Consider the following 144,179-nt stretch of genomic DNA (forward strand, 5'->3'; position numbering starts at 1 on the left):
GCCTACCCAAAGAGACGGCGGTCTCAGAGGCGGTCCTCATGGTCCTAATAACTGACTTAGATAAGGAGAGATTGTGTGAAAAGGTTGGAGAGGCTGGACAGGGTTGAGGTGGTGTAGTGTGGGGAAAAAAAGTGGAGACTAAGGCTCTAGTTCACTTTCTTAGAGAAACACATGAAGATAATTTAATGTACTGTAGGAAGGCCGTGACCTTCCACACACTCCAGTACAGTAGGTGGCGGTGTAAACACCTTAAACGTTGGCTGCGATCAGACAACCCAATCCCAAAGAAGAAGGAAACAACAGCAGCAGCAGCAGCTAGCTACCTTGTGTACGCAATAATGATATGGCCTATTTCACTGGACTAGCTTGGCAACTGGCTATCTCTCTAGCTTGTAGGAGTAACCATTTGTAATGTATAATCAATTTGGTGGTGGAAGAAAATTATATCGATCGAGTAATCTACGATGACAATAGGACTATCGTGGAAACCATGAAAAGATCTAGAAGTGTTGGTGCGTCTTCACCTTTGAATGGGATAGGAAAACAAGGTATGTATTGCTAGATGGCGTAATGGACATTCGTTTAAAAATATATATATATATATGTTTTTAGTTAACGTTAGCTAGCTAACTAGTTACCTGAATTAGTCGAAGGTGTCTGTCTAACTAGTTAGTTATTTGTCATGTTTGCACGTAATTCGTGTTAGATTAACTAGCTAGCGAATGTCACGAGCTGGAAAATGTAGCTAACTAGCTAATTGCATTAACGTTCGCTAAAAACATATAATTGACTGGTAAGGTTACCCGTTGATTTGGAGACATGGTCTCCTAAGTCTTTCATCAAACATAAGGACAAGAATAAATACTACTAGTACTTACTGGCTTCCTTGAAAGACATTTTAGGTACCTAAATAACTCACATTTCTTCATACTGTAAACACACAATTATTCCCATTGTGTGGCATCACTATCAAGCAAAGTGCAGGGGGACTGTTTTACAAATCCAGGCATAAGGTCATGAAGTGGGCTCACTACTACATTACATGATGGCTGGCAACTCTGAGAATGTTGTTATTTTACTGGAGTGCTCCCTCACTTTAGCGAGCTGGGAGTCGCTAAAGTGATGTACTTGGTTTCCACTTCTGAGTATAGCCATCTCAGGAGGATGTTCTGGCTAATGGCCACTGTGTTACTGTAGCTGCTGTGGTTTGAGGGACCTCAGCTGAACCATTGTCATGTGGACAGATGGCGACTCCCGGAGGAAGAGGAAGGTGGCAGAGATCTCTCAGGCCCTGAATGTGACGCCGGTGGATGTGGCGGCACTAAGGAGGATGGCCATCAGTGAGGGGGGGCTGCTCACAGACGAAATCCGCTGTAAAGTGTGGCCCCGGCTGCTGAACGTGCCTACCGACACCCTCCCTGAGAAACCAGGTAAGCTGCCTGGGCAGTGGGCGCTGCTACTGACAGACCATAGATGCCACTGAGGCTAAAAAGGATACTAGACCACAATTAAGTGCAGGGGCACATATTCACCCTTTTCTCATTGTCTTTTCTCCAGAGGAAATAGAGAGGGAGAATAATAAGGACTATAACCAGGTGCTGTTGGATGTCCAGCGTTCCCTTAAAAGATTCCCTCCTGGTGAGTGACACACATTTGTATTTATTAGGGATCCCCATTAGCCAAGGCAGCAGATACTCTTCCTGGGGTCCAAACACATTAAGGCACTCACACTTGTATTTTTAATTGAACCTTTATTTAACTAGGCAAGTCAGTTAAGAACAAATTCTTATTTACAATAACGGCTTACCGGGCAACAGTGGGTTAACTGCCTTGTTCAGGGGCAGAATTACTTTTTCATTTTTTTTTTTTTTACCTTGTCAGCTCTGGGATTCAATCCAGCAACTTTTCGGGTTACTGGCCCAACGCTCTAACTACTAGGCTTATCTGCCTCCCCACATTACACACAAAACAAAAGATAAAACACTACATCATATAACATTGTTACACCACTACATATCTACAACACAAAATGTATGATACCACCATACAACAATATTACAATGTGTGTGTAGAGTGCATTTGCTAGCGCCTGTATGCGTGTGTCTGTATCTGTGTCTTATCAGTCCCTGCTGTTCCTTAAGGTGTATTTTTATCTTATTTTTGTTATCAGATTCTACTGCTTGCATCAGTTACCTGATGTGGAATAGAGTTCCATGTAGTCATGGCTCTATGTAGTACTGTCGCCTCCCATAGTCTGTTCTGGACTTGGGGATTGTGAAGAGACCTCCTGTGGCATGTCTTGTGGGGTATGCATGCACACCACAGACCGTATTCTTAGAATAGCACTATCATGTCAGGTTGTGTTTTGTCATTGTCTGTTTTGGCTGTCCCTCTTGAATTTGACTTGTGATGCAGATGTACAGGTACGCAACCCTGTCATTTTGTATTTGTTTCTTTTGGAGGGTGTTCTATGTGTCACTACTTTCTTTATTAAAGCAGCAGCAATCCTAGCGGTTGGAGCATTGGCCCAGTAACCTAAAAGTTGGTAGTTTGAATCCCCTACCCGACAAGGTGCAAATCTGCCGGAGTGCCCTTGAATATAGCACTTAACCCTAATTGCTGCAATGTTGCTGTTGCTAATGGCAGAACTTGCCCGAGACACCTCTAAGGGTGTCTCGGGAGTTGGGATATGCAAAAAGCACATGGACAAATATGCACCCACCTAATAATAATAATAATAATAATACTAATTATTGTTAAGAAAGTCCAAAAATTGATAAAGAAGAATCTGATTTACTGAGCGCTTTGATATTCTGCCATGCTTGTTTCTCAGGCATGGCCCGGGAAAGTTTTGCCATTTTTGTAAATTAATGGCATGATGGTTTTATGGCCGGCAGGGATATCCTTGTCTCATCGCGCACTAGCGACTCCTGTGGTGGGCCGGGCGCAGTGCATGCTGACCAGGTTGCCAGGTGTACGGTGTTTCCTCCGACACATTGTTGCAGCTGGCTTCTGGGTTGGATGTGCATTGTGTCAAGCAGTGCGGCTTGATTGGGTTGTGTTTCGGAGGACGCATGGCTTTCGACCTTCGCCTCTCCAGAGTCCGTACGGGAGCTTCAGTGACAAGACAAGACTGTAACTACTACCAATTGGATACCATGAAATTGGGGAGATAAAATATAACACAGTAGAAAAAGTGTGTGCAAATGAAGTAAGGAGGTAAGGCAATAAAGGGCACACAAAAAAACATACCCATTTGAAACTGCCTATTTCTCAGCCCCAGAAACTAGAATATGCATATAATTGACAGAAAACACTCTAAAGTTTCCAAAACTGTAAAAATATTGTCTGAGTATAACAGAACTGATATTGCAGGTGAAAACCTGAGGAAAATCCAATCAGGAAGTGCCTCTTATTTTGAAACCTCTCTGTTCATATGCATGCCTATCCTCCATTTAAAGGGATATCAACCAGATTCCTTTTTCTCTGGCTTCTCTAAGGTGTCAACAGTCTTTAGACATAGTTTCAGGCTTTTATTTTGAAAAATGAGCGTGAAAGATCACATTGCGTAAGTGGATAGGTGAGGGCTCTCAGAGTGAGTTTTGCGCTACAGAGTAAAGCGGCCATTGTTTCTCCCGGTGTTATTGAAAAACCTACACACCCGGTTGATATATTATCAAATATATATTTTAAAAACTACCTGAGGATTGATTATAAAAAACGTTTGACATGTTTCTGTGGACATTATGGATATTATTTGCAATATACAGCTGCGTTGTCGTGACCGCTCTTTCCTGTGGATTTCTGAACATAACGCGACAAACAAACGTCGGTATTTTGGGTATAAAAATAATCTTTATGGAACAAAAGGAACATTTGTTGTGTAACTGGGAGTCTCGTGAGTGAAAACATCCGAAGATCATCAAAGGTAAACGATTAATTTGATTGCTTTTCTGATTTTCGTGACCTAGCTACTTAATGCTTAGTGTACATAATGTTATGCTCTCGATAAACTTACACAAATGCTTGGATTGCTTTCACTGTAAAGCATAATTTCAAAACCTCAGACGACAGGCGGATTAACAAAAGGCTAAGTTGTGTTTTGCAATATTGCACTTGTGATTTCATGAATATGAATATTTTTTAGTAATATTATTTGACTGTGGCATTATGCTATTTAGCAGTTGCTGAAGAAAATGATCCTGCTAACGGGGTGGGTAGCGTCAAGAAGTTAAAGTTAGTGAGGGAGAAGTCTCCAACTTCAGGAAAGGCGGCCATAGAAGGTTTTGGCTTTGGGAATGACCAGTGAAATATACCTGCTGGAGCGCGTGCTACGGGTGGGTGTTGCTATGGTGACCAGTGAGCGGAGCTTTACCTAGCAAAGACTTGTAGATGACCTGGAGCCAGTGGGTTTGGCGACGAATATGTAGCGAGGACCAGCCAACGAGAGCATACAGGTCGCAGTGGTGGGTTGTATATGGGGCTTTGGTGACAGAACGGATGGCACTGTGATCGACTGCATCCAATTTGCTGAGTAGAGTGTTGGAGGCTATTTTGTAAATGACATCGTAGAGGATCGGTAGGATAGTCAGTTTTACGAGGGTATGTTTGGCAGCATGAGTGAAGGAGGCTTTGTTGCAAAATAGGAAGCCGATTCTAGATTTAGTTTTGGATTGGAGATGCTTAATGAGTTTGGAAGGAGAGTTTACAATCTAGCCAGACATCTAGGTATTTATAGTTGTCCACATATTCTAAGTTAGAACCGGGTGCGGGCAGCGATCGGTTGAAGAGCATGCATTTAGTTTTACTAGCATTTTTAAGAGTTGGAGGCCACAGAAGGAGTGTTGTATCGCGTTGAAGCTCATCTGGAGGTTTGTTAAGTGTCCAAAGAAGGACCATGTGTATACAGAATGGTGTCGTCTGTGTAGAGTTGGATCAAAGAATCACCCGCAGAAAGAGCGACATTGTTGATATATAGAGAGAAGTGTCTTTGACCCCCCCCTCTCCCTGTGTAGGCATGCCAGACAAGCAGCGTGAGGGCCTCCAGGAGGAGCTGATTGACATCATCCTGCGGGTGCTGGGAAGGAACACCCAGCTGCACTACTACCAGGGCTACCACGACATCGTGGTCACCTTCCTACTTGTGCTGGACGAACGTCTGGCCACTGCTCTGGTAGAGAAACTCTCTACGCACCACCTCAGGTGGGTCTTTGTCTGTTTTGGTGTTCCATTCACACAGGAGCTTGGCTTTAAAATGGGGGTTAAGTAGAAGGGGAATCCATTTTGAAAAGAGAACGTAGCCAGCCTAATCCTGGTTCAATTTGCCACGTTGTGGTCCTCTGCTGTTCCTTTACTGCAGGGACTTTATGGACCCCACCATGGACAACACTAAACACATCCTTAACTATCTGATGCCAATCATCGAGAGGATCAACCCAGAGGTGCATGACTTCATGCAGCAGTAAGCATCTCTTCTCTTGTTCTGTTAGTACAATCAGTAATTCGTCAAATAATTAATGAGCACCACTAATGAAGATACAATACTTTTACTAATGTTCTACTGAATGTGTCTCCAGGGCAGAGGTAGGCACCATCTTTGCCCTTAGCTGGCTCATCACCTGGTTTGGCCACGTCCTATCAGATTTCCGCCACGTTGTGCGGTTGTATGACTTCTTCCTGGCCTGCCATCCTCTGATGCCAATCTACTTTGCTGCTGTGGTGAGTGTCCTCTAAAGTGGAGCCCAACATAACCCTCTCCTTTTTTCCTTTGGTCAGGGGCTAGATCATTCTTAGAGTTCAAATGTGCTTCAAATCAAGTGTTTGCTTATGAAAAACATATTTATTTTGCAGCAGAGCTTAGCTGACCACTTATGCTGTGCTCTTCCCTTTGGACAATAGCTTCTAAATTGCCCCTGAGGAGTTTGATAAAACTGCATTGAATTCAATAGATTCATAGACCATGGTTTCCCAAACTTTTTGCCCTAGCACTAAACATCTGATTCAAATAATCAAACCTTGATGAGTTGGTTATTTGAATCCGCTGTGTAGTGGTAGGATAAAAACCAAAACGTACACCGAGGGGGCCCCAATACAGAGTTTGGGAAACCTTGGCATAGGCCATAGACCGCATGTGGTTAACGAGTTGTTGTATTGTGTGTGCACTGTTTGGTCGGTGTCTATTCCAGATTGTGCTGTACCGAGAGGACGAGGTGTTGGACTGTGAGTGTGACATGGCGTCGGTGCACCACCTCCTGTCCCAGATCCCCCAGGACCTGCCCTACGAGACACTCATCAGCCGTGCAGGAGACCTCTTTGTCCAGTTCCCCCCCTCCGAGCTGGCCAGGGAGGCTGCCCAACAGTACAGTCAACAGTAAGATTGTCTACCTACTTTCTCGCTTGTCTCTTTTTGCCACAGTCTCCCATGGACCCCCCTACAGATCCTCTACCTCCTATCTCCTGTCTCTTTTGCTCTCTTTCGCACACTCCCTCTGCTACCTGCTGTTGAGTTACAGCCCCTCAACACGCTAGGGTGAGATGGTGTGAACCTTCACTTTAACCTGATACTAAGAGAATTATGTTCCTTCCTTCTCATTAGCCTGTATGACTGTTACTATCATGTACTTATTCCCAGCATATTTGAACAATAACACATTAATTTGAACTTATACATACCCCAAGCTAAGGTACTGTATATTTAGGAATAATACATGTCCGTCCTTCTGAGGTTTGCTCTCCTATACCACTAGTAGTATAGGTGAACTATAGAACGAGTTTGTTGTAGAAGTAACAAGTTTTGCCCCAAACAGCTGTGAATTCCCCTGCGTTGTCCCAACAATAGCTGGCTGGCGTTAATGTTTTCCTTGGTCTCTCAGGACAGCAGCTTCCACCTTTAAAGACTTTGACCTGGTCTCAGAGCAGCAGCGGCCTGACTCAGTCCTGCGAAGGCGGCTGAGGGAGAAGCAGGCGCTGGAAGGAGCAGCTGCAGGGGCCATGGTGGCGATGACACAACCCACTGTGGCCCGACGCTTCGTACGACTGGCCGTCATGGGGCTCACTGTGGCTCTGGGGGCAGCTGCCCTCACCCTGGTCAACACAGCCCTGGAGTGGGTGCCCAAACTGGACTTGCATCTCTTCCCCTGAGAGAGGGGGGGACTTGGAGGGAACAAATGGGGGCTGACGTACAGACTTAAACAGGGCGGCTATTACAGCAGAAGACGTACACGAGAGGGAAAGAGAATATGGAGTTCTGTTCCCTATTATGAAGGACGAGAATGGAACATAGACTTGACGGTTAACTTTGTCTTTAATTTATATTTGTAAATAAAATAACTGGATACTGATAAATGTCGTGCACAGAGGTATTAAGCTATTTATGTGATGGCAAGCGGCAACAACTATTAAGGCTTTGGGTTACTAGTTGAAGAGCAGTCACTGGGGTCGAAACTGCTGCCAATGAAGAGTGTGTGTGATTGTGTCCGAGATGGCACACTTGTCCCTGTATAGGGTGCCATTTCAGATGCTGTGTGTGCATGCTATTCGGTTCAAGGGTGAGTTAAATGACCCTCTGAGCCTCACATGGGCCATGTTGGCACAAGGACAGAGTTCTCGCAAGCCCCCCCCCGGCAGATCAAGTCAAATTGCCTGCCCTAAAAACATGTCCTTCTTTTCATTACTGTACCAAGACCAAATACACAACTCCCATCTTTGTATGTTTAATACTTAATTGTATCATTTTCTAAAGCATTAAGTTATAGGAAATACAATTTTTGCACAAACACACCACCCATATTTTATCATGGATGACAATTTGCATAAGTTATGCCTAAAATAAATGAGTAATAGGTTAGCTTTGTGATCTCGGACAAAGCACTGATGGCACTGCCAGATATCCCATAAGCCCTGACTGGATCCCATGCTTTTATTGCACAATTATTAAATCCTATTTAGTTAGTTCCACATGTCTTCACATTTCAGCAGAACTCATTATACTCACCAAATGGCTTGGTTGAAGAAAGGACAAGGTTTTTGCACATTTCATTTTTAGCAATGTCACTTGAGCTTGTTGACGACAGAGTTTAAAAAAAAGAAGTGATTCATTGGACCTGCTCATTTGTTCAACAGAAATACATGTGTATAATCATGCGTAGTCGACTTGATTGCGACACAGATACTCAGCAGTGCCTATTTTGGATATCAAACAATACAGCTCCATCAGTCTTATTTGCAATAGGTGGATTTTGTTGCACAGAAATTGCCTCATTCTGTATCATTGCACTAAATGTTTTTTTTTCTTCTGCCTTTTATGTTGATTTCTGTTATATTTGTCATGAGAACAATTAAAACATTTACAAGATCAAAGCAAATAAACTACCTAGGTTGAGTGGACAATTGTATCTGTTTAGTTCACTATGTGCTTATACAGTATTTCTTTAGGGTCAATGCAGTCTATTTATGGTTTATACAGTCTCTGCTTACACTAAGGGCTAAAAATGAATCTTCCAAGCAGTAAAAGTAGAAAATCTATTTTTTGGATCATTCATCAAGAAAAGTTTTTAATTCCCAAAGTAAATCATGCTTTATATTCGTCAAACATTTTATTGTAGACATTGTGCTCTGCAATGGTATTATCCTTTTTAAGAAGTACCTCATGAACACACGATTTGCAGTGTTAAAAATAATAAATTGTCTATGCTGAACAGATTGGCTCTAGTCATCAATGACAAAAATGTATGGCTTCTGCTTGGTGTTCAAACAAACACTTCCAAGATCAGGCTGGAGGAATGGTCAAACCATACTAAAGAAGAAATTTGATGGTTCATTACCACCTTTTGATAACTTATAAAATCTAACAAAACAAATTCATGTTAAATACTCCATTAGAGTCGACCCCGCCCTGTGCAACTGGGTACTGGACTTCCTGACGGGCCGCCCCCAGGTGGTGAGGGTAGGCAACAACATCTCCTCCCCGCTGATCCTCAACACTGGGGCCCCACAAGGGTGCGTTCTGAGCCCTCTCCTGTACTCCCTGTTCACCCACGACTGCGTGGCCACGCACACCTCCAACTCAATCATCAAGTTTGCGGACGACACAACAGTGGTAGGCTTGATTACCAACAACGACGAGACGGCCTACAGGGAGGAGGTGAGGGCCCTTGGAGTGTGGTGTCAGGAAAATAACCTCACACTCAACGTCAACAAAACTAAGGAGATGATTGTGGACTTCAGGAAACAGCAGAGGGAACACCCCCATCCACATCGATGGAACAGTAGTGGAGAGGGTAGCAAGTTTTAAGTTCCTCGGCATACACATCACAGACAAACGGAATTGGTCCACTCACACAGACAGCATCGTGAGGAAGGCGCAGCAGCGCCTCTTCAACCTCAGGAGGCTGAAGAAATTCGGCTTGTCACCAAAAGCACTCACAAACTTCTACAGATGCACAATCGAGAGCATCCTGGCGGGCTGTATCACCGCCTGGTATGGCAACTGCACCGCCCTCAACCGTAAGGCTCTCCAGAGGGTAGTGAGGTCTGCACAACGCATCACTGGGGGCAAACTACCTGCCCTCCAGGACACCTACACCACCCGATGCTACAGGAAGGCCATAAAGATCATCAAGGACATCAACCACCCGAGCCACTGCCTGTTCACCCCGCTGTCATCCAGAAGGCGAGGTCAGTACAGGTGCATCAAAGCTGGGACCGAGAGACTGAAAAACAGCTTCTATCTCAAGGCCATCAGACTGTTAAACAGCCACCACTAACATTGAGTGGCTACTGCCAACACACTGTCAATGACACTGACTCTACTCCAGCCACTTTAATAATGGGAATTGATGGGAAATGATGTAAATATATCACTAGCCACTTTAAACAATGCTACCTTATATAATGTTACTTACCCTACATTATTCATCTCATATGCATACGTAGATACTGTACTCTATATCATCGACTGCATCCTTATGTAATACATGTATCACTAGCCACTTTAACTATGCCACTTGGTTTACATACTCATCTCATATGTATATACTGTACTCGATATCATCTGCTGTATCTTGCCTATGCTGCTCTGTACCATCACTCATTCATATATCCTTATGTACATATTCTTTATCCCCTTACACTGTGTATAAGACAGTAGTTTTTTGGAATTGTTAGTTAGATTACTTGTTCGTTATTACTGCATTGTCGGAACTAGAAGCACAAGCATTTCGCTACACTCGCATTAACATCTGCTAACCATGTGTATGTGACAAATAAAATTTGATTTGATTTGATTTGACATGCTCAGTCAAAAGGCAAATTAATCTGCTTGACTTTTTGTGTATAGTTATCCCTGTTATATGTATCTTTTACATTGTCTAGTATTGATGAATTAAGGTCATGACTAGCACTTTATGGAGACCCGTCTCAGTTTACTACTTAAATTAAGCAATTAGCCAACATGACATTTATTTTCTACATCAAAGACAATATTCAATATTCTTCCAGGGTCGGAGACTTGCCATTCAACAAAAACATAAAGAAAACAAGCTTCTTGAATTTATATCACAACCCTGTTTTGTTCAAATGGAGTGTCCCCTGTCAGATAAAGGTGGTGATATGACAATTTACAAATTATTTTGCATGTACAGTGCAAAATCATATCAATCTCCCAAATAATACAATTAGTGATATAGCAATGTCCTTTGAACTCTCAATTAAACACCAGGATAATGTTATTCTGTTATTCTCATATCGGGAATCATCAGACAGTCAATGGTGTTCAAAGTTCCAACATAAAATGAATAGAAAGTTCCTTTGGAAGTAAGACCAGCCAGTGTCTTCACAAAGAACTGAACAGAATCTTAACAAGTTATGTGCACAACTTTACACAAATCATCCCTTGACATCAGTGCATGAGTTTTTCAAAATCCAGGTTAGGATTGAACCCTTACTGAGCAGGGCCAAATGGGCATGCAGGGCACATGCCCTGGGTTGACACGGGAACAGCACTCCCGCAGGATTCCTGTAGGAATGAGAGTGAAACTCCAGAGTTAAGTTCCGGAGAGGATCAACAGTCCACATGAAGTACAGGAATCAATTTTTTGTTGTTGTTATAAGCCGTTTTAGAAGGCCATATTGTTTAGAATTTTTTGGCCCCTGTCCCTCCCAACAGTAACACGCGTTCTTCAGTCTTCAATCACTACCTTTATCAGTAGGCAGGCATAAAACAGTAGCTAGCTAAAAGTTCTCTCATCTCGTGAGCACTGAGCATGCAATTAAAATGAGCAAGGGACAGGAGTGATTTGTATCGGGACAAGACAAGAAAGTAATAGAACTGTTACGCATTATATAATTGATAGCATATGAACACTCTGAGCCCTCTGGAGGTCGGCGCCCCCAGATAGCGTATGAACACGTCGGTTATGGGCCCCCAGGTGTTCAAGGCCCACCCAGATAGTATATGAACTCGTTGGTTATGGGCCACCTGGAGGTCACTGAAACCCCAGATAGCATATGAACACGTCATAAGCCATGGCAAAATGTGTAGAATTGCAGGAAATTAACTTTAAAGAGCGACAGCCCCTAAAAAGCTACTTCTCGTTTTGAAAACTGCCTATGTGGCATCGATATGAGTCATAAACATTTATTCTAGTGTCAAAATTGACTACAGTGTAAAATATAATAATTTTGGTAATAAAGTCAGTCTTGTCCAAAACTGAAATATGTAAGATGTTGGTAAAAATTGGTGTCACGGAATGAAGGGTACGCTAACAGTTTTCCTTAGGTTGGGTTTATTTCAATGCTGCCAACAGCTGGCAGCACCCAGGTAATCATCAATTTGGGGAGCAGTTGCACGGACCCGATCGTAACACCCATAGTCAATTTGTTAGGGACCATCAGTAAATTACAAAATATACATGGGACAATATTTTTTAAATGTCAATAGTTCCACATTTCAACGACTTAACCTCAAACCAACTATAAAGGTCCTTCAGAAAGTGTTCACACCCCCACAGCCTGGGGGGAATTTAAATGGATTACATTTAGATGGATTACTGGATTACCTGAATTTAAATGGATTACATTTAGATTTTGTGTCAATGGCCTACACATAATACCCAATAATGTCAAAGTGGAATTATGTTCTTGGAAATGTTTACAAATTCATTAAAAATGACAAGCTGAAATGTATTGAGTCAATAAGTATTCAAAAAAATATATAAAATAATAACTTTGTTATGGCAAGCCTAAATAAATTCAGGAGTCAAAATTTGCTTAACAAGTCACATAATAAGTTGCATGGACATTAATTTCATCTCTATACCCCACACATACAATTATCTGTATGGTCCCTCAGTCGAGCAGTGAATTTCAAACATATATTTAACCACAAAGACCAGGGAGGTTTTTCCAATGCCTCGCAAAGAAGCGCACCTGTAGTTAGATGGGTAAAAAAATTAAAAGCAGACATTGAATATCCCTTTCAGCAAGGTGAAGTTATTAATTACACTTTGGATGGTGTATCAATACACCCAGTCACTGTAAAGATACAGGCGTCCTTCCTAACTCATTTGCCGGAGAGGAAGGAAACCGCTCAGGGATTTCACAATGAGGCCAATGGTGACTTTAAAACGTTAGAGTTTAATGGTTGTGATAGGAGAAAACTGAGGATGGATCAACAACATTGTAGTTACCCCACAATACTAACCTAAATGACAGAGTGAGAAGAAGGAAACCTGTACAGAATACAAATATTCCAAAACATGCCTGTTTGCAATAAAGCACCAAAGTGAAACTGCAAAACGTGGCAAAGAAATTAACTTTTTGTCCTGAATACAAAGCATTATATTTGGGGCAAATCCAACACAACACATCACTGAGGACCACATTTCATATTTTCGAGCATGGTGGTGGCTGCATTATGTTATGGGTATGCTTGTTTTTTAGGATAAAAATAAACTAATAGAGCTAAGCAAAGGCAAAATCCTTTAGGAAAACCTGGTATTCCAACAAACACTGGGAGACAAATTCACCTTTCAGCAGGACAATAACCTAAAACACAAGGCTGGCATAAGGCATACACTGGAGTTGCTTACCAAGACGACATGAGTGGCCTAGTTAGAGTTTTGACTTAAATCGTCTTGAAAATCTTTGGCAAGACTTAAAAATGGCTGTCTAGCAATGATCAACAACCAACTAGACTTGAATAATTGTTTTAATAATAATGTGCAATTATTGTACAATTCAACTGTGCAAAGCTCTTAGAGACTTACCCAGAAAAACTCACAGCTGTAATTGCTGCCAAAGGTGATTCTAACATTTATTGACTCAGGGGTGAATACTTATGTAAATGAGATATTTCTGTATTTAATTTTCAATACATTTGCAAACATTTAAACAAATATATGTTTTCACTGTCATTATGGGGTATTGTCTGTAGATGGATGAGAAAAAAATCATATTTAATCCATTTTGAATTCAAGCTGTAACACAACAAATGTGAAATAAGTCAAGGGGTATGAATACTTTCTCAAGGCACTGTAAATTGTATAAATTCATATAAAATATTTTAAGCATTTAATGAGACAACTAAAAGATGTGCAACATGAAAATATAGTTCCATTTATATTGTGTAATTTATTGACGGTCCCTAACTAGCACCAGAGATAGGCTATCTAATGGCAAACCAACTTTGCCATGGTCACACACCAGCCGGCTGAAGCTACACTACCGTTCAAAAGTTTGGGGTCACATAGAAAGGTCCCTGTTTTTGAAAGAAAAGCACATTTTTTGTCCATTAAAATAACATAAAATTGATCAGAAATATCGTGTAGACATGGTTAATGTTGTAAATGACTAAAACATGGCAAAATGTGTAGAATTGTAGGAAATGTGCTGTTTTCCTGCCCTGGATGTTGGTGACCCGGGGTCCCAGATGTGTCAGTCCGGCCCTGTAATTGAGGATTGTTGAGGATGGAAAATGAGTCATCCTTGCCCGGTTTGTACCATAGAGAATGATAGAGGACTCTTCTTTGTATCTGTCCCATTATGGTGACTGTGCGCACACGAGCAGTGCCAATGAGGCCAACTCCATTTTGAAGTGGTCCATTTTCTTATTCTACTACTTCTATGAGTTGGTAAACAAACTGAAAGGGTCCACACTGCCACCTGGAGTGTGTTGTCTGAACAGGTATAAAGCCAAGGTTGGCGATTTACTGCCACCTGCAGTTATGGAATGTTTGCTCACAAGCATAATTCATTGGCTGGTTCCTCCTGATGACCTGGATGGAATTACGTAATCCTTCCTTAACCCATAAGAAGTCCCACCCAGTTGACTACTTCAAAATGATGAAAGTCCTCAATGGCGCAGCTCATGCTAAAACAGGCTTTTGGGCACTCGGGTCCTCTATGATTCTTTATGCTGTGTCCCCATATGGACTACCCACCCAGCACTACGTTGAGATGGAGTGGGGCCCCTCAGTGGCAGTTCTGGCATTTAGGTTGGCAACGCACCCCATTGACTCAACATCCACAGCTTCCTGAGTTGTCCCTGAGTTGTAGCTCGTAAAGATCGGTTGCAACACTCACTACCGAGTTCCGAACTGCCTCTGGAAGCACGTCAGCACAATAACTGTTTGTCGTGATCTTCATGAAATGGGTTTCCATGTAGCAGCAGCACACAAGCCTAAGATCATCATTCGCAATGCCAAGCCTCAGCTTGAGTGGTGTAAAGCTCGCTGCCATTGAACTATGGAGCAGTGGAGACGTGTTCTCTGGAGTGATGAATCACGCTTCCCCATCTGGCAGTGCAACGGACAAATCTGGGTTTGGTGGATGCCAGGAGAACGCAACCTGCCTGAGTGCATAGTGCCAACTGTAAAGTTCGGTGGAGGAGGAATAATGGTCTGGGGCTGTTTTTCATGGTTCAGGCTAGCCCCCTTAGTTACAGTTATTGGAAATCTTATCTTATCTTAGCCCTACAGCATACATTACATTCTAGACGATTCTAAGCTTCCAACTTTGCAGGAACAGTTTGGGGAAGGACATTTCCTGTTTCAGCATGACAATGCCCCCGTGCACAAAGCATGGTCCATACAGAAATGGTTTGTCGAGTTCGATGTGAAAGAACTTGACTGGCCTGCACAGAGCCCTGACCTCAACTCCATTGAACATCTTTGGGATGAATTGGAAAGCCGACTGCGAGCCAGGCCAAATTGCCCAACACCAGTGCTCGACCTCACTAATGATCTTGTCTCCGCAGCAATCTAGCGGAAAGACTTCCCAGAAGAGTTGAGGCTGTTAGAGCAGCAAAGGGGGGACCAACTCCATATTAATGCCCATGATTTTGGAATGAGATGTTTGACGAGCAGGTGTCCACATACTTCTGGTAATGTAGTGTATTTTAGGTTATCACTGGGAAGTGTTTACCTACTTAGATGTAAAATGAGAAATCAGATGGATTCTATCTGATCTAAGATATCGGAATGCCTTAATAAAGAGTATAGCAGTCAAACTGGGCATTGTAAGTTTATCTTAGTTCAAATTTGGTGACCATAGTGATATGTTTGAAATGGAGCCATAGGGTAGGTCTAAGAAGAATAGTCTAGCATGGTGAGGTATTAGAGTGGGGAGGCAGAGTAGCTGTAACTGTAAGAGTACAGTTTGGAGTAAGTGTATTTATAAGAATAACTGTAACTGAAGAGTAATTGTCTTATGTTCGGAGTAGCTGTACATTTCAGAATAACTGTAACTGAAGAGTTATTGTCTTATGTTTGGAGTAGCTGTAAATGTCAGAATAACTGTAACTGAAGAGTAATTGTCTTATGTTCGGAGTAGCTGTAAATGTCAGAATAACTGTAACTGAAGAGTAATTGTCTTATGTTCGGAGTAGCTGTAAATGTCAGAATAACTGTAACTGAAGAGTAATTGTCTTATGTTCGGAGTAGCTGTACATTTCAGAATAACTGTAACTGAAGAGTTATTGTCTTATGTTTGGAGTAGCTGTAAATGTCAGAATAACTGTAACTGAAGAGTAATTGTTTTATCTTCAGAGTAGCTGTAAACGTCAGAGTAACTGTAACTGTCGGATTAACAGTAACTGTAAGAGAAACTGTCTTACGTTTGGTCCCCAGCGAGCCGGCCTGGTGACCCAGCAGATCTCAGTCTTACACATCAGTCAGAAGATCCAGTCACAGCCATCCCATTCTGCAGTAAGGACTATCGAAGAAGACAACAGAAGCTCACGGTTAGGTTTACCCATAGATATCATATCACAGTTCAATAGTGTAATAAGTCAATTGTAGGTTTAATCAAAGTCAGGTTCACCTTTAGACTTCTCATAATAGTTCAGTAGTGTAATAGGCTGATAGTATGTGTAATCAAAACCCATATACTCCATATCACAGTTCAGTAGTGTGATAGGCGGATAGTATGTTTCATCAAAACTTGCTATAGGCTTCATATTGCAGTTCAGTAGTGTAATAGGCCGATAGTATCTCATGTTCAATCAAAAACAGGTTTGGTGGAAATCCACTGGGATTCTCTGCCTCAAACCTTATTACAGGGGCTGAGTCACTGGCATACTGGTGCTCTTTTATCACTGACATGATCTTCCTGTCCGGGTTAGTGCTCCCCTTTGGGTTTGTGCCGTGGGCGACATCTTCGTGGGCTATACTCGGCCTTGTCTCAGGATAGTAAGTTGGTGGTTGAAGATATCCCTCTAGTGGTGCTTTGGCAAAGTGGGTGGGGTTATATCCTGCCTGTTTGGCCCTGTCCGGGGGTATCGTCGGATGGGGCCACACTGTCTCCCGACCACTCCTGTCTCAGCCTCCAGTATTTATGCTGCAATAGTTTATGTGTCGGGGGGCTAGGGTCAGTCTGTTATATCTAGAGTATTTCTCCTGTCTTATCCGGTGTCCTGTGTGAATTTAAGTATTCTCTCTCTTTCTCCCCCTCTCTCTCTCTCTCTCTCTCTCTCTACCTCTACCTCTACCTCTACCTGATCCCTAGGACCATGCCTCAGGACTCCTGGCCTGATGACTCCTTGCTGTCCCCAGTCCACCTGGTCGTGCTGCTGCTCCAGTTTCAACTATTCTGTCTGTGGCTATGGAACCCTGACCTGTTCACCGGACGTGCTACCTTGTCCCAGACGTGCTGTTTTCAACTCTCTAAGAGAAAGCCGGATAGGTAGAGATTTAAAAAATACTTTGAATGATTGGCTATGTAAAGCCAACTGACATTTACTCCTGAGGTGCTGACCTGTTGCACCCTCTACAACCACTGTGATTATTATTATTTGACTCTGCTGGTCATCTATGAACATTTGAACATCTTGGCCATGTTCTGTTATAATCTCCACCCGGCACAGCCAGAAGAGGACTGGCCACCCCTCATAGCCTGGTTCCTCTCTAGGCTTCTTCCTAGGTTCCGGCCTTTCTAGGGAGTTTTTCCTAGCCACCGTGCTTCTACACCTGCATTGCTTGCTGTTTGGGGTTTTAGGCTGGGTTTCTGTACAGCACTTTGTGACATCAGCTGATTGATTGAAATGGTGAGCAGAAACAGGGCTCTACCACTTAGAGGGAAATAACTATCTGTCTATTACCACATTACCTCCAGCATCTGTGTGGTCTGTTTTGCAGCCATGTCTTTCTCAGCTCTGATCCGGAGTTCGTCTTGAAACTCCTTGCAGTTCCTGTCTTTGTGGATGGCCTTAAAAGGAGGTAGACAAAAAGGTTGTTGTCCAGGCACCCATCTTTATCTTCATAATTTATTTTAGCATTCAAGGGGGGACCAGGGAGGAGGAGTAAGAGAGAAAGTTGACATACCTTGCAGAGGAGACAGTTGTTCTCTGCAGAGCTCACACATAAACTCGTTGACTTCGTCCTCAAAGATGCCCCAGCCAGCGCAGTCAGGAGTTTTGCACTGGTAGCTGTTCTCACTCCACGTCTCAGTGATACTGAGCCTCAGCCCTAGAACCTTCCGATTCTCCTCCCGAGAGAGAAGCTAAAGAGACAAAGAACAGGTCACTGTGTAAAGTACAACAGAATTGACTAAATATGTGTTATGGTGATGTGTATCTTTCACAAAAACATCTTTGGGTCTTTTAAAGCACCCTTCCTAAATTATACAAGGGAATGTCATCACTTGATACAGATAACCATCTTGAGATAGCCTGGTTACAGGTTGTTTTTTTCCTTAGCCAACAAAGCATAAACAGACTGGCTGCCAGGCTAAGAGTGAGAGCACCAGCAGGACTCACAGATTTGATCTCCCGGTCATGCAGCTTGCTATCACAGCTGTAGTTTTCGTCCTCATAAGGGCAGGTCACCTCTGCATACATGTTGTTCGCTATGGTTCCTTTAAGACACTACCAGCTTAGAAAACACACCCAAATAAGAAGGTATTTAACCTGTACACATCTCTAATTACTTTATTATTTAGATGGCAGTTTTGTTATTTTTTTATTTATTACAGATGAAACATTCACAGAAACATATTTAATATTGATACAAGGTGAGTAAGACAACAATCCTATTAGATTTCCATTTATTTTAGATTAAACATAAATTTGTATTTCATGTCTATATTATTAATAGCAGTGGAGCGACAGTGATCTACTCAAGAGAATACCAGCCAGGGCTTTGTCTCAATAGTTGTAGCTTTATTTCTTTGTGCACGAGACAATGGAACCCAGTAGTCAAGATGAGTCATACCTGCAGAAAACATGCAGGCACTACCGCAGTGTGGCTCCCTCCACTGGCAGAAGGGAGCAGTAGCAGATAGGACAGTCCAGCTCCTCCGTGTTAGAGACAAGGACGCGGCGTCCGTTTCCACCACTCAAGACATTCTTCTCCCGCTCTTCCTCCAATGCCTTTATCATCTCACTTACTTAAGTATATTTTAACGATTACATTTACTTTTGAGACTTAAGTACATTGTAAACCAAATACTTTTAGACATTTACTCAAATAGTATTTTACTGGGTGACTCACTTTTACTTGAGTTATTTTCTATTAAAGTATCTTTACTTTTACTCAAGTATGGGTAGTTTTTCCACAACAGCAATTGTGTTTAAATCCCTGTTAATGAGCCTTTCTTCTTTGCCAAGATAATCCATCCACCTGACAGGTATGGCATATCAAGAAGCTGATTAAACAGCATGATCATTATGTAGGTGCACCTTGTGCTGGGGGACAATAAAAGGCCACTTTAAAATGTGCAGTTTTGTCACACAACACAAAGCCACAGATGTCTGAAGATTTGAGGGAGCGTGCAATTGGCATGCTGACTGAAGGAATGTCCACCAGAACTGTTGCCAGATAATTTATTGTTAATTTCTCTACCATAAGCTGCCTCCAACGTAATTTTAGAGAATTTAGCAGTACATCCAACCGGCCTCACAATCGCAGACCGCATGTAACCACACCAGCCCAGGACCTCCACATCCGGCTTCTTCACCTGTGTGATTGTCTGAGGGTGGGTGGGGGTGCTGAGGAGTGTTTATGTCTGTAATAAAGCCCTTTTGTGGGGGTTAAACTCATTCTGATTGGCTGAGCCTGGCTCACCAGTGGGTGGGTGTTTTTGTTTGTTTGTTTGTATTTAACCTTTAGTTAACAAGGCAAGTGAGTTAAGAACAAATTCTTATTTACAATGACGACCTACCAAAAGGCCTCCTGCGGGGACATGGGCTGGGATTAAATATAAAAAATAAAATACAAATATAGGACAAACACACATCACGACAAGAGAGACACCACACCACTACATAGAGATTTCTATAGTAAGACAACAACATAGCATGACAGCAACACATCAAAACACAACATGACATCAACATGGTTGCAACACGACAACAACATGGTTGCAACACGACAACAACATGGTTGCAACACGACAACAACATGGTTGCAACACAACATGGCAGCAGCACAACATGGTTGCAGCACAAAACATGTTACAAACATTACAGACAGCAGCACAAAGGGCAAGAAGGTAAAGACAACAATACATCACGCGAAGCAGCTACAACTGTCAGTAAGCTCAAGACTGAGTCTTTGAATGAATAGATGAAGATAAAATGGTCCAGTTTGAGTGGTTTTTGCAGCTCGTTCCAGTCGCTATGCCCTCCCAAGCCCACCCATGGCTGTACCCCTGCCCAGTCATGTGAAATTCATGGATCCGGCATAATTTATTTATTTCAATTGACTGATGTCCTTACATTAACTATAACTTAGTAAAATCTTTGAAATTGTTGCATGTTGCATATTTTTGCTCAGTATAGTGGTGGAATAAGAAAAACCCACACAAGTCTCTATTTAGCTATATTTAATGATGACATGATCTTATATCTTGCATCCAGCTTTTTACAGTAAAAAGCATTCACCTGCTGGTACTGTAAAGGGGCCATCTTCTCTAGCTGGAGTCTCTGGACCTCCTGCTTATCAGGCTGGTAAACCTTGGGTACTTTATAACCTGCTGGTCTCTCAGACCCACACGCCCAGGCCGCATTGGCTTGTTAGCATAGGTGTACACAGGGCATGACCAGCCCACCTGGTTGTCCACACACACACACACACGCATGCAAGCAACCACACACGCACGCACAAACATTAATGTAGAAACAAATGGTTATTGTATATACAGTGGGGAAATTTTGGGGAAATTATATTATTTTAAACTAATACAATTGCTCAGAGAAATATATTTTGTTTAGGGCAATTCCACAGTAACAGAGTGATGCGATTTTTACCTTTAAAATGTATGCCAAACAAAAACTAATGATTGCAAAGTTAAATAAACCATACAACTCTATGCACAAGGACTACTTATAACAATTTCCACTGAAAGGTTTACATGAACATATTTAAGAACAGTGCAGATATAAAGTTTGATAACAGCATAACAGAATGACGGTTTGTGCTGTTTGTGCAGTCATTCTGTTACCAAACTTTGCAATATACAAGTCGGAAGTTTACATACACTTAGGTTGGAGTCATAAAAACTTGTTCACCAGCTATCAGTAGCTAAGGGAAGAAATCTGTGGGCATGCGCAGAGAGTTAACCATAGGCGTGAACAACAGCGGCAGCAAAAGGTAAAGCCCTGTATGGGATTGTTTTGAGTACATTGCTGGAAAGGACAAAATAAAATGTATTGTAGTGTCAGAAGATGGTAGCGTGTGTGGAACAGAGATAAAAGGGAAACCCAACCTACCTCAAAGTTCATCTATACAGCGCCCACAAAGAATCATTCAAACAGTTTCAGAATAAAGACAAGGTGAGACAGTCAACAGCTATTCGTAGCTGCACATCAGGACAACCAACTTGAATAGTTTGCATGAAAAGAGCAGAAACATGGCAACCTCATTCAAATGATTTTACAAAAATAAAAGCAATAGTTAGTTTATTCATCCAGTCTGGCAAGACTGTGCGGTGAGACAGCATTCAGAAAATTCAACCAAACACTTGATCCCAAATGTAAAAGTCCTGGCACGGGTTGATTGCTTTGCAAATGGATACAGCAACCCTTAAAGTCAAGGAGATTCTGAAAGAGGCATGAAAAACAACCCTGTGTGTTTACGGATGGAGCAAGAAAGGACTGACTGCTTCTATCACCCCTCCTCCAATAAGGCACAGCATAGGCAAGGCACAACAGATCACCGACCATTTCGAATCCCACTGTACCTATACTCCACTATGCAATCTGGTTTCCGAGCTGGTCATGGGTGCACCTCAGCCACGCTCAAGATCCTAAACGATATCATAATCGCCATCGACAAAAGACAATACTGTGCAGCCGCATTGATCGACCTGGCCAAGGCTTTCGACTCTGTCAATCACAGCATTCTTATCAGCAGACTCAACTGCCTTGGTTTCTCAAATGTCTGCCTCGCCTGGTTCACCAACTACTTCTCAGACATAGTTCAGTGTGTCAAATCGGAGGGCCTGTTGTCCGGACCTCTGGCAGTCTCTATGGGGGTTCCACAGGGTTCAATTCTTGGGCCGACTCTTTTCTCTGTATACATCAATGATGTCGCTCTTGCGGCTGGTGATTCTCTGATCCACCTCTTCGCAGATGACATCATTCTGTATACTTCTGGCCCTTCTTTGGACACTGTGTTAACTAACCTCCAGATGAGCTTCAATGCCATACAACTCTCCTTCCGTGGCCTAAAACTGCTCTTAAATGCAAGTAAAACTAAATGCATGCTCTTCAACTGATCGCTGCCCGCACCTTCCCGCCCGCCTAGCATCACTACTCTGGACGGTTCTGACTTAGAATATGTGGACAACTACAAATACCTAGGTGTCTGGTTAGACTGTAAACTCCCATTCCAGACTCATATTAAGCATCTCCAATCCAAAATTACCCACCTTATCCCCACCTTATCTCAGCTCACTGGTCACCAAAGCAGCACCCACCCATAGCACGCGCTCCAGCAGGTATATTTCACTGGTCACCCCCAAAGCCAATTCCTCCTTTGGCCCCCTTTCCTTCCAGTTCTCTGCTGCCAATGACTGGAACGAATTGGCTTTGGGGGTGACTGAAAAAACGATTTCCCCAAAAAACACAACTTGTAACGTATACGCAGGGAGTCAGGAAGCAGGTGCAGAAGGTGAGTTTAATACTAAGAAACATGAAGATAATCAAAACAGGAGTAATGTACAGAACGAAAACAAAACCAATACTGCCTGAAGATTGGGGCTACTGAAGGCTAAATAAAGGGAGCGTAATCAGGGTGATAATGAAGTCCAGGTGTGCGTAACAAAGGGTAGAAGGTGTGCGCAATAATGGCTGCTAGCTGTGCATAATGTGGGTTGCCTGGACAGGTGGTTAGTAGACCTGGTGTGAGAGAGCGGGAGTAGGCTTGACATAACTATAGGCCTACAGCACATAAATGGCTCCTAGCCTCCCATGCATAAGGCTACACTAAAACTGAAACTTGATAATATAATCACAAAATATAAATAATTGTATGAACTCAAAATCAATAAAAACTAGTCAACCAAGTCTGAAATCTAACTGAAACTAAACTGAATTTAAAATATAAATATAAAAACTATAATAAAACTACAATAACCTTGGTGGAAACTATTTGTTTTAGTTTTATTTGAAGTTATACATTTGAAGGTATTTCTGTTGGAGTTTACACGGAGAGAATATGCTGGCTTGCCGGGTCTTCCATATTATGTCACATCCCGCAAAAAAAATTAACTTAATTCTTCGGAATTGTGATCAGTTTTATTTAATAATTCAAAAGATGTTAAAGGAAGGTGTAACCTTTCATTTGGACTTTTGATGCATATACTAATGCAAATCCATATAATACATGTGGTTACATTTAGGCTACCTATCCTTTAAGTGTGCATGTGTGTGTCACAAGCTGATATACTGACAACCTGTGGGCCTTGCTCAGTATAATAGGTTATTTTTGGAAGACCAAATGGTGCTGTAGGGTGGAGTGTCCTTACGGTCTAGCCGATGGTGCTCCTCCTGGTTCAGTTGATCCCAGCTGAGGTTGACAGAATGGGCAGACTTGATGTACAAGTAGGCCTGGTTTTCATTATTCCTCAACCAATGGCTGAGTGTTAGTCCTCAGCCAGACGCTTCCCGATCACCCAGCTCTGCAGAGATGGATTCAATTCATGGTTAGTATTGATCTGTGGAGAGATTCAAGAATACATGGGAGCTCTGTCTCTACTTGCTTTCATACAAATGTGTGTATTAAAGACACTGAATAAATATCAGAGAAAAAATATATGACATATTTAAAAAATAAATATGATATTGTTTAATTGCTGTTGGTGAAAATGGAGTTGCATCAATAATTTGTTTTACCTTCTCTTTCAGATCTGAAATGGTCATGTCGAGTGTTACCAACAAGGCAACAGGAACATAGTTATCTGAATGTGCATCCCCGACTCCCAACTTCAAACTGCAGCAAAGCAACCAGAAAAGATAACTGAATTACTCTGCACTTAAACACATTTACAAAGGTTTTACTATTCATTCAGTTTTTCAAGAGAAAGGTGGGAGCTAAAGTGTAAAGTAAGTAATCCACAATCCCTTGTACCTCGTGGTTACATGTCGATTATTCCACTTGTGTTTGCTCTCATATACAGTATAGGCCAGTCCTATGTAATGTTAAGTATGACCAACAGAACACTACTAAATGATTCCACATACCGAATATAGTCCTGGGAGTAAGCCTTGTGGGAGATCCTGACAGACATTGGTACACACAACTCTGCCAGCTGCTCCAAACACCTCTTGGCTTCCTCTTTGTCACCACAGCTGATGGCCTCACTCAACAACTGGGCTAGCTCCTCCACTGCAGTAGAAAAATAACCTTTTCATCAATGCATAGAACAATGCTAATTTAAACTTGGTCAGAGACCAGATATTGCATGTGCTGATTTTCACATATTACAGTATGTCATATTATGTGTCACTATCATTGCTCTTTGGCCCTTTATTGACCTGCCTATTTAGACACTATCAGGAAATCAGAAATGAGAACCACACAAACATAGGCTATGCCTAACTTTATTATGAATAACCTTTATTCTTACCCTCCTTTTAATCTTAAATTGCTTGTGAACGTCACCTCATGAGAAGACATGGTTTGACCTATTTTATGAAATTACAAGCAAAAGAAAATCATGATACAGAAGAATAACACAAAGTGAAAAACAACATTATGCAAAATGGAAACGTTCACTTTGACAGCACCCTTTCACTTTGACAGCACCCTTTCACTTTGACAGCACCCTTTAACTTTGACAGCACCCTTTCACTTTGACAGCACCCTTTCACTTTGACAGCACCCTTTCACTTTGACAGCACCCTTTCACTTTGACAGCACCCTTTCACTTTGACAGCACACTTTCACTTTGACAGCACACTAAGGACAATATTTATATTGTATTGGAAACGAAATAACGTGATATTTTAGCCATAAGTATACTTTAGCTATAAAAGTGCAAAGGAGTACAAAGGGGATTCTCAGCTGATCAGCTTTCAGTTACGTAATATGGCTATCAGACTTCTTCGTACAGTTTCCACAACTGTTGACAATAGAAAACCTTTCCTTTGCCTCAACATTTGAATGTAATTATAGAACTTGAACCTTCTCTTTATGTGTGTAGCTATTATCAAGATCAGAAGCAGTAGCGGTGAGTGGGTAAAATCACTGGTGAAGCCAACCTCTGTCCAGTGAAGTCCACAAAGCATATTGCATGTACTGTACAGTAACAGACAGTTACATGACCTACATCATGGTCAAGCAAGTTAATGTTTCTGACATTTTCAGACCACTAAACAACTATTGATTTAGAACCACAGAGAGTTACCGCAAGTCGTAAAGAAAACAGGAGGTGCCTCCACTATTCCAGCACCATTTCACGTTTAAACGTTTCAACATCATCAAATCACCTCTGCTTAGTCTAATACTGTTATGAATTTTACTAAATGATGTATACATTTAATGTAGAACTATAACTAACAGAATTCTACCCTGTCTCTGTATAATGATAAATAATGTTTGTCCATAAGAAATAGGGACTGTTAGCAGGCAAGGAACTGTGGCAGACAACTTGTGACCACTGTGAAACTGATAACAGGGAAGGAAGTCTCCCCACCTAGGGAGGGGAGAAACCTTGGACTTGCAGTAGATTGTGTAACATGTTGTAGGATGTGATAAGCAATGTATGACTTGTAAACTATATTGTCATTGTCTGAGAGGAGGAGGGACATTTATGACGAAATGAGAGGTATATAAACCAATGTACATGTAACGATGGGCAGAGTTCTCGGAAATAAACGTTGCTGACTATTGTAGACTGGCCTCTGTCTGTTTCATTTCAACAAGAACCTTACAAATTCTTGGTAACAGACCGAGTAGTTTAATTGAAGTTCAGTTTATGAACATTGAAAACATAATTCTCTTAACAAATACAGTGACAATTAAAAGATACACCCATTTTAGTCCAATCAACGTAAGCTAAATATGATGTGGCTGTCCATGATTCTGATTTCTGTGTGCGTGTGCGCATTTGTGCAAGTAGGAAACGTTGACTCACCCTACTTGTAGAGAAACGCCAATGCCATCCTCCTCTCTTTGATGTTGATGAAACGGTCTATCACTCTGTCATACTGTAAAATACTTATATGTTTTGTTGTCCTAGCCTACCTGGCTAAAATGCTTGCTCTCTAACCTAACTTCCATGAATGGGCAACTTTAGCTAGTTAACATTAGCCTTCTACATCTAGCTACATATTGCACTTCCATCTTCTCAGGCCAGGGGCACAACAATGTATGAATTAATGGTTGGATCAGAATCGCATTATAGTCATTGGCCAGTATGGGGAATTACGTAAAACCAGAAGTCCAAATCACTATCTCCATCCATAGTTAATTTAGGAAAGAGACAATTGTAGCTAGATGGCTAGCCAGCCACCGGAGGACAACAATACAACAAGATGCAACAATTAAATTTTTTCAATAAATGAGGTATGATAGGAGTGAGGCCAAATCCAAGCTGGCTTCCTTTGACATCTTTTTTTTGCAACGCCAGGACCATTCACATTTGTGCTCGCTCAGTTTATCTCAACGCTGATTGGCTCATTTTTGTATACTTTCTTAGTCAAGGGAGACCGGATGCTTCCTGGCTTCCGTGGGCTTCAATGCTTTGGGCGGCAGCAATGTCATACTCGTTTGGACCAGACAGCATCAGATAGATGGCTTACACGTAGAGAGACAGAGGGGCGCTGTTTTGCTCGCCGGATGCTTTCTCGTGTGAGACACATTCAGCCTCTTGCGAAATGAAGGCAAATTATGAAACACAGACAGACGAAATATACATTATTTTATTTTAGTATTGGTCCATTTTTTTGGGGGGGAAGCCTTCCCTTTGCATCAATGAATACACGCCACTGATCAGAAGTCTAAATGAAAAGCGAAACGAAACGTAACTATATTCAGGAAATACGTTTTAAAGGAGCCATTTGCACATTCCAATTTATGACAGATCAGTACTGTACATATATAGTGATGCCATACTGCCGTTTAATGACATCAATATAGACCAATACGTATTTTAATAATTTAAATATATTTGTGTATGTGTTTTAACTAACTAACGCAAGTGAAAGTCTGTAGCTGGACGATGAGCAAGGGGGTGTTATAATTACTAGCTACGTCATTGCATGTTTATCTGGCCCCCATGGCGCCCTCTCGAGGAAAAATTCGGTAAAAGAGGAACTGGCCTTGGAGAGAAGAAGGAAGTGCAGTTACATTGAGGAAGGATCAAAACATCAAAACTGGGTTGCCGTTTTTACAGACAAATTCAGGTGCATAGCGAAGGCGAAAGGCTTCGAGAAGCCTGGGATTTCTCTTCAAATTCTGATACAAAAGCTGGGATGAAGAACTGTCTATCTAATTTCAGTTTATTTAATGGCAGATATTGGAAATTTCACAGTAAAAAGGAAGACATTTTTATCAGACATATAAGTGCCATAAGCCCTCGACAAAGATCTTTACATCATCCGTAAATGAATCATGCAATATTGAATTTAAAGTTTGTGATTGAAATTGATTACTTTGGTATTGCATTGAGTGAGCGCTAGATACAACAGACTGTTTTGTGCGCGGGAGCTGAGGATCTCCACGACCAGTTAAGCTCTGTGGTCGGAGGTATTTAAATTCAAGGCAATCATTGTTATTGCACGAAATGTTTCCAGCTGGATACAGTAAGGCCTGAAAAGTTTGTGTGTTCGCTGTTTTTGAACGACACATTTGACCGAGTTTATTTGATGTGGGCCAGTGCATAGTTAATTGTTAGGTTAGTTAAATTCGTACAACCATTGTTGCATATCTAACTAACGTGTAAGACAGGATTGCGAAAAAGACAAGTGTCATTTTGTTTATCAGAATTGGCTACATGACCTGGTGGTGGCAGATTGTAGCCGTTTACGGTCGTCTCTAAGCCTAGGGGCTAGATAGGGAATGAGTATATGCATTTTAAACACTTAATATTTTGCATGATAAAAATAAATAAACTGTCAAGATGAAACTCCTGGAGAATTCTAGTTTTGAAGCCATAAACACCAGACTCACCATTGAAACGGGGGACTGTCAGATAATAGGAAGGTAAGTTATCAACAGGTAGATGGTGCCAATAGCCCATTTGCTATGTAGACCTACAAATGAACAACATTTGCACAGAATTGGCCAACACTTCAATGCCTCTCTATGAAGATCTAACGTAACTGAACTGCTACACAGGAAATAGATTTTCAGCAACCACATAGTTTAAGTATATGCATGATGTGATGAACCATGCTCTGTCTTTTCTCAGGATCGAGAGCTACTCTTGCAAGATGGCAGGCGAGGACAAGCAGATGTTCAAGCAGTTCTGTCAGGAGGGACTGCCTCATGTCCTGGAAGCCCTGTCCCCTCCACAGTCCTTAGGAATAAGCCCCAACAAGTAAGACTTCAGTCCACACTACACCACCACCATAGGAACTCAGAGGTCTATTCAGTAATGGGGGAAAATGGTCAGTGTTTTGTAGATAAGTGTAGCTAATGAATGTAGAGCACACACTAAAGTAGATATATAACGTAGTTTTAGTGAATTGAATATGTTCTAGTCATTAGACTTCTATCTGTATTATGTAATGCCCATGGCCTGGTCAGATGAAGAATCCTGAAGTTCCTGTCAAGCACAGTTCAAATGACAAGAATGCACTACAAGTATGAACGAGTTTGGACTGAGCATGTTCATAACACTAACAAGTGTGTGTCTGTGGTTGCAGGTTGAGCCAGAGTCAGAGTGGAGATGAGGGGGAAGGGCCTCTCTCTGACAAGTGCAGCAGGAAGACCCTCTTTTACCTGATCGCCACCCTCAACGAATCCTTCCGCCCCGACTATGACTTCAGCCGCACCAAGAGCCACGACTTTAGCAGAGAGCCCAGCGTTAACTGGGTGAGGATCTATTTAACATCTCATACCTACACAACAGTGCCTGTACCTGTACATGTCTCGCATTGCTGTTATGAATTGCTTACACCTGAACCAGAATATTCTGCTGGTTTTGCATCGTGGCTTTCACTACACAGCAGCATGAGTTGATTGGGCTTGATGTGCCGAGGCAGCTTGTACACAACCCAAAGCCTGTCTGGTCTTATATGGAATGAGACTGTAATCCATTACCTGGAGGACAAAAGGCTACAGAAGGGGACTAACATATTAACTAAAAAATGTAAAGTATAGCACACAGTGCTTGAAACTATATGTCTAGTCATGGACAGTCTTGGCTGAATTCTTACCTGGCTGGATATACACGGAAGTTATGCATTTTGTATGCCATTATTTACATAGTGTGTGACCTCAGGTGTTCAACGCGGTGAACAGTAGTCTGTCGGCGGCGGCTGGGGAGGATTATAGTCTGCTTCAGCCCCAGCTGTGGGAGGCCATCGACGCTGAGATCTGCCTGTCCGAGTGTGACATCTACAGGTGAGCAATGCCACTTTTTCTTAATTATAGAGAGGGTATTTTTGGTCCGGAGTTGGCAGAACTATTACTAGAAACTCTGGCACAAGCATCAGAGTGCTAGGTGGAGCCACTACCATATTGCTTACACCCATCCAATCCTTTCAGATATATGACAAGTGTCTTGGGGAGTGGTACTGTTTTCACAGAGCAATAATCAATTTTCTGTGTTATTTTGTTTTCCCTTGAGGGGAGGCATACATGCCATTTGTAAACCAGAATGTAAAGGCCGTATTGTTTTGGACATTGCAGCTACAACCCAGACCTGGACTCTGACCCGTACGGAGAGGAGGGCAACATGTGGTCCTTCAACTACTTCTTCTACAACACAAGGCTGAAGAGGATCGTCTTCTTCACGTGCCGCTCGGTCAGGTAAGACTGAAGACTGAAAAACACATCACCACCGTTTTTTCCTCTGTACTGAAAGTGCTCCACCTTGAAAAGTTGACTGCTGACTACACAATTATTTGGGATTGTATTAACAGTTTACATAGGAACAAAATAAAACATTACATTTTTGAGTGAACTATACCTTTTTAACTTCTAATGTCCATTTGACGTGTCGGTTATCTGGGTATGGTATTCTTTTATCTGAGTGGAAATCATCTGTTTATAATCTGTACATGGTTGGTCATAGACAATATAACTGCATACTGACAATGTATTTTTACATTTAATTGTACCTTTATTTAACTAGGCAAGTCAGTTAAGAACAAATTCCTATTTACAATGATGGCCTACGCCGGTCAAACTCTAACCCGAACGATGATGGGCCAATTGTGCTCCGCTCTGAGACTCCCATTCACGGCCGGTTGTGATACAGCCTGGAATCCAATCAGGGTCAGTAGTGATGCCTCTAGCACTGAGATGCAGTGCCTTAGACCACCGCTTCACTCAGGAGCAATAAATACTTTGCTCAAAGCTAAATTGATACATGTATAAGTGTCCCAGGCAGTCATCCAGGGAAGGGATAGATATTAAGCTAGCCCCGTGCTAGTACTTTTCATTCTGGGCCAGTAGAAAATGAGCCAGACCAGTGACATCTGAATGTTTACTGGCCAATGTCCAAAATACTTATATGCCGTCCCTGAAATAATTGCTTATACATTGAAGTGGTCTATAGTGAGCAACATTTGCTTTTGTCCTCGTGTGTTAGTTTATTCATGGCCCCACGGGACTCTGGCATTGGCAACGAACTGGACCTGGAGCTGGATGAAGAGAGGTGAGGAGGACACAGAGCCTGGATTCTTCATAGAAAACCCTAAAATATGATAAAGCATGAAACTGTTTTACTTTCTTTTAACTGTCAAAGTTATTTTGTATGTTGAATTAGTATTGTTCATGGATGCATCATTTGGGTCTGTCTAATCCTTTAATCTAAACCATGTATTTTTTCGATCAGCAGGTATGGTGCCCTGTGTTCCCAGTGAAGTCCCAGTCTCATACAGGACCAGACAGTATACTGGATGTCTGTCTGTACCCACAATACCATTTCTTTTACAACTCATCTTAAACTCATCATATTTCGTGTTGGGATTATACTTCTGTTTTTTTTTCTGACTTTGTGTGGTGAACCTTGCTCTATTTTACTATGGAAATCAGACTATGAGCTTAGATCTGTTACTCATGTTCAGATGAGGATTATTCCCATTTGTTTGTGTTTATCATTTTAATTTTCCATCGCTACGTTCCCCTTACCTTGATTATCTGAAGCAAAAGCTTTGTTTGGTGTGTTTGACCTGGTATTAGAGCATGTCCTGGCACTCATTAATTTGCAACTTATTTTACATTCTCTTTGCTGGTTTTGATAATGCATTAATTAAGCAAAGTTTTAGATTTTTATTATGTTTTTCAAGCTTTACCATTCCAAAGTGTGAGCTGTTCTCATACCAAATTGGCACTCAAGGTTTAGGTATTGGGACATTCTCTGACTGCATGCTTGAGTGCATGTTTGAACACCAGGGGGCAGACTCAATTTAGGTTTCCTCCACTGTAGCTACATCCATAAAATATTGGCCAACCAATACTGTCACTTCAATCTCAGCTGATGGAAAAGTCATATAACAGCTTGAATCAGTCTGCCTCTTGGTGATGTTCTACCTTCCATACCAATGCTACTCAAGCCTACAGTTGTTTATTTGTTTTTATTTAGTGACAAGTGCAGTCTAGTTTTATGGGTCAAGCCAGCAAATACGATTCTGCTGTATCTGTTCCAAAAGCACTCGAGAATCAAGACTAGATTCTGAATTCCATCGTGTGTTTTAAGGACTTATGTGACTTCTCATATGTAGTACAAACTCTGCTTGTAGAGTATACTGTTTGAATTTACATATATTGTATTTTAATATAACTTAAAGCCTTTTTTAGCTATTGCTTTAGTTGAAGCATTTTTTGTGTGTGTTAGAGCAGTGCCCCCTGTGTGTGGCATTTTTAAATGTAATTTTAGACAGTCTCAAGACAAATCTAAAGTCTGATTTATAATTTCCACTGCAAAAACTCCCTGTAGAGATCAGTGATGCCTATGGTCCAACTTTCCTGATCAAATGAAGCATGTACTGAATATACAATAATGCATTTGTGACTAATGGGTGGACTGAAGAGCAAGGATACCTATTTGGGCTCAGTAGCGAGTGGTTGGTTAGTAGTCTTTCAATGGTCACAGCTCCTGTATCAGTATTTTGGTTGTCCTATTGACTACCAGCTGGACAGTGTTACTGTATGTGGCATACATACATCTTGCTCTTGCACCTTTTTGTATAAGTCAAATGTGAAAGACTCATATCCTTCGTACATTAGGTACAAAATGGTAGAATGATACAGTAGGTATTGTAAAGTTTAATTTAGTCCCTTCTATGTGATGTATATCTATCTGCCTCTAGTGATGTTGAAACCACAAACGTATTCCTGAATTTGATTTCAAATGTCAACAACATCCTAAGTTATCAGCATATTGACTTTTGACAAACACTTTGTGCAGGTATACATGTCTACAGTACACATTTTCTTGTTGATTATCTTTGTCGACAGAGCAGCTGTTTTAGATTTGTGTGAAAATAAGGTGGTTGTCATGGCAAGGACACGCAAGCTTATTGCCTCCGACTTCCGGATGTTAAGGTCCAATTAAATACTAAGAAGCGAGATAATATTGTTGCGGAACTCTTGCATCATTGGCACATTTATTTTAGTCTTGTGCTAATGACTGGCAGCTTACAAGACCTCATACTTGTGGTTTTATTTCACTAAACTTGTGTCCATGTGATTTGTCACCATGTATAATAAAGGTCTTGACTAAAACTGCCTCGCTTCCCTGTTTTTATTACACTGATTAAATCATGTAGATGTGTAATTCTTTTGACAAACTTGGGTGAGATTTGTTTTCCTTTCAAAATTGGTGTAATCCAACCAGTACAGGGTTTGGGACTAGCTAGTAGATCAGTACTATAAATTGTGAATAGTAGCAATAATCATATCTTTAATATGAATTGGTCATAACCTCTGTCCTTGTACGCTACTCTTGATAATATTCAGGTCGCCTGTACATCCTAGTATTAATCAAAGCTGAATCAAGCTCTGTGGGTTTGTAGTTTTAAATAATATTTATTTGACCCTGAAAACAGAAATAGAGATGGGTAATGAACAAGTGAGTTACAATCTCCAACGACAAAGTTTGGTCTTATTACAAAAAAAATATTTATTGGCAAACCGTTTGAAGGATTTATTTTTACTGGAAAATGACAATACTTTTACATAAGTACATCCACCAACCCTCCAACCTAAGAAAAACAAATGTAGTGTACTTTCTTTTGCATCATATATAAATATATATAAAAAAGTATTTAAAGTCTCACAAGCTCTATGGCATAGTGAAGTAGGATCTGAGATCTATTTAGGGTTAGCGAACTGCATGCAGGCATCACGACTAACACCACACATTACTGTGTAATGTATGTGATGCCCTTGTTCAGTTCAACAGATACTAAACAGTCTCACCATTATATGGGTTTTTAAAGTACACTACAGCACTGTATCCTTCAGGATCTAACCCACTGCACTATATACTATAGACATTAACTCACGCTTGAGGTCATGACGACTACACTTGTCTTGGGATCTAGGACACCACGCTGAACTATCACTGAATCACAGCTCACTATACCTGGATCATCACACCATACGTAATAAATGAGGGTAGCTTAATTATTTGGTAAAGAAAAGCTTGGTGAACTTCTGATAGGGATATAAGAGAGGGGAGGGGGTCTACAACAAACTGTGGTTATGAAAACAAGGCACTTTAATGGTTGAAACAATCCAGATTTGTCACTCAAATATGTAAACAACAGTACACACAAACAAAGGCACAAAACGTGCTTCAAGTATTCTAGGATTTTGTCAAGTTCAGAGGCATCAGGTATCAGTCCTGTCAGATATATACTGAACAAAAATAAAAACGCAACATGTAAAGAAGATCACATGTTTCATGTGCACAATTGGCCCAGCATCGTCCTGGTTTGGCCGGGGTTGGCTGTCATTGTAAATAACAATTTGTTCTTAATTGACTTGCCTAGTTAAATAAAGGTTACAGTTCATGAGCTGAAATAAAATATCCCAGACATTTTCCATAAGACAAAATGCTTTTCTCAAATCTTGTGCACATTCCTGTTGGTGAGCATTTCTCCTTTGTGTCATATCAAGAAGCTGATTAAACAGCATGATGATAACACACCTGCTGCTGAGGACAATAAAATGTAGTTTTGTCACACAACGCCACAGATATACAATTTGCATGCTGACTGCGGGTGGGGCGGCAGGGTAGCCTAGTGGTTAGAGCGTTGGACTAGTAACCGGAAGGTTGCAAGTTCAAATCCCCGAGCTGACAAGGTACAAATCTGTCGTTCTGCCCCTGAACAGGCAGTTAACCCACTGTTCCTAGGCCGTCATTGAAAATAAGAATTTGTTCAACAGAGCTGTTGCCAGAGATAAAATGTTCATTTCTCTATCATAAGCCGCCTCCAAAGTAATTTTAGGACATTTGGCAGTACGTCTAACCGGCCTCAGAACCGCAGACCTCATGTAACCACGCCAGCCCAGGACCGCCACATCCGGCTTCTTCACCTGCGGAATCGTCTGAGGGGGGAGGGGGTGCTGAGGACTATTTCTGTCTGTAATTAAGCTCTTTTGTGGAGAAAACCTCATTCTAATTGTCTGGGCCTGGCTCCACAGTGGGCCCCTGCCCAGTCATGTGAAATCCATAGATTAGGGACAAATTAAATTATTTCAGTTGACTGATTTCCTTCTATGAACTGTAACTCAGTAAAATCTTTGAAATTGTTGTGTTTACATTTTTGTTCAGTATACAGCTTCAATTTAGTGTTCCCAACAGAGTTGCTCACAATCAAAAATGGGTCAAATTACTGCTTCCAGCAAAAAGGGAATACTGCTAGACAGTCTGCTTCTATATGGGGCAAGGGATCCCGAGGACTGTTTTCACCTGTTATTCCCATTGAGTCAACAAAACAATGTCCATTGGTTAAAGCACAATAGTTGGGTAGCTTTTGAAAAGCGCTTTTCTTGAGGTTACACTGCAGTGTGGAAATAACTGCATTGGACCCTTGACAAGCAGATATACATCTAACTCGAAGGAGGCGTCTGTTACACATTGCCAGGAGATCCAGTAGTTAGTAGTTACTGCTTTGCGTAACCGCAATGTCACTACCTAAACAAATACATGCTTCATGACACCGAACTATATAATACATTTGGTAACAATTTAGATTAAGGGCCCTGCATAACACGTTCACAACTTCTTCAAAAGCACAACTTCAACATCTATACATGCTAATGTCTAACAACAGATTAACAAAGCTTTGACTGCTTTGATACCAAACTGCAGTTAGACATTAGCATAAGAGGTTTACTTTGGAAATATGTAATGCCATATGACTATGTTATGTTTCTTAAGTGTCAGGTAGGTAGGAAAAAACCCTGCATTACCAGTAGTCCCTCTATGGAGATGATACTGCTCTACTTGCATCACTGGGACAGAGGTCATTATTATTTTTATTCTAGAAACAGCCTGTGTCCTTAGTATCTTCTGTGTAGTTGGGGACCACTTGGTCAGTGCAGTTCCTGGGGTTGAGGTGCATGTTGGGAGGTGTTGTGTTATTGGAACAGTTCAGCCACGGGTGGAGCAGCAATTCTGAGGCCTCCAGTCTCTCCAAGGGTGCTTTACGCAGCATGCAGCACACCAGCGACTTAGCCCGCACTGAGAGCGACTCTGGCACTGTGAAGGTCCCCCGGCGGATCTTACTAAAGAGAGCGGCAGGTTCCACATCCTGGAACGGGTAGCGACCCACCAGCATGGTGTACAGCACCACGCCCAGGCTCCAGACATCAGCAGCCTTCCCTGAGTACGAGTGGTGCGAGTTGAGGATCTCTGGGCCCACGTAGGCCGGGCAGCCGTGCTTGTCCGTAAGAGAGTCGTCGTCCCCGTGGAGCAGACAGGAGTCTTCCAGGTTCTGAAGAACAAGTTTGGTCCTGAAAGGAAGGAAAACCAGAGAGAGATATAGAGTCATCATCATACCCCCATGGTGCGACATGTTTTCTGCTTTGTGTTATTAATCGATGGTGCACTGGGTCATATGCATAATACACCTTACATAACTGTCTGGAATGACACCTGTGTTTACGGGGTGGGAGAAATATAGCCCTAGTCATATGACATAGCTGTTATGATGGTGTGATAAAGGCATCAAGAGGAACTTTAGTGCCATTTTGACAGTTTCTTAACTAAATGGCCTTCTTTAGCAGTGACATAATGCAACTGAACTTAGTCCACATATGCCTGGCTGATGTGTCTCAAGTAAACATTTAGATGACGAATTTGGGCCACGTCTCAGTCACTACTGTAAGTCAATCCAACCTGCAAACAGAACATCCAATGACCATGTTGCTCAGCTAAAATTAGGTTAAGTGAATTAAGTTAAGGGGGCAACCAGATTCATTGGTTCCTGAAGAATATAACATCCCATCAGAACCCCAAATAATAGCCTGTTTTACTCCAATGATAGTAAACAAAGTCAATATAAACAAACACTGTATTTCCTCAAAATATGGTTAAAACTAGAATATTTATACAATATATGGTCAGTCGTTACATTTAATCCCTCAGCTTTTTACTGACACAGGTGGGGAGGAGTTTTGTTATCGTTTCAACTGCTGATTGCCACTTTAAAAGAAGCGCATAAACTACTAACCTCTGCTGGTCTACGAAGACAAACTTGCGCAGCTTGAGGTCGCGCAGGACCACCCCATGCTCGTGACAGTGTGCCACCGCCACCGCCATCTGGCGGAAGAAAAGCACCGCCTCCTCCTCCTGGAGCCGCTTGCATGTGCGCACGTATGAGTGCATGTCGCCGTAGTTGCGTTGAAAGAAGACAAAGACGCTGTGCTCGCCTGTTATCACCTCGGCGATGCGGCAAATGTTGTCGTGGGGCAGCAGGCGGACGTAGGGGGCGGTGAACTCCTGGTACCGCCTCATAGAGAACACCTGGTAGTGGAGATGGGGTAGAGTTAGGTTAGAGGTCATAGTTCATAAGGTCATGGTCAAATTACAAACTATATGAATGTCTTCTCCTGAGGGTAATGTACCCACTGAGGGTAATGTACCCACTCGAGTGAACTCGTTGTCAAACAAAGTCACACCAAAAGGATATGTGCATAGGTCAACCTCACTGTAAGCCAAGGTTTTCCAAACTTTGTCCTGGGGACCCACCTGGGTGCACGTTTTGGTTTTCGGCAAAAGCCAAAAATGTGCACCCAGGGAGACCCCAGGACCAAGTTTGGGAAACCCTGCTATAAGCCAGTAGTGACAATTAAATGACTTGACTAAGCCAACACAGCATGCATTGCGCACGCCACGCCATTACTGGAACCACACACCCCCACAAGGAAGGTCCGCCTTTTTCCCCCCTCATCAATTTACACACAATACTCCATAATGACAAAGCAAAACAGGTTTAGACATTTTGCAAATGTATTTAAAATATAAAACTGAATTTACATTTACATAAGTATTCAAATCAAATCTAATTTTATTTCTCACATACACATGGTTAGCAGATGTTAATGCGAGTGTAGCGAAATGCTTGTGCTTCTAGTTCCGACAATGCATTAATAACCAACGAGTAATCTAACCTAACAATTCCAAAACTACTACCTTATACACACAAGTGTAAAGGGATAAAGAATATGTACATAAAGATACATGAATGAGTGATGGTACAGAACGGCATAGGCAAGATGCAGTAGATGGTATCGAGTACAGTATATACATATGAGATGAGTAATGTAGGTTATGTAAACAAATTGGCATAGTTTAAAGTGGCTAGTGATACATGTATTACATAAAGATGCAGTAGATGATATAGAGTACAGTATATACATATACATATGAGATGAGTAATGTAGGGTATGTAAACATTATATTAAGTAGCATTGTTTAAAGTGGTTAGTGATATATTTTTCCATCAATTTCCATCAATTTCCATGATTAAAGTGGCTGGAGTTGAGTCAGTGTGTTAGCAGCAGCCACTCAATGTTAGTGGTGGCTGTTTAACAGTGTGATGGCCTTGAGATAGAAGCTGTTTTTCAGTCTCTCGGTCCCTGCTTTGATGCACCTGTACTGACCTCGCCTTCTGGATTATAGCGGGATGAACAGGCAGTGGCTCGGGTGGTTGTTGTCCTTGATGATCTTTATGGCCTTCCTGTGACATCGGGTGATGTAGGTGTCCTGGAGGGCAGGTAGTTTGCCCCCGGTGATGCGTTGTGCAGACCTCACTACCCTCTGGAGAGCCTTACGGTTGTGGGCGGAGCAGTTGCCGTACCAGGCGGTGATACAGCCCGACAGGATGCTCTCGATTGTGCATCTGTAGAAGTTTGTGAGTGCTTATGGTGACAAGCCGAATTTCTTCACCCTCCTGAGGTTGAAGAGGAGCTGCTGCGCCTTCTTCACGACGCTGTCTGTGTGGGTGGACCAATTCAGTTTGTCCGTGATGTGTACACCGAGGAACTTAAAACTTACTGCCCTCTCCACTACTGTCCCGTCGATGTGGATAGGGGGGGCTCCCTCTGCTGTTTCCTGAAGTCCACAATCATCTCCTTTGTTTCGTTGACGTTGAGTGTGAGGTTATTTTCCTGACACCACACTCCGAAGGCCCTCACCTCCTCCCTGTAGGCCGCCTCGTCGTTGTTGGTAATCAAGTCTTCCACTGTAGTGTCTTCCGCAATCTTGATGATTGAGTTGGAGGCGTGCATGGCCACACAGTCGTGGGTGAACAGGGAGTACAGGAGAGGGCTCAGAACGCACCCTTGTGGGGCCCCAGTGTTGATGATCAGCGAGGTGGAGATGTTGTTACCTACCCTCACCACCTGGGGGCGGCCCGTCAGTACCCAGTTGCACAGGGTGGGGTCGAGACCCAGGGTCTCGAGCTTGATGACGAGTTTGGAGGGTACTATGGTGTTAAATGCTGAGCTGTAGTCGATGAACAGCATTCAGACCCTTTACTGGGTACTTTGTTGAAGCACCTTTGGCAGTGATTGCAGCCTCGAGTCTTCTTGGGTATGGCGCTATATGCTTGGCACACCTGTATTTGGGGAGTTTCTCCCATTCTTCTCTGCAGATCCTCTCAAGCTGTCAGGTTGGATGGGGATAGTTTCTGCACAGTTATTTTCAAGTCTCTCCAGAGATATTTGATAGGGTTCAAGTCCAGGCTCTGGCTGGGCCACTCAAGGACATTCAGAGTCTTGTCCCGAAGCCACTCCTGCCTTGTCTTGGCTGTTTGCTTAGGGTCATTGTACTGTTTGAAGATGAACTCTCGCCCCAGTCTGAGGACCTGGAGCAGGTTTTCATCAAGGATCTCTCTGTACTTTGCGATGTTCATCTTTGCCTCGATCCTGACTAGTCTCCCAGTCCATGCCGCTGAAAAACATCCCCACAGCATGATGCTGCCACCACCATGTTTCACTGTTGGGATGTTGCCAGGTTTCCTCCAGATGTGACACTTGGCATTCAGGCCAGAGTTCAATCTTGGTTTTATCAGGCCAGAGAATCGTGCCTCTTGGCAAACTCCAAGAGGGCTGTCATGTGCCTTTTACTGAGGAGTGGCTACCGTAACAGGCCTGATTGGTGGAGTGCTGCAGTGATGGTTGTCCTTCTGGAAGGTTCTCCCATCTCCCATTCCAAAATCATGGCCATTAATGTGGAGTTTGTCCCCCTTTTGCTGCTATAACAGCATCCATTCTTTCCACTAGATGTTGGAACATTGCTGCATGGACTTGCTTCCATTCAGCCACAAGAGCATTAGTGAGGTTGGGCAGTGATGCTGGGTGATTAGGCCTGGCTCGCAGTCAGCATTCCAATTCATCCCAGGGATTCAATAGGGTTGAGGTCAGGGCTCTGTGCAGGCCGGTTAAGTTCTTCCACAAACCATTTCTGTATGGACCTTGCTTTGTGCACGGGGGGTTTGTCATGCTGAAACAGGAAAGGGCCTTCCCCAAACTGTTGCCACGAAGTTGGAAGCACAGAGTTTAGAAGGTATGCTGTTACGGTTAAGATTTCCCTTCACTGGAGCTAAGGGGCCTAGCGCAAACTATGAAAAACAGCCCCAGACCATTATTCCGCCTCCTCCAAACTTTACAGGCAGGTAGTGTTCTCCTGGTATCCACCAAACCCAGATTTCTCCGGCGGACTGCCAGATGGTGAAGCATGATTCATCACTCCAGAGAATGCATTTCCACTGCTCCAGAGTCCAATAGCGGTGACCTTTACACCATTGCAGCCGACGCTTGGCATTGCACATGGTGATCTTAGGCTTGTGTGCCGCTGCTTGGCCATGGGAACCTATTTTATGACGCTCCTGACAAACAGTTATTGTGTTGATGTAGCTTCCAGAGGCAGTTTGGAAAATCAGTATTGAGTGATACAACCAATGACAGACATTATTTATTTAAAACAATATATTGTACATGCTACATGCTTCAGCACTCCCGTTCTGTGAGCTTGTGTGGTCTTCCACTTTGCGGCTGAGATGTTATTGCTCCTAGACATGTCCACTTCACAATAACAGCACTTACAGTTGACCGGGCAGCTCTAGCAGAGAAGAAATTTGCCGAACTGACTTGTTGGAAAGGTGGCATGCTATGACGGTACCACGTTGAAAGTCACTGAGCTCTTCAGTAGGGGCCATTCTACTGCCAATGTTTGTCTATGGAGATCGCATGACTGTGTGATTGATTTTATACACTTGTCAGCAACGGGTGTGGCTGAAATAGCCGAATCCTTTAATTTGAAGGCATGTCGACAGTGAACAAAAATATATAAATGAAACAATTTAAATTATTTTACTGAGTTACAGTTCATATAAGGAAATAAATGAATTAGGTCCTCATCTATGGTTTTCACATAACTGGGCAGGGGCGCAACCATGGGTGGGCCTGGGAGGGCATAGGCTAACCCACTTGGGAGCCAGGCCCACCAACTAGGGAGCCAGGCCCAGCCAATCAGAATGAGTTTTTCCCCACAAAAGGGCTCTATTACAGACAGAAATACTCCTCGGTTTCATCAGCTGTCCGGGTGGCTGGTCTCAGACGATCCCGCAGGTGAAGAAGCCGGATGTGGATGTCCTGGGATGGCGTGGTTACACACGGTCTGCGGTTGTGAGGCCGGTTGAACCTACTGCCAAATTCTCCCAAAAGACATGGGTGGCAGCTTATGGTAGAGAAATTAACATTTAATTCTCTGCCAACAGCTCTGGTGGACATTCCTGCAGTCAGCATTCCTCAAAACTTGAGACATCTGTGGAATTGTGTTGTGTGACAAAACTGCACATTTTAGAGTGGCCTTTTATAGTCCCCAGTACAAGGTGAACCTGTAATGATCATGCTGTTTAACCAGCTTCTTGATATACCACACCTGTCAGGTGGATGGATTATCTTGGCAAAGGAGAAATGCTCACTAACAGATGTAAACAAATTTGTGCACAACATTTTAGAGAAAGAAGCTTTTTGTGCATATGGAACATTTCTGGGATCTTTAATTCAGCATATGAAACACTTTATATATTGTGTTTAATTTTTTTGTTCAGAGCACACACACACACACACACACACACACACACACACACACACACACACACACACACACACACACACACACACACACACACACACACACACACACACACACACACACACAGACACACAGCACAAAACATTAGGAACACCTTCCTAATATATAGTTGCACCACCTTTGCCCTCAAAACAGCATCAATTTGTTGGGGCATGGACTCTACAAGGGATCAAAAGCATTCCACAGGGATGCTGGCCTACAGTTGTGTCAATTGGCTGGATGTCATTTGGGTGGTGAGCCATTCTTTATACACATGGGAAACTGTTGAGCGAGAAAAACCCTTTCTCCTCCCCTTCAACTACACTGATTGAAGTGGATTGAAGTGGATTTAACAGGTGACATTAGTAAGATATCATATATTTTACCTGGTCAGGCTGTCATGAAAAGAGTTCCTCATGTTTTTTACACTCAGTGTATATTGGGTGTTGGGGGCCCTAGCACAGACCTTGCAGGGGCCCTAGCACAGACCTTGCAGGGGCCCCGTGAAACTGCAGTACACCACTGCACTCAATTTTTGTTATATTTAACCTTTAACTAGGCAAGCCAGTTAACAAATTCTTATTTACAATGACGGCCTACCACAGCCAAACACGGACGATGCTCGGTCAATTATGCGCTGCCCTATGGGACTCCCAATCATGGCCGGATGTGATACAGCCTGGATTCAAACCAGGGACTATAGTGACACCTATGGCACTGAGATGCAGTGCCTTAGACTGTTGCACCACTCGGGAGCCATACTGTGATGGAGCAGGCTATAATACATACCCTGCAGGTGTACTCCTGCTCCGTAACCCTGTGGAAGGCCCTGTAGGTCTCTGTCCCCTCTGTGGGTTCTAGCAGGACGTAGGGCCCAATGCAGGACACACAGTGCTGGTCGGAGTCTGCGCTGTGGCTCAGGGGCCTTAGGCAGGGGGCCAGGCCAGGGGACGAGGGTGGAAGGCTCAGCCGAGGACGCTTGCATTTCAGGGCTTCCGTGTCATCCTGAGGGTCATCCAGCTCCAGCCGCTTCAGCCGCAGGGGACGAGTAGGCGCCGGTGCGGGCGAGGAGATGTTCACACTCATCTGAAAGTCACATAAGTTGTTTTAGTATGTTTCATTGAGCTATGCCTAGGATGTGACTAAACCACAGATTGGATACACTGAAAATGCATGTTACATAAAGACAACATTTCAAATGCATAGTGACAGAACTAGCTAGAAGAACTTGGTGTCTGCAAATCCCCTTTTAGTGCACACACACACACACACACACACACACACACACACACACACACACACACACACACACACACACACACACACACACACACACACACACACACACACACAATGCATCTGTGACGAGGGGAACTTGAATAGCAGACATGTGAATCATATCCACCATTAAACAGTGCCAAATAATAGGTTAAAAAGAGCTTGGATGACGCCATGGAGTCTCGACTGATGAGCAGTGTTGCCTGTAATAGGTTATGCATTACTCAAATTACTGTCTGTCTCTTTCGAAATGTGGCTGTGACTCAGTGAGTCATTCACAGCCACCCAAATAAGATCATGGGCGAACGTCATGAAAGTGACGTCAGGTTTCCATTAGATTGCTCTAATGTCGCGTTCAAAACAACTGGGAACGCGGAAATATCCGACTTCCGAGCGTTCAAGACAACTGGGAACTCGAAAATAACAGAGAAAATCTTTTGAATATTCACCCAACTCGGAATTCCAAGTCTGAATCTGGAGCATCTTTATAGAGCACCGACTTTCTGAAGATCAGAGGTCTTGAGTTTACCTAGTTTTTTCCGAGTTCAGTAGTTTTGAAAGCACCAAATAACGCCAGAGGTTCAGGTAAAATATTATGATAAATTGGCATTAAAATACGAGAGGTCACATGGGGGTCATGTTATTAGTCAAAATAAATATTTGTTGAACCGGGTGAAAATGGTCAGACAGTGCGCAATTCCGAGAAACAGTGTGCGCGAGGGGGATACAATGTTGCGATAGACATACTCCGGCTGCGAGGAGTGGTAGGTCGTGACTTTGTAGGAAGAGTTGCACCATCACTTTCTAAAGTTTAACCTTGTTGTTTCACAACATAGGCCTGCCTACACGTTAAAAATCAACGAATTATCAATGCGAGTCGGGACTACAAGCAACCCCTTCAATTGTAGCCTAATGATAAAAACATGGATACTTTAAGGTTGGGCGAAAAATATGAACAACTGTTACCTTGGCCGTGGAAGACAAAGGGGTCCGCTCTTCAAAAGAGAACAATGGTATGGTAACTCCAGCTTCGTGTGTAGTGCTTTGCTTGTCAAGAAACACGAAATGTGCAGTAAACTCAGCAAAAACACATGCGGTGTAGAGGAAACTAGAGGTTGGAGAGCTTCAGACAAAAGTTATTCTTCCTTTATAAAATAAATAGCGTAGTGGTTCAAGGGAGTCTTTAACTTAAACAGTTACAAATTAGCTATGTATGCATAATAGTTCAAATTAGTTTTTGTTGGTTCTTGCTCAGGATGTCTGTTCACTTAGCCAAAGCAGAATATGTATGAAAGTCATTGACACATTTAACAGGTTATTTCGCTTTGAAGTGTGGCGGCAACACCGCCTGTGTTGTTGGTACAGATGCTTTTGTCCTTATTCCCGCTGTGTGGCAGCGACTTGTGTATCGAACGTTTTTCCTTGCGATGACAGGTTTTCTAAAACGGAGGTTATTAGAAAACCTTAGAAACTTTCTATAAACAGAGAAAACACAAACCTTTAAAGTTGTTTAAAGGCTCTTGTACAATAATGGGAAAAAAAGAGCATACTCATCCAAAGTATGGAACCTCGTATAATAAATAATTATTGGTCAAAGTGTAGAGTAGGCTACACGTTCCCTTATTTGGTCACTTGCGTAGTAATCCTTTAATGTGTCAATTGAGTCCCTAAAAAGTAGATTTCTAATCAGACGTGCCCCCACCGACTGCCCGTCTGATTGAGAATAGACCAGAGAGCGCAGTGGCTTCAAATATCCTTTCTGTTACAGCAGTGAAGTTGATAATGCGCAACTGAGCATGATTGCGACATCGTAGCTCCACCCCCTGGTTTGACGACATCGGCGGGTGAACCTCGCAATCGTCACTCGGGCAGTTTACATATGGAACAAAATAATCGTACAACAAGGTGTATTGCATGTCATTGGCTATATAGTAATTCTTTCACAAAATCCAAATTTGCTCTGACCACATGTTTTCTAAACAATTGTGTCCACATGCCAGAGTTGGTACATGTCATTTAATTTGTCCAAAAGAACATTGGGAATGTTATTTAATAACAGAAAACATGTCACTATAAACCCAACTATATGTTGGACAGGGTTTGCCACACCCCTCCTATGACTCAATAGCAGTAATGGTATTGCACCATTTCTCACAATGCATGCTCTCTGGATGGCATGCACATGGGATGGGTTATTATGGGTTATAAAATTTATGTTTGATGTTGCAACCATGGAAAAGGAGAGAAATGGATTTGAAAATTAGAAGAGCATTATCGGTAGCTACACATTGCAAGTATCAGGAAAAGATTGCCTATCATTGATGACAAAGCTCCAAAAGGATGGAAATTAAGTGGGCAAGGCCTTTTGTTCAGCTATTGATATAACTTCCCCGGTATGCATCACTTACACACACACAGAGGAGCATTTCACATTATTCATGTCAATGTTCATTAGTTCTGCACAGACAGCTTTTAATGGCCTGAGCTTGTGCTTGAGTTGCACATGTGAAAAATTATTGATAAATGTTCCTTTCAAAGTCATGTCTTTGTGTGACCAAAGAGAGGATGTACTGCTTCAGTACTGGTATGGAGTCAGATGGTGTGTGTGTTTGTGTATGTGCGTATGTGTGTAAGTGTGTGTAAGCATGTGGGTGAGGGCAGCTTCCTGTGCTTGTGCCATGGTGATTTCTAGACAGCCCTATGAGTGGGAGTCAGAAATCATTTTTGCCTTAAAATGGAAACATTTCAGCCGCACACACAGTGCTGCATTACTGCTAGAGACATTGCCTGAGGCTACAGCTGTGAAATTGTCAGTCTTCACAATGTAACTTGACAGCACTAAATATCCCTAAATATTCTCTGGGAGCATTTCTCCCCCTGCCTGCCTGCTGCCTCAATCTCCCTACATTAACACTGCCCTCTGAGAGTCACAGTTTGATGTTGAATGAATCACCCTCTGTATCAACACTGACATGGAAGGATTATGAAACAACATCATTTGTGTTGGGAACATAGCAGTCTGTGAATAGTGCAATGATAAACCAACAACTGTCTTAGTCCAATAAATAGCAGTTTGTGAATAGTGCAGTGGCGTGGCCTGATGTTGGAGTCATGTAGACATGGCTGTCTTGGTAACCTATGATACAAAATGTCATGGCGACTGGAGGCAATGGGGCTGCTTGTCAAGTGGGTATTCGCTCCAGCCATGTCTTTTCAAGAGATTGCTATCATAACTGATAGGGGGCCACCACTACTGGGTTTGGAGGTCACTTGCTGTCCATCCATGTCAGTCACATAGGTGAGGGGGCTAGCTAGGAATTAGCCTAGTTTACAAAGAGGCTATAGCTTATATGTCTGTGGGTAATTGGATTAGCAGTGCTTCTAGGGGTTTCAGTGGCTCCTTTGGAGTTTGGCCCTTCAACTATCAGACCACAGAGAGCAGTACTGTGAAGTTCCTGGCATTCACAACAGACAGACGCTTCCAGAAATCAGGTCTGTTCCCACTACTGTAATCGTGATTCAGTCAGTAGAAAGAAAAGGGCGAGTTTGGGGTATTTCATCATCACGCAGCTTTTGTGGTGGATGGTTCTCTGTTAGGGAAAACATTGGCAGGACTTCTTAACTGCGGCCAGGAAAATAAATAACAGCAGAGCCAACCATAGTTGGCCTGGCCTCGCTCTGACACGGCCAGAGCATTGCAGGAGATTACGAAAGCAGAAATTCCATTGTAGCGACAGGTCCATTTTGCATAAACAAGTTAGACAGTGGTGTTCTTAGGCAGGCAGTACCTGCTGCTCTGACTGTGCTCCTGTTTTCAGGCTACCCAAGGACAGTTGACAAAGCTTCTACTTTAGTTATAGCCCATTTATCTTAAAGACAATTAAATATATGGACAGACAGATAAAAAAACCCAGAAAGAGCCAAAGAAAAAAGAAAAGCCTAATTTAAATGAACAGAACAGTTCAAATAAAGCTTCATACTTTGATTCACTTATTCACTTAACCTGAAGATGCCATCTGGTTTGCTCTTTTATTAATCACGTTAAAGATTTGTCCCTTGAAGTAGGAGCAACAAAGTACCTGTCACCTTCCAATGAAGAGGAGATTCAATTAGCTGGGTTCTGTTAATATATGCCTCTTTCTAGATTGAATTATAATTAAGCAATAGAGCCTGAGGAGGTGTGGTATATGTCTAATATACCACGGCTAAGGGCTGTTCTTATGGACACAGCCCTTAGCCGTGGTATATTGGCCATATATCACAACCCCCCGAGGTGCCTAATTGTTATTATAAACTGGCTACCAACGTAATTATAGCAGAAAAATAAACATTTTGTCATACCCATGGTATATGGTCTAATATACCATGGCCGTCAGCCAATCAGCATTCAGGACTCGAACCACTCAGTTTATAAGAGGCTGCCAATCTGCTGCTGCTGTGCCTTATGGTCTTTCCTGAGGCTGCCCCCCACCTCTCTGAGTGATCTCTTCATTTTTTAATATATTTTTTTAACCTTTATTTAACTAGGCAAGTCAGTTAAGAACAAATTCTTATTTTCAATGACAGCCTAGGAACAGTGGGTTAACTGCCTGTTCAGGGGCAGAACGACAGATTTGTACCTTGTCAGCTCGGGGGTTTTAACTTGCAACCTTCCGGTTACTAGTCCAACACTCTAACCACTACGCTACCCTGCCGCCCCTACCCAGTCCTTTTTTGTATTGGGACCCATTCAGCCCTGTTGACTGTAACTACCCGTGCTTTAACCTTCTCATTCGACACTGAGATCTAATGAGCTGGGAAAGATGGCACCAACAGACATGGCAGCTCAGCTTCTAGCTCCTAAGCAACTTTGCAGTATTTTAGATTTTTTTGTGTGTTATTTCTTACAATATTAGCCCAGAAAGTTTTTTATGTGTTATTACAGCCGGAAATAACTTTTGGATATCAGAGTGGTGGAACTCACCAGCATTATGAACAGGAATACGACTTTCCCAAATTGGACCCTTTGTTCGCACCCCCCAGGGCAATTGAACTTATCACAGAGGCTGCTCCAAGATGCCACCACAAGCATTTCGCTACACCCACAATAACATCTGCTAAAATAATGCCACTTTAATAATGTTTACACATCTTACATTACTCATATCATATATGTGGTATTTTATACCATCTATTGCACCTTGCCGATCGGCCATCCATATATTTAAATGTACATATTTTCATTCACCCGTTTAGATTTGTGTGTATTAGGTAGTTGTTGGGAATTGTTAGATGACCTATTAGATATTACTGCACTGTCAGAACTATAAGCACAAGCATTTCGCAACACTCGCGTTAACATCTGCTAACCATGTGTATGTGGCCAATAACATTTTATTTGCTTTGAGATCTAATCTCTTTACAGATCAGAAGTCGTAGGTGTCGGGTTACATTATGACTGTCCTTTAAGACTTCTTACTGCTGACTGTGGTACAGTGGAGCTGCTCCACAAAACATAGCAGGGCCGTGGGTGTTTGTATATTGTGTAAGGAGGCACAGTTTGTGTATTTCAGTTTGTTTCTAATGGGTCATTAATGTCTAATCAGGAAGGAGGGGCCCTGCCCTTTGAGGAAGCTGTAAATCCCCAAGGCCTTCCCTCATCACCGGTCCCTATTGATTTCTTTATTCTAGCTCAGTGACGAGAGAGTTGTGATTTCAGTCCTTTATGCCTACTGTATTACCTGCACATTACATTTAATGGCAGTTCAAACCATTTCTAAAGAGTGACACATTCTTAAATGCTGTCGTGTAAACACAGTCTCAAGTCATAGCCTATACCGTTTTAAATAGATTTCATGAACCTTACACAACCCATCTTTATATATTGTCCCCTAAACAAATCGTCAGAGACATTTGATCGTTTTAAACCTACGCCCTCATGTAGTTTTGGCTAACAGCTGTTCTGGGTATTGACAGAATTGAATGCTTCTGTCTGGTGGGAGCTTAGTGTCTGCTAACACTTGAAGGAAGGAGGAAGGCTTAAGGGCACTGCCACCTCTGGCTAATCCACAATCCATTATATATTGTAGTGTGCTGCTGCCTGTAGAGCTACTAGGTCAGTCACATCAATGTCAAACACCAGTCAGTGCTAGCAACCAGAGCCTCCGCTAACAGCCATCCATTGTATGGACTGTGTTTCACTAGGAATGGTCATGCTTCTCTTGACCTGTTCTTTTTGAATAGGTTAACATCTATGCAATGCTAGTGCACACAACCAATACAATAGTAAACCCAATCTCAAGGCCACTTAGAGGTTACCATATTACACAGGATCCTGTCTCATCTGTGGCCCTGGAAGCGTCCCAGACTGCTAAGACCGTTGCACAGTTGGTGTGCACTCTACTCTGTGGAGCAATCCTCTGAAAGGATCAGGTTGGTTGGCGGTTTGACATGTGGCGTAGTCGGAAGCTGTGTGTGTGTGTGTGTGTGTGTGTGTGAAGGGAATTGGACCCCTTTATTGACCAGGGCTTCCCAGTGCCTACTGGCCCAGTTGCTTAGATTCTCTCTCCCTCCAGTGTCTTCTGGAATTTACTGCAAATCCTAGAAGCCTGCCTCAACACTCAACATTCTGCCTATGTGTAGCCTGTGAATGTCAATATGGGGGAAACAGAAGATGGTCAAGGGGAGAAGTTTTCACAGTTTTAACGATTTTAGCTACAGGTGGTGTAGCATAGCTTAACTTAAAGGATTGCGAAAGCACTCCATAGAGTGTGTACTACATAATTAAATATTGAAGAAAAACCCAAGCGAGTTCAACTCAATCACTCACATTGGTAGCATAGCATGACACCCAATTACCTATTACAGGGACTTCCCTATTCCTTCCCCTTATTTGTTTATTTCAGAAGAAATGTGAGGGATTACTTAACTCACAAACAAAGTGGAAAATGCTGAGTTGAGTGGTTCTTGTGAAAGATTTCTCAATAAGAAGTCACATCCCTAACAATGCAATAAATATTCTGAAGTGATGACCATGAAGGAAACTGAAAGTCAGAAAGGTTTGCTTCAGTCTCTCCAAGCTATTGGCAAGTTTCTTGGCTTAGCTGGGTATTTTAGCCTGGTATTTTAGCTGGGTATTTCTTGGTTAATAATGACTAACTTGCTGAGAATGGCACTGGAGGGAATAACGCCTGTTGAATAATGCTAAGACCACAACCATGTCTTTCCAGAAGAAGTGCAGTACCAGCAAATCTTCTGCAAGAGGACCAAACAATTGATGGTTAAGAAGCCTTACACCACATTCGACAGAGTCTAATCCCGCTGGCCGTTCACCGCAGACAGGTCAAGCCCATCGCCATAATCACAAAGAGTCTCAGCTTCCCCAGCCCACCACTACCAATGTACCGAAGCCGGATATGGCTGCGTTTACACAAGCAGCCCAATTCTGACATTTTTTCACAAATTGGTCTTTTGACCAATCAGATGAGTTCTGAAAAAGATCTGATGTGATTAAGCAATTAGTGGAAAAAATATCAGAATTCGGCTGCCTTTGTAAATTCAGATTATTATTAGAATCAAGTGTGCTAGATCAGAGTTCGAGTGAACCTACAGGATGGTAGCTCTCCAGGAACAGGTTTGAAATGTCCAAATTCACAGGAGATATTTATATAAGCTGTACAGAGCTCTGTAGCATCAAACAGTGTCTGAGTATGTTTCAGGTGTAGAGACACACAAGTGCAGAAAACTGTAGATTGTTACACCAGATAATGTGATTTACCCAAAGACTTTTGTCTATTTCAATTCTTCTTTCATTGCTGCATGTCATGATGACAGAGACCTGTCTCGATCAATTAGTGAGAAGACTTGAAATAGACACTATGGTGGCGCACATATTGTTGGATTACTTTATAGACCAAAAAATATATACATTTTAATATTTTTCTAAATTCAAGCTGATCCCGTGCAACTGGACAAAGACATTTAATGAGACTCCTGTTTCCCAGAATCGAGGACGAAGACGGCATTGCTATGGTTGGTTGAAAATTCTCTGTGCTACACTAAACAGTACCTATCCTGTAACTCCCAGTAATGGATACCAAAAATCTTTGGTTAAATCACATTATTTGGTATAACAATCTGTAGCTAAGAGAATTGGTGATCAGCAGATGATACTAGAGGTGTTCATGATGAAATTACCATTTCAAAGAAACATACAGTAAGTTCAGGGAATTCTTGTAAAGCTGTGGGAGGAGTGTTGTCATGTCAAACTGCCATTCAGCTCCTCATGAGTCATCTGCTTGAAATCTTGCATAATGTCTAATCCCTCGAGAGGGATATAGTTCATGGGATACAGCTCTGCTACAATGACACACGCAGGTCAAGGGAATTCTGTTTCTGTATCCACTCGAGAAAGAAGCCCAGGCACTACACAATATTGTCTGTAAGACAAAAAACTAAAATAATTATACACTGTTGGACAGTTTGAACAACTGTTGAACCGTGCCAGCATAACATAAACATTAGGGTTGACTAGTTGAACATGCATACATGTGCACAGGAACAGAGATTACATTTACAACAATATCTGGCCTAAAAGAAAGAAATATGGCATAATTCTCAACCTTTGCACAGAGACTAGGTAGTTAGGTAGACAGTATCTACCTACAGCCATGTCTATCAGGCATGCTTAGGCAAATATGTTTTATAGTAAAACCAGCTTCAGTTTTAGAGATTTACAACAGTAAATTGTTGTATTATTGTTTCTCCTCACTGTTTGGTAGTAAACTGGATATGCAATACTTGTTATTTACATCTGTTTGGAATCCTATCTCGTGTCTTGCCTATAATTTGAGATTGAAATACAAGTTAGGGTGACCAGACATCCCCATTTTCCGGGGACAGTCCCCGTTTTTGGTGGCCTGTCTCCGGCTGGAACTGTCCCCGGGAAATGTCCCCTTTTTTAACTGTGAGTTAAAAACAGACCACAAAGTGAAATAATATTTTACGTGGCAAGAAAGACCGGGCTGCAGAGCCTAACAGTTGACGTCTCAATCGCGTTGTGTTTATTCTGGTCAACAGAGGGGGCTGCTCGCTATAGCAGCTTAATTTACTCTTCTTCTTCTACTAACTACTTGCTTGCACTAGTTTTAGAGAAAACTGCTGTGGAAAACTCAGCCAGAAGCTAGCAAGTGTCAAGTGAATCCACAACCTCACCACAAACATCTTTTCAAGTCAGGTAAGTTGCAATTGTTTGAGATCCTAGCTAGTGATGTTATAATGTCACCATTTATTATATAGATGATTTGCTCTATAAGGATTTAAATAGGTTATGCTAGATAACGTTAGCTATGTAGACTAAGTTAGCTAGCTAGCTTAGCTAGCTACTGTCATGGTAGCTAGGTTAAAAACATGCTAATGTTAACATGCAGTGGAACATGCACCTGTGGAACGGTCATTAAGACATTAACAGCTTACAGATGGTAGGCAAATAAGGTCACAGTTATGAAAACTTAGGACACTAAAGAGACCTTTCTACTGACTCTGAAAAACACCAAACGAAAGATGTCCAGGTTCCCTGCTCATCTGCGTGAACTTGCCTTAGGCATGCTGCAAAGAGACATGATGACTGCAGATGTGTTCGTCTTAGCAATCTCACTAGAATAAAGACCTCCTCCATTCTTGCCATTATTGAAAGAGATCGTGATACCTCACATATCAAAATAGGGATACTTAATGTTAGATCCCTCACTTCAAAGGCAGTTATAGTCAATTAACTAATCACTGATCATAATCTTGATGTGATTGGTCTGACTGAAACATGGCTTAAGCCTGATGAATTTACTGTGTTAAATGAGACCTCACTTCTTGGTTACACTAGTGACCATATCCCTCGTGCATCCCGCAAAGGCGGTGGTGTTGCTAACATTTACGATAGCAAATTTCAATTTACAAAAAACCCCAACGTTTTTGTCTTTTGAGCTTCAAGTCATGAAATCTATGCAGCCTACCCAATCACTTTTTATAGCTACTGTTTACAGGCCTCCTGGGCCATATACAGCGTTCCTCACTGAGTTCCCTGAATTCCTATCGGACCTTATAGTCATAGCAGCTAATATTCACATTTTTGGTGACTTTAATATTCACATGGAAAAGTCCACAGACCCACTCCAAAAGGCATTCGGAGCCATCATCGACTCAATGGGTTTTGTCCAACATGTCTCTGGACCTACTCACTGCCACAGTCATACTCTGGACCTAGTTTTGTCCCATGGAATTAATGTTGTGGATCTTAATGTTTTTCCTCATAACCCTGGACTATCGGACCACAATTTAATTATGTTTGCAATCGCAACAAATAATCTGCTCAGACCCCAACCAAGGAGCATCAAAAGTTGTGCTATAAATTCTCAGACAACCCAAAGATTCCTTGATGCCCTTCCAGACTCCCTCTGCCTACCCAAGGAGGACAAAAATCAGTTAACCACCTAACTGAGGAACTCAATTTAACCTTGCGCAATACCCTAGGTGTAGTTGCACCCCTAAAAACTAAAAACATTTGTCATAAGAAACTAGCTCCTTGGTATACAAAAAATACCCAAGCTCTGAAGCAAGCTTCCAGAAAATTGGAACGGAAATGGCACCACACCAAACTGGTGTAGTTTTCCGACTAGCTTGGAAGGAAAGTATCGAAGAGCCCTCACTGCTGCTCGATCATCCTATTTTTCCAACTTAATTGAGGAAAATAAGAACAATCCAAAATTTATTTTTGATACTGTCGCAAAGCTAACTAAAAAGCAGCATTCCCCAAGAGAGGATGGCTTTCACTTCAGCAGTAAAACATTCATGAACTTCTTTGAGGAAAAGATCATGATCATTAGAGAGCAAATTACGGACTCCTCTTTAAATCTGCGTATTCCTCCAAAGCTCAGTTGTCCTGAGTCTGCACAACTCTGCCAGGACCTAGGATCAAGGGAGACACTTAAGTGTTTTAGTACTATATCATGGCCTCTAAACCTTCAAGCTGCATACTGGACCCTACTCCAACTAAACTACTGAAAGAGCTGCTCCCTGTGCTTGGCCCTCCTATGTTGAACATAATAAACGGCTCTCTATCCACTGGATGTGAACCAAACTCACTAAAAGTGGCAGTAATAAAGCCTCTCTTGAAAAAGCCAAACCTTGACCCAGAAAATATAAAAACTATTGGCCTATATCGAATCTACCATTCCTCTCTAAAATGTTTGAAAAAGCTGTTGCACAGAAACTCACTGCCTTCCTGAAGACAAACAATGTATACGAAATGCTTCAGTCTGGTTTTAGACCCCATCATAGCACTGAGACTGCACTTGTGAAGGTGGTAAATTACCTTTTAATGGCGTCAGACCGAGGCTCTGCATCTGTCCTCATCTGTCCATCTGTCCTCATCTGACCTTAGTGCTGCTTTTGATACCATCGATTACCACATTCTTTTTGGAGAGATTTGAAACCCAAATTGGTCTACACAGACAAGTTCTTGCCTGGTTTAGATCTTATCTGTCGGAAAGATATAATTTTGTCTCTGTGAAGGGTTTGTCCTCTGACAAATCAACTGTAAATTTCGGTGTTCCTCAAGGTTCCGTTTTAAGACCACTATTGTGTTCACTATATATTTTTACCTCTTGGGGAAGTGGATGGCTGCAAACGTTCTACTTTTAAACTCGGACAAAACAGAGATGCTTGTTCTAGGTCCCAAGAAACAAAGAGATCTTCTGTTGAATCTGACAATTAATCTTGATGGTTGTACAGTCGTCTCAAATAAAACTGCAAAGGACCTCGGCGTTACTCTGGAACCTGATCTCTATTTTGACGAACATATCAAGGACAGCTGTTTTCCGTCTACGTAACATTGCAAAAATCAGAAACCTTCAGTCCAAAATTGATGCAGAAAAATTAATCCATGCTTTTGTTACTTCTAGGTTAGTCTACTGCACTGTTCTACTTTGCGGCTACCCCGATAAAGCACTAAATAAACGTCAGTTAGTGCTAAATACGGCTGCTAGAATCCTGACTAGAACCCCAAAAATGGATCATATTACTCCAGTGCTAGCCTCCCTAAATTAGCTTCCTGTTAAGGCAAGGGCTGATTTCAAGGTTTTACTGCTAACATACAAAGCATTACATGGGCTTGCTCCTACCTATCTTTCCGATTTGGTCCTGCCGTACATACCTACACGTACGCTACGGTCACAAGACGCAGGCCTCCTAATTGTCCCTAGAATTTCTAAGCAAACAGCTAGAGGCAAGGCTTTCTCCTATAGAGCTCAATTTTTATGGAATGGTCTGCCTACCCATGTGAGAGACGCAGACTCGGTCTCAACCTTTGTCTTTACTGAAGACTCATCTCTTCAGTAGGTCATATGATCGAGTGTAGTCTGGCCCAGGAGTGTGAAGGTGAACGGAAAGGGTCTGGAGCAACGAACCGCCCTTGCTGTCTCTGCCTGGCCGGTTCCCCTCTCTCCACTGGGATTCTCTGCTTCTAACCCTATTACAGGGGCTGAGTCACTGGCTTACTGGTGCTCTTCCATGCCATCCCTAGGAAGGGTGCGTCACTTTAGTGGGTTGAGTCGCTGACGTGGTCTTCCTGTCTGGGTTGGCCGTGGCGGAGATCTTTGTGGGCTATACTCGGCTGGTCTCAGGATAGTAAGTTGGTGGTTGAGGATATCTCTCTAGTGGTGTGGAGGCTGTGATTTGGCAAAGTGGGTGGGGTTATATCCTGCCTGTTTGGCCCTGTCCGGGGGTATCATCGGATGGGGCCACAGTGTCTCCTGGTGGAAGAGTGAGGTAACATCTCACAGCAAGAACTGGCAAATCTGGTGCAGTCCATAAGGAGGAGATGCACTACCGTACTTAATGCAGCTAGTGGCCACACATTATTTCATTTCTGTTAGTCACATGTCTGTGGAACTTGTTCAGTTTATGTCTCAATTGTTGTATCTTTATATGTTCATACAAATATTTACACATGTTAAGTTTGCTGAAAATAAATGCAGTTGACAGTGAGAGGACGTTTCTTTTTTTGCCGAGTTAATTTTTTATTAAAGATTGGAGAAGAAGAAGAGAGAGAAGGAAAAATTAAGGGAATAAAAAGAGTGAACTGAGGAGAGTGTAGAAGAGAATAAGGTGGAAAGGTAAAGAAGGCAAGGAAGAAAGAGATGGAAGACGAGTGAAGAAAAGAGGAGGAGAAAGATTGGAAGAAAAATAAAAAGTTAAGAAAGTAAGAAGAGTGACAAAGAGAGTGAAGAAGAGCAGACAGAGAAGGTACAATGGCTCTTTCCAAGAAACAGAAATGACATTTTAATGACAACATGATGAGAGAATTTCCATTTGAATGCTCGGGTCAAGACGATAGAATGGTTCACTGCACCCTTTGTAATTCCACTTTTTCAAATGGCAGCAGGGGAAGAACGGCAGTGGTAGAACATCAACAGACGAATAGCATAATGCCTCTGATTGCCCGTGTTGGTATGCCCTCTGTCACCACATTCTTCAAGATGATAGAGCCTTCCCAAGAAGAATATGATTTAGCTGTGCAGGGATGTCTTTGCATACCACACTATGCGACACAATCATAGTTACAGATCTATGTGCTGCACAGCACAACTGACACAGAAGCTTTATGAGACAAAGTTTATATGTACAAAATGTGACGCCATAGTGAGTAACGTGTTAGCACCATGGGCAACTACATTGGGAACACAGGACCTAGACCAGGTTGAATTTGTGTTCCTGTCCATTGATGCATCCAATCATGGACATGTAAAGCTGCTGACAATAGTAGTCAGATATTGTGAGATATATGATGGCAGCACATGTGTGGAAACAAAACTGCTTGATTTTTTTAATTGAAAAGGGAAACACAGAGAGGAAATTGTAGCTGAGGTCCTGGGGGTCATCCCAAAATGTTACCTGGATAACAAAGTCGTGGCATTCTCTGCCGACAACACAAATACCAACTTGGGAGGACTGAATAGGCTGGGGAAGGTCAATGTCCATACCAAAGTTAAAAATGCTCTGCAGTGGGAGGTGATTAGCATAGGTTGTCCTGCCCACATCATTCATAACACAGCCAGAACAGCTTTGGATATGATTCCCCTTGATGTTGAGTACCTGCTCACAAAGATATTTGGATATTTTTATATTTTCACCATCAGAGTAGAAAGACTGAAGAGCTTTTGTGAGTTTGTTGGCCAGGAGTACCATAACATTTTATTACACAACAATGTTCGCTGGCTGTCCATGCTCCCTGCTCTAGAAAGAGTGCTGAAAATGTATGTGCCATTGAAATCCTTTTTTCTTTCTGAAGTCAAATGCCCTGTTGTCCTGTGAACAATGTTTGAAGATCCACTGACTAAACTTTGGCTAACCTTCGTCCATGGCAACCTGACCGTATTCAGTGAAATGATCACGATGCTTGAAGGCCAGGACCGCTGTGCTGTGAAGTCAGCTGCAATTCTGAGAAACGTTGAGGCAAAATTGACTGCAAGACATGATGACAACTTCATTCCAGTTTTGGTCAGAGGACTTCTGAGAGAGCTAGAGGGAAATGGAGCAAATTCTAAAGAGAGCTTTCTCAAAGCATCCCAATCATTCTTCACTATGGTTATGAACTACTTGCAAGCATGGGGAAAGCACACCGATAATCTAAAAGATTTACATTGTCTCCTTTTAAAAAGGCAACGTCAGCATGAAGAGATCCAGCAGCCACACTGCAGGAAAAATGCCCCAACCATCAATGAGGATGCATTGTTTGATGAGGTTACTGGCCTGCAAGAGTTCCTAAAGGGGGGATCGCTTGAAGAATGGAATATATTTGGGGCGGCAAGTAGCCTAGTGATTAGAGCGTTGGGCCAGTAACTGAAAGGGTGCTCGATCGAATCCCTGAGCTGACAAGGTAAAGTTGTTCTGCCCCTGAACAAGGCAGGGCCGCCTTTCCTTCCAGTTCTCTGCTGCCAGTGACTGGAACGAATAGCAAAACTTGCTGAAGTTGGAGACTTAACTGAGCAGCTAACCGATCGCAGTAGCTGTACATAGTCCATCTGTAAATAGCCCACCCAATCTACCTACCTCATCCCCATATTGTTTTTATTTAGTTTGCTGCTCTTTCACACACCAGTATCACTACTTACACACCATCATCTGCTCATCATCTGCTCATGTATCACTCCATTGTTAATCTGCTAAATTTTAATTACTTTGCTACTATGGCCTATTTATTGCCTTACCCCCTCATGCCATTTGCACAAACTGTATATAGACTTTCTTTTTTTCTATTGTGTTATTGACTGTACGTTTATTTATTCTATGTGTAACTCTGTTGTTGTTTCTGTCGCACTGCTTTGCTTTATCTTGGCCAGGTCGCAGTTGTAAACGAGAACTTGTTCTCAACTAGCTTACCTGGTTAAATAAAGGTGAAATAAAAAAATGTAATAATTGTAAATAAGAATTTGTTCTTAACTGACTTAACTGACTTGCTTAGTTAAATAAAGGTTAAATAAAATAAAATAAATAAATATCGTCGAAGGAATGAGCGCTACACCGAGGCCTTTACTTTAAACTAAAAAATCTAAGAAGGTTACCCACTTCAAAGAGAAAGACATCCCACACACTAATCTGGCTAGATTAGCATCTGTTGTCATCTGTTTACCTGGAAGTAATGTCAAGAGAGTGTACTTCCAAATGAATTAATTAATTTAACTAGGTGGTTAGTCAATTAAGAACAAATTCTTATTTTCAATGATGGCCTAGGAACAGTGGGTTATCTGCCTTTCACATTTACTATTGTGTCTGTTTTTTCAATTTTGCTCATGTTCTCTTCTGCTCTTATTCTACCCAGACTACCAGGACCACTGAATGGCTGTTCAGATTGGACAGTTCTGTCTTGTCTGTAGTGTTTCTGTAATATAGTTGTTTTCTCTGTCACAGTGTGCCTGTTAGACTAAATACATGAAACCGGAATTGTCCCACTTTTTTATTTCATAGATAATAACATTGGATATTTTAATGATATACTGACCGCTGAACTGGAAATGGCCCCGGGTTTTCATTTCAGAAGTCTGGTAACCTTAATCGAAGGTCGTCATCATAACCAATGTCAACCCTTGTTAATGATGTTACATAGCTAGCTAGTAACATTATTTACAGTTGCTGATGTTAGCAGGCATCAGGCTAACTAGCTAGTCAACTCCAGTCATGTGCTAACGTTTGCTGGCAAACCTAGCATTAGGTGGCTGGTTGTAACATTGTAGCTAGCCATATCTACAACATAAAAGAGAAGAGGTTTTACAATCAAGATACAAAAGATCTCCGATTGTAAACCTCTTCTATTTTTAGTCATAGATATGGCTACCGGTAGTTGTTTAGCTAGCTTACTTAGCTGGTTAGCTAGCTACATAAGCTACATAGCTAGCTACATAGCTAGCTACATAGCTAGCTACATAGCTAGCTACATAGCTAGCTACATAGCTAGCTACATAGCTACATAGCTAGCTACATAGCTAGCTACATAGCTAGCTACATAGCTAGCTACGTTTGCAAACAGAAAAATAATTTGATTACCCCCCACTGTAACACAGTACTATGTTAGCCAGAAATACAAAATATGGGTTTCAGTAGATTAAATTAAGTTAGTTAGCCAGGTGGCTTGCAGGAAAAATAACTTACGTAACTAGGCACCGTATTTGTAATCTGCCCTCTTGGTGCTGGCATCGACTTTAGCTGAGCTTCTAACGTTAGCGAACTCCAACTCTTTGTTTTGAATCCTATTTGCTTTATTCCGGTTGAAACATGTATGGTTGAATGTCTCCATGTAGCTAATAGATGCTCCATTGTCAAATTTGTGTTGATGCCTCAGACATGATGATAACATGCCCAGATTCCCCAAGGGTGAAATTCCCCTTAAAGTTTGCCTACGACATGACTGTGATGGCCTGATCACTGATGACGATGAGACCGCCTTCAGGGAGGAGGACTGAGACATGGCAGTGTGGTGCCAGGACAACAACCTCTCCCTCAATGTCAGTAAGACAAAGGAGCTGATCGTGGACTACAGGAAATGGAGAGCCGAGCACGCCACCATCCAAATCGATGGGGCTGTTCTGGAGAAGGTCGAGAGCTCCTCGTTTTCCACATCACGTATGAATTATCATGGTCCACACACACCATCACAGTTGCAAGAGGGGCAAAACAATGACTCTTCCCCCACTAGAGGCTGAAAAGATTCGACATGGGGCCTCAAATCCTCAAAAGGTTTTTACAGCTGCACCATTGAGAGCATCTTGACTGGCTGCATCACCGCTTGGTATGGCAACTGCTTGGCATCTGACCGGGTAGTGTGTACGGCCCAATATATCACTGGGGCCGAGCTCCCTGACATCAAGGACCTCTATACCAGGTGGTGTCAGAGGAAGGCCCTAAAAATGGTCTCCAGCCACCCAAGACTGTTCTTTCTGGTACTGCATGGCAAACTGGACCGACGTTTGGAACCAACAGGACCCTGAACAGCTTCTACCCCCAAGCCATAAGGCTGCTAAATAGTTAGCCGATAGCTACCCGGAGTATCTACATTGAACCTTTTTGCACTAACTCTTTTGACACATCACGTACGCTGCTGTTACTGTTAATTATCTATCCTGTTGCCTAGTCACTTTATCCCTACCTACATGTGCATATCTAACTCAATTACCTTGTAGCCCTGCACATCGACTCGGTACTGGTACCACGTGTATATAGCCAAGTTGTCGTTACTCATTGTGTATTTATTATTATTAATGTTTTTATTATTTCTCTTTTTTTGTCACTGCATTGTTGGGAAGGGTCCGTAAGTACTGTAAGCATTTCACTGTTAGTCTACACATGTTGTTTACGAAGCGTGTGACAAATACACATTTCTTTTATATATTATTAGACTTTCTTTTTTCTCATGTAACTTTTTTTTGGTACCATCAAAAGAAATAAGAAAAGTCTATGAACTTTGAACAACTGCTTGAACCTTTTAATTCTCCTGCTGCAGGCTATTGCTTAACTTTAGCCAATGGAAAGGTACAGACAATCTGTTTTTGATACCCTAGTACTGTCTTTTGCCCTTTTCTATCAAAACAATAAACCCCTGTCTTCACAAAGAACTCCTGCCTACGTGGTTATGTGAGTCATGTCAAACACATGTCTTCGAGTCTTGTGTAAACATAGCATGAGGCCTCTGAAACTGAAATGACCTTTCGCAAGCGAGCAGAGCCGGTAGTCGAGGGCAACAGATACAATCTCAATGAGAGCCTTATGACTCTAATAAAATCATAACGTGGGCTAAATGAAATCATACTAAACTGGCATAGAAGCCAAGGAGCCTGGGTGTACTAGAAGAGAGCCAGTGGATGCCCAGGTCAATGGAGAATTAACTAAGGCCCAGGGAAATACTGAGAAAGGTATTTTGGTTCTGGCTGATAAGGCCACACATTTCCCTCTAGTCTGCTCTATTTGTGTTTCTACCATTACGGCAAACCACAAACAAGTACACAAGATTTACACATGACACATCAGCGATTCCCTATTTTCAACAGAACACAAAATGAATATGGCATTTTCACTGGTACTGTAGTACAAGGCAGGATTGGGGTCAACCAAATGAAATGTATTTGTTGCCGTGGCTCACTAACCTTCAGTCCAAGCTAGAGTTCACCCACTATGGCTGTGTCCCAAATGGCATCCTATTCCCTATATAGTGCAGTATTTTTGACCAGGGCCCATAGGGGTCTGATCAAAAGTAGTGCATAATATAGAGAATAGGGTGCCATTTGGGACTCAATAGATGTGCATTATAAACGGCCCCCAAGCTACTATTTCATAGCTGCTGGCTGGTGCAACGGCGCTATCTCTATATTGAGAGCGACATTTCAAATGCATTTCCACACCCAGGCACGAAGGTGGCCTTGAGTCGGCTGCGTTTTCTCTCTGAATCACATGCCTTTCATAACAAAATGTGATGAAATCAGGGGCCAAGTTTTCTGACTCAATGGTGGTCTGCCATTGGGCTACACCAAGAGACAGAGCAACAGCTTGGTCTGGATACACTCACCACTCAAATCAAAAATCAAATCAAATCAAATTTTATTTGTCACATACACATGGTTAGCAGATGTTAATGCGAGTGTAGCGAAATGCTTGTGCTTCTAGTTCCGACAATGCAGTAATAACGAACAAGTAATCTAACTAACAATTCCAAAAAAAACTACTGTCTTATACACAGTGTAAGGGGATAAAGAATATGTACATACGGATATATGAATGAGTGATGGTACAGAGCAGCATAGGCAAGATACAGTAGATGATATCGAGTACAGTATATACATATGAGATGAGTATGTAAACCAAGTGGCATAGTTAAAGTGGCTAGTGATACATGTATTACATAAGGATGCAGTCGATGATATAGAGTACAGTATCTACGTATGCATATGAGATGAATAATGTAGGGTAAGTAACATTATATAAGGTAGCATTGTTTAAAGTGGCTAGTGATATATTTTACATAATTTCCCATCAATTCCCATTACTGAAGTGGCTGGAGTTGAGTCAGTGTGTTGGCAGTAGCCACTCAATGTTAGTGGTGGCTGTTTAACAGTCTGATGGCCTTGAGTTAGAAGCTGTTTTTCAGTCTCTCGGTCCCAGCTTTGATGCACCTGTACTGACCTCGCCTTCTGGATGACAGCGGGGTGAACAGGCAGTGGCTCGGGTGGTTGATGTCCTTGATGATCTTTATGGCCTTCCTGTAGCATCGGGTGGTGTAGGTGTCCTGGAGGGCAGGTAGTTTGCCCCCGGTGATGCGTTGTGCAGACCTCACTACCCTCTGGAGAGCCTTACGGTTGAGGGCGGTGCAGTTGCCATACCAGGCGGTGATACAGCCCGCCAGGATGCTCTCGATTGTGCATCTGTAGAAGTTTGTGAGTGCTTTTGGTGACAAGCCGAATTTCTTCAGCCTCCTGAGGTTGAAGAGGCGCTGCTGCGCCTTCCTCACGATGCTGTCTGTGTGAGTGGACCAATTCAGTTTGTCTGTGATGTGTATGCCGAGGAACTTAAAACTTGCTACCCTCTCCACTACTGTTCCATCGATGTGGATGGGGGTGTTCCCTCTGCTGTTTCCTGAAGTCCACAATCATCTCCTTAGTTTTGTTGACGTTGAGTGTGAGGTTATTTTCCTGACACCACACTCCGAGGGCCCTCACCTCCTCCCTGTAGGCCGTCTCGTCGTTGTTGGTAATCAAGCCTACCACTGTTGTGTCGTCCGCAAACTTGATGATTGTGTTGGAGGCGTGCGTGGCCACGCAGTCGTGGGTGAACAGGGAGTACAGGAGAGGGCTCAGAACGCACCCTTGTGGGGCCCCAGTGTTGAGGATCAGCGGGGAGGAGATGTTGTTGCCTACCCTCACCACCTGGGGGCGGCCCGTCAGGAAGTCCAGAACCCAGTTGCACAGGGCGGGGTCGAGACCCAGGGTCTCGAGCTTGATGACGAGCTTGGAGGGTACTATGGTGTTGAATGCCGAGCTGTAGTCGATGAACAGCATTCTCACATAGGTATTCCTCTTGTCCAGATGGGTTAGGGCAGTGTGCAGTGTGGTTGAGATTGCATCGTCTGTGGACCTATTTGGGCGGTAAGCAAATTGGAGTGGGTCTAGGGTGTCAGGTAGGGTGGAGGTGATATGGTCCTTGACTAGTCTCTCAAAGCACTTCATGATGACGGATGTGAGTGCTACGGGCGGTAGTCGTTTAGCTCAGTTACCTTAGCTTTCTTGGGAACAGGAACAATGGTGGCCCTCTTGAAGCATGTGGGAACAGCAGACTGGTATAGGGATTGATTGAATATGTCCGTAAACACACCGGCCAGCTGGTCTGCGCATGCTCTGAGGGCGCGGCTGGGGATGCCGTCTGGGCCTGCAGCCTTGCGAGGGTTAACACGTTTAAATGTCTTACTCACTTCGGCTGCAGTGAAGGAGAGACCGCATGTTTTCGTTGCAGGCCGTGTCAGTGGCACTGTATTGTCCTCAAAGCGGGCAAAAAAGTTATTTAGTCTGCATGGGAGCAAGACATCCTGGTCCGTGACTGGGCTGGGTTTCTTCCTGTAGTCCGTGATTGACTGTAGACCCTGCCACATGCCTCTTGTGTCTGAGCCGTTGAATTGAGATTCTACTTTGTCTCTGTACTGGCGCTTAGCTTGTTTGATAGCCTTGCGGAGGGAATAGCTGCACTGTTTGTATTCAGCCATGTTACCAGACACCTTGCCCTGATTAAAAGCAGTGGTTCGTGCCTTCAGTTTCACACGAATGCTGCCATCAATCCAAGGTTTCTGGTTAGGGAATGTTTTAATCGTTGCTATGGGAACGACATCTTCAACGCACGTTCTAATGAACTCGCACACCGAATCAGCGTATTCGTCAATGTTGTTGTCTGACGCAATACAAAACATATCCCAGTCCACGTGATGGAAGCAGTCTTGGAGTGTGGAGTCAGCTTGGTCGGACCAGCGTTGGACAGTCCTCAGCGTGGGAGCCTCTTGTTTTAGTTTCTGTCTGTAGGCAGGGATCAACAAAATGGAGTCGTGGTCAGCTTTTCCGAAAGGGGGGCGGGGCAGGGCCTTATATGCGTCGCGGAAGTTAGAGTAACAATGATCCAGGGTCTTTCCACCCCTGGTTGCGCAATCGATATGCTGATAAAATTTAGGGAGTCTTGTTTTCAGATTAGCCTTGTTAAAATCCCCAGCTACAATGAATGCAGCCTCCGGATAAATCGTTTCCAGTTTGCAGAGAGTTAAATAAAGTTCGTTCAGAGCCATCGATGTGTCTGCTTGGGGGGATATATACGGCTGTGATTATAATCGAAGAGAATTCTCTTGGTAGATAATGCGGTCTACATTTGATTGTGAGGAATTCTAAATCAGGTGAACAGAAGGATTTGAGTTCCTGTATGTTTCTGTCATCACACCATGTCACGTTAGTCATAAGGCATACGCCCCCGCCCCTCTTCTTACCAGAAAGATGTTCGTTTCTGTCCGCGCGATGCGTGGAGAAACCCGCTGGCTGCACCGCTTCGGATAGCGTCTCTCCGGTTAGCCATGTTTCCGTGAAGCAGAGAACGTTGCAGTCTCTGATGTCCCTCTGGAATGCTACCCTTGCTCGGATTTCATCAACCTTGTTGTCAAGAGACTGGACATTGGCGAGAAGAATGCTAGGGAGTGGTGCACGATGTGCCCGTCTCCGGAGTCTGACCAGAAGACCGCTTCGTTTCCCTCTTTTTCTGAGTCGTTTTTTTCGGGTCGCTGCATGTAATCCACTCCGTTACACTGGTTGTAAGGCAGAACACAGGATCCGCATCGCGAAAAACATATTCTTGGTCGTACTGATGGTGAGTTGACGCTGATCTTATATTCAGTAGTTCTTCTCGGCTGTATGTAATGAAACCTAAGATGACCTGGGGTACTAGTGTAAGAAATAACACGTAAAAAAACAAAAAACTGCAAAGTTTCCTAGGAACGCGAAGCGAGGCGGCCATCTCTGTCGGCGCCGGAAGTCAATTGCACACATACAGCATGGACCAAAACAGCAGGGTGCTTTTGGCTTGTTGTTTAGCTCAGTTTTACCATACAAGATGAAGGTCTGATCATTAAAACAGAGGTATTTGGGGGATTTTACAGGCCTTTCTCACTCATTCTTTCCGACAGATTCCCTAGGCTTGTGATCAAATCAGTAGTTCCCCAAATATCTAGCTATTGGATTCAATAGATTCTCAGATCCAATAGTCTTTAAAACTGGGTTTTCCTTTTCTTTGATTTGAAAGAGTTTACATTTACTGGCTAGTATTGAGCCACTCTGACTTAACAGATGTTGGTCAGTGGCTGTCGAAGACTACAGAAAGGTGTCAGTGTGTGGAATGATGTAACGATATACACTCAGTGGTCAGTTTATTAGGTACATGTTGACACCATGCAGGATGGGGCCTTGGACTCATGCTGCTTATGCCAAATCCTGACTCTGCCAACAGCATGACGCAACAGAAACCAGGATTCATCGGACCAGGCAATGTCTTTCCACTTCTCAATTGTCCAGTGTTGGTGATCGTGTGCCCAATGGAGCCACTTCTTTTTGTTTTTAGCTGATAGTAGTGAAACCCAGTGTGGTGGTCTGCTGCAATAGCCCATCCATGACAAGGATCAATGAGTTGTGCGTTCTGAGATGCCATTTCCGTGAACAGGTTGGTGTACCTAATAAACTGTAAATGACGAAGTCTTTCTGTAACTGAGGTACAGATTAAAAGGTCTCTAGTGTGGGTAGTAGGGTTTGGTGTTAACTCCATATTGACTATATATGTGTTTTAGATGAGCTCGACAGTAGGTGTGGGTCCTCTCGCTGGGTAGGCATGTCACGGTCTGTGGGATTCCCCAATGAGGATGTTGCTTTAAAGTATACAGTTCTGTGGGTTTTACAGATACTTTTACACCTGGCACCTTTCCCTCTATCTGTCATACTCATATTGCAAATAGTTAATAAGAGTTAGTTGCTAATTGGGTGCATTCCAAGCTGTATTTAGGAGAAGATGACTATTTTGGCTTAATTGTTCTCTGTGATTCAGATAAGCTGACATTAGTGGGTATCTAGATGTAGATTTAAAGTGGCTCAACATGAATGATTCTCCCCCACAGGTCGTCTGTGGTCAGGGGATGTCACTAAGGACCCTGGATACAGGGCAGGGACAATAGTCAGGAATCAGGATGCAATTATCTGGGACACTTCCCATCTGAATCTCTGTGAGGATTTCCCTCACAGCCCCCCTCACAGTCTCACAGTCTCACTGGCAACCACAAGGCCCTGCCTGCAGGAAAGGGGGGCTACTGGAGTGGAGTGGTGGGGCTGAGGTCTGTGGTTTAGCCAGCATTTCTACTCCCTGCTCATATGATTGCCTGTGAGTAACCAGGCCACCGAGATCAAGCAGCTGCAGATAGAACAGGCCCCAGAACTGCATGTGGAGTACGAGTACTATGCACTGAGGGCTGTACAATCCATGCCGAAAACAAAAGCAAAAGTAAGAAAGACTATTCAGAGACACTTTACTTGACTAGCACTTTGACTCATTTGACAGATTGATATGAGTCTAGCACTTTGAGATCAGTCAAAAGTCCATTTGATATCTCATGACAAGATCATTCAAATGTTGTATAATAACTAACTTAGATGGTAACTTTACATGAAGTAACGTAGTGGGGCTTGATTTTGGTCTTTAAAATGAGCTTTGTGGTAGTGTAAAACGTTTTTAAAGTTTAATTTGTCTATTTAAAGGAAAACAGTTACATATAGTCAAGTAAAATAACTGTTCTAATTACTTTGATATACTACTATATCAACCTTATTACTTTGGATTGTGGGGCAGTTAGATCCCACATTTAATCAGAAATAGCTACACTTGGACCACTACACCTTTATACACTCTCCTACCAAAATACCACAGTAAATGACAACTGTCATAATAGAGCACAGAAGACAATAAGGCATTAAATAAAATACATATTACAACATATTTGGATGACAGCGGGATGTTCATGAAGTCCTCTCTGGGCTGGAGGGGGATCAGTGGGAAGAGGGACCCACTGGCCGGAAAGGCGTTACCCCTTCCCTCGGAGCACCTCTGTCCCCCGGGCGGGGGGCACATAAATTAACTGAGCATAGCATATATACACACCTGATTCAATTTTCTCTGTTTAGTTTTTCCAGGTTTCCGTTTGTTCAAGTAAAAAAAGAAATTGCTCTCAAAATCACACATTTTAAATAAAAACACATTGGATGTTCTAAGTCTACAAGAATGCTTAAACCACATCAGGAGACCTTTTTTTTAGGTCTGGGAAAAAATAAAACAAATTTAGATTTTTGGGTGTAGAGAGCAATGTTTAATACAAGAGAGCAATGTTTCTGTTGTGCTTATATGATTTTTTTGTAAACAAATGGCATTGCAAACAAATGACCATTGGATTGATCAAATCAAATCAAATCAAATTTATTTATATAGCCCTTCGTACATCAGCTGATATCTCAAAGTGCTGTACAGAAACCCAGCCTAAAACCCCAAACAGCAAGCAATGCAGGTGTAGAAGCACGGTGGCTAGGAAAAACTCCCTAGAAAGGCCAAAACCTAGGAAGAAACCTAGAGAGGAACCAGGCTATGTGGGGTGGCCAGTCCTCTTCTGGCTGTGCCGGGTGGAGATTATAACAGAACATGGCCAAGATGTTCAAATGTTCATAAATGACCAGCATGGTCGAATAATAATAAGGCAGAACAGTTGAAACTGGAGCAGCAGCACAGTCAGGTGGAAGTTGAAACTGGAGCAGCAGCATGGCCAGGTGGACTGGGGACAGCAAGGAGTCATCATGTCAGGTAGTCCTGGGGCATGGTCCTAGGGCTCAGGTCAGTTGAAACTGGAACAGCAGCATGGCCAGGTGGACTGGGGACAGCAAGGAGTCATCATGTCAGGTAGTCCTGGAGCTCAGGTCCTAGGGCTCAGGTCCTCCGAGAGAGAGAAAGAAAGAGAGAAGGAGAGAATTAGAGAACGCACACTTAGATTCACACAGGACACCGAATAGGACAGGAGAAGTACTCCAGATATAACAAACTGACCCCAGCCCCCCGACACATAAACTACTGCAGCATAAATACTGGAGGCTGAGACAGGAGGGGTCAGGAGACACTGATTGATGCAAATAATCATGATATCATTCTTTCAGGTAAGCATAGGCTTGAGAAGGTTTTGGGAAAGCCTTTCCATCTCTACCAGAGGAAGGCTATCATAAGTATCATTGCTAACTGCTACACAAAGTTTAGACACACACACACACACACACACACACACACACACACACACACACACACACGGGCATTCCTGTGTCATTTCAGAAAGTTGCAAGAAAATATGGATCACTGATACTGACTGAACTGAATAGGCTACACAACTCTTATTCAAATTAATATGTCTAAACTGCAGTTGTTGCATGTGAAAACTGAAAGAAGTTATCACATGCAAAAAAAAACAACCCTGAAAGAAGTTTTCCCCCTTTAGCCTACGTATCAGATTAATCTAAAGTGATGTTATTCGGGGTGTGACAACCTGGCTACACTCATAATCGTATCTGTAAATTGACAGTTGATACTCATGTATTATTATGCCTAAGTAGATGTTGGCAAAGAACTCCCTGCAGGTTTATGGACCAAAAAAGCAGCAGATTAGGAGCAGCATGCAGAGGCGTGCACAGTATTGTCTCTTATCCATGGCAGTTAAGATATCGTTCAGGACCTTTAGCGTGGCTGAGGTGCACCCATGACCAGCTCGGAAGCCAGATTGCATAGCGGAGAAGGTACGGAGGGATTCGAAATGGTCAGTGATTTGCTGGTTAACTTGGCTTTCGAAGACCTTAGAAAGGCAGGGTAGGATAGATATAGGTGTGTAGCAGTTTGGGTCTAGAGTGTCTCCCCCTTTGAAGGGAGGGATGACCCCGGCAGCTTTCCAATCTTTGGGGATCTCAGATGACACGAAAGAGAGGTTGAACAGGCTAATAACAGGAGTTGCAAAAATTTTGGCAGATCATTTTAGAAAGAGAGGGTTGTCCAGATTGTCTAGCCCAGCTGATTTGTAGGGATCCACATTTTGCAGCTCTTTCAGAAAATCTGTAAGAGGTGCGTAACTGGCTGCAGGGAAATCAGGCGCAGGAGAGCAGAAATGTGTAACAACCGGACGGAGCTGTTTAATGCAGCAAAACAAACTTCACCCAGATCAACAAAATACTTGTTGAAATAACCCGTCGCAAACCAGTCTGAAGTGCACATACACTTTACAACAAACACTTCCTCACACAGACATGGGGGGGAGCAGAGGGTTATATGCACGTCAAGTAATGTAAACAAAACAAATGGAAAATGAAAGGTGGATCGGCGATGGCTAGAAGACCGGTGACGTCGACCGCCGAACGCCACCCGAACAAAGAGAGGAACCAACTTCAGCGGAAGTCGTGACAACATCAGCTATCTGGATTTAGGTGAAGGAGAAATGAGGAGGCTTGGGCGAGTTGCTGTGGGGGGTGCAGGGCAGTTGACCGGGGTAGGGGTAGCCAGGTGGAAAGCATGGCCAGCCGTAGAAAAATGCTTATTGAAATTCTCAATTATCGTGGATTTATAGGTGGAGACAGTGTTGCCTATTTCCTGTTTCCTTATCAATAAAATGTCACAATACAGTGCAGAGTGCTCAACAAGGAGACCCCAGCTCCGCTAAAACCATTGACAACTACGTGCCATTTTCAAGAAATTGTTAAATAAAAGTTATGACTATACTGAACAAAAACATTAACGCAACATACAACAATTTCAAAGATTTTAGTAAGTTACAGTCAATTTAAATGAAGCCCTAATCTGTAAATTTCACTTGACTGGGAATACAGATGCATCTGTAGGTCACAGATACCTTTTAAATAAAGGATCAGAAAACCAGACAATATCTGGTCTGTCCACCATTTGCCTCATGCAGTGCGACACATCTCCTTCGGATAGAGTTGATCAGGCTGTTGATTGTGGCCTGTGGAATGTTTTCACACACCTCTTCAATGGCTGTGAGAAGTTGCTGGATATTGGCGGGAACCTGAACACGATCCAAAGCATCCCAAACATGTTCAATGTGTGACATGTCTGGTAAGTATGCAGGCCATGGAAGAACCGGGTCATTTTCAGCTTCCAGGAATTGTGTACAGATCCTTGCGACATGGGGCCATGCATTATCATGCTGAAACATGAGATGATCGCTGCGGATGAATGGCACAACAATGGGCCTCAGAATCTTTTCAATATCTCTATGCATTCAAATTGCCATTGATAAAATGCAATTGTGTTCGTTGTCCGTAGCTTATGCCCGCCCATACCATAACCCCACCACCACCATGGGACATTCTGTTCACATTGTCGATTTCAACAAACCGCTCGCCCACACAGCGCCATACATGGGGTCTGCGAGTGCGAGGCCGGTTGGATGTACTGCTAAACATTTCAGGGATATTTTATTTCAGCTCATGAAACATGGGACCAACACTTAACATGTTGCCTTTTATATTTGTGTTCAGTGTAAGGGCAAGGGTTGCTACACATGGGAGGAGATCCTGGCGGGAAAGGATCGCCTTCCATGGGAACATGTGGAGGCTGCTAGGAGAGCAGAGGCAGCCGGAGAGAGGAGCCGGCGATATGAGGGAACACGGCTGGCAAGGAAGCCCGAGAGGCAGCCCCAAACATTTCTTGGGGGGGGGCACACAGGAAGTATGGCGAAGCCAGGTAGGAGACCTGCGCCAACTTCCTGTGCTTACCGGAGGGCGAGAGAGACCGGGCAGGCACCGTGTTATGCGGTGGAGCGCACGGTGTCCCCAGTGCGGGTGCATAGCCCGGTGCGGTACGTACCAGCTCCGCGCATCGGCCGGGCTAGAGTGAGCATCGAGCCAAGTGCCATGAAGCCGGCTCTACGCATCTGGGCTCCAGTGCGTCTCCTTGGGCCGGCTTACATGGCACCAGCCTTGCGCACGGTGTCCCCGGTTCGCCTGCATAGCCCAGTGCGGGCTATTCCACCTCGCCGCACTGGCAGGGCGACCGGGAGCATTCAATCAGGTAAGGTTGGGCAGGCTCGGTGCTCAAGAGCTCCAGTGCGCCTGCATGGTCCGGTCTATCCGGTACCACCTCCCCACACTCGCCCTGAGGTGCGTGTCCTCTGCCCAGTACCACCAGTGCCGGCACCACGCACCAGGCCTACAGTGCGCCTCGCCTGTCCAGCGCTGCCGGAGTCTCCCGCCTGTCCAGCGCTGCCGGAGTCTCCCGCCTGTCCAGCGCTGCCGGAGTCTCCCGCCTGTCCAGCGCTGCCGGAGTCTCCCGCCTGTCCAGCGCTGCCGGAGTCTCCCGTCTGTCCTGAGCCGCCAGTGCCGCCAGTCTGCAAGGAGCCGCCAGTGCCGCCAGTCTGCCAGGAGCCACTAGTGCCGCCAGTCTGCCAGGATCCGCCAGTGCCCCCAGTCTGCCAGGAGCTGCCAGTGCCACCAGTTGGCCAGGAGCCGCCAGTGCCGCCAGTCAGCCAGGATCCGCCAGTGCCGCCAGGATCCGCCAGTGCCGCCAGTCAGCCAGGATCCGCCAGTGCCGCCAGTCAGCCAGGATCCGCCAGTGCCACCAGTCAGCCATGATCCGCCAGTGCCACCAGTCAGCCAGGATCCGCCAGAGCCGCCAGTCAGCCAGGATCTGCCAGAGTCGTCAGTCTGTCCCGAGTTGCCCCTCAGTCCAGTGGGTTCATTTAGAAGGGTCGCTGTGGTTAAGCGGACAATGGGGCGGACTAAGACTATGGTGAAGTGGGGGCCACGTCCAGCACCAGAGCCGCCACCGCGGACAGATGCCCACCCAGACCCTCCCCAATAGGTTCAGGTTTTGCGGCCGGAGTCCGCACCTTCGGGGTGGGGGGAGGGGGGGTACTGTCACACCCTGACCATAGTTTGCTTTGTATGTTCTTTGTTTTGTTTGGTCAGGGTGTGATCTGAGTGGGCATTCTATGTTGGATGTCTTGTTTGTCTGTTTCTGTGTTTGGGCCTGATATGGTTCTCAATCAGAGGCAGGTGTTAGTCATTGTCTCTGATTGGGAGCCATATTTAGGTAGCCTGTTTTGTGTTGGGTTTTGTGGGTGATTGTTCCTTTCTTTGTGTTTGTTACACCAGATAGGGCTGTTTTCGGTTTTTCACGGTTCTTGTTTTTGTATATTGTTCTATTTTCATCTTTATTAAAGATGTATCGAAGTAACCACGCTGCGTTTTGGTCCGCCTCTCCTTCCCAGGAAGAACCCCATGACAATATTCAATGTCTGCTTTTTTTTCTTATTTTCGTCTATGTATAGGTGCCCTTCTTTGTTTAAAATTCACTGCTCGAGGGACTGTACAGATAATAGCTAGAAACCTACAATTCTACACATTTTGTTATGGGGCTGAGAGAAAAAATTGCAGGCTTAAAGCGACTTTTCTGAGATTCTACACATTTTGCCATGGCTTATGCCATGTTCTTATGCTAACTGGGTCAAACATTGTACCAAAATCAATGGGGGCTGAATAACGAGAAGTCGGAAGTATTTGCAAGCCCCACTATTAATGCCGTTCATTAGAAAATAACTATCAGTCATCTCATCTCAGTGCTGGGAGCTTCATCCTGCTAGGAGCAGGAAATCCATATAACTATATGTGCTTTATCTGAGCTTTGATTAATTTCCTCGTCTCTTCCTTCCTCCTAGCTCCTTCCCCTCGGTTGCCACAGCATCAGACTCTCTGTTGCCCATGAAGCTGGGTCGCAAACCAGGAAGGAAAAGGAAGCAAACACTTTGTCCTCATGGCTGGGTGGGTATGGACAGATACATGAGAAATGTCCTGGAACTGAAGGAGTTCATCCAGTGTACAACTTTAATAATGACTAGTCAGCTTGGTTGTACAGCATTAATTCCCAGTTGAGAATTAAAGATTGATTGATGGAAGGAATTTGATATCCACTAGATACTAATAAATGCACTGATATGAATAGGTTATGATATACTTCAGAGATTACAGTTGATAAAATAGAGCTGTACTGTTACTGTAGTTCCCATATACAATAATTAACTTATAGTGTCCACTTTTTGCACACTGCCTCCTCTCCTCCCCCAACCCCATTCTCCATATTACTTCAGGATTATATCACCCTCATTCCTTATACAATAATTAACTCCCCTTGCCCAGATGACTGCTATGGTAGTGGCAGCCATTTCAGTACACGCAGGCTTGGGAATGGAACTCTGATGAAACACTCTGTAATGCAGTATGTCAATTCAATAGAGGGTCATACACCAGGGTCAAAAATATTCTTCCTCTACCATCGGCACTCTGTTTGATTCAAATTGCAGGCCTTGTTCGCTTTTGACAGTTGAATAAAAGTCTCTTTATTGTCTTGTTGGGAACTCCCACTGGGGAGAGTTAGTAAAGCACCGCATGATGTAACACCAACATAATCACATACACTTAATGAAAATGACACTAGTGTTTAGCGAACTGTGGAGAAGTAGGATTCTGAAAGGTGATGGTTCTGTCATTAGTTGAAGCCTGTGATAATTTGAGCCTTTATTTTTCCTGATTAATTAAATAGAAGTTTTAGCAATCAGAGGTAGAAGTCAATTCTGTGGAACATCCCTATTATGAGGAAACATCCTGTTATGAGGAAAAACTCAGCAACCTGCTATTACGTCACAACATAGTTTCACTGAACTTCTGGGTTTAAACAAATAAGCAAGGTGTAATTGTGTTAATGTCACTGACGTGGTATTCACTTTACCTCCTGGATGGTCTTCTTCTTTGTTCAAGCCTCCTTGTGTAGAACACTTCCAGATGAGTAACAACAGAGTAGGATCAGATGGGTTTGGGTGTCCTCAAGGGGCCTACACAGACTACTGTCGTGATGCGTTCTTGTAACTCAGTGTGACTTTCATGAAATGTCTTTCAGGACATGGTTGGATGGTTGTAAGAGGCTAGAGGATGATGGTGATGATGAGTATTTATCACACCAGACACACTCAGATTGTCCATACAGATGCACCACAAGCCAGCACAGACAGTGAAACCTGTATATTATTAACTACAGTAACATGCCTCGGGCTTGTCTGCTAGTGCAGCAACCTCTCAATGATTAGTTTTGGGAAGAGAGGGAGGAGGGCCCCATTTAAATATTGAATTGCTGGTTGCATGTGTTGATAGTTACTATAGTGACTTATTTGCTCTAGCTTTTGTTTTCTCTCCCGGTGTGTCGACACAGTTCCTGTTGGCGTTGAGGGAGAGGTTGAGCAATCCCCCAGGCCATTGCGTAAGCTGCCCCCCTTCACTTTCAGGTGCAAGCGAGTGAGTCTGTCTGTGTGGCTGAAAGTCAACTCTCTTCTAGGAATGTGATACGTGTCAGAGGAGTGGGACTGAGGTAATGCCATGCAAATACTGCTCCAGCCCCACTGGCTACACAGACACACAGACAGGCAGTCAAATTAATGTGGAAAAAAACAAATTAAAGGCAATAAGGATAAAGAAAAACAAAAACGATCTACAGGAAACCACAAAAAATATGAAATACTTAGGATGCTTAATAAGTTAAAACAAACACCAAATATATAAGGATGACTTTATTCCATTACTGAAAAATATGAAAGCAGATCTAATTAAATGGAATAATCTTCACATAAATCTTACAGGTAGAATAAACTTCTTTGGTTTGCCATGGCTGCCAAAGTTTTTGTATTTATTTTCGGTAATACCAATTACCTCACCGAAGACATTCTTTATAAAAGTATACTCTGTCATAACAGACTTTATAAATACTGGCAAATACAATTCATAGAGTAAAAAGGAAAGTTTTACATCTTCTTAAGTCTGAGGGTGATTTTAACCTTTCAGACTTGGAATTGTATCAACTCACTACCCAAGGCTTTTACTTGCGACAAATACAGTTGAAGTCAGAAGTTTACATACACCTTAGCCAAATACATTTTGAACTCAAGTTGTTGTTGTTTTTTTGTGTCTTTTTTTACAAATCCTGACATTTAATCCTAGTAAAAAATTCCCTGTCTTAGGTCAGTTAGGATCACCACTTTACTTGAATGTGAAATGTAATAGGAATAATAGTAGAGAGAATTATTTATTTCAGCTTTTATTTCTTTCATCTCACATTCCCAGTGGGTCAGAAGTTTACATACACTCAATTAGTATTTGGTAGCATTGCCTTTAAATTGTTTAACTTGGGTCAAATGTTTCGGGTAGCCTTGCACAAGCTTCCCATAATCAGTTGGGGGAATTTTGACCCATTCCTCCTGACAGAGCTGGTGTAACTAAGTCAGGTTTTTAGGCCTCCTTGCTCACACATTATTTTTCAGTTCTGCCCACACATTTTTTATAGGACCGAGGTCAGGACTTTGTGATGGCCACTCCAATACCTTGCCGTTGTTGTCCTTAAGCCATTTTGCCACAACTTTGGAAGTATGCTTGGGGTCATTGTCCATTTGGAAGACCCATTTGCGACCAAGCTTTAACTTCCTGACTGGTGTCTTGAGATGTTGCTTCAATATATCCACACAATTTTCCATTCTCATGATGCCATCTATTTTGTGAAGTGCACCAGTCCTTCCTGCAGCAAAGCACCCCCACAACATGATGCTGCCACCCGTGTGCTTCATGGTTGTGATGGTGTTCTTCGGATTGCAAGCTTCCCCCTTTTTCCTCCAAACATAACGATGGTCATTATGGCCAAACAGTTCTATTTTTGTTTCATCAGACCAGAGGCCATTTCTCCAAAAAGTGCAATCTTTGTCCCCATGTGCAGTTGCAAACTGTAGCCTGGCTTTTTTTATGATGGTTTTGGAGCAGTGGCTTCTTCCTTGCTGAGCGGCCTTTCAGATTATGTCGATATAGGACTCGTTTTACTGTGGATAAAAATCAAATCAAATTTATTTGTCACATACACATGGTTAGCAGATGTTAATGCGAGTGTAGCGAAATGCTTGTTCTTCTAGTTCCGACAATGCAGTAATAACCAACGAGTAATCTAACCTAACAATTCCAAAACTACTACCTTATACACACAAGTGTAAAGGGATAAAGAATATGTACATAAAGATATATGAATGAGTGATGGTACAGAACGGCATAGGCAAGATGCAGTAGATGGTATCGAGTACAGTATATACATATGAGATGAGTAATGTAGGGTATGTAAACAAAGTGGCATAGTTTAAAGTCAATAGTGATACATGTTGTCACGGTTTTCTTTAGGTGAAGGAGAGTCAGACCAAAATGCGGCGTGGCTATTGCGATCCATGTTTAATGAAACAAAGTAAAAACAAGAATCAAAATACAAAAACAATAAACGTAACACGAAAACCGAAACAGCCTAATACTGGTGCAAAGTAACAGAGACAGGAACAAGGACAATCACCCACAAAACCCAACACCAAACAGGCTACCTAAATATGGTTCCCAATCAGAGACAATGACGAACACCTGCCTCTGATTCAGAACCATATCAGGCCAAACATAGAACTAGACAAACTAGACATGTAACATAGAATGCCCACTCAGCTCACACCCTGACCAACCAAAACATAGAAACATACAAAGCAAACTATGGTCAGGGTGTGACACATGTATTACATAAAGATGCAGTAGATGATAGAGTACAGTATATACATATACATACGAGATGAATAATGTAAGGTATGTAAACATTATATTAAGTAGCATTGTTTAAAGTGTCTAGTGATATATTTTACATCAATTTCCATCAATTCCCATTATTAAAGTGGCTGGAGTTGAGTCAGTGTGTTGGCAGCAGCCACTCAATGTTAGTGGTGGCTGTTTAATAGTCTGATGGCCTTGAGATAGAAGCTGTTTTTTAGTCTCTCGGTCCCTGCTTTGATGCACCTGTACTGACCTCGCCTTCTGGATGATAGCGGGGTGAACAGGCAGTGGCTCGGGTGGTTGTTGTCCTTGATGATCTTTGTGGCCTTCCTGTGACATCGGGTGGTGTATGTGTCCTTGAGGGCAGGTAGTTTGCCCCTGGTGATGCGTTGTGCAGACCTCACTACCCTCTGGAGAGCCTTATGGTTCTTACGGTTGTGGGCGAGCAGTTGCCATACCAGGCGGTGATACAGCCCAACAAGATGATCTCGATTGTGCATCTGTAGAAGTTTGTGAGTGCTTTTGGTGACAAGCCAAATTTCTTCAGCCTCCTGAGGTTGAAGAGGCGCTGCTGTGCCTTCTTCACGATGCTGTCTGTGTGGGTGGACCAATTCAGTTTGTCTGTGATGTGTACACCGAGGAACTTAAAACTTACTACCCTCTCCACTACTGCCCCACGAATGTGGATAGGGGGTGCTCCCTCTGCTGTTTCCTGAAGTCCACAATCATCTCCTTAGTTTTGTTGACGTTGAGTGTGAGGTTATTTTCCTGACACCACACTCCGAGGGCCCTCACCTCCTCCCTGTAGGCCGTCTCGTCATTGTTGGTAATCAAGCATACCACTGTAGTGTCGTCCACAAACTTGATGATTGAGTTGGAGGCGTGCGTGGCCACGCAGTCGTGGGTGAACAGGGAGTACAGGAGAGGGCTCAGAACGCACCCTTGTGGGGCCACAGTGTTGAGGATCAGCGGGGTGGAGATGTTGTTACCTACCCTCACCACCTGGGGGCGGCCCATCAGGAAGTCCAGTACCCAGTTGCACAGGGCGGGGTCAAAACCCAGGGTCTCGAGCTTGATGACGAGTTTGGAGGGTACTATGGTGTTAAATGCTGAGCTGTAGTCGATGAACAGCATTCTCACATAGGTATTCCTCTTGTCCAGATGGGTTAGGGCAGTGTGCAGTGTGGTTGAGATTGCATTGTCTGTGGACCTATTTGGGCAGTAAGCAAATTGGAGTGGGTCTAGGGTGTCAGGTAGGGTGGAGGTGATATGGTCCTTGACTAGTCTCTCAAAGCACTTCATGATGACGGAAGTGAGTGCTACGGGGCGGTAGTCATTTAGCTCAGTTACCTTAGCTTTCTTGGGAACAGGAACAATGGTGGCCCTCTTGAAGCATGTGGGAACAGCAGACTGGGATAAGGATTGATTGAATATGTCCGTAAACACACCAGCCAGCTGGTCTGCTCATGCTCTGAGGGTGCGGCTGGGGATGCCATCTGGGCCTACAGCCGTGCGAGCGTTAACACGTTTAAATGTTTTATGTCGGCTGCAGTGCAGAAGAGTCCGCATGTTTTGGTTGCGGGCCGCGTCAGTGGCACTGTATTGTCCTCAAAGCGGGCAAAAAAGTTATTTAGTCTGCCTGGGAGCAAGACATCCTGGTCCGTAACGGGGCTGGTTTTCTTTTTGTAATCCGTGATTGACTGTAGACCCTACCACATACCTCTTGTGTCTGAGCCGTTGAATTGCGACTCTACTTTGTCTCTATACTGACGCTTAGCTTGTTTGATTGCCTTGTGGAGGGAATAGCTACACTGTTTGTATTCGGTCATGTTTCCGGTCACCTTGCCCTGGTTATAAGCGGTGGTTCGCGCTTTCGGTTTCACGCGAATGCTGCCATCAATCCACGGTTTCTGGTTTGGGAATGTTTTAGTCGTTGCTATGGGGAACGACATCTTCAATACACTTTCTAATGAACTCGCTCACCGAATCAGCGTATTCGCCAATGTTGTGGTTGGACGCAGTGCGGAACATATCCCAGTCCACGTGATGGAAGCAGTCTTGGAGCGTGGAATCAGATTGGTCGGACCAGCGTTGAACAGACCTGAGCGTGGGAGCTTCTTGTTTTAGCTTCTGTCTGTAGGCAGGGAGCAACAAAATGGAGTCGTGGTCAGCTTTTCCGAAAGGAGGGCGGGGGAGGGCCTTATATGCGTTGCGGAAGTTAGATTAGCAATGATCCAAGGTTTTACCAGCCCTGGTTGCGCAATCGATATGCTGATACAATTTAGGGAGTCTTGTTTTCAGATGACCTTTGTTAAAATCCCCAGCTACAATGAATGCAGCCTCAGGATATGTGGTTTCCAGTTTACATAGAGTCAAATAAAGTTTGTTCAGAGCCATCGATGTGTCTGCTTGGGGGGGAATATATACGGCTGTGATTATAATTGAAGAGAATTCCCTTGGTAGATAATGCGGTCGACATTTGATTGTGAGGAATTCAAAATCATGTAAACAGAAGGACTTGAGTTCCTGTATGTTGTTATGACCACACCACGTCTCGTTAACCATAAGGCATACGCCCCCGCCCCTCTTCTTACCAGAAAGATGTTTGTTTCTGTCGGCGCGATGCGTGAAGAAACCAGCTGGCTGCACCGATTCCGTTAGCGTGTCTCGAGTGAGCCATGTTTCCGTGAAGCAAAGAACGTTACAGTCTCTGATGTCCCTCTGGAATGCTACCCTTGCTCGGATTTCATCAACCTTGTTGTCAAGAGACTGGACATTGGCGAGAAGTATGCTAGGGAGTGGTGCGCGATGTGCCCGTCTCCGGAGCCTGACCAGAAGACCGCTTCGTTTCCCTCTTCTAAGAAGTCTTTGTTTTGGGTCTGGGATCCATTCCATTGTCCTGGGTGAAAGGCAGAACACAGGATCCGCTTCGGGAAAGTCATATTCCTGGTCGTACTGATGGTGAGTTGATGTTGCTCTTATATTCAGTAGTTCTTCCCGACTGTATGTAATGTAACCTAAGATTACCTGGGGTACCAATGTAAGAAATAACACGTAAAAAACAAAAAACTGCATAGTTTCCTAGGAACGCGAAGCGAGGCGGCCATCTCTGTCGGTGCCGGAAGTCGAGATACTTTTGTACCTGTTTCCTCCAGCATCTTCACAAGGTCCTTTGCTGCTGTTCTGGGATTGATTTGTACTTTTCGCACCAAAGTACATCAATCTCTAGGAGACAGAACGTGTCTCCTTCCTGAGCGGTGTGACGGCTGTGTGGTCCCATGGTGTTTATACTTGTGTACTATTGTTTGTACAGATGAACGTGGTACCTTCAGGCGTTTGGAAATTGCTCCCATGGATGAACCAGACGTGTGGAAGTCTACAATGTTTTCTGAGGTCTTGGCTGATTTCTTTTGATTTTCCCATGATGTCAAGCAAAGAGGCACTGAGTTTGAAGGTAGGCCTTGAAATACATCCACAGGTACACCTCCAATTGACTCAAATTATGTCAATTAGCCTATCACAAGCTTCTAAATCCATGACATAATTTTCAGAATTTTCCAAGCTGTTGAAAGGCACAGTCAATTTAGTGTATGTAAACTTCTGACCCACTGGAATTGTGATACAATGAATTATGAGTGAAATAATCTGTCTATAAACAATTGTTGGGAAAATTACTTCTGTCATGCACAAAGTAGATGTCCTAACCGACTTGCCAAAACTATAGTTCGTTAACAAGAAATTGTGGAGTGGTTGAAAAACAAGTTTTAATGACTCCAACCTAAGTGTATGTAAACTTCCGACTTCAACTGTATGTAAATTCTGAAGTTGGACAGGTTTGATCGGGTGCCAACCATACAGTAAAACTCACAGGAAGAAAAATAAACTAAACAACAACCCCCCCAAAAATGTCACCCCAAGCGAAAGGGAAGTGCCTTGTTGGTGACTTTGTGGTTTCCACGAAAAGGAAATGCTGAGAGGCAAATCTGGGTTTCTCTGCTCTTTCTGTAAAGAGAGTGTCTGATAACATCGGTATTCCCCTACACACACACACACAAATGTACACAATGCACAAATACACACTCTGACAGAGCTAATTGTGGAAGGGAAATGGCTTTGCAAGTTCCTCTTGCTGGAAAAAGTGACAGGCTGGGAAAGGGGGCGTACGAACGGCTGAGAGCGGATCAGAAAGCATTAGCCACTCTTTCCCAGAAACACAATGTCATATTGGTTGAACAGATTACCCAGCTTTTGTCCCTCTTCAGGACATTTCCAAGTATTTTGCTGACCTTTAAAACAAAAAACAGTTTAATTTATACATAGACAGAATATATGATATTAGTGTACTCTAAGAGATATTTCAATCTTCTCTTTGCATAAAGTCATCATATACTATAATAGCTATCTGCATCCAGAACTATTTCAATGTCAACAACATCAAGTAACTTTTGTTGCTCTTGTTTTGACTCCAAGCCTTTGTTCGAGTGGTTGTGCTCTTCTGTGGTTGATTCTTAAGATGGTTGTGTGTGTGTGTGTGTGTGTGTGCATGTATGCATGTGTGTGTGTGTGTGTGTGTGTGTGTGTGTGCATGTATGTATGCATGCATGTGTGGGTGTGTGTGTGTGTGCATGTGTGGGTGTGTGTGTGTGTGTGCATGTATGTGTGTGTGTGTGTGCATGTATGCATGCATGTGTGTGTGCATATATGTGTGTGTGTGTGGGTGTGTGTGTGTGTGTGTGCATGTATGCATGCATGTGTGTGTGTGTGTGCATGTATGCATGCATGTGTGTGTGTGTGTGTGCATGTATGCATGCATGTGTGGGTGTGTGTGTGTGTGCATGTATGCATGCATGTGTGTGTGTGTGTGTGTGTGTGTGTGTGTGTGTGTGTGTGTGTGTGTGTGTGTGTGTGCATGTATGCATGGGTGTGTGTGTGTGTGCATGTATGCATGGGTGTGTGTGTGTGTGCATGTATGCATGCATGTGTGTGTGTGTGTGTGTGTGTGTGTGTGTGTGTGCATGTATGTGTGTGTGTGTGTGTGTGTGTGTGTGTGTGTGTGTGTGTGTGTGTGTGTGTGTGTGTGTGTGTGTGTGTGTGTGTGTGTGTGCATGTATGCATGCATGTGTGGGTGCTTGTGCACGTATGTGTGTGTGTGTTTGCTTGCGTGTGTGTGTGTGCATACTTTACAGGATACGCGTGAGTCATACAGAAAGCCTGTGGGGGGACCTGGCTGTAGTCACTACGGTGTAAAGCTGGCAGTAGAGGCCCATGGTTGTGTTGAATTGTACACAGCCACGCCCTCAACGTTAAATTCCAGTCACAACTCCAGTCACAAGTTTACTAGATAATATTCTTCACCCACAATAGGGTTGCTTCTAACAATGTTGCATAGGAATTATCTCTAATGTTGCAGAGAAATCGTGTGTGTGTATATTCTATCTGCTCTCTTTCTTTCTGTTCCTATTGGAGAAGCTGTGGATGCACTTGAGACACATTAAACTGAGGTTTTTGGTTGTTTTTTATTTCTAGAACTCTCCATGCATGTAGCAAATACTCAGATTCATTTTGACCGAAGTGGTGCCATCCTTTTCTTCACAGAGTGAAACCGTTTATATACAATCAAAGGTAAGAGACTATATTTTTATTGAAGAAAAAACCTCTAGTTGATTTATTCATACGTATTACTGTACATGAATATATAGCTACCTATTTATAAAACATGTGTTACTACAGTAGAGATGTGATTCTGAATACAATTAATCTCTCAGCCCATTCATGGGAATGGATTTCTGAGGCCTGCAGTCATGTGATATATCCAGATACCCTTTCAACTCTTCCTGAATGCTCAGTTGAGAGGGGTCTCACTGATTTTCAATCAGAGCGGGAGAGGGAGAGAGACATTGTTGAATGTGATACCCCATAGCCATGCAGCGTGAATTGGCATGACACCCTATAGGCCTACACATGTAGAATGAGAGTGGTGCTCAGTTTGACGGCCTGTGTGTTCTCATAGATCCAGAGACGGTGTTACTAAGACCATTATAAGTGTGATACTCAGTGTAAAGCCTTATAGACTGTGTTCCAAATGGCACCATTCCACTATCTTTGACCCTACGGACCCTGGTCAAATGTAATGCACTGTATAGGAAATAGGGTGCCATTTGGGACTCAGCCTTACATATTGACAGACAGTGTTTGATACCTCTAATTTCATAGCCATCTGTGGGAGTTCTCACTGAACCCTACAGTGTGACATGTGGATTGACGTACATTTTTACTCCCGTTTGTACTGAGGAAGCCAGTGTTTACACATTCTTGGCCCGGGACTTTGTGTTTCCCATGGAGGAGAAAGCTGTAGCTCAGCAGTGTTTGTGTGTTATTGTGTGTGTGCGCATGTTTTTACGCACATTCTAGTGAGAGTGTGTGTGTGTCACTTTAGGGCGTGTTGACCTCTCACCTCCTGACACATCTGACTTCCAAGTGAAGCCATTCCCAGATCAGAGCATGTCAAAGACTTCCAGGATGAGCTGGGGTCAACATGTTATTCTAGCTAGGTCTGTGATCCTGTAACTATCGATCCCTGAGCTCACATAACAACAAACAACAACAGAGATGTTCTGAGAGGCCTGCTATTCTATGTCGGCTTGAGGTAATGTTCTGGTGTTATTGACATTGGTTGTTTAATTTCCCCCTTCCTTCAGGGGGGTTCTATCCTTCTGCTTTGTAACATGAGGACAATCCCATTCCCTGTAGGCCACACCACAGAGCCTCCAACATCCTCCCAATGACACACAATGCGGCTTCTTCAGTGTCACAAAAGCATCTTTGTCACATGCTATTGGTTAGCGCTCGCCTAAGATATATTCCTTCCATTTGCGTCTTAACAGTTAGGGCAATACAAAGAGAGAGCCTGAAAAAGAGAGAAAAAAAAGAACCTGTCTGAAAAACATAGTGTCACATTTGCCTGTTCCAGCCCTGTGGTAGTGTAGTGTGCTCGGACAAGACACTTCCCACTGTACACAGACATCAATTCAACATCTATTCGATGTTGGTTCAATGTAATTTATTGAAATTACATGGAAAAAATGTTGATTCAACCACTATGTGCCCAGTGGGATAACATAGCCTCTAGCAAGTTTGAACAAGTTTGGGTTTCTGTCCTTATTCTGGTACTAGCATAGAACCCAGCCTTCGAGGTTCTGATGTTGAAAGACAACTGGTACATTTTGTTCTCTTCCATACAAATTAGCTAGTGTACACTCAGCTTCTCATTAATGATAAATGCCAAGGCTTGGGACTGTTTCCAGTGTAAACCGAAGCATGCGTATCCAGAGTAATGAACAAACATGCACCTATCCAGTGTTGACTGTACATAGAAATTACACATGATCAACAGCTAAACAATAAGGAACCACAGTAGAGTAGTTTCAGGCATCAGAATGTTAAAGCAATACACTCTCTAAACGCTGGCTATGTTTCCAGACACACTAGACTGTGTTTCATATCCCCCAGGCGAAGTAGACCTGCTGCTTTTTATTTGAAGGACTACATATTAATATCTCCACATCTAAGCACAACAGAAGCCTGGGTTACGTTAGTTAGACTGGGAGTAGAGAGAGATTCTCAAAGGATGATGTCATTCTTTGTAATTGACACCTCAGTGTGGGTCATGGACTAGCATTGTGCTTCTGCGACTGCATGCACACTCACAGCACACACACACACACACACACACACAACACACACACACACACACACACACACACACACACACACACACACACACACACACACACACACACACACACACACACACACACACACACACACACACACACACACACACACAGAAACACAGTACGTCATCATGTTATGGCATCATGCCAGACCTGGTAGGCAGGGAATTCAAACCATATTCCCTGTCAGAGAGAATGGACTGTTTGGAGCCTATTTTTTATTTGTCGTATTATCCAATCCCTCCCACCTTTTTATAGTAAAACAAGTGATTACACTAAACACCACTATGCACTTTATGGCTCGGCTGCATTTCCTGCATCCTCTGAGGCCTCATCCTGCTGCTGTATGATACTACAGTAGTTGGTCAGTGTTGTGCAGAGCAGTGTTTGATTCCTCTCATTAAAGAGGCTTTATGGTTGTTCCAGGTCCTCCTCCTCCTCCTATTGCCCAGAGAGAGAAAGGCTGGATGGGATGACCGGGGCCTGGAGGAGGGCCAGGTCTGCTGTTAATGGACCATTGTCTCTCAGAGGCCAGAATGCCTGGATAACCTGCACAGTCACAGACTGACACACTAGCAGACCTAGAGCTAGATGGAGAAGGATCAGAGTGATGTCATAGGCCTCCAGATTCTTCTGAAGGTAGAACTGCACTAGAAGCCAGATGGAACTCTCAGTGAATGGAAATGGAAGATTGGAATGGTTAGCTTACCAAGTGTACTTCCTGGTCTTATTTTCATTTCTGTCGTACTTGCCTGAATTATATTCTTAGGCTGTACACTTGTACCGTCGTTAAATTAACGCGAGAAAGTGTGGAAGTGCACACTTCAGGAAAAAGATGGAGAATCGAGATGCAGCCTGACTCCTATCTGTCTGACCGGCCGCTTAGGCCTGTGCCCGTTGATCAACATCCTCCCTCCCGGGTCATGTGAAAAGAGTGAGAGGCAGCAACACACAGGATGTGCAGTCTTGGAGCCTGCAGACAGTGCTAATGACTCCCTGCTTCCTTCCCGCTCTTCTTCCCCTCTGGCCCACTCATTCCCTCCTTTCCTGCCTTCCTCAAAGTCCTCTGAGCCAGCTTGAAATAATAGGGATGAGAGTGTATGGGTTAGTGTGTGTGAAAGACCACATATTCTGTGTTGCAGAGTATGCATTCTGGTAAATGTGTGTGTATGGATTTGAGTGATGTAGTGCATCCATACTGTAATGTTTATTCACATGTGGGTGTGTGAGTTTTGTATATCCTTTTATTAATTGAGTTGTTTATTTGAGTAGGGACAGAAGTAATTACAACTTTGACACGTTTGTATTTGTATTTTAGTATGAATCCCCATATGCTGCTACCAAGGCAGCAGCTATTCTTTCTGGGGTTCATATAAGATTAAAGCAATTATATACAAATAGAACTACATCACATAACGCATTATTGCACACTACTGTACCACAACACATACAATAGAGAATCCATTTTTCAACTATATAACAATATTACAATGAACATGTGTGTAGAGTGTGCGTTAGCATGTGTGTGCTTGTGTGTGTGCCTGTGTGTGTGCCTGTGTGTGTGTGTGTCTCTTCATAGTCCATGCTGTTCCATAAGGTGTAGTTTTACCAGGTTTTTAAATCTGATTTTACTGCTTTCATGAGTTAATTGATGTGGAATAGAGTTCCATTTAGTCATGGCTCTATATAGTACTGTGTGATTCCCATAGTCTGTTCTGAACTTGGGGACTGTGAACAATTCTCTGGTGGCATGTCTTGTGGGGTATGTCTGAACTCTGTGATAGTCATTTAAAATAGGTGTTTTCAGCATGTCAATGCTGTAGTGATGCAGTCAATCTCTCCTCTACTTTGAGCCAGGAGAGATTGACATGCATGTTGTTGATGTTATCTCTCCGTTTACATTTAAGGTCCAGCCGTGCTGCTCTGTTCTGGGCCAACCGTAATTTGCCTATGTCCATCTTTGCGGCACTTGACCATATGACTGGGCAGTAGTCCAGGTGCGATAAATCTAGGGCCTGTAGGACTTGTTTTGTTGATAGCGATGTCAAGAAAGCAGAGCAGCGCTTTATTACGGTAGGCCTCTCCCCATCTTACCTACAGTTTTATCAATATGTTTTGACCATGAAAGTCTCCTCAACTTGCTCAATTTCCACATGATTGATTACAATATTTAGTTGAGTTTTAGGGCTTAGTGAATGATTTGTCCCAAAGACAATGATTTTAGTTTTAGAAATATTATGTGACTAGCATATTTTTTGCAATCCTTTCTAAAACAGACTGCAGCTAAATGTTGCAGTGATTTCACTTGCTGTGGTAGCTGACTTGTATAGTGTTTAGTCATCAGCACACATAGACACACAGGTTTTACTCAGTCCCAGTGGCAGGTCATTAGTAAATATTGAAAAAAGTAAGGGGCCTAGAAAGCTGCCCTGGGGAATGCCTGACTCGTCCTGGATTATGTTGGAGAGACTTACATTAAAAAACACCCTCTGTGTTCTGTTAGACAGGTAACGCTCGATCCACAATATAGCAGGGGATGTGAAGTCATAACACATATGTTTTTCCAGCAGCAGATTATGATCGTTAATGTCAAAAGCTGCAATGAAGTCTAATAAAACAGCTCCCATAATCTTCTTATTACCAATTACTCTTAGCCAATCATCAGTAATTTGTGTAAGTGTTGTTGATTGCCCTTCCATATACAGTAAGTGTGCTGAAAGTCTGTTGTTAATTTGTTTGCTGTGAAATAACATTGTATCTGGTCAAATATTTTTTTTCTCCAAAAGTTCACTAAGGGTTGGTAACAGGCTGATTGGTTGGCTGTTTGATCCAGTATAGGGTGCTTTGCTATTCTTGGGTAGTGGAATGACTTCTGCTTCCCTCCAGGCCTGAGGGGATACACTTTCCTGTAGGCTTAGATTGAAGAGATGGCAAATAAGAGTGTCAATATAGTCCGCTACCATCCTCAGTCATTTTCCATCCAAGTTGTAAGACACAGGTGGCTTGTCATTGTTGATAGACATTAGACTACAATCATTTTGTCACCTCTTCCACACTGACTTTACAGAATTCAAAATTACAATGCTTGTCTTTCATAATTTGGTCAGTTATGCATGGATATAAAGGATGTGTAGGTTTAGAATTTGTTGTTGGCATGTCGTGCATAAATTTGCTAATCTTGCAAATGAAAATATAATTTAAAAAGCTGGCAATGTCAGTGAGTTTTTTGATGAATGAGCCATCTGATTCAATGAATGATGGAGCTGAGTTCGCCTTTTTGTCCTAAATTTCATTTAAGTTGCTCCGAAGCCTTTTAATATAATCCTTTATATAATTGATCTTTGTTTCATAGTACAGTTTCTTCTTCTTTTTGCTTAGTTTAGTCACATGATTTCTCAATTTACAGTATGCTTGACAATTGGCTGTGCAGCCAGACTTATTTGCCATTCCCTTTGCTTCATCCCGCTCAATCATACAATTTTTAAATTCCTCATCAATCCACTGGGATTTAACCAGTCATTTTCTTAATGGGTGCCTGCTTATTAGTAACTAGAATAAGCAATTTAAAAAATGCGTGAAGTGCAGCGTCTGGGTGCTCCTCATTACACACCACAGACCAGCAAATATTATTTACATCTTCAACATAGGAATCATTTCAAAACATCTTGTATGATCTCTTATACACTATATTAGACTGAGCCTTTTGAACTATATTATGAATACTACAGTACATCCAATGGATGTGGATACTGCTTTAGAGCAGATTTCTACACACATTGAATTAACATTAAACAGATTCATTGCACCGTCGTCACACTTTATCTTGCGCTAATTTCCAGTGTTTGTCCCCAAGTGTGCTCATTTAAATGCATAGTGCCTACGCCCAAGGCATATCTCACATGACCGGTGTGCTCATGACCACTCCTAGGCAATAAGGTACTCTTTATGTCTGTGAAAATATTTGTACATCATTGCAAATGCATTACCAAGATTGTTTTTGGCTTCCACCCACTCAACCCATGACCATCTGCTATAGTGCAAACATTTGGTGTATCATCGCTAGTCGCTCCGTGACTTTCCATCGATGAGAGTATTGTATTCATACAATTCACACCAGATGACTGACTGGCAGCAATTGAATCAGTCAATGGCATCATGCACCCACTTTTTTTGAGTGGGCACTGATGGCCTAATTCAATATCTTTTAATTAATTCTGTGTATACATTGTGGGCTGTATTATTATCTTAAAAACATGTACTTTTTTTGTTGGGCACTGATGGCCTTATTCAATATCTTTGCATAACATCGGGGTATACATTGAAGGCTATCTATATTTTTTAATATATCAAATTGTGGCGGCATCTGCCACCTCAGTTTCAATAAGCATGACATGAAACCACAGAAATCAAATGCATTGCTCCCTAAAAGGTATCCACTTCCTGTAAATCAAACCTGGCAACTCAACTTAAATTCGACCCCCATTCAAATTCCCCTGATCATGACAGAGGCTCATCTTAGATATCCATCTTTATCCAGTGAATTTCCTCGAATCACTAGCATGATTTATTTTCATGAGAGGGGCTCTTCAGACCAGGAAGTGCGGATGTGAGAGGGTAAGAGGAGGAAAGGGGGAAGGAGGTGGGAGGAGATGAGGGGATATGGGCTTAGCATTCACATGGGAAGTCTGTCCGGGGAATTGGTTTTCACAGTTCAGCTCAATAGTGACCTGACAATTAATCACTTTATTTCCCTTTTCCTGCTAACCATGCTAATGCAACCACCCGCTTGCTCGGCCTCTTCTAGTCTACACTCATCTCATCTGTCACCGACTCATTACAGAATTGCATTTCAACACATTTTGCCATGGTACAGAGAGAGAAAAGTGTACAGTTTTATAATGCTAGAGCCTGGTATCGTCTCTAGGTTTCTTCCTAGGTTCCTGCCTTTCTAGGGAGTTTTTCCGAGCCACTGTGCTTCTACATCTGCATTGCTTGCTGTTTGGGGTTTTAGGCTGGGTTTCTATACAGCACTTTATGACATTGGCTGATCTAAAAAGGGCTTTATAAATACATTTGATTTATTGATTTTTCTACACATTTTGCCATGAGGCTAAGATAAAATGTTGTAGTTTTAAATCTAATTTCCTGCAATTCTACACTTTTTGCCATGGGGCAGAAAAAAATCTGTATTGTTTTATTGTTCTCATGCCTTTGTTCACATTTTGCCATGAGGCTGAGAAAAAAGATTGCAGTTTTAAAGCAAATTTCCTGCAATTCTGTGTTATACAGTAATGTGTTATTTTTAGGATGGAAAAGGATAATAACAAGAATTTGCCTTTTTCATTTACCGGGATTGGGCATGGGGAGAGCTCAGCAGTAGATTAAGGCAGCGTATATTAGGAGAGTGGTTGAGATTCTGCCAGTTGATTTATCTGTGGAAATTAGAAAAGGTCTGGCAGCAGTAGCACTGGTGGTGAGGAAAGGGTTAGGACTGAATCAGGACTGTATCTCCATCACCACTGTCACTACACTAGACTAACTCCATCCTGATCCATAAACTGACCTATGCTGCCATGCCATGGTGAAATAATGCAACTACAGTAAGTTCATTATTATGCTCACTGAGGCCCCCTAGGGGTCACAACCCCATGGTTGAGTATCACTATCCTGTACCTTTTCCACAGACCATTTCTAACAATTATGTATACAAATAGTAGATGCATTTTAGGGAGCTCCGCTTCATCATAATCATTCCTCAATATAACACACCAGAAATAACTTGGCACATATAGTAGACGGTAGCTATTTAAGACCAATCATCATAATTTTAAGTTTGGTTGTATGGCACATTTGCGATGAGAGATTATTTTCCATGATCTTATAGTAAAATGTGTGCCTGTGAAGAATTCTCTTCACATTCAGATATTTCTCACTAAAAACTGTTTTATGTCTGATGAGAACCTGTCTGTCTATGTGCACGCATACTGTACTAGGTGGGGTTTCTCACCTTACTTCTTGTGGTGTTCAAAAGGCTTGTATTGACACATAAACCAAGGCTTTCTCTCTCTCATGGAGTGGGATAATCATTCTTGTCAATAGAAGCTGCTATCTTCCTGCTGCAGTGTCAGATTTCCTTCCAGCATGTCTGTCAGGAAGGCCTTCTCACTATTCCCCATAGTGATGTCATCCCCACTCACACTTACAGGAAATCTCATTGAGCAACTGCAACACTGAGTTGAGTCAACATCTGCCTGCTAAATGGCACCCTATTCCAGAGGATCCTGGTCACAACTAGTGCATTTTAAAGGGAATAGGCTGCCATTTGAGACGCATCTAAGGTCTGAGATCACTCAGTGGTGTTGTTCAACATGTGTTTGCATAATCACTTCATTCAGTGGTGTTATAGATGGTTTACATTTTTCTTCAGATTTATTTGACCTGATAACCTATTTCCTTTGCAATACCAACCTGAATTTCTAAAGCTCTACATGATAAAGTTAAATCAGTACCACACTCCATGTTAAGCTAGTCGTGGTCTAATAAGGTGATTTTAGGATGGGGTCGGATAAGCTCTCTTCAAACACCCTTAGAGATACAATCCAGATTAGACTGATCTCTTCTTATTCACATCATGTATTGTTATTGTGGTGCGTTACACATTTTGACTGTTTATGATGCCTACTTATGTTCTGTATAATAATGTGTGTACGCAAATGTTCTAGTATAATGTCAGTACCACGACAATGTTCTTAGTCTTAGTACAATTAACATCTGTCCTGTGTAGGTGTTGGAAGCACACACACACACACACACACACACACACACACACACACACACACACACACACACACACAGTTTTTAATAGCATATTTTGTTCAGTCCCAGGCTCTCACCAGCACCCCAAGCAGTACTCATTTAGGAGAGTGCTTCAGACGTGAAGTAATACCTTTAAATAATGTATCATGTTTTTCACATGGAGATCCAAAGAAAGCTTTTCAGCTCCCTGGCTCATTAAAGCTTCAACCAAATGGGGATATCCACCAGGGTATCAAAAATGTGTCAGAGGAATCAAACAGACTCTTCCACATCTCATCTCCCGTAGGCTCTCTGGGAGCAAATGCCTTGAAATGAGCCCCCACGCCACAAAAAGGTTCACCATATTCCAGAATCATACAAATTAGAGTTATTTTTATTGATCTTGGTCTAAAGAATGTTTCTTTGTAGGCTACAACCCCATTAGAAATTATTTAATAACAGAGTAACTTACAACTAACAACACTGATGTTTTGACATGATTCTGTGATTTCTGATGAAGGCTAAAGATAACATTGTATTTTGAGGTTGGTGGAGGAGCAACTCACACAGATACAAATGTACCTCTATAATTTATAGCTAGAAGGCCTATTTCCTTCATTACACTAGCTTACAAACCAAACCGAACATGGAATATAGAACTGCAACAATTCTATTTCCATGTCTGTCATCACCTCTGATATTATGACCCACCGTTCCTTAGGCATTGCACGCCAAGTAACTGAAGCTAAATGACGAGCTGCCAACTGACCAGGGGCCACATAACAACACACACACACACACACGCACACACGCACATTTTAGAACACCTAATCATCTGAGTTTTTCTTTATTTTTACTATTTTCTACATTGTAGAATAATAGTGACGACATCAGAACTTTGAACAAACACATATGGAATCATGTAGTAACCAAAAACGTTTTAAACAAATCAAAATGTATTTTATATTTGAGATTCTTCAAATAGCCACCATTTGCCTTTCAAATAGCCACCCTTTGCATTTCAAATAACATGTGTGCCTTCTTAAAAGTTTTTATTTGTTTAACACTTTTTTGGTTACTACATGATTCCATATGTGTTATTTCATAGTTTTGATGTCTTCACTATTGTTATACAATGTAGAAAATAGTAAAAATAAATTCAAACAATTTTGACCGGTAGTGTACACGTGCACGCACCCTCAAGAAGCTCAAGCAGTCCTTCATAACAAGACTGAGCTTAGTGAGTTATAGAGAGAAGGAGTAGAAGTTTTAGGCCAGGAGCTATGCCAGGAGCTATGCCATTATAAGTCGTCCTTTTTTTGCTATTAAAAGTCTAGACAATAATAATAATAATTTTTATAGCGCTTTTCAATACAAGTAACAAATTCACATCATAAAATAATACAATAAAAGTACCAACAAAGACAGGAGGAAGGAGAATGAACAAAGATAGCTAACATGTAACATTGTGGTGACTCGCAGTTGACATGGTTTCTCTGGGATCCTCTTGTTCAGCTTGTTAGTAGAGCTCTGGTCAAATGTAGAGCACTATATAGGGAATAGGGCGCCATTTGGGACACATACTGTGTAGTAACAACAGCGAGAGCAGCGAGTAGTAGTATCTGTTGTTAGATAGTTGTTATGTACAGTGGAGAGGCTTCAATGAGACATGGTGTTGTCCTGATGGCGGGTAAAATATGGAGCACCACAGGCAGATGGGCACCAGAGTGGAAACACTATGGGAAAGGGAAAGGGGGATACCTAGTCAGTTATGGAAGGCAAGTCTAAGTCAGGGACATGATCTTGTACTGTAGGAAGCCAAGGCCTACAGTATCTGGATCAGGGGCGGCTATAGCAGGCAGAAACAGGAGAATGGTCCTTCTCGAATGTAAACTTGGATGTATAATAATTCAAAGATAAATCATTATTATCAATGTCACTGAAATCACAAATACCACAAACCATATAGATTTACCCTTTAAAGTACTCTTATATCGTATCATTCTCTGTTTAAAGAGAAATTACTGTAATAGGCTATTCCGTGTACAAACATTTCCAATTTTCCTCACCAACCATCTCCATAAATTTAACATGTCCCCATTCCTGCCTCCACATCTTCCCAGACTACCTCCTTCTCCTCCTTACCCCCCACTCACCCATCCTCAACCAGTCATGCACACAGATTGCAGCCTAAGCCTGGTGAGGCCATGCTGGCAGGAACATGAAGCCTTGCCTGGAAGCCTCGCTGCTCACTTGTCTGGTTGTTATGGCAACCCCTAGTGACCTTGACCAATTACTTCTGTCAGACTACACATTCGGGGGGGATGAGGTCAATGCCTAATCAAAGAGAATCAGGCTGTGATCGTAGCCCTGAGACACACAGAGAGAGAGAGAGAGGGATGAGAGAGAGTTGGGGGGGCAGTAGAGAGAGAGAGGGATGAGAGAGAGGGGAGTGAAAACGAGAGCGAAACGGTAGAGTGCGTCTGATCACTGGTGACATAAGATAAGACCCAGAGGAGAGCAGACGTCTCGCTGCTGTCAGCTTCAGGTCAGGACCGACCATAGGAAGAAAGCGACACTGCACACAGGATTAGTCCTATCATAACCACGGCTGCAATCATTAGTTAGGAATCCATACAAATATTAATTTAGAGACATTTGTTTTGTAGTGGTTGCTGGTGCAAGCAATTATTTAGAATTAGAGGTAAGCCTAATTGTAACTGTCATTTTTAGCATTTTTAGCCCATAGGCAACTGTGAAGCAACATTGTACTGTATGCTGGCCATCAAATGAACCTTAAACCAACGTCGAACCTTGGTTCAAATGAACCCTAAACCAATGTCGAAGTAATAAATTACAACGTTTCAAAAAAAGTTTGGCAGATACAAAATAGCACCCAGGCTATATGGAGTGTACCATCTGTAAGAAGCCATCACTATGCCAACTGACAGAAGCCATCACTATGCCAACTGACAGAAGCCATCACTATGCCAGCTGACAGAAGCCATCACTATGCCAGCTGACAGAAACCATCACTATGCCAACTGACAGAAGCCATCACTATGCCTGCCAGCTGACAGAAGCCATCACTATGCCAACTGACTAAGGCCCAGTGCAGCGTTTATTTCTTAGTGTATACAGTCAGTGGTGAGTCACCCTGTCCCCATTCTGCAGGGAGTTCACTGGGCTGTTCAGTCTCAAGATTCAGTCTGTGTCCCAAATGGCAACGTATTCCCTTTATAGTGCACTACTTTGGACCAGGGCCCATAGGGCTCTGTTCAAAAGTAGTGCACTGGGTCGTTCCACCAATTCAGTGCATTTTGAGAAGTGTAACCTATTATTTTTTTTTAATGTTTGATTTCATTTGTTTAAAAAAACTCAAGGTTTTGCTCGCCTGAGATAGAATACCACATGATACGCTGCAGACCATAGTATTTACCAAGGGAGTTTTCATCTACTGTGTCTTCGGAAAGTATTCATACCCCTTGACTTATTCCACATTTTGTTGTGTTACAGCCTGAATTCAAAGTGTACTCTTAGAAAAAAAGGGTTCTTCGGCCTGTCCCCATAGGAGAACCCTTTGAAGAACCCTTTTTGGTTCCAGGTAGAACCCTTTTGGGTTCCATGTAGGGTTCTACGTGTAAAACGGTTAAATGTGGAACCAAAAAGGGTTCTCCTATGGGGACAGCCAAAGAACCCTTTTGGAACCCATTTTTCTAAGAGTGTGGATTCAATTGATTTTGTTTCTCACCCATCTACACACAATATCCCATAATGACAAAGTGAAAACATGTTTTTAGAAATGTTCACTTATGTATTGAAATGAAATACATAAATATCTAATTTACATAAGTATTCACACACCTTTGCTATGACACTCCAAATTGAGCTCTGGTGCATATAATTCCTTTGATCATCCGTGAGATGTCACTACAACTTGTGGCCAATTTAATAGTTTGGATATGATTTAGAAAGAAGCACCCCTGTCTATATAGTTGACAGTCCATGTCAGAGCAGAAACTATACCATGAATTTCAAGGAACTGTCCATAGATCTCAGAGATAGAATTGTGATGAGGCATAGATCTTTGGAAGGGTATAAAACCATTTCTAGAGTGTTGAACATTTTCAAGAGCACAGTGGTCTCCATCATTGGGAAATTGAAAAAATATGGAACTACTCAGACTCTACCTAGAGCTGGCCATCCTATCAAACTGAGAAACCGGGCAAGAAGGACCTTGGTCAGGGATGTGACCAAGAACCCAACTCTGATAGAACTACAAAAAAATTTGGCAGAGATGGGAGAACCTTCCAGAAGGACAACAGTCTCTACAGCACTTCACCAACCTGGGCATTATGGGATAGTGGCCAGATGGAAGCCATTCTTGAGAAAAAGGTACTTGACAACATGCCTTGAGTTTGTAAAAAGGCATGTGAAAGACTCTGAAAGCATAAGGAAAAACATTCTGTGGTCTGATGAGACAAAAATATTACTGTTTGGCCTGAATGCAAAGCACTATGTCTGGAAAAAAGCAAGCACAGCTCATCACCTGTCTAACACTTTCCCTACCGTCAAGCATGGTGGTGGCAGCATCATGTTATTGGGATGCAATTCAGAGGAAGGGACTGGGAGACTTATAAGGATAGAGGGAACAATGAATGGAAGCAAATACAGGCAAATTCTTGATCAGAACCTGCAAACAACCTTAGACTGGGGGGCAAAGATTTACGTTCAGACAGGACAATGATACCAAGCATACAACCAAAGCATGCTGGAATGGCTTCAGAACAGTCATGTGAATGTCCTTGAGTGACCCAGCCAAAGCCCAGACTTAAATCCCATTGAAAATCTTTGGAAAGATTTAACTTTACAGAGCTTGAGAAAATCTTCAAGGAAGAATGGGCGAAAATCCACAAATCCAGAAGAGCAAAGCTAACACAGACATACCCAACACGACTCAAAGCTGTAATCAGCACCAAAGGTATTGACTCAGGGGTGTGACTACTTATAGAAATGAAATACATCTGCATTTTATTTTCAATAAATTTGCTAAAATGTATAAAAACATGTTTTCACTTTGTAATGATGGGGTATTGTGTGTGTATATGGGTGAGAAAATACATACATGTATATGTATTCAAACTAACACAAAAAATGTGGAATAAGTCAATACTTTCTGAAGGCACTGTATATTTTTCATAGCTGTCTATTTACCACCACGAGAAGCCCGACTGCAATGTGCAATTCGGGGCCGGGCTCAATGTGGGCGGAGTCAAACGTGTTTAACCCGAACCCTGCCCGTCTCCTTCAAGGTCACCCAAGTTGAGGTAAACGTCGAAGGTATCAACGTCAACGAAAGAGAAATCTTAATCGAACCTAACTGACATGGATAAAAATATAAACAATGGAAGTAAGTGAGACTGTCATTATGCATAATGTACTTTGTAATTTTCACACTATACCAGTGCAGTGGTATATTTTTATATGACCAACTACCACTCCGATGTTAGCATAGCGTTAATTAGCATCCATTTTGCACGTGAGCTAGCTAATTGCTCACAATCAGGGAACCTTATTTGGACAAATTTGCCTACTTGAGCAGTAAGCCTGTACAGTTATGTAATCGATTTGATCGTTGATTTTCGGTGTTTCTTCAATGTATGCCTTGTTGTGTTTGGCTGGCTCTAAATGTGTATCGTTGATGTCATTCCCTTAGTTACAAATAGTCAATAGAGCCTACACATAGTACAATAATGAAATCACAAGGTCCCTACATATAGTTGAAGTCGGGAGATAACATACACCTAAGCTAAATACATTTAAACTCAGTTTTTCACAATTCCTTGACATTTAATCCAAGTAACAATTCCCTGTCTTAGGTCAGTTAGGGTCACCATTTTATTTTAAGAATGTGAAATGTCATAAAAATAGTAGAGTGGATGATTTAAAACAGCTTTTATTTTATTTTATCACTTTCTTTACATACTCTCAATTAGTATTTGGTAGCATTGCCTTTAAATTGTTTAACTTGGGTCAAACATTTCAGATAGCCTTCCACATGCTTCCCACAATAAGTTGGGTGAATTTTGTCCCATTACCTATCTGACCAGAGCTGGTATTCATCACCATTTACCCGTTTTGTCTTAGCTCTCCTGCTTAACACCTGTGATTTCTTTCTGCCTCTAATGTAAAACTTGTCTACTGCTGTCTTGGAGTTTTTACTGTTTTATTTCACTGTAGAGCCTTCAGTCCCACTCAAAATGCCTTAGAGCTTTGTTGTCCCACCCAAGCCATGCGGAGACCCACCTGGCTTAACTTTGCCTCCAGAGAAACCTATCTCATTGTTCATTTGCTTAAGTTTACCCACTGTACTCACATCTACCATACCCTTGTCTGTACATTATGTCTTGAGATTTATTCTACCACACCCAGAAATCAGCTCTTTTATTCTCTGTCCCTTATGATGCTATCTAGTTTTTGTGAAGTGCACCAGTCCCTCCTGCAGCAAAGCACCCACACAACATGATGCTCCGTGATTCTGGTGATGGTGTTGACCCATGTCTTGTAGCCCCCAGTTAAGCTATTCCCAGTCACTATCATTTTTGACCTCTGTAACTTAACCTTGGTTTCATGCATGTTAACATCAAAGCCACCTCCTAAGTTTGTTTTATTCACTGCTTTCTGCCAACCCTAATGTCCCCATGTCTGAATCCTGGCTTAGGAAGGCCACCAAAAACAACATTATCCACCAAGATCGAACTGCCTTTTGACCCTATGATCACTGCAGAGATAACCTGCAGAGTTCTGTCATGCCTCGAGGTCTGTGCCCAAACAGTTTTATTTATTCAAAAAAATCCACCTTTCCAGAAACAAGTCTCTCACTGTTGGCAAATGGAGCAAAGTACATAGAGATCCTTTGAAAACCTGCTCCAGAGTGCTCAGGACCTCAGACTGGGGCAAAAGTTCACCTTCCAACAGGACAACGACCCTAAGCACACAGCCAAAACAATGCAGGAGTGGATTCAAACAAGTCTCTGAATGTCCAGTGGCCCAGCCGGAGCCCGGACTTAAACCCGATCTAACATTGCTGGAGAGACCTGAAAATAGCTGTGGAAGGGACACTCCCCATTCAACCTGACAGAGCTTGAGAGGATCTGCAGAGAGAAATGAGAGAAACTCCCCAAGTAAAACACTGGAATGTAATGTTCTTCCCAATGAAGAAGCTCTAATCGCTGCCAAATGTGCTTCAAAAATAAAGGGTCTGAATACTTATGCAAAATAAGTATTTATTCAAAAATTAAAAACATTGGGAAAAACCTGTTTTTGCTTTGTCATTATGGGGTATTGTGTGTAGATTGGTGAGGGGAAAAATCATTTAATCCATTTTAGAATAAGGCTGTAATGCAAACAGAGGCGGAAAAAGACAAGGGGTCTATATCCCGAATACACTGTATATAAAAAAATATTTATTGAATTCTTTGGTCTTGTCACATTCTGACCTTAGTTCCTCTGTTATAGACTTTCCAATTTTTAGTATGGTCAGGGTGAGTTGGGGTGGATAGGTTCTTTTTCTATTTTGTTTATGTGTTTGGCCAAAGTCGATGGTTCTCAATCAGAGGAGTTGTTGTTCGTTGTCTCTTTGAGAATCAAGGGTATGTTTCCCAGCATGTGTTTTGAAGTGATTATTTTTGTTTAGTGAAATACAGAACTGCCAATTCTAGATTTCTTTGTTATTTTGTTTAGATGTTCTGAGTTTAAATAAATATGGTCTGGAAGGAGAGTTTACAGTCTAACCAGACACCTAAGACAACTAGTTACAGAATCACCCACCAACTAAGACCAAGCAGCGTGGTATCGGGCAGCAGCGAAAGCTGATGGCTGCGACAGGCTGGAGGTGCAGGCAGCGACAGGCATGAAGGCAGCAAAAATTGTTTTGGGGGATCACGGGCATGCAGTTTTGTTGGAGACCTGAACCCAAAGAAGCACAGTACTGGTCAGGCACCGTGTTATGCGGTCAAGCGCACGGTGTCGCCAGTACGCGCTCACAGCCCGGTGGGCTATAGGCCAGCACCCCACAAGTGCCAAGCGAGAGTGGGCATCCAGCCAGGGCGTGTTGTGTCAGCTCAGCGGGTTTGGTCTCCAGTACGCCGTTTCGGCCCAGGGTATCCTGCGCCGGCGCTGCGTGCTGTGTCTCCAGGGTGCTGGGAGGGTACAGTGCATCCTATGCCTGCGCTCCGCCCATGCCGGGCGAATGTGGGTATTGAGCCTAAGGGAGAGGTGCGAGTGGTATGCACCAGATCTCTAGTGCTCACCCACAGCCCGGTTCAACCTGTGCCTGCACTCTGGAGGGTCCGAGCTAAAGGGGTCATCCAGCCTGGAGAAGTGGTGCCAAGGCTGCACACCAGGGCTCCAGTGCTCCCCCACAGCCCAGTCCATCCAGTGCCTCCTCCCAGCACCAGGCCTCCTGCCAGAGCCGCCTGTCAGTCAGGAGCTGCCAGAACCGCCCATCACTCCGGCGCTGCCGGAGTCTCCCGCCTGTCCGGTGCTGCCGGAATCTCCCGTCTGTCTGGTGCTGCCGGAATCTCCCGTCCATTCGGGGCCCGCTGTTAGGGTCCCCAGTCCGGGGTCGGCGGCGAGGGTCGCCGCTCTAAAGGTGCCACGGAGGCGGGTAAAGAAGCGGGCAAAGACTATGGTGGAGTGGGGTCCCGCGCCAGAGCCGCTACCGCAGACTGACGCCCACCCAGACCCTCCCCTATAGGTTCAGGTTTTGCGGCCGGAGTCCGCACCTTTGGGGGGGTACTGTCACGTTCTGACCTTAGTTCCTCTGTTATGTCTTTGTTTTAGTATGGTCAGGGCGTGAGTTGGGGTGGGTAGTCTATGTTATTTTTTCTATGTTGTGTTTATGTGTTTGGCCTGGTATGGTTCTCAATCAGAGGCAGTTGTTGTTCGTTGTCTCTGAATGAGAATCATACTTAGGTAGCCTTTTCCCACCTGTGTTTTGTGTGTGATTATTTTCTGTTTAGTGTTTTTTCATCACCTTACAGAACTGTTTCGTTTTCGTTTCATTCTCTTTGTTATTTTATTTAGTGTTCTGAGTTTAAATAAATATGATCATGAACACTTACCACCCTGCGCTTTGGTCCTCCTCTCGTTCCACCGAAGACAACCGTTGCAGGTCTATATTAAAGGGCACTTCATTTAATATAACATGCTTTTAAAATTCAATACTGGTGCACAATTTAGACTTAAAATGTCAAAAGGACTCAAAAGGCACTATTTTCGTGGAACAACCCACTATATAGGGAATAGGTTTCCATTTGGGACAGAACCACAGTGTTAAAGCTATAGGCTACTTCTTAGTCTACAGTCGTGGCCAAAGGTTTTGAGAATGACACAAATATTATTTTTCACAAAGTATGCTGCCTCAGTTTGTATGATGGCAATTTGCATATACTCCAGAATGTTATGAAGAGTGATCAGATGAATTGCAATTGATTGCAAAGTCCCTCTTTGCCATGCAAATGAACTGAATCCCAAAAAACATTTCCACTGCATTTCAGCCCTGCCACAAAAGGACCAGCTGACATGTCAGTGATTCTCTCGTTAACACAGGTGTGAGTGTTGATGAGGACAAGGCTGGAGATCACTCTGTCATGCTGATTGATTTCGACTAACAGACTGGAAGCTTCAAAAGGAGGGTGGTGCTTGGAATCATTGTTCTTCCTCTGTCAAACATGGTTACCTGCAAGGAAACACGTGCCGTCATCATTGCTTTGCACAAAAAGGGCTTCACAGGCAAGGATATTGCTGCCAGTGAGATTGCACCTAAATCAACAATTATCGGATCATCAAAAACTTCAAGGAGAGCGGTTCAATTGTTATGAAAAAGGCTTCAGGGCAAAAACATCAGGGACAGACTGATATTCTGCAAAAGGTACAGGGATTGGACTGCTGAGGACTGGGGTAAAGTCATTTTCTCTGATGAATCCCCTTTCCGATTGTTTGGGGCATCCGGAAAAAAGCTTGTCCGGAGAAGACAAGGTGAGCTCTACCATCAGTCCTGTGTCATGCCAACAGTAAAGCATCCTGAGACCATTCATGTGTGGGGTTGCTTCTCAGCCAAGGGAGTGGGCTCACTCACAATTTTGCCTAAGAACATAGCCATGAATAAAGAATGGTACCAACACATCCTCCGAGAGCAACTTCTCCCAACCATCCAGGAACCGTTTGGTGACGAACAATGCCTTTTCCAGCATGATGGCGCACCTTGCCATAAGGCAAAAGTGATAACTAAGTGGCTCGGGGAACAAAACATTGATATTTTGGGTCCATGGCCAGGAAACTCCCCAGACCTTAATACCATTGAAAACTAGTGGTCAATCCTCAAGAGGCGGGTGGACGAACAAAACCCACAAATTCTGACAAACTCCAAGCATTGATATGCAAGAATGGGCTGCCATCAGTCAGGATGTGGCCCAGAAGTAAATTGACAGCATGCCAGGGCGGATTGCAGAGGTCTTGAAGAAGAAGGGTCAACACTGCAAATATTGACTCAGCAACTTCATGTAACTTAATGTCAATAAAAGCCTTTGACACTTATGAAATGCTTGTAATTATACTTCAGTATTCCATAGTAACATCTGACAAAAAATATCTAAAGACACTGAAGCAGCAAACTTTGTGAACATTAAAATTTGTGTCATTCTCAAAACTTTTGGCCACGACTGTACACACAGTCTGGCTGCTAATTCTATTAAAACATCTGTTGCTATGACTGAATTAGCAATAGCAAGTACTGAGTTAAATTCCTAGTTATGGTTTGGTAGATAAGTGTTTTTGTTGTGGGATTCCAAGAGTCTAGATAAAGACAACTCATTCAATGAATTGCCCAGTGCTGTACTAGTGAATTATGTAGGTGTATAATTCTGATGATTATACATGTATGTGACTTGGTTAAAACCCAGTTTTAGGGTTAACATCCTCCTCTACTCTCTCCCACTACAAATGTAATGAGCAACATCATGTCCTCTTCTAGGTATCTATTTGTTTGTTAGTTTGTACATCCATCTATTCATATCTGTGGCTATAATCTATTATTTTAATACAAATACTCCAGGATTAGATCAGCAGCTAACCATACAGGAGTCCAAACAGAAAATGCAATATTCCCACCTTCAGGGTGCTTTGTTCTGGCTCATTCATCAGTAGATTCAGTACATTGTTTCAGTATTCCAATAGCAGCAGATAAAGCCTATCCAACACAGCAGATGACGGATTAGCCTCACCTACACATAGGACAAACACACATAGCAGAGAACGTCATTTATACACACCATGGGACGCCAAAGCCACCTCTGTGCCAGCAGTAGGTGACATAGCCATTCGTCAAAGTGACCTTAAACAATGCCTCTAAGACTCTGTGAAGGTGTCATACATCTCATTGGGCCCCGTCCGGCAATTATAAAACCATCAAAAAGGAAGCACTCCAGATCCATGTCCATTATGGCAGCAGATGCAGTGCCAATGTTACCAGAACTGAGCAATCTGTTCCACATAAGAGAACCTATTAGGGGGCTCACTGGAGGTGTGGGGAGGAAATTGCCATGGCACTGAACTAAGAGGTATAGTGATAGCGGTTGGAAGATCTCCTAAAGCTTGAACAAAGGGAGAAGATGATGGGAGTCAAGCTGAAAGTTAATTAGTCAACCCATTTCACATTAACCTTTGACCGACCCATGTAAATACTTATGAGGGTTCACCCATGCAAATATTATTATGGTATGATGAAATATCACACCCACGATGGGGAATAGGCGTTTATTCAACAAGATTTGTTTTCAAGTTTTAGTTACAGGGCCATTGTATATACAGCTCTGATTATCAATTTATTGGTTAGATTTAGCTTTTCGTTGTCATTATATATTTGATATCATTTTATGCATAGTTTCTATCAACAACAAAAAAATCAGTTATTGAGTTATTCAAATTAAGTAATGCTAACATTATTATGATGCTATCATTCTAGAGATACCTATCAGTAGGGTATATTGTACACTCATATTCCTATTTGCATCAGATTTTTTTGCCAACCTATAAAAATTTTCAACAGCCCTTATTACCAAAATGAGATTGTATTCAGCTTACTGTAGCGTTAAAGTGTCTTAGAATTGTCACATATACTCCCTCTTTGGCGCTCGAGGTCGTCAGGCTGCTCATTATTACACACACCTGTCACCATCGTTACACGTATCAGCGCCTCATCAGACTCACCTGGACTCAATCACCTGCCTGATTACCTTCCCTATATATGTCACTCCCTTTGGTTCTTTCCCAAGGCGTTATTGTTTTTGTTCCGTTGTTTCATGTCTGTACGCTTTTCATGTTTCTTGTTTTGTTCCATGTTTGTTTATTTATTAAATTATTCACTCCCTGTACTTGCTTCCCGACTTTTCGGGAAGAGTGAATATCTTCTCCATACACACCAGTCATTATGAGTATATCACACTTTGAGGTACCTTCTATAAAGAAAAGGTTTATGAAGGTTTATAGTCAACGGTGAATATTTTGTTCATTAATCATTTGTAAAGCTTTACAATTATGGCAATGTTTAATCAAATCACAAATCATTAATTATAAACCGGTAAATACATTTGGAGTTGACAGATTACTGTACTGTAATGTGATGACTTGTGATGACTTGATGATTTGTTTGAATATGTCTGAGACATGCTCTCTTCCTCTCCAATTGGTTTGAAGTATCTGTTCTTACCTTTAGTGGATGGTGTTGCCATTGGCAGAGGGATGAGAGGGGATGTATGAATGTGACAGCCTCTCCCTCTACACACTTCCCTCAAATTCATCCTCTCCCTCTCTGTTTTTCAGCAAACTTAATGATGGTGTTGGAGTCATGCCTGGCCGTGCAATCATGAGTGAACAGGGTGTACAGGAGGGGCCTGAGCATGCACCCTTGAGGGGCCCCTTGTTGAGGATCCGCATGGCGGATGTGTTGTAATCTACCCTTACCACCTGGGGGCGGCCGGTCAGGAAGTCCAGGATCCAGTTGCAGAGGGAGGTGTTTAATCCCAGGGTCCTTAGTTTAGTGATGAGCTTTGAAGGCACTATGGTGTTGAACGCTGAGCTGAAGTCAATGAATAGCATTCTCACATAAGTGTTCCTTTTGTCCAGGTGGGAAAGGGCAGTGTGAAGTGCAATAGAGATTCCATCATCTGTGGATCTGTTTTGGCGGTATGCAAATTAAAGTGGGTCTAGGGTTTCTGGGATAATGGTGTTGATGTGAGCCATGACCAGCTTTTTAAAGCACTTCATGGCTACAGACGTGAGTGCTATAGGTAGTCATTTAGGCAGGTTACCTGAGTGTTCTTGGGCAGAGGGACTATGGTGTCTGCTTGACACGTTGGTATTACAGACTCAGACAGGGAGAGGTTGAAAATGTCAATGAAGACACTTGCCAGTTGGTCAGCGCATGCTCGGAGTACACGTGCTGGTAATCCATCTGGCCCTGCGGCCTTGTGAATGTTGACCTGTTTTAAGGTCTTACTCACATTGGCTGCGGTGAGCGTGATCACACAGTCGTCCAGAACAGCTGATGCTCTCATGCATGTTTCAGTGTTTCAGTGTTACTTGCCTTGAAGTGAGCATAGAAGTAATTTTCTTCTGGTAGGCTTGTGTCATTGGGCAGCTCTCGGCTGTGCTTCCCTTTGTAGTCTGTAATAGTTTGCAAGCCCTGCCACATCCAACGGTGGTCGGAGCCGGTGTAGTACGATTTGATCTTAGCCCTGTATTGACGCTTTGCCTGTTTGATTGTTTGTCGGAGGGCATAGCGGGATTTCTTCTAAGCTTCTGTGTAAGCTCCTTGAAAGCGGCAGCTCTACCCTTCAGCTCATTGCGATGTTGCCTGTAATCCATGGCTTCTGGTTGGGGTATGTACGCACAGTTACTGTGGGGACGACGATATCGATGCACTTATTGATGAAGTCAGTGACTGATGTGGTGTACTCCTCAATGCCATCAGAAGAATCCCGGAACATATTCCTGTCTGTGCTCGCAAAACAGTCCTGTAGCTTAGCATCTGACCACTTTTTTTATTGACCGAGTCACTGGTTCTTCCTGCTTAAAATGTAGCTTGTAAGCACGAATCAGGAGGATAGAATTAGTCAGATTTGCCAAATAGAGGTTGAGGGAGAGCTTTGCACACGTCTCTGTGTTGTTTAGTGAAGGTGGTCTAGAGTTTTTTCCCCCTCTGGTTGCACATTTAACATGCTGGTGAAAATTTGGTAAAACAGGTTTAAGTTTCCCTGCGTTAAAGTCCCTGGCCACTAGGAGCGCCACTTCTGGATGAACGTTTTTCTACTTGCTTATGGTGGTATACAGTTCATTAAGTGTGGTCTTAGTGCCAGCATCGGTCTGTGGTGGTATGTAGACAGCTATGAAAAATACAGATGAAAGCTCTCTAGGTAGATGGTGTGGTCTACAGCTTATCATGAGATACTCTACCTCAAGCAAGCAAAACCTCGAGACTTCCTTAGATATCATGCACCAGCTGTTGTTTACAAACATACATCCCTTGTCTTACCAGAGGCTGCTGTTCTATCCTGCCGATACAATGTAAAACTTACCAGCTGTATGATGTTTATGTCTTCGTTCAGCCACGACTCCATGAAACATAAGATATTACAGTTTTTAATGTCCCGTTGGTAGTTTAATCTTTCTCGTAGGTCATCGATTTTATTTTCCAATGATTGCATGTTTGCCAATATAACGGATGGCAGTGGGGTTTAATTTGCTCGCCAAAGAATTCTCCGTCTTCTCTTCAAGCAAATAACTGGGATTTGGGCCTGTTCCCGGGAAAGCAGTATATACTTCACGTCGGACTCGTTAAAGGAAAAATATTCTACCAGTTTGTGGTGAGTAATCGCTGATCTGATGTCCAGAAGCTATTTTCAGTCATAAGAGACAGTAGCAGCAACATTATGTACAAAATAAGTTTTAAAAAACAAGTTACAAAAATGCAAAAAAACTAACAAAATAACACAGTTGGTTAGAAGCACGTAAAACGTCCGCCATCCTCTCCAGCACCATTCTACTTTTTTTAGTGTGAATGATATCAGTTGCAGGGGAGAGTGAATACAAGCCAAGGCATAGCCATATGGTCTAAACAGAAACGGACAGTTGTGAAGAAGGCACGACAATGCCTCCTCCCCCTCAAGGGGTTGAAAAATTTGGGCATGGGCCCTCAAATCCTCAAAAAGTTTTACAGCTGTACCATTGAGAGCATCTTGACTGGCTGCATCTCAGCCTGGTATGGCAATAGCACCGCCCTCGATCGCATGGTGCTACAAAGGGTGCTGCGGACCACCCAGTACCTCACTGGGGCCGAGCTCCCTGCCATCCAGGACAGATATATCAGGTGGTTTGGAAGAAGAAAAAGAAACACACATCTATTAAGACAAGGTGCTGGCTAGCGAAGTAGAAAACTTGAAAATAAAAGAGAGCCACACACTCTAGGAGCTCAGATGCAAAAATGTTATTACCAGCATTTCGACAGCCAAGCTGTCTTCATCAGGGTATAATCAAACACTGCGGGATGACTCGTTTATATAGTGTCAAAAGACACAGGTGTCTGTAATCATGGCCAATAGTGGCCTAATATCATTGGTTAATTATCAAATATTAAAATGGCATAAAAAGAACAGCATACAAACAACAAATGGATAGCATACGATCATAAATTAATTTTCGACTACACAAGCTTACAAACAATTACAATGGCAAAGTCACAGTAATCACAAGAATCGCTTCAGATCAAAGTCTACGTTGAGACCGAAGGGAGCAAGGGTCTTTAAGTTAAAGATCCAGGCAGCCTCTTGTTTTAACAATAAATTATCAAGGTCACCCCCTCTCCTAGGGAGGGTGACATGTACGATGCCAATATAACGCAGTGACGAAATCGAGTGGCCTGCCTCCATGAAGTGGGCCGCAACTGGGTAAGTAAGGTTTTTAGACCTAATGGTGCTACGATGCTCTGAGATACGTACTTTTAATTCACCCTTTGTTTTACCCACATAATTTTTACCACAAGGACAAGTTATAAGATAAATATCTGCCTTAGTGGAGCACGTAATAACACCTTTGATTGGGATCGATTTCCCTGTTTGTGGGTGTTTGAAGGATCTACATTTATAAGTGCCATTGTATTGAGCACAGCCATTACATTTGTAATTTCCATCCAGTAGGGGCGCAAATAGACGTTGTTCAGGAATATCTTGGGGTGGTAAATCAGAGTGTACCAATTGGTCTCTGAGATTTCTGCCCCGCGAGAATATGACCAAGGGAAGGTCCGAAAACACATTACCGAGTCTATCATCGGATTTTAGAATGTGTCAATGTTTGTGAACAATTCCCTTAATTTGTTCAGAACGCTTTGAATAGCGGGTAGTTAGAACGCAAGAATGCGTCTTTTTGCGAGACTGACCTTGAAAAAGGTCATGTCTTGTTTTGTTTTTAATTTTCTTAATGGCAATATTAATCTGATCATTTTTGTAGCCACTCTCCTTGAACTTTCTTTGCGTCTCAGCCATATTTCTATCGAAATCTGATTGTTTTTAGCAAATTCTTTTGATTCGACAAAATTGGCTGTAGGGCAAACTATTTTTTAAAGGAAGTGGGTGACAACTATCAGCCCTCAATGAACTGTTACGATCAGTAGGCTTCGTGTAAAGATCAGTGTATAGAACATTATCTTCACACAAGATCAGAAGATCAAGAAAACTGATTTAACGTGTATCAGATTGCATCTCAGATGCTCAGAACAGGAGTTAAGAAAAGCATAGAATGCCTGGAGCTGTTTTGCATCACCCCTCCATTGAACAAAAAACATCATCAATATACCGTTTCCAAATAATGATGTTAGGCAAGAAAACATTTTTGAGAGGATTGAAAATAGACTGTTTCTCCATGTAACCCACATACAAATTAGCATAGTTAGGAGCCATGGGGGATCCCATAGCAGTACTCTTCGTCTGAATAAAGAAATGAACAGGCTCTTGAACAGCTTAAATCCCCAAGCAATATGACAGACAAATAGCTAACAAAATAGCTACATGGACTATCTGAGTTAATCTTGTATCTTTATTGACCTTTTATTTGTATTTTTCTCTATGCACACTCATCTGCTCACACACATATAATATGCACATACATTTATATTAACTCTACACACGCACAACCTGTCACATACAAGCTGCTGCTGCTCTGTTTATCGTATATCCTGATGCCTAGTCACCTTACCCCTATATATATCTATCTCCATCACTCCAGTATCCCTGCACATTGTTAATATGGTACTGGAACTGACCCTGTATACAGTATGCTTACTTACTTATTGTGTTCTTCATATTTCTTCTTATTTCTTGTGTTTTTTCTAGTTTTACATTGTTATTGATTATTGCATTGTGGGTTTTTGATTTAGCAAGAAAGGCATTTCATTGTACTTGTGCAATTGACATGAAAAACTTGAAACACGGGTGACTGGTTCATTTTACGCTCCCACTCTCTGATATTTCCTCTCTCCCTCTCATTCTGTTCCCCCTTTTCTCTCTCTCTCTCTCTCTCTCTCTCTCTCTCTCTCTCTCTCTCTCTTTCTCTCTCTCTCTCTCTCTATCTCTCGTACACACACACTCACGCACGCACGCACACACACACACACACACACAAACACACAATGAGTCCCAGCGATAACGGTTACAGGGGAGAGAGAGAGTGAGTGCATATTTTTCCAGCTACAGCGAGCTGATTTTGTGCCTGACACACTGAGGTGTGACTGTGAAAAGAAAATGACTTTACAGATTTGAGGCCCACATTAAGTAGATCACCACCACAACCCAAATTCATCACCGCCACCACATGAATTGATCCAATTTCCCCTTCCTTCCAATATTTTCTCCTCCCCGCCTTAAGTGTCATTCACACATCAATTCAGCCAGTAGTTAAGTGCCTGGCTGGGAGGAGGAGGAGAAGAGGAGGATAATGTGCCCCATTTATTTTCTCTCAGAGGGATCTTTCTTCAGGATGTATTATTGTAGAGCCTTTCTGGTTGAAAAAGAGGATAGAACAGGACTAATTCAAATTAATTGGCAAATCTGAATTTATCTGCTCTGAATCCAGCACTGTCATGCAGCATGAATACAATGACTTAATGTTGGCGTAGATTTGGGCTCTAACTTGACTACATATGTTTGTCATCCTCATATAGGCCCCAAATCCTATTTCTCCTCAATGTTTTTACAATTATTTTTTACTGTCAAACAACATTAAAAAGAGCATTGATAACAGTAGATCTATTGTCAAATGTGGGCCAATGCTGCTGTGTTACTGCGGAAATGTAGTAACATGCCATAAAACCCACTCAGACTCAGTGACTCGCCTCAATGTAACTTGAGGCAGCCATTTTAGCTCTTTGCCCCCGGGGGCCTCCATAACAAGTTCATGGATCAAGATGGCCACTCACGTGACAGGGTTAGGGCCCCTTTCTGAAGGGGGATCTTGTTGTAATTCATTACCTGCCATCACACAGTAGCAGGCCTGACTCTGGGGAGTAACATACCAAATACCCTGCATGATGAAGTGGAGGGGTATTTCAAGGGGAACAGTTTGGCACCCGCTCCTGTCTGCCTTAATTGTGCGGCTTGTCTTGTAGGATGTGTGTGGGGCGCGTTCGCCAGCCCCCTGTGGGCCAGCTCCATTTGGTATGACCCGGGACTGTAGTGCCCTTTAAAACGTTCTCACCTTCACTGCTGCTGGCACAGAGGGATGTCCAACGGTGGAGGACAGATCTGTACAGTGCTGTGGTGTTGAACGACTCTGTAGAATAGAATGAAGAACTGATTGTGTGGAGAGATACTGTGATGTTAGAGAAGTTCACAGTTAAACCTTGTGATGGTTGCTCCAACAGTGCAGTACCTAGCAATACTAAACAACACTGACATAATCCAAAAAGTTTTTTTTAAATCTGAAATATGAGAACGAGCATAGATATATATATATATATATATATATATAAACTCAGCAAAAAAAGAAACGTCCTCTCACTGTCAACTGCATTTATTTTCAGCAAACTTAACATGTGTAAATATTTGTATGAACATAAGATTCAACAACTGAGACATAAGATGAACAAGTGCAACAGACATGTGACTAACAGAAATGGAATAATGTGTCCCTGAACAAAGGGGCAGTCAAAATCATCCTGTTTTCCTGTGGCTTGACTCTGACCTAACAAAATCGTTTGTGGTGCTTTTGCTGTAAAGCCTATTTGAAAGCCTATTTGACACTTTGGTGGGATTAACAACAAGATTACCTTTAAAATGGTATAAGATACATGTATGTTTGAGGAATTTTAATTCTGAGATTTCTGTTGTTTGAATTTGGCGCTCTGCACTTTCACTGGGTGTTGTCATATCAATCCCATTAACGGGATTGCAGCCCAAAGAAGTTAAACCCTTTACAATGAAGATCTGTGAAGTTATTTAAATTTTTACTAATTATCTTTGAAAGACAGGATTCTGAAAAAGGGACGTTTCTTTTTTAGCTGAGTTTATATATATACAGTTGAAGTCGGGAGTTTACATAGATTTAGGTTGGAGTCATTGAAACTCGTTTTTCAACCACTCCACAAATTTCTTGTTAACAAACTATAGTTTTGGCAAGTCGGTTAGGACATGTACTCTGTGCATGACACAGGTCATTTTTCCAGCAATTGTTTACAGACAGATTATTTCACTTATAATTCAATGTATCACAATTCCAGTAGGTCAGAAGTTTACATACACTAAGTTGACTGTGCCTTTCAACAGCTTGGAAAATTCCAGAAAAAGATGTCATGGCTTTAGAAGCTTCTGATAAGCTAATTTACATAATTTGAGTCAATTGGAGGTGTACCTCTGGATGTATTTCAAGGCCTACCTTCAAACTCCTCTTTGCCTCTTTGCCTGACATCATGGGAAAATCAAAAGATATCAGCAAAGACTTCAGACAAAAAACTTCCTGACTGATGTCTTGTGATGTTGCTTCAATATATCCACATCGTTTTCTGAATGTGAGTTTCTGAAGGAGAGTTTACAGTCTAACCAGACACCTAGGCATTTGTTGTTGTCCACATATTCTAAGTCAGAACCGTCCAGAGTAGTGATGCTGGATGGGCGGGCAGGTGTGTGCAGCGATCGGTTGAAGAGCATGCATTTAGTTTGACTTGCATTTAATAGTAGTTGGAGGCCACGGAAGGAGAGTTGTATGGCATTGAAGCTTGTCTGGAGGTTAGTTAACACAGTGTCCAAAGAAGGGCCAGAAGTATACAGAATGGTGTCGTCTGCGTAGAGGTGGATCAGAGAATCACCAGCAGCAAGAGTGACATCATTAATGTATACAGAGAAGAGAGTCTGAGAATTTAACCCTGTGGCACCCCCATAGAGCCTGCCAGAGGTCGGGACAACAGGCCCTCCGATTTGACACACTGAACTCTGTCTGAGAAGTAGTTGGTGAACCAGGCGAGGCAGTCATTTGAGAAACCAAGGCTGCTGAGTCTGCCTATAAAAATGTGGTGATTGACAGAGTCGAAAGCCTTGGCCAGGTCAATGAATACAGCTGCACAGTATTGTCTCTTATCGATGGCGGTTATGATATCGTTTAGGATCTTGAGCGTGGCTTAGGTGCACCCATGACCAGCTCGGAAACCAGATTGCATAGAGGAGAAGGTATAGTGGGCTTCGAAATGGTCGGTGATCTATTTGTTAACTTGGCTTTCGAAGACCTTAGAAAGGCAGGGTAGGATAGACATAGGTCTGTAGCAGTTTGGGTCTAGAGTGTCTCCCCCTTTGAAGAGGGGGATGACCGCGGCAGCTTTCCAATCTTTGGGGATCTCAGATGATATGAAAGAGAGGTTGAACAGGCTAGTTAAAGGGGTTGCAAGAATTTTGGCGGATAATTTTAGAAAGAGAGGGTCCAGATTGTTTAGTCCAGCTGATTTGTAGGGGTCCAGATTTTGCAGCTCTTTCAGAATATCAGCTATCTGGATTTGGGTGAAGGAGAAATGGGGAGGCTTGGGCAAGTTGCTGTGGGGGGTACAGAGTTGTTGACCGGGGTAGGGATAGCCAGGTGGAAAGCATGGCCAGCCGTAGAAAAATGCTTGTTGAAATTCTCAATTGTCGTGGATTTATTGGTGATGACAGTGTTTCCTAGCCTCAATGCAGTGGGCAGTTGGGAGGATGTGCTCTTATTCTCCATGGACTTTACAGTGTCTCAGACAGATTAGGTGCACCCATGACCAGCAGTGGGCAGTTTGGGAGTTTGTGCTACAGGATGCAAATGTCTGTTTTAAAAAGCTAGCCTTTGCTTTCCTAACTGCCTGTGTATGTTGGTTCCTAACTTCCCTGAAAAGTTGCATTTCGCGGGGGCTATTCGATGCTAATGCAGCACGCCATCAGGATGTTTTTGTGCTGGTCAAGGGCAGTCAGGTCTGGAGTGAACCAAGGGCTATATCTGTTATTGGTTTTACATTTTTTGAATGGGGCATGCTTATTTAAGGTGGGGAGGAAAGCACTTTTAAAGAACAACCAGGCATCCTCTACTGACGGAATGAGGTCAATATCCTTCCAGGATACCCGGGCCAGGTCAATTAGAAAGACCTGCTCACTGAAGTGTTTTAGGGAGCGTTTAACAGTGATGAGGGGTGGTCATTTGACCGCAGACCCATTACGGACGCAGGCAATGAGGCAGTGATCACTGAGATCCTGGTTGAAGACAGCAGAGGTGTATTTAGAGGGCAAGTTGGTCAGGATGATATCTGTGAGGGTGCCTGTGTTTACGGATTTGGGGTTGTACCTGGTAGGTTCATTGATAATTTGTGTGAGATTGAGGGCATCAAACTTAGATTGTAGGATGGCCGGAGTGTTAAGCATATCTCAGTTTAGGTCACCTAACAGCACAAGCTCTGAAGATAGATGGGGGGCAATCAATTCACATATGGTGTCCAGGGCACAGCTGGGGGCAGAAGGTGGTCTATAGCAAGCGGCAACGGTGAGAGACTTGTTTCTGGAAAGGTGGATTTTTAAAAGAAGATGCTCAAATTGTTTGGGCACAGACCCGGATAGTAAGACAGAACTCTACAGGCAGTTCTATTTCTGCAATAGATCACAACTCCGCCCCCTTTGGCAGTTCTATCTTGTCGGAAAATGTTATAGTTAGGGATGGACAGTTCAGGGTTTTTGGTGGTCTTCCTAAGCCAGGATTCAGACACGACTAGGACATCCGGGTTGACAAAGTGTGCTAAAGCAGTGAATAAAACAAACTTAGGGAGGAGGCTTCTAATGTTAACATGCATGAAACCAAGGCTTTTACGGTTACAGAAGTCAACAAATGAGAGTGCCTGGGGAATGGGAGTGGTGCTAGGCACTGCAGGGCCTGGATTAACCTCTACATCACCAGAGAAGGAGTAGGATAAGGGTATGGCTAAAGGCTATAAGGTGAGGTCACCACATGTTTGGGAGGTGGAACTAAAGGGTTAGCTAAGGTGTATTGAGCAGGTCTAGAGGCTCTACAGTGAAATAAAGCAATAATCACTAACCAAAACAGCAATGGACAAGGCATATTGACATTAGGGAGAGTCATGCATAGCCGAGTGATCATAGGGGTCCTGTGAGTAGCTAGGCGGGCTGGAGACATGGTGATTCAGACAGCTAGCGGGCTGGGGCTAGCAGAAGGGTCTTAGAGGGACGTCGTGACAGAATAAGTCTATTGTATCCCCCTCGTGCTGGTATGTCGGCAAACCAGTCGTGATGGATCAGCAGGGCTTGTGTAGTAAAAGGGTTCAGGCCAATTCGCAAAATAGGTATAGTGGCCAAAGAAATTAACCGATGGGCCTCTTCAGCTAACAGTCCAATATGCTCTAGACAGCTAGCGGGCTGTGGCTAGCAGGCTAGCAGATGGGCATTCAGGGGATGTTGCGAAGGAGGAGGCAGTTGAAAAAACCCCTCGGGCAGATTACATCAGTAGTCCAGTCGTGATGGATCGGCGGGGCTCCGTGTCAGCAGTATAAGGGGTCCAGGCCAAATGGCAAATAGGTATTGTTGCCCAAGGAGTTGCTGATGGACCTCTTCAGCTAGCCGGGAGATGGGCCTAGCATAGGCTAGCTCCAGGCTAATTGGCGCTTCGCTTCAGTACAGTGTCTTTAGCCAGGAGTGGCCACTCGGATAGCAGCTAACTAGCTGCGATGATCCAGGTGAAAAGGTTCAGAGCTTGCGGTAGGAATCCGGAGATATGGAGAAAAATACGTCCGATATGCTCTGGTTTGAATCGGGCTGTGCAGACTGGCAAGAGTTGTCCGGGCTAAATTTTAGCTGATGACCACTAGCAGTGGCTAGCTGACTACTAGCTAGTAGCTAGTTAAGTTTCTGTTGGGGGTTCCGGATTCTAAAGTAAAGAAAATATTAGATCCATACCACATTGGGTGAGGCGGATTGCAGGAGAGTATGTTGAAGTTGAGGTTAAGAAAAATATATAAAAAGATATATACACGGGACACGACGACAAGATGAAGACAAAGACATCTGACTGCTACGCCATCTTGGATTCTTGCCCTGAGCTTAGTAATGAGCTAAGGGATAGTTTGGGGGGCTCTATTGTGTTGAAAGTGTGTGTGTATGTGTGTTTGTATCTGTGGGCTCCCTGCTGTGTGGGTTCAGCTGCTGTGTGTGGAGTGTTTGGCCCAGACTGTCTCATCAATGGAGCAGCGATGTGTGTGTGTGTGTGTGTGTGTGTGTGCGTGTGTGTGTGTGTGCGTGTGTGTGTATACTTGTCCATGCCTGTGTGTGTCTATCTTTTATCCTCCCCAGCATTAAGCATTAGGGACAGCTGCCTGACACTAACAAATATACAACAACACACAAACAAAAACCCTGTATAACCACCACATGGGTGTTCATGAACCTGTCCGTAGTGGCCTGTCTCTATGATTTACTGAGTTTAGGACAGAAAACCAATGCGGGAGCACGTGTTTACATTACAATGTCTGGCAGTGAAGGTTGGAACCAGGAGAGGGGGTTTGTTGTGCCCCTTTAAAAATGGGTTTATTCTTACCATTCTGAAATAGTAAAATGTCAGTTTGGTCTCCACAAATACAAAATATGTCAAATATTTCCTTATTTTCTATGGTTCATGTACCATTACGTAGGAAGTATGAAGGCGCAACATATAAGATTATGCATGCTCTTTATTTTCTTGGATGAAAATGGCTAGGGTGACTGTCATACCTGTATTTTATTTTATCACCATATTCAGTTAATATGATCACGTTATATATAATTGATATTCATCACATTTATCCATCAGTTGTGGATTTGCATGTCAAAAGCTGTTGATGTTACTCCATACCGTACTCCCCTCACCCCTGTACAGTACAGTATACCTTTAACTGTCTACATGTGTAGGACAGCTTTAGCAACCTCACACACACCGGCTCCTATCTACCACAGAGGAAATTGTGCATGAAATGAGTTCAGAAAACATGAACTGGAATGATCCCATCTTCAATTCCATTTTGCTTGCTCTGCAAAAATGGTGTTGGAAGTTTAATTACAAAGTAACAATGTTGTTGTGTTGCAATATGAGTAAATCAAGTCCAATCAGCTCATGCCATGCATAACCAAATCAAATCAAATCAAATCAAATTTATTTATATAGCCCTTCGTACATCAGCTGATATCTCAAAGTGCTGTACAGAAACCCAGCCTAAAACCCCAAACAGCAAGCAATGCAGGTGTAGAGGCACGGTGGCTAGGAAAAACTCCCTAGAAAGGCCAAAACCTAGGAAGAAACCTAGAGAGGAACCAGGCTATGTGGGGTGGCCAGACCTCTTCTGGCTGTGCCGGTTGGAGATTATAACAGAACATGGCCAAGATGTTCAAATGTTCATAAATGATTAGCATGTTCGAATAATAAGAAGGCAGAACAGTTGAAACTGGAGCAGCAGCATGGCCAGGTGGACTGGGGACAGCAAGGAGTCATCATGTCAGGTAATCCTGGGGCATGGTCCTAGGGCTCAGGTCCTCTGAGAGAGAGAAGGAGAGAATTAGAGAACGCACACTTAGATTCACACAGGACACCGAATAGGACAGGAGAAGTACTCCAGATATAACAAACTGACCCTAGCCCCCCGACACATAAACCACCTCTGTTTTCCTATAGGTTGAGTAGTGCTAGGAGCCCAATCAGGTTTGAAGGATTACGTTTTGGCCAATATATATATTTTTTATTTAAAATATTGATTGGGGACCTTCTTATTGAGGAATGTAATTGTTTTTCTTGAATATTTGTGTTGTGCTGTATTTTACTTGTGTCACGTTCTGACCTTAGTTATTTTATTTATGTCTTTGTTTTAGTATGGTCAGGGCGTGAGTTGGGTGGGTTGTCTATGTTCGTTTTTCTATGTTGTGTTTTGAGTTTGGCCTGGTATGGTTCTCAATCAGAGGCAGGTGTCGTTAGTTGTCTCCGATTGAGAATCATACCTAGGTAGCCTTTTTCCACCTGTGTTGCGTGGGTGTTTATTTTCTGTTCTGTGTTTTATGTATGCACCATACAGGACTGTTTCGGTTTCATTTCGTTCTCTTTGTTGTTTTATTATTTAGTGTTCTGAGTGTTATAAATGTTATAAATATAATGAACACTTACCACGCTGCGCGTTCTCCGATCCTTCATACGAGAATCGTTACAACTTGTTTATTTTGTATTGCATTTTAAATTTGGTCTTATGAAATTGTTTCTGCAGGGTTCCCTTCCCACACTGAACAAAAATATATTTAAAATATATTTTTTGGACGCATTTTAGGATACATGTTTTTTCTCTCCAAATAATGTATTTCTTATGCATTTAGAAATGTATTTTAATGCGTGACATACATTTACTTATAACTGTATTTGGAATAGATACATTTGTATGGAAATATTATTTGAACATTTCACATGCATTTCTTCCCCAGTATGTGTTGTGAAAGAGACCCTGGTCTCACTGGTGACTTAACAAAAAGGTAAAATAAAAAAATAAAGTTATAAATATCAGTTGGTCTTTTAGTATGACTGCAGTAATTGAGAGACTTCTAAAGACAGAGACAGTCTCTTATTACAGCAGTATTAAAGATAGATGGACACAGTCTCTTATTACCACAGTGCTAAAGATACAGAGAGACAGTCTCTTATTACAGCAGTATTAAAGCGTGGTAATAAAAGATTATCTTTAGCACTGTGGTAATAAGAGACTGTCTATCTGTATCTTTAGCACTGTGGTAATAAGAGACTGTCTATCTGTATCTTTAGCACCGTGGTAATAAGAGACCGTATATAGTAGAATAAGATGTGTGTTATGTCACAACAAATTAGCTGACCTTTACAGACATTTGATGTGAACCAGATAAGTCATGTATACAAAATAATTGTCTCTTTCCATTCTAAAATGTGGTTCATGTAAAGTTTCTGTATGTCAGTGGAAATATACCATGCTATTGGAACTACTGTATACCATGCTATTGGAACTACTGTATACCATGCTATTGGAAGTACTGTATACCATGGTATTGTCAGTGGCACTATACCATGCCTCAATTTATTGTCATGCGCTGCCGATATACTTGGCACAGGTTGTCTTGACTTCATTCATTTTTAATAACGAATGCAACACCTTTGAGCGTTTATGGACAAAAACCAGGACATTGTATTCCATTCAGTCAAAGATAAAATGGAAGTCACTCAGTTTCTACCTTCACATTAATTCCCTTCCCAGCCATGTCCCAGGGGTTAAACACTACATCCCACACCGACTAAAACTAGACCGACATATTATAGCTCCTTAATCCCTCAGACTAATGTACATTATAAACTATGACCTGGACTCAAATATAAGAGGCTTATGTTCTTATGCTTATTTATTCACACTTTGGAGGCCTTGCTGCATATCTTCAGATTGTTATTTATTGAAATCGGAGGGGAACCCCATTGAAATTCTGCCGGTGCCATTTGCAGCAACGCTTTTTTTTCATACGGGCGGTGGCGAAGTTATCGGGTGGTATTTCTGTGATTGATGTGGACTCGGCCTGCCATCCGTGAGGCGAATCATAATATCATGATGTGCAGGGTTTAAGCCTCCCTAAGTCTCTGCTATAGGTTGTGTGTCTGTCTCTGTGCTCATAGGCAAACATGCCCTATTGAACCTATAGAATGATTTGACCTAAAACCTTACAAGAAGGTCAGGAGAGCAGAGTATCAGGATTAATACATCATCACACTGTATAACTTAGGTTTTTTATAACTCCACAACTGGCAACTAAAATCTAGTCTAATCTGTCTTCGTACAGTCAAATTAGACTAGACCACCCAATCAATATTATGGTTATGGTGGGATGTCTGAATCATCTCTGGGTCGAGGGCCCAGGACCGGTCTTCATGTCCATAACCTTCCCAGTCCACTAGATAGTGCGACCTCTCAGGTGTTTGGAATCAAGGATGTCCTGAATGGCGTAGGCAAGTTCCCCTCCGAAGTCCACCGGTGGGGGGGGGGACTGGAGGATGGAGACTGGAGGATGGAGAGGACTGCAGGTGACCGGTTTTAACAGAGACACATGGAAGGACAAGGAGATTTTATACTGATAAATTGGTAACTGGAGGCGGTCCATGACAGGGTTGATGCGATGGGTTATCTTGATGGGACCAATGAAGTGAGGACAGAACTTTTTGCAGGGGTAGAGAGCCACACATGCTGTCCGGGGTGAAAGAGTGCCGTAGGTCAGCAGCGTTTGTTGGCAAAGCGTTTCTGGGTATTAGAGGCTTTCTGCAGATGCTGGTGTGTGGTCTCCCATACACGCTTACTACGCCGAAACCAGTCGTCAACAGCTGGGACAGTACCAGGCTCTGCCTCCCAGGGAAACATGGAGGGTTGGTAACCAAGTACACACTGAAACGGAGTAAGGACGGGGGATGAATGCATGAGTGAGTTCTGAGCGTATTCGGCCCAGGCCATATATCGACTCCAGTCGTGTGCAGAGGCAGAACATTGTTGGCGGATGTACTTCCCTATTTCTTGGTTAGTCTGGGGATGGTACCCGGAGGAGAGGCTGAAGGCAACCCCCGTAGGTCACAGAACACTCGCCACACCCGGGAGACAAACTGGGGCATGCAGTCAGAGATGATGTCCTCCGGAATCCCATACAGACGTAACACCTGCTGGAAAAGGCACTCAGCCAATTCCATTGCGTTAAGTAAATGAGGAAGAGGAACCAGACACATTTTTGAAAAACGGTCTATTATGACAAGTATGGTGGTGTTACCAGAGGATTCAGGAAGGTCTGTGATGAAGTCAACAGCTATGTGGGACCAGGGTCTGTGAGGGATTGGCAAAGGTTGAAGCTTACCGGAAGGGAGATGACGAGGGCTTTTGGTTTGGGCGCAGACTGGACAGGAGAGTACATAACCCCTTACGTTAGATGCGAGTGAGGACCACCAGAACTTACGGGCTAGAAGTTCAGTGGTTTGTGTAATGCCTGGATGTCCTGACCCCAAGGACATGTGACACAATTACATCAGTTGGGGTCTAACACCTGCTGGTACATAACTTTTCCCAGCTGGTGTCTCAGGAGGAGCCGGGTCCGAGGTTAGGGCTTCTTGTATGGCAGAGTGAATCTCCCACTGTACCGGTCTCATAATGCAAGAAGGAAGAATGGGTGTAGGGTCTGAGTTTCTGGTCGGAAGGTCAAACCGGCAGGAGAGAGCATCAGCTTTTACGTTTTTCTTTCCAGGGATATAAGCAATATGAAAATGGAAGCATGTGAAGGAGAGCCCAGCAGGCTTGTCTGGAGTTTAACCTCTTGGCCCCTCTGATATATTCCAGATTACGATGATCTGTTAGGATGAGAAAGGGATATGTGCCCTCCAACCAGTGGCACCACTCCTCGAGGGCCAGCTATATCTCTCAGCGGAGGATGTCTTCCTGGAGAAGAAGGCACAGGGATGTGATTTTGGGAGTGTTCCCACCCGCTGAGTGTGTATGGCTCCTACTCCTACTTCGGAGGCATCCACCTCCAGGGTGAAAGGAAGAGTCGGATCAGGTTGGTGAAGGACAGGAGCTGAGGTGAAGAGGCGTTTCAAGTTGTTGAAAGCAGTCAGGGTGCTATCAGTCCATTGAAGGGTCCGGGTCTTTTGGCTGGTAAGGGCAGTGAGGGGAGCGGCAGTAGAACTGAAGTTCCGAATTAACCAGCGATAGTAGTTGGATAAGCCAATGAAACGTTGGAGTTCCTTAACTTCTTGGATATAGGGGGCGCTCTTTTAATTTATGGATAAAAAAACGTGCCCGTTTTAAGCGCAATATTTTGTCACAAAAAGATGCTCGACTATGCATATAATTGACAACTTTGGAAAGAAAACACTCTGACGTTTCCAAAACTGCAAAGATATTATCTGTGAGTGCCACAGAACTCATGCTACAGGCGAAACCAAGATGAACCTTCAAACAGGAAATGAGCAGAATTTGAGGCTCTGTTTTCCATTGTCTCCTTATATGGCTGTGAATGTGCCATGAACGAGCCTAAGCTTTCTGCCATTTGCCCAAGGTGTCTGCAGCATTGTGACGTATTTGTAGGCATATCATTGGAAGATTGGCCATAAGAGACTACATTTACCAGGGGTCCGCCCGGTGTCCTTTGTCTAAATTGGTGCGTAATCTTCAGCTGCAGGCATTTTCCCATGGGATTCAGAGGAGAAAGCACACTTCCACGAACGATATATCATCGAAGAGATATGTGAAAAACACCTTGAGGATTGATTCTAAACAACGTTTACCATGTTTCAGTCGATACTATGGAGTTAATTTGGAAAAAAGTTTGGCGTTTTGATGACTGAATTTTCGTTTTTTTTTGGTAGCCAAACGTGATGTACAAAACGGAGCGATTTCTCCTACACAAAGAATCTTTTTGGACAAACTGAACATTTGCTATCTAACTGAGTCTCCTCATTGAAAACATCTGAAGTTCTTCAAAGGTAAATGATTTTATTTGAATGCTTTTCTTGTTTTTGTGAAAATGTTGCCCGCTCAATGCTAACGCTAAATGCTACGCTAGCTATCAATACTGTTACACAAATGCTTGTTTTGCTATGGTTGAAAAGCATATTTTGAAAATCTGAGATGACAGTGTTGTTAACAAAAGGCTAAGCTTGAGAGCTAGCATATTTATTTCATTTCATTTGCGATTTTCATGAATGGTTAACGTTGTGTTATGCTAATGAGCTGCGGGGATAATTACACTCCTGGATACAGGTTTTTTTCGTAGCTAAACGTGATGAACAAAACGGAGCGATTTGTCCTAAACAAATAATCTTTTTGGAAAAACTGAACATTTGCTATCTAACTGAGAGTCTCCTCATTGAAAACATCTGAAGTTCTTCAAAGGTAAATGATTTTATTTGAATGCTTTTCTTGTTTTTGTGAAAATGTTGCATGCTGAATGCTACGCTAAATGCTACGCTAGCTCTCAATAATCTTACACAAATGCTTGTTTTGCTATGGTTGAAAAGCATATTTTGAAAATCTGAGATGACAGTGTTGTTAACAAAAGGCTAAGCTTGAGAGCTAGCATATTTATTTCATTTCATTTGCGATTTTCATGAATAGTTAATGTTGCGTTATGGTAATGAGCTTGAGGCTGTATTCACGATCCCGGATCCGGGATGGCTAGAATCAAGAGGTTAACGATGGTGGGTTTGGGCCAGTTACTGACGGCGGTGACTTTGTTCTCATCCATGCTGACCCCTCCAGGTGTCAGTACGAAACCAAGAAAGTTTACCGAGGTTATTTGGAAGATGCTCTTTTCAGTCTTCACATAAATGTTATGGTCAAGGAGCTGTTGAAGAACCTTTTGCACATGCTGTATGTGTTCCTTCAGGGAGTGGGAGTCAATCAGGATGTCATCAATGTAGATGAGAAAGTGGTTGATCATTGGAAGATAGAGGGGTTATTAGTAAGGCTGTAGGGTATGACCAGGTATTCATAGTGCCCTCATGCGGTGATAAAGGCTGTCTTCCATTCGTCGCCTTCATGTATACGGACAAGGTTATATGCACTTCGCAGGTCGAGGTTTGTATAGATGTTGGCACGGCCCACTTGTTCAAGGGTCACTGGGATCAGAGGGAAATGTTTCTTGACCGTGACGTCATTTAGGGAACGGTAATCAATACATGGACGGAGACCACCGTCCTTTTTTTCAACGAAGAAGAAGCTGGACGCAGCCGGGGAAGAAGGACGAATGAAACCGTTTGAGACAACTGGTGAAGCAGGTAGAAGACCAGGACAGTAGTTCACCTTGTCGCCACGAGATGGCAGGGTCGTGACGACAAAGCCAGGAGTGTCCGAGAAAGAGAGTCCCACGAGTTGAATGGTTTCGGTGTGGAAGACTCCAATCTGGATGGTGACGCTCTGTGTCAGGTGCGAACAGGGCAATGGCTGAGTAGATGATCTTTCCCTCCACAGTTTAGGCAGAGCCCTTCTTGGATCCGCCTTCAACGTTCGATAGACAGGAGAGGAGCATGGCCCAACTGCATGGGCTCTGGAAGACTCGGACGGGATGACAGAATCATGGGAAGAGAAGGTTTTGGGTTCCTGGGTGGCAGAGTTCTTCGGCGGTCGGCGATGAGGTGGTCGATGGAGATGTACAGAGGAATGTGTTGATTTAAATCCTGAAGGTCACCTCTACAGGCCAGAGGCCTGAAGTTCCCTGTTGAGCCCTCTTTGATAGACGGTAAGTAAAGTAGCCTCACTGCATCCACTCCTTGCAGCCATGGTGCAGAACTCGAGGGAATACTCAGCAGCTGAGTTGCGTCCATGTTGAAGTTCTATGAGGAGGTCTCCTATAGGACGACTGGAAGGAGAATGATCGAATACCTCTTTGAAGAGGGTGTGGAAATGGATCTTGGATCCGAGTTCTGTGCTGTTGGCAGTCCATACGGCAGTGGCCCAATCCAGGGCTTTGCAGAGAGATACAACAAAATCGACCCTGCTTTTGTCAGTGGCGAAGTTAGTGGGGTTGTGCTCAATGTATTTGCTGCATTACATCAGAAATCCCTGACATTTCCCAGATGAATCATCATATTTTCCAGTCATGGATATGAATGAAGGAGGGCTATGGGTTACTTCTCCTGGCATTGGAGAAGTAGGGATAGGCTGGCGGAGAAGAGGGCAGATTTCCTCCACATGCTCCTCTTACTGGGTTAAAAGGTGTAGATTTGCACACAGAGTGCACCAGGTGTTTATTTTGCTTTCGCAGACGGCAGGAATCGTGGTCACAGGCAGACAATGGTCATACACAGGTAGGCAAACAGGCAGGTGAATTAAAACTAGGACTGAAGGCGATAACTGGTTCTCACAAACGAGCTAGGAAAAGGCATAGTAGAGTCAAAATGAACAATACCTCCCAAAGGCACAAACAGAATGAACTGAACTAAATAAGGAGCTGATGAGACCAGGTGAGTAACTAACACAGGTGAAATCAATTAACAAAAATTAAAGACAGGGCTATGTTCAAGAACACAAAGAAACAGGGCTACGTTCAAGAACACAACAAAACAGAACACATGGTTGACTAAAAAAATTAATACAGAACCTTACAAGACCAGCATGTGGTGTTGTTCATCCCAATAAAAATGATCTGTCAAACCACCGAAAACACAATCAACATGTGACCTTTTCATCCTCATTTTTTTCTACCTTTATTTAACGAGGAACAAATTCTTATTTACAATCACGGCCTATTTACAATGAAATTCACTTTCAGTATGTTGAAAATGTTTTAGAAAAAGAAAAGGCGCATCTAGCTAAATTGCGGTGGTAATACATGGGTGCGCTGCTTGCACGGTATAACACGTGGATGTAACAGTGGTTGTTTAAAGGCTTTAATGTGTTGGGATGTATTGAGGTTAATCTGTTTTTTCCCACTAAATCTATAGAAACCCTGCTGATAAACCCACACCATGTCACGGTCGTCCTCCTCTTCATCTGAAGAGGAGAGGCGAGAAGGATCGGAGGACCAAAATGTGGCGTGATATGTGTTCATCATGAATTTTAATAAAGAAAACACTGAAACACTATTACAAAAACAATAAACAAAATAACAACTGTGAAGCTAGTGTGAGCTGCGCTGAAACAAGCCATCAACATAGACAATCACCCACAAACAAACAGTGCAACCCAGGCTACCTAAGTATGATTCTCAATCAGAGACAACTAATGACACCTGCCTCTGATTGAGAACCATACTAGGCCGAAACATAGAAATACCCAAATCATAGAAAAACAAACATAGACTGCCCACCCCAACTCACGCCCTGACCATACTAAATAATGACAAAACAAAGGAAATAAAGGTCAGAACGTGACACACCAAGTCCATACAAGAAGGTAAACGAGGGAAGCAGTTTTTATACATTACCAGTCAAAAGTTTGGAGACATCTACTCATTCAAGGGTGTTTCTTTCTTTATTTGTACTATTTTCTACATTGTAGAATACATCTAAAAATGTCAAACTGTTTATGGTAAACGATTGTACAGTAATAGACCATAATGTCAACATTTTGTCAACCATTCATGATTTAGGCCTACTATATCCCAGTTGGACAATCAAATGATTATCTTAAGCACAAATGTATACAGTACAGTAAGTTATGAAATAACACATATGGAATCATGTAGTAACCAAAAAAGTGTTAAACAATATATTTTTTTATGAGATTCTTCAAATAGCCACCCTGTTCCTTGATGACAGCTTTGCACACTCTATGCATTCTCTCAACCAGCTTCACCTGGAATGCTTTTCCAACAGTCTTGAAGGAGTTCCCACATATGCTGAGCACTTGTTGGCTGCTCTTCCTTTACTCTGCCGTCCAACTCAGCCCAAAGCATCTCAATTTGGTTGAGGTCAGTTGATTGTGAAGGCCAGATCATCTGATGCAGCACTCCATCACTCTCCTTCTTAGTCAAATAGCCCTTACACAGCCTGTATGTGTGTTGGGTCATTGTCCTGTTGAAAAAAAAAATGATAGTCCCACTAAGTGCAAACCAAATGCGGTAGAGTATTGCTGCAGAACGCTGTGGTAGTCATGCTGGTTAAGTGTGCCTTGAATTCTAAATTAATCACTGACAGTGTCACCAGCAAGCACCTCCTCATTAATGCTTCACTGTTGGAACGACACATTTGGAGATCCTCCGTTCACCTACTCTGCGTCTCACAAAGACCCAGAGGTTGTAATAAAAAAATGTCAGATTTAGACTCATCAGACCAAGGTAGATTTGGACTCATCAGACCAAGGTCCATTGCTCAGGTTTCTTGGCACTAGCAAGTCTCTTCTTATTATTGGTGTCCTTTAGTAGTGGTTTCTTTGCAGCAATTTTACCATGAAAGCCTGATTCACGCAGTCTCCTCTGAACAGTTGATGTTGAGATGTGTCTGAACTTGAACTTTGTGAAGCATTTATTTTGGCTGCAATTTCTAAGGCTGGAAACTCTGATGAACTTATCTTCTGCAGCAGAGGTGACTCTGGGTCTTCCTTTCCTGTGAAGGTCCTCATGAGATCCAGTTTCATCATAGCGCTTGATGGTTTTTGCGACTGCACTTGATGAAACTTTCAAAGTTTCCTGTAAACCCAGAGAGAAGTGGGTAAATCCACTGGCATACACAGGATTAAAGGCAAATTAATTTGAGCGAAGTAGAAATAACATCCACATGAGGCGTGGTAGTGGAGGAGGAGGATCAGGATGAGGAGGCCTGCTAATACTACTTCCGTGTCTTTCCCTTTGACTTTCCCAAACTTTAACACTTAATAAGAACTGAATGGATGTTTTGAACTCCATTTTACAAAAGGGCAGACACTGTACAGCAAATTTTACAGTGAAGAGGTCTAACACTGTATCAGTATCTGAACTCTTTGGCAAATGTCTTGTAATGTTTGATAAGAGATAAGTAGGGCAGGCTCTGAACCTCATGATGCTTGTAATTAGAGAGAGAACTTCTCCATCTTGAAGTGAGTTCAGACAAGCAGTGGCCTACAAACTCACAAGTATTTCCGATGTGTACGTATAGCTCGCCCTAGTGTAGCTGCATCCAGGTGGGGAGGATGTGTGTGGGTACATTTTTTATTTAACCTTTATTTAACTATCAAGTCAGTTAAAGAACAAATTCTTATTTTCAATGACAGCCTAGGAACAGTGGCTTAACTGCCTTGTTCAGGGGCAGAACGATAGATTTTTTTAGCTTGTCAGCTCGGGGATTCAATCAAGTAACCTTTTGGTTACTAGTCCAACACTCTAACCACTAGACATTCTCCAGACACACACATAGACATGGACAAACATGACACACACTGACACCCGCTCGCCCACATGCCCACATACATACATAGTATATACAGACACACATGATTGTAAATGCGTATCAGTCTTTTAAAAATGGAGTTGGGGGAAATGATATGCCCCTATATGATATGGATTTTAAGTTGGTTGCAAATTGACAAACTGCATTTCCATTCAAAAGTCTCATATAACCCCAACAATGTAAACATTAATAAATGTCACATCTCCCACTGTTCTGTGTGTGTAATGTAATCTCTCAGGTGAAGAGATCTATGGCTTTAAATGAGTGTGGATGAGTAGACACAGCGTGGTTGCGTTCTTAGACACATGACTAAAATACAGCACAACACACAGACACACTGCTCAGCTTGGCTTTTTAACACAAACCACTGGCTGACTGTAGAGACAGTGGTTTGTGTTAAAAAGCCAAGCTGAGCAGTGTGTCTGTGTGTTGTGCTGTATTTTAGTCATGTGTCTGAGAATGCAACCATGCTGTGTTACCACATTTTTAAAAGACTGATACGCATTTACAATCATGTGTGTCTGTATACACTATGTATGTATGTGGGCATGTGGGTGAGCGGGTGTCAGTGTGTGTCATGTTTGTCGGTGTCTATGTGTGTGTCTGGAGAACGTCTTCCACCGCTGAAGGTCAGTGTGCAGAGAAGTAGGTCATAGCCAGGAGCAGGTTGCCAGATTGATTGTGCCTATCCTGTTGATGCAAGACATGTCCAGACATGTAGGCTACTGCTACACTGCCTTCCTGGAAATGCTAATGTGATTTTGCTTCTTCCCAAATGGCACCCTATTCCTTACATACAGTATTGTACTGACCAGAGCCCGATGGGCCCCCTATGGACCCAGGTCAAAAGTAGCGCACTACAGTATATAGGGCAGGGGTTCCCCAACATTTTGCGACTCCACCATGTAAAAAAAGTGATGTAATCAAGGGCCAATGTTTACTTTTAAAATTGGGGCTCTGATAGTCCATTAGAAATCAGTCTGACAGTACTTTTGACAGTATGGTTTGAAGTGACTGAAATGGATCAAAAGGTATTGATTGGGAAGATCAGAAAATCATCAGACAATCATTTTGTGTATGATCTTTTGTGATGAGAAGAAGATCATTGTTGATGATTTTCTTTTTCCTCTCATCTGATTTAGTGCCTGGTCTTGTCCACTCTATTCCAATGAGGCTTCTGGACATTGTAGAGGGAAACAGAAGACACGTACGTGTTTCTGAGAGTCTTATCTTTCAGGGATGGGGTCAACATATTTTTGTAGCTTAAACCATTCAAACGATAGAGACACATTTGTAGGAAGAAAACAGAAACTGCTCTGTTTATTACAACCTCATCTAGTGGCTATGAACCAAGCGCAACCCCTAGTTTGGGAAACGCTGATACAGGGAATATGGTGCCATTTGGGATGAAATTTACCATTATCATCTGTCTTGATGTCTATACGTCTGTGCTTGAGCTCAACATAACTGACATACAGCTGGATATGGATATTGCATTCTTCCGCAGATGTAGGCCTATGCATTGATCTCAATCATTGGATCGTAACAGTTTGCCCCCCAATTCAAAACTATTCCAGGTAATACCTTGACATACAGTATATGTTCTGATAATGAAATCATTTTATTCAAGTCAATGATGTGGTCTATATTTTTCAATGTTCAATTCAATGCAACTTCAGCAAGCACCTCAGGCGAGTTACAACCAAATGTTGTTGCCCTTTATATAACAAGTCAATGGTGTGGGTAGTAAGCTATAGCCCTATAGAAAAGCCCAGTCGTTAAGTGCACACTACACAGCCACCTATGGCAGAGATTGAAATTCATGAGGTGTAAAAGTGCATGGGCCATTAAAGGATAAGTCAGGTTGGACTGTTCTGGTTAGTTGTAAATTAGTGGGTGAAGTGTGTTTCTGTTAATCACCATAAAATTGCGCTCAGGCCACCTGAGGTGGAAGTAGTGCAATAACTTTGACCAAAATATTCAGGACTGCCATGAAAGATACAAACTACAACATCTAAGGCATATGCGCACCCGCACACACTTACAGTAGTGCTGTTTGGGTTGTTAGTTGGATTTGTCCCACTGTTCTTGATTTTATTGCCTTTCTTTTTTTTTGTATTTTTCTTTACATTTTAGCTGTTTGACATTTGACTTCATTGTTAGGAGCCAGTAACATAAGCATTTAGCTGCATCCACTATAACACCTGCTAAACTGTTTACACGACCAATAAACTTTGATTCGATTTTTGATTTGACACGTGCACGCACACACACACACTTGTGCACACATGTTCAGACAGCACTTTATGAAAATGTCAACTCTGAAATGGCTTTCCCAGAAAATGAGAACTGGTGCAGTTCATGACAATATAAAAGCGAAAGACATCTCAGTGATGCATGGTGTGTATTTTGCCAGCCCTTAAAGAAATGCTGCAGTTGTCACTATTTTTAACACCTAGAACTCAAAGCAACTGGGCTTGAGAAAGCAGGTTTTACAGTAAGGACTACAGATACTATACAGTACCGTAGGTAGCAACATACTGTCAACTCTTGATAAATGTGTTGTTTCGTGACTGTCATGTACTGTATGTACAGGCTCTATTGAATCCAACTAGCTTTATCTAATTGGAGCATGCAGATACCCAGAGCAATTAAAAAGAGTGAACTTGAATTGGGACTGTTGAACCGCAATGCACATAAACCAAGACTGCACTTCTCCAATGTGCACTTATCAGGATTAGCCTTTAAGTCCACTGTCTATACTGAATGAGGGTGACTATTCCATAGACTTCTAGGCTCCAGCAGCACCTAAAGCAGACTTGGTCTGCACCCCAAATGGCACCATATTCCCTATATAGTACACTACTTTTGACCAGGGCCCACATGGTAGTGCACTATATAGGATATATGGTGCAATTTAGGATGTACCCTTGGCCTGGCTGTATGTCTGTCTTGGCTTTCAGGCGTGTACTCTTGTGTAGCGGCTGGCTGCCTGGTCACTGGGCATTGTGCCAGCTGTTGGCCTGCTCAGCTCTTTACAGCCTCCATACTGTCCCCTTTTGGCAGTGTGTGGCCTCCTCTGGCTCCCTCCACACCGTAACGCAGCCTGTCTGGAGTCACTACATTACTAGACTGGCCCAAAGGGGACAGACAGTCCAAATCTGTCCACACCAATGTCTTCTGGCCCACTCAAATCTCGGCATTCTCCAGAGGGCAAACGCATGGTAATGTGTGTTTTTAATTTGAGGGTGTGTGTGTGTGTGTGTATGTGTGTGAGGAGATCCAGAGAATAACTGGATTCATATGATGTAGGCTGGTCTCTTCAAGTATCTTGTGTTTTTCAAAAACTCCACTTGTGGTCTTTCCTGTGGAGGGAGGAGATAGATAGATAGATACAGTAAATTCTGTGCCTTCAGAAAGTATTAATACCCCTTTACTTATTCCACATTTTGTTGTGTTACATCCTGAATTCAAAATGGATTAAATATACCTGTTTTCTCACCCATCTACACACAATACCCCATATTGACAAAGTGAAAACAAGTTTTAAGCACATTTATATAAAATTAAGTACAGAAATATCACACTTGCAGTCAGACCCAGGTCAGGAGTGACGAACACAGTTTCAGTAGCCTCATCTGAGAGATCACACCATGGCACAGACAGAATCCCAGTAGTCTGTCTGGTACATGAGGGTGGTGCGGTCTGCCTAACGCATCACTGGGGGCACACTGCCTGCCCTCCAGGACAGCTACAGCAACCGATGTCCTAGGAAAGTCAACAAGATCATTCAGGACATCAACCACCCAAGCCACATCCTGTTCATCCCGTTATCATCCAGAAGGCGAGGTCAGTACAGGTGCATTAAAGCTGGTACTGAGAGACGAAAAACAGCTTCTATCTCAAGCCAATCAGACTGTTAAATAACCATCACTAGCTGGCTACCATCTGGTTTTATTTTTATTTAACCTTTAATTAACTAGGCAAGTCAGTTAAGAACAAATTCTTATTTACAATGACGGCCTACCCCGGCCAAACCCTAACCCTTATGACATTGGGCCAATTGTGCGCCGCCCTACGGGACCCCCAATCACGGTCAGTTGTGATATAGCCTGGAATCAAACCAGGTTCTGTAGTGATGTCTCTAGCACTGAGATGCAGTGCCTTAGACCACTGTGCCACTCAATTACTCAACCCTGCACCTTAGAGGCTGCTGCCCTATATGCATAGACATGGAATCACTGGCCACTTTAATAATGGAACACTAGTCACTTTAATAATGTTCACATACTGCTTTACCCATCTCATATGTATATACTGTATTGTATTCTATAGTATTTTAATCAATGCCACTCCGACATTGCTTGTCCAAATATTTATATATTTCTTAATTCCAATTGTTAGATATTACTGCACTGTTTGAGCTAGGAACACAAGCATTTCGCTACACCCGCAATAACATCTGCTAAAAATGTGTATGTGACCAAAATAACATTTGATTTGATGTGACATAGGTCTGGCTGTCTTGCTGCTTAGGAGCACCACACACATACAAAAATACACAGAGATCACACATACACACACACACTCGCTCTCTCTCCCAAAAACTCCCACAAATTCACAATGCGTTCCACTGTCAATCCTTGCCTCCCCACTCCTCAGACTATGCAGGAGGACTCCTCCTTCAGTCCTTCAGAGCTCTCTAGCAATAATCATGTCACTCTGCTCATCACTGCATAATTGGAAGAACAGCAATTAAGCCTAATTAATCCTGGTATGGGCCTGAGTGGACTGATGCAGCAGTTTACACGGACCTAATTCCTTTCCTAGCAGGACTGTGTTTTCCTGGGGAGAATAGATACATCAGGAGGGACAGAACAGTACATTTCATTTTCTCTGACCAGGGAGAAAAGTGGTGGAGAAATGCTCCTTTATTGGCTAATTCCGCCAGAGCCATTGGTAGTTGGTCCTAGTGAAATGTAAGCTTTCAATGATTCAGCCAGTAAAACAGCTATGTGTTTACCTAAGCTCTCTGTGAAACTCAATAAGTTGTTCTACAGATGAGGCTGTTTTCACCAGGCAGACACACTTTTGAGGGCAGTTATCACTGTGGGCTGCTGTAAGAAGGTTAAAGGGTCCAGGTAGTGAAACAAAATGGATGCCTGTTGACACCTTTGGTGAGCAATGATGAGTCAGGTCACTCACAACATGTGTAGAGCTATGTGGCACCTAGCTCTGGGAGTTAGTTATCAGATACAGTTATCCCTGTGCATTTGTGTGTTTAGGGCATTAGGAGAGTGCTATTTGTCAGACATTATGGTGTGACTCCTGGGTAAACTAGTATATGTTGTGGAGAGGAGGGAGGGGGTGGTAGTGAGTGACAACCTAACGTGAGAGAGTGTGAGGTGCATCTAATCTAATGTGAGAGCTGCTGCTACCCATAATCCTTTGAGTAATCCTCTCAGGTGTCTCTCACAAAATCAGCTTATTAGAATCAGTGAATCAAGAGCGTGACACACATCAAACCTCCACCCAACGAACCACGTCTACTCTGCTGCATGCTGCTTGGGCGCTCCGACAATACACTCTCTCTCAATACACAAAGTGTCACTCACCCCTGAAATGGGCTGAATATTCAGTCTGGCCTCTATTTCAGCAGCTGTTGATACCATTTGTTTAACCCATATTTGAATCTGGAGCTGGCATAACGGTGAAGAGCACACTGCATGTCTGCTTGATGCACACTGCATGTCTGCTTGATGCACACTGCATGTCTGCTTGATTCACCACACCGTCTCGTGTGTAAGTCTCTGAAGTGACAAAAGGGATAAATGTCACCCTCATCAGCCATAAGCAGTCAAACATGGCCTTTGGCTATAGAAGCCCAGCTGGCTGCAGACCCAGGTTAGAATTCTAAATGTGAATTCAGAAGGGCACACTATTTGGTAGACCGAATAATTCCCCCTTAGAATAATTTTTGTTGCTCAGTTGGATTCAGGAATAACCCCTAGCTCGATGATTTTTTGTATTTCTTCAATGTGCTGAAATAACAGTCACTACACTTTAAGTGTTAAAAAAATTATTGTGAGAATGTGTTGTGGTGGGTTTTCAGTCAGTGTGTGATAGTGGTTTCAGTGTGTGCTTCGAATATATCTTGTGTACATGTACAGTGAATGACATCATAAGTGCACATGTTCAGGTTCCTTAGGTTTGACCACAAGAACATCTGCATCCTGGCAGACACCCTGAAACAACCGACACACAACGTTGTCACAGTGGAAGCCAACTGTTAAAACCCCAGAAGGCAGTTGAGAATATTCCCTCTCCAGATTGATACAGAAAATTCTACTCTACCCAGACAGAAACAGAGTTTGAGACAGACATCCAACGTTGACTGTAACAGTTTATTCAGTAATGCAGTCACTACACTAATAACTCTATCCAAAATGAGAATGGCATCTCTCAGATCTACGTACATATTTACAACAAAGTGCTTTTACTTCTATCACATACTCGCTGTCAGAACAGCTTAATGTACCACACTACAAAAAGCATACATATACATGATAAAGCAATGCTAATTATTGGTAAAACGTGATACTAAGATGAACGAGATGGTAAGTTGTTTAACCATTTTACACACGGAATAAACAAGCTTTATCGAATTGCAATATAGCAATTGCCTGATTGATATAAATACATAGTTTGTTATGCACCAATCCATAAAGAATAGTGCAGGAATGAAACAGTCTACACAGCAGAGGGGGTTTCCAATATGACAATATTAGCAATATGTTCTGTTAGCATAGTGATGCATATTTCGAAATGACTTTCACCATCATTCTCCCCCAATTTTTCAATTATAAGGTGTTGCATAGGGGGCTATATGAAGTGCAGTTACTCCAATTTCAGAGATGTTTACTATTTGTACATGCATACCTATTATCAATGCAATGTCAGAATTTTGGTACTACTTATCGACCAATTACATTCATCAATGCAGATCTTAAAATGTATGTCAATATACAATATATATGATGAATAGGGGTGAGCCTTATATATTTGATTAGACAGTTCTGACTAGTACACTCTGGAGTGTAGGCTGGATCCAATGCATTTGTAGCACATGAAAATATATTTAAACACCCCCATTATCCCCTGTTCTACAATTACGTTGGGAAATCAACACAAGCATATTTTCAGATAAACAAGATTCAGTTTGTTTCATATCACAGAAATACGTTTTGTTACAATTTGCCATAACTAAGACCAGAAACATGCTGGTGAATAGATTACAAATCATATTTGACATTGTAAATAAATCAAAACAACCCTTGCTGCGAAGATGAAAAACAGAGGAAACATTCTATATTCAGTTTAGTCTATAATACCATAAAACCTTGTAAACAATGTGTACTAAAATGTGAGGCATCATGGTCGTATTTTGGCTACTTCTGTGTGCAGCAGGCCGGGTGTCCCAGTGCTGCTGTTGTGTTGTCAGGTCGTTGTGGTTTAAAGGAATGGTAAGTTAAGTCCTACTAGGACCCTGAGGCTGAGAGTGGCCCCTGTTGACCCCTATAGCCCTGGACTGGGCCTGCTGAGGGGCCCCTTGTCGCAGTGGTGGCAGCCACATGCATGAAGCTGTAGCTGGAGACAAACAGGCAGTCAGACATGCTCAGTATGGCAGGGGCTCCTGTGCCCTACTTGTGATGTGGGAGGCAGTAGGAGAGGGGGGCCAACAGCTCTATGAAATTTGCTTTGTCCTTGTATTTCCATCTCAGGGAATGCTATTCATCAAAGGCTGGCCCAGAGTAGGAGGTGCCACCAGATGGGTATTTTTATCCAGCTTAATTTCTCTCCATCTTTTTTTCATTTATTACTCTGACACTAATTTGCTGAAGCCCATCTGTGAGTTGTCTAGCCCGGTTTCTAGCTCTCTTTCTAAAATATGAAAGAAAGAAAGAAAATTAGCCTAGTATCATTCTAATAAAAAATGCTGGTTAGTTTAGGTCAAGGGTGTTCCCTTTGAACATTTTGCTTAAGAATGTTTTGTTTGTTTAATGTAATTAAATAAATATTTCATTTATACTTAAATGCACCTGAATGATTGAAACACTACTTTCAAAGACTGAATCTGAAAATGTATTACTTAGCAGTATCACATTTTCTTGCAGCTACCAATTTTTTTGGTTGATGATCTAATACACAGACATATACAGCACATTAGAAATAGGAGTTGTTCCACAGTAAGCTGCTACTTTAATCCTGAGTCCAATTTTTACTGCTGGTGTTGAATTCAATATTGGTTCCATTACCACAGGATGTGTCTGTTTACACTGTACGGTACTTTAGGTTTGTTGACTGCTAATATTATAGCCAGACAGATCATGTGCATGATCAAGAGCTGAAATACCAATTCAATTTGTGAGCCAATACATTTTTGCTGAATCTGCATTTGTAATTTCAATTGTTTCATCAGGAATGGTGAACTTTCCCGTACTTTGTCTATGCTAACCAATAAAAGGTGCCTATTAAAAGTACAAAATACTGGCAATCACTTTTTTAACACTACGACACATGCAGTATGTCTAAAACCTTGATTGCAGTTCACTTTTAGATGGAGGTTGGATGTTGTTGCTGGATTATTTTCTTTTCACACGGTATCCTTCCAGTAGTGTTGAGGAACGTCTACTTATGTGTAACAGAAGAAAGAAAACAGTGTTGCTGTATGGACTCTTAAAGGCCTCGGGTTGTAGTAGAACCATCTCTTCATATGTCTTCTCCTACCATTGATATCTAAGAGGGAAGCCACCTTCCAGTTCAGAAACAAGTTACCTGGTTTTTCATTTTTTTGCTAATGAAGACATTGTACTGTAAAGTTTATGGTGCAGTTCTCTCCAGACATCATCACAAGGAACTAAAACCCTGCCACACATAGACAGACACGCATTGGTTCCTTCAGGTGTTTCCTGGGGGGAGGGACTGAGGAGAAACACAACACAAAATCCAGTACGGTTCTCGTCATGGTCCCTGTACCACACAGTCATTATCACACTACTCCAAATGGTGCATTTTGGTCTGAAAACAAACTTCCAGCGTGTCCGCCATGGTCCCATCATGTATCCCCTGTCTCTCCATGGCCTGCTCCAGAGGCACTCTGCACCGGATGGGGCGGCCTCTGTTAGAGGATGCTGGCTGGCTCCAACAAGGTTGGTCTGACGAGGGATTCAAATCAGTTTATCTAAGGTATGAACTGCAGGAAGGGTTTTGGTGCTGCTTTCTGGCTGGCTCTTCGCCAGCTGCTTGTGGAGAGTAAGTAAATAACACGGGTCCTTTTCGCCACGGTGCCAAAGCTAGGCGATGTAATTAATGAGGATAGAGGGATGAAAAGAAGAAAGGTCACATGTTGTGGTGGAGAGAGGGGGAGGGGTTCTGGCTCCTTCTCTCGCTTTGTCACCTCGTCCCCTCGCGGCTATTTGAGAGAGAGAAGATAGGGGCTGATAGGAGGAGAGGAGAGGTGGCGTGCATCTCATCCCCAGATCAGGGCAGATGAATGAGCCACGGGAGGCAGTAGGACCTCTAGACAAAACGATCCCTGAGAGAGTCAATGGAGGGACAGCTGGCAGTCACAGATTTCGCCTCCATTCACCGCTGAATCGGCCCTGATCAGGCAGCTGCAGCCAGACTGCAGACATGACATGAATTTTACCGCGCTGGTGGCTGTGTGGATGGCCATGATCCTCATCTCCCCCTGAATACACTACCCCCCTACACTCCCCCGGCTGGCAGACGCTCGCTCAGTTGAGCTCAAACACACACGCACGCACACACACACTCACACTCTGAACTCCGGCACAAAGGCTGCTGCCTGCAAGGGCAGATGCACAGCTCCCTGAATGAAAAGCCTCTCCTGACCCCCATCATAGACCCCCCCAACCCCTCTTTCACTCCTCCTCTTCCCCCTCCAGTACTTAGCCCTACTCTCTAACCACCTTCCACCGTTACAGTCACACAACTGTCTGGAATTAATCAGGCACACACACAAGGCTTGTGTTTACATTAACTCCATGTCTTGGAGTCTGCACTATTAGCAAGGCGATGAAAGTGCTGTTACCTAATTACAGAGTATGCGGCGGATTTCTCTCCTGGAGAGAGCCTATGCTTTAACTGATGCTACTGTAAAAGCCTGATGACAAGTGCTGCAGATTCCTATTAGCTGCAACATAAGGACTATTAGCTGCAACATAAGGACTATTCCTCACATGATCTCCCTTTTTACCCTTTGATATTTACAGATGATTTGTTGATAACATGCATTTTTTGATTTGAATCTGCATTTGCTGCCTTGAGTTTGGTTGATTATGTCAGAACATGGTTGTTATGCTGCTTCATATAGAACAAATGCATATGAAAGACATGTAAATGCTACTGTACATGCTCCGGTTAAAACTGAAGAAAAAATACTGAATAAGTTTACTGTTGAAAGCGCTATTATCCCTCTACTAAGAACATATCTGTTCAGTGCCTGAATATTTGAACTCTGATAAAAGGCTTGATGTGAGCAACCTTTCACTGTTTGTAAACCAGACCCTCAGGATGTGGCATACTGGGAAAAGTGAAGAATTAGCACTTACGGACTTGATTGAGAAAATACAAAATAAAGTGTCCAATTTATAATATAACCAAAAAAACCACAGGCTTTTATGAATAGTATATATTCTTCCAGTAAGCCAGAATCCTGTAGAGGCATGCTGGGCCTCAGTAGGTGAACACCAGGTCAGAGATACTGGGCACCAGCAAGTCCCCGGATATCATCTCATTCACTTCCGGGGTGCAGTAATCAGGGAAATCGAAGTGGGATCCTGAGTTGGTGTGAAATGTAGCGTCAAAGTCTTTGTCCAGAGTGGAGCAGTCCATAGGCATGGTGTCGAAGTTGGCGTTGGAGATAATATGCAAAATCTCCTCGTCCAGCTCCTCGTCGGAGGAGGCCGACGACACGAAGGAGGAGGAGCTGGTGGAGGTGGGGGTGGAGGAACGGCCGGTGGAGGAGCGGCCGGTGGAGGAGAAGGGAGCCAGAGGCTCCGAGGAAGAGGACACCCTGGGGGATGACTCTGGGAGGCTGTGGGGTACTGGAGACCCAGAGGAGAGGCCCACAGGCAGCTTGGAGGTGGTGGTCGACACTTTGACTCTGAGCTGGGCTGCAAGCTGAGTCTGCTGCGCACCGGGGGTCATGGCAGCCTGCTGGTGGTGGAAGACACCCACGGCTGGCCTATGCCCTCCTGGCTGGCTCGTCATCGGACTGGCCAACTCTACATCCACTGTGTCATCATCGCTGATGCCCTCATCGTAACCTTTGAACTTATTGCTGTCGAAGCTGGCTCTGTGTTTGGAGGAAGGGATTCGTATCTTGAGCCCTCTGCTGGTGGCGGTGGAGGTTGCGGAAGCAGATGCGCGACCACCCTGGTGGGACTTGCTTGTCTTCAAGGGGACCTTGTCCCCAACCCGCACGGGAATGGAACTCTTGCTCTTCTTCCGGGGCCTGTACTTGTAGTCGGGGTAGTCGGCCATGTGCTTTAGCCGGAGCCTCTCCGCTTCCTTGATGAAGGGGATCTTCTCATAGTCGGGGAGGAGTTTCCAGCGCTTGCCTAGGCGTTTGGAGATCTCTGCATTGTGCATGTCTGGCCACTGTTCCATGATCTTCCGTCTCTCGATCTGCGACCAGACCATGAATGCATTCATGGGCCTCTTGATGTGACCCGTGGGAGTCTTGCACCAGTTGGGGTCTTTGTTGGAGGGCAACCGTCCAAAAATCTCCTCCCTGTCATCTGCACCCAGTCCCAAGAAAACCTCTTGGCTCATATCACTGTCCATAACTGCTGGGTATTTGTGTCCCCTTTGCTGTACCATGATGGAGGAAGACGCTCTACTCAAAATGACGGCTGGAGTCATCCATAATCACACAGACACTCTAAGTTGTTACTGCAATGTTTCCTCCTCCTGTACCCCCAAAGGAAAAAGACAAGCCATAAATACCACCATAAAGAGTATCATCACTCAGCTGACAGCAGGACTGTAAATATCACATAAAACTATACTGATGTTATCCCCATTCATTTTCAGTTGTTACATATAACCAGTACAGATCATAATCTTGCAGAAAATACAAAAAGAATCAGTACAAAAAGAATCCTGCAGCAATAGCAAATGTGAATTATTATACAGTATGTATTATAATTAATGGACATTTTTGTAGGGGTTGATCCATTTTTCGTGAAGGAAAAATACACCAAAGTTATCCTGCAACAGGGTGATCAAATTAAGATCCCATGTCTGTACAATACAATATGTTTCCTTATATAGCTAATACTCAATGAAAAAGAAGCAGATATCCCATCTGATTTTAGAGGTGCAAACTAAGGAATTCTGTACAAATCCAGCCCAGAGCTAAACAAATTAAAACATACTGTATCTAACATTACTCACAACATAACTCAGTACAATTTAATGACTAACACACTCACATCACTGGTTGGAAATGTGACCACTAGGACATAAAACTAAAACACTCACCAGCAATTCTGCAGGACTCTGCTTCAGTTCTCCTTGCCTCAGGACCTAGATGCTGTGTCTGAAAAAAAGAAACTGGTTCCCTCTCCACATGGGCTGACTCTCCTGATGCAGTGGTGAGCTGAAGGAGTTGGGCTTGCAGTGGAGCAGAGAGGAAATGAGTGCTAGAGTCCAACGTCTGTCTCTCTATAGGGCCAGCTGTCCCAGGCTGGCTGCATGTAGACTTTCTTTCAATCTCTGTCTTTCTGTCTCTCTCTCTTACTGTCTACTTTTGTTCATTGTCAGAGTCTCTTCTATTCCCTCGTTGTAGGACAGCACCCCTGTCTGCTACTCTATAAACCTCACAGTAGACAGCTCAACCTCCTCTGACACAAACTCCTCCCCCTCCACCCACCAGTCCGCGCTCGCTGTGTGTGTGTGTGTGCGTGGTAGAGCAGAAAGTATCCATACAGTTAGTCACAGGCACAGTGACAGAACAGGGAAACTGAGCGAGGTGGTTGAAATGTTAATTGCTTAAATGTTAATTGCAGTTTTAAAGAAGGAGACCTTGCAGTGAATTGTCTCCTGCAAGATGTTGTCTGTCTGACAGTTAAATAATGGAGTGCTCACTGTTATGAATCTGTTGACCAGTACACTTTGTGGGTTAAAGTGTGCATGTTGAAATGCGTCTACACACTATCAGCGTTAAAAGGTTAACAAATCAAATCAGATTTATTTGTCACATACACATGGTTAGCAGATGTTAATGCAAGTGTAGCAAAATGCTTGTGCTTCTAGTTCCGACAATGCAGTAATAACCAACGAGTAATCTAACCTAACAATTCCACAACTACCACCTTATACACACAAGTGTAAAGGGATAAAGAATATGTACATAAAGATATATGAATGAGTGATGGTACAGAACGGTACAAAACGGCATAGGCAAGATGCAGTAGATTGTATAGAGTACAGTATATACATATGAGATGAGTAATGTAGGGTATATAAACATAAAGTGGCATAGTTTAAAGTGGCTAGTGATACATGTATTACATAAAGATGGCAAGATGCAGTAGATGATATAGAGTACAGTATACATATGAGATGAGTAATGTAGGGTATGTAAACATTATATTAAGTGGTATTGTTTAAAACTTCTTAAGGTATAGGGGGCAGCATCTTCACTTTTGGATAAATAGCGTGCCCAATTTCAACTTCCTGCTACTCATGCCAAGAATATAAGATATGCATATTATTAGTAGATTTGGATAGAAAACACAAGTTTCTAAAACGGTTTGAAATATGTCTGTGAGTATAACAGAACTTATGTAGCAGGCAAAACCCCGAGGACTAACCGTTCAGATTTTTTTTTTTTGAGGTCTCTGTCTGTTCAGTGAGTTCTCATTGGGAAACGGTATTTCTTGGGAACTTGTTTTCAGTTCCTACCGCTTCCAATGGATGTCACCAGTCTTTGGAATTTGGTTGAGGTTATTCATTTGTGCAATGAAGAAGTACGGCCTAATAGGAACTGCGTAACACTGTTGAGAGTTGCGCAAGACTTGAAAAGTAGCTTGGTTTGTTGTCTTCCTGTATTGAACATAGACCTATCTTCAATTTGATCGATTATTAACGTTTAAAAATACCTAAAGTTGTATTACAAAAGTAGTTTGAAATGTTTTGGCAAAGTTTACAGGCAACTTTTTAAATATTTTGTAGTGACGTTGCGAAATTTGGAAGCTGTTTTTTTATGGATCAAACGCGCCAAATAAATGGACATTTTGGATATATATGGATGAAATTAATCGAACAAAAGGACCAATTGTAATGTTTATGGGACATATTGGAGTGCCAACAAAAGAAGCTCGTCAAAGGTAGGGCATGTTTTATATTTTATTTCTGCATTTTGTGTAGCGTCTACAGGGTTGAAATATGCTACCCTCTTTGTTTGTTGTAACTTTAATGTGTTACAGAGTTAATGTTTAAGTTCATTCATTGAGCTGTATTTAAAGACATTTCTTTACAGTTATTTACATATGTAATTGTATTGGTTAGTATTAAATTACGCTTTTGACTGCAAGTTCCAGAATGCCTTGCGACAGGAATGAGAGAGATAACGCGCCAGTTATGTGCAGGTGCAAAGTGATTAAGCTGATTTTCCGCTAGCATTTTACCTGCATTGCTCTGTAGAATCTAAAGTTGTTAAATGTAACCTGAACAAGTATTATTACTAAAAGAAGCTTTCATATCAAACCCGACGTCCTGAGTCATTACTTTGAAGACAGTTAATCTAAAATTTGGTGCCGAAACCCGGAATATGAGCTGCGACGAAGAAGTGGCTGAAATGGCTGAGGAGGAACGTCGGCATGAAGCAGAAAGAATGAGACGAAAGCGGGGTACCATTCGAGGCGCCACAACACGGATTTTGAATCAGATTGACGTGGAAATATCCCAGTGAAATCCGGATACCGATCACTTGAGTACATTGTTGGAATTGTTATCAACTAAGGAGGACAGTTTGTTTGAACTTGATCGTGGAAGTGAACAGTTAACGCCATTGGACGGATTGGAGGCAGAGATTGCATGCACGGAGGATTACAAAGAGCGCATTATCATGCTGAAGAGCCGTGCACAACGAGTGATAACGAAGAAACAGGACGTCAATCCACTACCAGCACGGGTGAGTGATGCTAACTCAAACAGATCACAGAGACCTCAGTAAGGCTACCAAAGTTGATTATTGAGAAATTCTATGGAGATGTCAGTATGTGGCAGGAGTTTTGGAGCCAGTATGAGACTGCTATTCACAACAATGATTCACTGTGTAATAAGTTTATCTATCTGAAAACATATCTCACTGGACCAGCTGCAAAGGCAGTAGCAGGACTGATGTTAACAGACAGTAACTATGATGATGCAATCGCTCTATTCAAGAGCAGATTTGGAAGGAAAGATCTTGTGATTAGTGCTCATATGTCAAAACTGCAGAATCTCACACCTGTGAAGAAATCCTCTGATCTAAATGCATTGAAGCAGCTATATGATGAATGTGAAATTCAGATTAGGAGCCTGGAATCACTGAGTGTAGTGTCAGAAACCTATGGAAGCCTACTATGCCCAATCTTACTACAGATGATTCCAGAGGACATAGCTCTTGACTATAGTCATCAGAGGGGAGTAGATGATGAATGGAAAGTGTCTGAGATCATCAGTTTCCTACAGAAAGAGGTTCAGAGCAGGGAGAGAGTGCTACAAATGACAAGATCATGCAACCAACAGAAAGAGAGCAAACCACGGAACAAGTCATGCTTCTCCAATGAAATGAAAACAAAAAGACCCAACATACCCTCTGCTGCAGCACTGCATACAGCCAGCCAGAAGGAACAAAACTGTCTATTTTGTGACAATGCAGACCACAAATCAGAACTGCCCTGACCACAACATTGCTACACGCAAAGAGAAACTAAAGAAAATGGGAAGATGCTTTGTATGTTTAGGACAGAGAGACATAGCAAAATTCTGTAAAGTCAAAGATGTGTCATGTGCAACATGCGGAGGCAGACATCACATTGCTGTGTGTACCAGTAAGAGGAGTGAGGTGCAACCCCCTACTGTTTCTGTAGATGCTGTTTCCTCAGTTATTCCCCATTCAGTGAGGATGAAACCAGATGGACAGAACACTGTGTTGCTACAAACGGCAAAGGCATGGGTAGAAGGCCCATCGGGCAGGAAGATAGCTCGTTGCTTACTAGATGGAGGCAGTCAGAGAAGCTTCATACATGAACCTTGTGAAGGGCTTGAAGCTACCAGTAATCAGACAAGAGGCACTCACGCTTCACACGTTTTTCTCCTCTGCCCCAGCAACGTCCCGACGCAACACAGTGAAAGTCATCTTGGAGGCAATTGAAACCCCACAAGTGTGCACAGCTGTGATGAAGGTTCCTGGTGAACGGATTCAGCATGAGCTCAGTAAAAGGGGACTGCAGCTTGCAGACTTTCCAGGAGATGACAATGATCCTGAACTCTCTGTCCTGATAGGAGCAGACTACTACTGGCAGATAGTCTCAGGCAGAGTGGAGCGACTGACGGAGACGCTAGTTGCTTTAGAGAGCACCTTTGGATGGTCGGTGCAGGGAACCGTGTCCATGTCAAGTGTCGCCGAGGCAACCTGCATGTTCATCCCACTTGATGAAGACACACTAGTCTCCAAGCAACTGCATGCATTCTGGGAGCATGAGTCTTTGGGTATTCTAAGTGAGAAAACACAGAACCCAGAGGAAAACGAGGCTCAACAAAGGTTCGAGGAAACAACCACCTTCAAAGATGGGTGATACCATGTGGAGTTGCCATGGAAATGAGAAATGCCAGAACTCCTAGACAACTATAGAAT

General features: G+C 42.9%; 4 protein-coding genes and 1 pseudogene across 8 annotated transcripts; 2 read left to right on the top strand and 3 right to left on the bottom strand.

The window, feature by feature from the left end:
* The first annotated feature begins 273 nt into the window (after nucleotides 1-273).
* On the top strand, nucleotides 274-8,385 carry LOC112254761 (TBC1 domain family member 20). 2 transcript variants are annotated; one of them, XM_042324586.1, is made up of 8 exons: nucleotides 274-548; nucleotides 1,198-1,430; nucleotides 1,558-1,638; nucleotides 5,016-5,202; nucleotides 5,360-5,461; nucleotides 5,577-5,718; nucleotides 6,186-6,370; nucleotides 6,873-8,385. In XM_042324586.1, exons 2-8 carry the CDS (start codon nucleotides 1,235-1,237, stop codon nucleotides 7,138-7,140), a joined length of 1,161 nt encoding a protein of 386 aa, XP_042180520.1. In that variant the 5' UTR covers nucleotides 274-548; nucleotides 1,198-1,234; the 3' UTR covers nucleotides 7,141-8,385. The 2 variants fall into 2 exon arrangements, with proteins under 2 accessions (XP_042180520.1, XP_042180519.1); XM_042324585.1 differs by having other exon boundaries at nucleotides 1,245-1,430.
* Nucleotides 8,386-10,939: 2,554 nt separating this feature from the next.
* Nucleotides 10,940-24,752, bottom strand: LOC112255298 (annotated as a pseudogene).
* Nucleotides 24,753-27,240: 2,488 nt separating this feature from the next.
* On the top strand, nucleotides 27,241-32,837 carry LOC112254762 (repressor of RNA polymerase III transcription MAF1 homolog). 4 transcript variants are annotated; one of them, XR_006083783.1, is made up of 8 exons: nucleotides 27,241-28,139; nucleotides 28,348-28,476; nucleotides 28,805-28,973; nucleotides 29,383-29,504; nucleotides 29,793-29,912; nucleotides 30,238-30,380; nucleotides 30,697-30,762; nucleotides 30,943-32,837. XR_006083783.1 is itself a non-coding variant. In XM_024427587.2 (7 exons), exons 1-7 carry the CDS (start codon nucleotides 28,057-28,059, stop codon nucleotides 30,968-30,970), a joined length of 717 nt encoding a protein of 238 aa, XP_024283355.1. In that variant the 5' UTR covers nucleotides 27,242-28,056; the 3' UTR covers nucleotides 30,971-32,837. The 4 variants fall into 4 exon arrangements, 2 of the variants coding, with proteins under 2 accessions (XP_024283355.1, XP_024283356.1); XR_006083784.1 differs by having other exon boundaries at nucleotides 30,946-32,837; XM_024427587.2 differs by lacking the exon at nucleotides 30,238-30,380 and having other exon boundaries at nucleotides 27,242-28,139.
* A 1,745-nt stretch (nucleotides 32,838-34,582) lies between these two features.
* Nucleotides 34,583-44,746, bottom strand: LOC112254763 (tribbles homolog 2). The gene is made up of 4 exons (XM_024427590.2): nucleotides 43,948-44,746; nucleotides 42,493-42,789; nucleotides 36,794-37,086; nucleotides 34,583-36,074 (listed from the first exon to the last, which is right to left on the bottom strand). The coding sequence occupies exons 2-4, from the start codon at nucleotides 42,787-42,789 to the stop codon at nucleotides 35,603-35,605; spliced, it is 1,062 nt and encodes a 353-aa protein (XP_024283358.1). The 5' UTR covers nucleotides 43,948-44,746; the 3' UTR covers nucleotides 34,583-35,602.
* A 92,451-nt stretch (nucleotides 44,747-137,197) lies between these two features.
* sox12 (SRY-box transcription factor 12) lies at nucleotides 137,198-140,183 on the bottom strand. The gene is made up of 2 exons (XM_024427592.2): nucleotides 139,814-140,183; nucleotides 137,198-139,240 (listed from the first exon to the last, which is right to left on the bottom strand). Exon 2 carries the CDS (start codon nucleotides 139,190-139,192, stop codon nucleotides 138,002-138,004), a length of 1,191 nt encoding a protein of 396 aa, XP_024283360.1. The 5' UTR covers nucleotides 139,193-139,240; nucleotides 139,814-140,183; the 3' UTR covers nucleotides 137,198-138,001.
* Nucleotides 140,184-144,179: the final 3,996 nt, after the last annotated feature.

Source organism: Oncorhynchus tshawytscha, linkage group LG07, assembly GCF_018296145.1.
Source record: "Oncorhynchus tshawytscha isolate Ot180627B linkage group LG07, Otsh_v2.0, whole genome shotgun sequence".
Lineage (NCBI taxonomy): Eukaryota > Metazoa > Chordata > Actinopteri > Salmoniformes > Salmonidae > Oncorhynchus > Oncorhynchus tshawytscha.

Coding starts and splice junctions, on each gene's coding strand:
- sox12 (XM_024427592.2), bottom strand. CDS start 139,192: ATGACTCCAGCCGTCATTTTGAGTAGAGCGTCTTCCTCCATCATGGTA.
- LOC112254761 (XM_042324585.1), top strand. CDS start 491: ATGAAAAGATCTAGAAGTGTTGGTGCGTCTTCACCTTTGAATGGGATA. Junction 1,431..1,557: donor CACCCTCCCTGAGAAACCAG/GTAAGCTGCCTG, acceptor TCTTTTCTCCAG/AGGAAATAGAGAGGGAGAAT. Junction 5,462..5,576: donor GTGCATGACTTCATGCAGCA/GTAAGCATCTCT, acceptor ATGTGTCTCCAG/GGCAGAGGTAGGCACCATCT.
- LOC112254762 (XM_024427587.2), top strand. CDS start 28,057: ATGAAACTCCTGGAGAATTCTAGTTTTGAAGCCATAAACACCAGACTC. Junction 28,477..28,804: donor TTAGGAATAAGCCCCAACAA/GTAAGACTTCAG, acceptor CTGTGGTTGCAG/GTTGAGCCAGAGTCAGAGTG. Junction 30,763..30,942: donor CTGGAGCTGGATGAAGAGAG/GTGAGGAGGACA, acceptor TTTTTCGATCAG/CAGGTATGGTGCCCTGTGTT.
- LOC112254763 (XM_024427590.2), bottom strand. CDS start 42,789: ATGAGTGTGAACATCTCCTCGCCCGCACCGGCGCCTACTCGTCCCCTG. Junction 37,087..42,492: donor AGCAGGAGTACACCTGCAGG/GTATGTATTATA, acceptor CTCCACTACCAG/GTGTTCTCTATGAGGCGGTA. Junction 36,075..36,793: donor GTCTTCGTAGACCAGCAGAG/GTTAGTAGTTTA, acceptor CCTTCCTTTCAG/GACCAAACTTGTTCTTCAGA.